The 124,157-nt window shown below is 37.5% G+C and overlaps 4 protein-coding genes, 1 non-coding gene and 4 pseudogenes across 9 annotated transcripts; 7 read left to right on the top strand and 2 right to left on the bottom strand.

Annotated features, from left to right (window-relative positions):
• Positions 1-6,401: 6,401 nt before the first annotated feature.
• On the top strand, positions 6,402-17,669 carry LOC137744799 (ubiquitin C-terminal hydrolase 12-like; annotated as a pseudogene).
• A 5,961-nt stretch (positions 17,670-23,630) lies between these two features.
• On the top strand, positions 23,631-39,780 carry LOC137744800 (ubiquitin C-terminal hydrolase 13-like). Of its 3 annotated transcripts, XM_068484597.1 has the most exons (32): positions 23,631-23,917; positions 23,988-24,092; positions 24,289-24,436; positions 24,548-24,705; positions 25,488-25,753; positions 25,849-26,064; positions 26,143-26,251; positions 26,345-26,460; positions 26,762-26,860; positions 27,357-27,466; positions 28,004-28,078; positions 33,986-34,064; positions 34,171-34,308; positions 34,407-34,484; positions 34,587-34,706; positions 34,859-34,981; positions 35,383-35,460; positions 35,577-35,665; positions 35,750-35,858; positions 35,950-36,018; positions 36,140-36,250; positions 36,413-36,468; positions 36,570-36,747; positions 36,837-36,938; positions 37,018-37,089; positions 37,475-37,540; positions 37,761-37,826; positions 38,035-38,124; positions 38,215-38,331; positions 38,452-38,526; positions 38,666-38,752; positions 38,896-39,780. In XM_068484597.1, exons 2-32 carry the CDS (start codon positions 24,086-24,088, stop codon positions 39,634-39,636), a joined length of 3,948 nt encoding a protein of 1,315 aa, XP_068340698.1. In that variant the 5' UTR covers positions 23,631-23,917; positions 23,988-24,085; the 3' UTR covers positions 39,637-39,780. The 3 variants fall into 3 exon arrangements, with proteins under 3 accessions (XP_068340698.1, XP_068340700.1, XP_068340699.1); XM_068484599.1 differs by having other exon boundaries at positions 23,631-24,092; positions 38,035-38,118; XM_068484598.1 differs by having other exon boundaries at positions 23,631-24,092; positions 24,292-24,436.
• Positions 39,781-44,750: 4,970 nt separating this feature from the next.
• Positions 44,751-48,996, top strand: LOC137744801 (ubiquitin C-terminal hydrolase 13-like; annotated as a pseudogene).
• Positions 48,729-67,884, top strand: LOC137744539 (ubiquitin C-terminal hydrolase 12-like; annotated as a pseudogene).
• A 1,929-nt stretch (positions 67,885-69,813) lies between these two features.
• LOC137746105 (ubiquitin C-terminal hydrolase 12) lies at positions 69,814-79,991 on the top strand. Of its 2 annotated transcripts, none has more exons than XM_068486170.1 (32): positions 69,814-69,995; positions 70,225-70,297; positions 70,519-70,666; positions 70,781-70,938; positions 71,740-72,005; positions 72,103-72,321; positions 72,398-72,506; positions 72,601-72,716; positions 73,024-73,122; positions 73,615-73,724; positions 74,253-74,327; positions 74,711-74,789; positions 74,887-75,033; positions 75,112-75,192; positions 75,303-75,422; positions 75,528-75,650; positions 76,031-76,108; positions 76,224-76,312; positions 76,396-76,504; positions 76,669-76,737; positions 76,853-76,963; positions 77,054-77,109; positions 77,206-77,383; positions 77,480-77,581; positions 77,671-77,742; positions 77,972-78,037; positions 78,258-78,323; positions 78,534-78,620; positions 78,783-78,899; positions 79,016-79,090; positions 79,190-79,276; positions 79,392-79,991. In XM_068486170.1, the coding sequence occupies exons 1-32, from the start codon at positions 69,966-69,968 to the stop codon at positions 79,431-79,433; spliced, it is 3,357 nt and encodes a 1,118-aa protein (XP_068342271.1). In that variant the 5' UTR covers positions 69,814-69,965; the 3' UTR covers positions 79,434-79,991. The 2 variants fall into 2 exon arrangements, with proteins under 2 accessions (XP_068342271.1, XP_068342273.1); XM_068486172.1 differs by having other exon boundaries at positions 70,228-70,297.
• A 2,803-nt stretch (positions 79,992-82,794) lies between these two features.
• On the bottom strand, positions 82,795-85,196 carry LOC137744540 (uncharacterized; annotated as a pseudogene).
• Positions 85,197-93,592: 8,396 nt separating this feature from the next.
• On the top strand, positions 93,593-102,364 carry LOC137745565 (ubiquitin C-terminal hydrolase 12-like). Of its 2 annotated transcripts, XM_068485534.1 has the most exons (32): positions 93,593-93,709; positions 94,007-94,045; positions 94,129-94,248; positions 94,340-94,462; positions 94,826-94,903; positions 95,019-95,107; positions 95,191-95,299; positions 95,468-95,536; positions 95,652-95,762; positions 95,853-95,908; positions 96,005-96,182; positions 96,279-96,380; positions 96,516-96,596; positions 96,707-96,826; positions 96,932-97,054; positions 97,435-97,512; positions 97,627-97,715; positions 97,799-97,907; positions 98,074-98,142; positions 98,258-98,368; positions 98,459-98,514; positions 99,432-99,609; positions 99,706-99,807; positions 99,897-99,983; positions 100,213-100,278; positions 100,499-100,568; positions 100,681-100,683; positions 100,749-100,828; positions 100,991-101,107; positions 101,224-101,298; positions 101,398-101,484; positions 101,600-102,364. In XM_068485534.1, the coding sequence occupies exons 1-32, from the start codon at positions 93,680-93,682 to the stop codon at positions 101,639-101,641; spliced, it is 2,847 nt and encodes a 948-aa protein (XP_068341635.1). In that variant the 5' UTR covers positions 93,593-93,679; the 3' UTR covers positions 101,642-102,364. The 2 variants fall into 2 exon arrangements, with proteins under 2 accessions (XP_068341635.1, XP_068341634.1); XM_068485533.1 differs by lacking the exons at positions 100,681-100,683; positions 100,749-100,828; positions 100,991-101,107; ... (1 more) ...; positions 101,398-101,484; positions 101,600-102,364 and having other exon boundaries at positions 93,596-93,709; positions 94,010-94,045; positions 100,499-100,612.
• Positions 102,365-106,225: 3,861 nt separating this feature from the next.
• On the bottom strand, positions 106,226-107,108 carry LOC137744541 (uncharacterized). Its single transcript, XM_068484330.1, has 4 exons — positions 106,757-107,108; positions 106,579-106,669; positions 106,391-106,492; positions 106,226-106,295 (listed from the first exon to the last, which is right to left on the bottom strand). The coding sequence occupies exons 1-4, from the start codon at positions 107,106-107,108 to the stop codon at positions 106,226-106,228; spliced, it is 615 nt and encodes a 204-aa protein (XP_068340431.1).
• A 70-nt stretch (positions 107,109-107,178) lies between these two features.
• TRNAR-CCU (transfer RNA arginine (anticodon CCU)) lies at positions 107,179-107,251 on the top strand. The gene has a single exon. It is a non-coding gene; the product is annotated as a tRNA-Arg (tRNA).
• Positions 107,252-124,157: the final 16,906 nt, after the last annotated feature.

A 124,157-nucleotide genomic window follows, 5' to 3' on the forward strand; every position in this document is an offset into this window, starting at 1 on the left:
CCTTTTAATGAGTGGTAAAGATTTGTATGAATAATAGCTAGACACCTTGACAACTTGAAGTTTATCAAGTGAATGTAGTAGAACATTGTAGAAGGGTATAAACTTATTAACTAAATAAATATATATATGGGGAGCTGCTTGTTATAATACATCAAGTGGAAACTTAAGCCAAATCTAGAAATAATATGTATATATAAGAAAACCCAGCTTCCCAAAAAAAAAAAACCAACAACAACCTTTTAAAATGATAATAATAATAATAAATATATATATTAAAAAAAAAATGGAATCTCACGATGGTCAAAGACAAGACGAATTAATTTTGCAAAAATTGTCGAAGATGGTTGAATTGATTTTGTAAAATGGTGGATAGCGAGTTGAACTAATTCTGCAAAAATAGTGGAAAGCGGGTTGAATTAATTGTGCAAAAATGGTCGAAGAGGGGTTAAACTAATTCTGTAAAAATGATGGATGACTGGTTGAACTGATTCAACAACAATGGTTGATGGCAGATTGAATTGAATCTGCAAGATGGTCGGGACATGTTGAACTGATTCTGCAAAAATGGTTGAGGACGGGTTGAACTGATTCTGCAAAAATGGTTGAGGACGGGTTAAACTGATTCTGCCAAAATGGTGGAGGACTGGATAAACTAATTTTGTATAAATGGTGGAGAATGAGTTGAATTGATACTGCAAAAATGGTCAAATACAGGTTGAACTAATTATGTAAGAATGATTGAGGACATGTTGAATTGATTCTGCAAAAATGGTTGAAGATGGATTGAATTGATTCTGCAAAAATGGTTGAAAACTGATTGAACTAATTCTGCAAAATTGGTTGAGAACGAGTTGAACTGATTCTAGTAATAAGGATACAAACTAATTCTACATATAGTTTCAAAACTGATTCTGTAGAAATAATCAAGAATGGATTGAGCTTATGACACATATTAATTTTGTTGGAGTTGTGATGGCTGAGTTATATTAATAGTCCTAAAACCTTAGGGGTATGGTTGGTATTTTAAAACATTGTTTCCATGTTTTGGGTCGTGTTTGAGTTGTTTTTATGTTTTTGTCCTTCCAACATGTTTAAAAACTAGTGAAAGTGATAGTTTTTGTAGCTACCCTTAAATGAGAATCTTCATAAACTCTTCATCCGCTCATGTTTTTCCGCACGATATTTCTTAATGTTGACACGGAAATTGTACAAAAACACATGAGTTGAGAGAGCTTACAAGAGTCTTATTTTGGGAGAATTTTCCTTAGCATTTCTCTTTGAGCAGAATCTCTTTTCACGCTTTTTTGGTTCACAAAGAAAATTTTGTTAATTAGTTTAGATACCTTTCCGCACTGAGTGCTAGATTGTATGAAAGTGGGAGAATGCAGCCCATCACCCACTTGAACAAAAGCTTGATTACCAATGTACGAGGAAAGATCACATACCGTCATTTGCCTGCGAAACGTAATGCACGCGACCCTTTGGCAGGGCCAGCCCTGAGAATTTGGGGCCCTAAGCAAGCCTTTGAAGTGGGACTCTAAAATTCTCTGATCTCAGATTCTTTGTATTAAAAAAAAATCACTAAATACATAAAAAGTTCTATTTTCATATCAAATATCATTAAAAATTAATATCAAAAGAAGATAAATATACAAACATTATTTAAATATTACACGATTCACGTTTTTAGACACAAATATACTAAATGTTTGCATTCAAGAGTTTAAGATTGAGAGTGAAGAACAACAAAAGTTGATGATCAAGAGAGAAAATAACAATAAAACTTGATTGACGAGTATAATAAATTCAACGCCAGTTGTTTCTCTTGTGTTTTTTTTTCTTCTAAAATCAACATCACACTAACGAATTGAATATTAAAATAATCCATTGAATAAAAAGTTATTGAAAAGAAAAATATATAATTCAAAGTTTTGATTACCTTAAAGTACAATCTGTAAGACCATATGATAATTGGTTTAAACATTCAATAGAAATGGAGAGAATGAGAAGTTGGTTTAAACAATCGATAGAAATGGAGAAAATGAGAAGTTGAAAGAAAAAAGATTGCAAAGAGACTTGAGTTTTATAACTTTATATGCATTTGGACAGATGGATTACGAGTTGGACAGATGGATTGATAGTAAATTTGAAAAACAAGAAAACTTAAGAAAAATCTAGTGACTGAAAGGCAGCTTCATGTTTCAAACTCAACACCCCAAAGAAAAATGAAGCCAACATTTCCATTGCACTAACAAATGAATTATGATATTTCTTACTTTTTTTTTTTGTATTTATATGTTAATTACAGGATATAAATTTTTTTTGGGACCTTCTAAAGTGGGGGCCCTAGGCGGGCGAGTACTTGGACTACCCTTAGAGCAAGTCCACTGTTGTGGATTGCTCGGGGGACAGTGGACCAAACAGGTCATGATATCCCAGCTGAAGCCGTCTAGAGTGGGGAGCCCGAGGGACTGGGCAGGCTCGAGCAACATGCCTGTGAGAAATCGCTAGCCCGCGAGCCCGAGGTGGACCTGACGCAGGGCTGACGTCAGCCTGGCGTCAGTCCCATTTTTAATTTTTTTTTTGTCAAGCGCATGCGCCTCACCCACTCGTGGGGATGCGTCAGCCGACAGATTTCAGACCCCAGGGGCCCGTGGTGCAGTCTGCCTCAGTCAGCGTTAGGAAGCCACGTGGCTTCCCACGGTCCATTTGATCTCAACGGCTCTTTAAAATGAGTTGTCCGATTTGCAACGGTAATAAAAAAATTCTGATTTAATATCAACCGTTTGATCTTAGATTGACGGTTGATATTAATCTACTTTTATAAATAAATAAAAGAAAAAATAGTTTTAAAATTAAGAAAAGTTACTGTTGTGACACGTGGCACAATATGAAGTGTTGGAATTCAAATTTTTTTTATATCCAACTGCAGAGATTAATTAGTTGAATAAAATTTTTTAAAAAATTGTAAAAAATCCAAAAAAAAAAAATGTGAATTTTTTTGTAAAAAAATTGTTTTTACTTTTCTATAAATATCTTCTTATTATCATTTACCTTACACAATAATTTCATATTTTCTCAACTACTTTCAATTACATTCCTATCTTTCTCTCAAAATTTCAATCCAATTTTTTTCAACAAAATGACTACTGATGCAGGTACGAATTGGTCGCTTCTTGAAGATATTGCGTTGTGTACTAGCTGGGTTGAAGTTACTCATAGTTCGCTTACGAGTAATGAGATGCAGTTGCGAGAAATGTGGAGTCTTATTCATACCAATTATCTTGAGAAAATGGGTGGGAAAAGAACTAAAGAATCGATGTCCAGTCGTTGGAAATTACTTAGCCAATCGTTTAGTACATGGAGAGACGCCTTGGCACAAACTAGTACTAATATTCGAAGTGGGGAAAATTACGCTGATCAGGTAACAATATATTTTTTATTTGTTTGTACTCTACCCAAATTTACATTATAATTATTTGTTTGTATTATTTATTTGTTACCTACCCAAATCATTCAATCGGTGGGAATGTTGAAATATTGTTAAAGATTGTCCTAAATTCACCCATCTACACTCTACACTCTACACTCTACACTCTACACCTTATGAACAGCACCCATCTACACTCTACACCTTATCATGGCTCACATGTTCATGAAGATCATGCAGAAGAAGTGCCCGAAACGCCCTTCCTTGAACAAGCATCGGGTTTGACCCGTTATCCAATTAGGTCTGAAGGTAAGAAGGCTTCAAAGAGAAAAGGGAGTGCTTCCAAGAATGATTATGCAAAGTACATGGAAGAACTTGCTCGCTAAGGTGAATTGACTTTGGCACGGGAAATGGCTAAATTTAAGGTTGATAAGGCTAGAGAGGAGGCAAAAGCTGCAGCTATTGAGAGATAATTTCAAGCTAATGAGAGAGAAAGATAGCTATTAGGCAAGAAACGGAACAACTTAGAGAAGAAAGAATGGCTCAACGAGATCGTGAGATTATGAACATGCCATTAGAAGGGAAGTCTCCAAATTCTAAATATTTTTGGAAGTCGAGAAAGCGGACGTGGTGCAAAGGAGGCGTGCAAGAGAAGCGAGAGCAAGACAAGATGGTCCTAGCACCATAAGAGAAGATCATCCTAGCACCACAAATTGGTTAAGTGATGATGTATAGAGTAATTTTTGTAATCGGAGTCCATAATTTTCCAATCACTTTGGGTTGTAATTTATTATTTATTGAATATAGTACTTTATAGTGTTTCCAATTTATTGAATTTAATACTTTATTTAAAGTGAGAGTAAATTTATTAAATTTGGTAAGTTATTTATACTAAGAGAATATTTATTCAAATAACAAAAACACACTAAATAAAATTACATAAACATACCGAATAATAAAAAATTCACTAAAGCTAAACTAAAAAAAACACACCAACTAAAATTAAATAAACACACCAAATAAAAAACGAACTCACTAAATGAACTTAATTATCTTCAGCTTGTTTCAATGCCCACTGATGCTCTATCAAGTCATTTTGCCTGACATTGTGCATATATGACTTTTGAAGTGCAGTATATCGTTGAATGACCAATTCATTGTAACCTCCATCCCTTTGTAATGGCTCATGTTGCACGAGTTCTTAGGTGACGTCATGAGCACAATATATACGTGTTCTTGAATTGTTCATCGTGTTTGGCTCATATTCATCAACGGCATCTTAATCGTACTCATCTTTCACAATCATGTTGTGAAGAATGATGCACATCATCATGATGGATCGAAGCGACTCTACATCGAACAATCTGGCAGCACCCCTGACGATCGCCCAACAAGCTTGGAGGATACCAAAACAACGCTCCACATCCTTCCTGCACCCCTCTTGACAGCTTGCAAAGTATTTTTCCTTTGCACTTCGCGAACGTGGTACTGTTTTAACAAATGTTGACCACCTTGGGTAAATGCCGTCTACTAAGTAGTATGGATCGTCGTACATACGTCCGTTGACACAGTACGTTACTTTTGGTGTCTTTCCTTGCAAGATATCGTTGAACACTAGGGATTGGGTAAGGACGTCGATGTCATTTTGAGCTCCCGGAATCCCGAAAAAGGCATGCCAAATCCATGTATCAAAAGATGTCACCGCGTCCAAAATAATACTTTTTGCTCCTTTTCTGTCCACATAAGTGTCTTGCCATGCACTTGGACAATTTTTCCACATCCAGTGCATACAATCAATGCTTCCAATCATTCCAGGAAAACCTCGCATCTTAGCCTTCTTCAGAAGCCTTTGCAAGTTCATGTCAGTAGGTTTCCAGAGGTACTCTGCGGTGTAGATACATTCTATTGCTCTGCAAAACCTCATTAGGGACTCAAGAATAGTTGATTTCCCCATCCTCGTTATCTCATCCACTTGGTCTGCAGATGCTGCATATGCAAGCATCCGCAAGGCAGCATTAATTTTTTGCTGAGAAAGGAGACCCATAGCACCAAAAACATCCTTCTTTTTGCACAAAGTAAGAATCATAGTTGCAAACAGCAATCATTATTTTGTTGAACAAATATCGTTCCATTCTAAAACGAAGTCTAAAGTACGTATCAGGGAATGCACTATTATAGACAAAATAATCGTCTAAGAGTTCTGTACCTCGTTGTTGCCTGCTTCTATCGAGGTTTCCGGAACGGCTAGCCTGCAGATCTGAGCCGCAACTTGGATAACTCGACGGGAATGTGAGGCTCTGCCCATTCTTGCTTCGTCATCTCTCCTTCTACACTTCTCATCCTATTCCCTCTCATTTTTTACCACCTGGAGATTGAACATTCCTTCTGATTGGTTAAACAATTATTCCTCTTGCTGATCGAGTTCCCACATCATCCTTGAGGAAGAACACGACATTATAAGAAAGAAGTAGAAACTATGAATAATGATAGAGATTTTAGTGCAGAAGGAAACAGAAACTATGAATAATGATAAAGATTTTGGTGAAGAAGGAAGCAGCTATGAATAATGATAGAGATCTTGAGAAAATTGGTGTGAGATTTGTGAGGATGGATGATGAATTATATAGAGGATTCAGAAAGGATTAGGTTGTAGATAATGTCACGTAGTATACCGTCATTCGTTAAAAATATGATGGAAATCAATCATCAAAGATTGTAAACAGATTATGACATGTGGCATGACGTGATTGATTAATAATATTATCAGAAATCCACTACCAATAATTATATTTTCGGATAATGACACGTGGCGCAATGAGAACGATTAAAAATATTATCTGAAATTACAATTAAAATTATTTTATAAATAAAATAATAATAATATTTTATTACCTATTGCCAGTAACGATTACTTAGTTACTGTTTACTGCTGCAGGTTTCACAGCTGGAACTGCACTTAGGGCCGGCCCTGTCCTCTGGTTAGGGTTTTCTTGATCAGAGCTCTGATTTTTGTTTATTTTGTTAGCAGCAGGAGGACGAAGTTGTTTATTTTGTTAGCAGCAGCAGCAGCAAGGGGACGAAGAGATACTTGTGCCGCACTCGGATTTGGTCGAAGGCCCTGAGCCTATGGAAGGTTTAATTTTTAGCAATTTTTCGATAATTTCTTAAGTTTGTGTTTACGGTGTTGCCTAATCTGAAAGAATTGATTTTTGTGCGAATTTGGCGTAACGGGGTTTGACTAGAGGGCAAGTGATTGCATTTTCTTTAGGGTTTTGGTTTTGTTGTTTTGAAATTTATGCTATTTGGTGTGTTTCTAGTAGCCCAAGTGGAGCCGGCTTGTACAGTTGATAGTCAGCCAGTGAAGGATCCGCCAGTGATGAGATTCACTTGGACAATTGAGAACTTTAGTAGGTTGAACACCAAGGAGCACTACTCTGACATGTTCGTTGTTGGCGGCTATAAATGGTATTTTCTCTTGTCTACCAGATGTCAAAAACTGATTTATGCTGCTTAAGTTTGGATTATATTGTATCTCAGCGATTGGATTTTGAATTGCTTTTGGTATATTTGATCAGGCGGATACAAATATTTCCCAAGGGAAAGGAAGTGGACTACTTGTCAATGTATTTGGATGTGGCAGATTCCGGGACATTGCCATATGGGTGGAGTACATATGCGCACTTCAGCTTGGCTGTAGTTAATCAGATCTATTCCAAGTACTCAATAAGAAAGGGTATATTTCTCTATTAGTCTTATTTCTTTTTAGCATTCAATTTTGTGGTTTTGCCTGGTTTTCGTTTTCTTTTTTCTTTCGTTAGGAGCTTTGCTTGTCGTTGGGTAGTCATGGGCACCCAAAGCTCTTAATTAGAACTTATTATCCTTGAAATGAATGTACTGGCTTTCAACTTCATAGTTCTTGGGTGATGCAATTTGAGCGCAATCAATATCTGATTAGTCACCCTAATCTTGTTATGGTGAGCTCTTAATTCTAATTTTACTCATTGAAAAATCAAAACTATAAAGGAAAGAAAATTTGTCCACCCCTTCTCTAACATCTTGGCTGACGGCAGCAACACCACTGACTCTGCCTATGGTGACCTTGTTTTGGGATTTTTGTAGTTTGAGAAAAAGGAATAGAAAAATTATGGAGTAAAACGTACCAACAGATGTAAGAAGTAAGTTGAAAACCAATAGATTAGTCCTTTTAGGTATAAAGATGTCAAATATAGATTAACAGTAAAAGTAGAAAGTTAGTAACCGGAAGAATTTACTTAGAAACTGTGTGCAATAAGCAAGAATTCTAGTTAATGAAAAGGCTAACTAAATCAAGGGTTTCCATTTATTAAGGGATGAGCTTGAGGTGGCTCTGGCGACCTTATTAAAATTGGAGAATTGAAGTTCAAATATTTTAATGAATTGTATTATGTTGGTGTAGCCTATGTTGCAAAACAATAATTTGACATGCTGTTTAACCAGAACCAAACAAACTGAATCTTATTCTAGACTTTTTTTAAGACCCTTGTTCTTGATTGTTGTATGATGTTGCAGACACACAACACCAGTTCAATGCAAGAGAAAGTGACTGGGGATTCACTTCATTCATGCCTCTTGGTTATCTTTATGACCCGAGTAGGGGATATCTGGTGAATGATACAGTTGTGGTTGAAGCTGAGATTTCTGTCCTTAGGGTTCTTGGTTACAGGTCGTATGACTCAAAAAAGGAAACTGGTTATGTTGGGCTCAAGAATCAGGGAGCAACTGGTTATATGAGTTCTCTACTCCAGACTTGGTACCATATACCATACTTCAGAAAGGTTGTTTATGTGATCTCCTGTTGTTATTGTAAGCTAAACATGAATTCTCTTTTGAATTTTATATGCATGATCTTAATTTTGGAGTTACTTACCAGGCTGTGCATCATATGCCAACAACTGAGAATGACATGCCTACAGGAAGCATCCCTTTGGCACTACAACGTCTATTCTATAAACTTCGACACAGTGAAAGCAGTGTTGCAACTAAAGAATTGACCAAATCCTTTGGATGGGATACATATGATTCTTTTATGCAACATGATGTGCAGGAACTTAATAGAGTTCTTATTGAAAAGCTTGAAGATAAAATGAAGGTATAGGAAGCTTTCAGTTTTTGCTATTGGTGTAGCTTTTGTTCATTTCATTTTGATAATTGTTCTGTGGGCCCAGGGAACTGTTGTGGAGGGTACAATACAGCAGTTGTTTGAAGGACATCACATGAATTACATTGAATGCATCAATGTGGATTACAAATCTACAAGAAAGGAATCATTTTATGGTAATATTTATTGGCACAATTTCAGTTGTTAAGAGCTGGAAATATTTTGTAAATGTCAGTGCATGCCACTGGTTTCTTCTTATTACTTTGCAGACCTACAGCTTGACGTGAAAGGCTGTCGGGATGTTTATGCTTCTTTTGACAAGTACGTGGAAGTTGAACGTCTTGAGGGTGACAATAAATACCACGCCGAAGAACATGGTTTGCAGGTTAATTACTGAATCACTTTTGGGGTGCTGCATTTATACTATAAATATAATCTGAGGCTGCTTGTAGTTGCATTATTTCCAAAACTAGGGTTTACATTATTTCCTCTGTAGTGAAGTATTTAATATATGTTCCCAAAACATGTGTTGGTGGTGTCGTGCATGATATATTTTAAATTCTGAGTCCTCAGTTTTTTCTTTCCATTAAATCGCTTGTTGAAGCAAGTATTCTTGCATATGTTTCTTTGATATTAAAATTTTAAAATATTGTTCTCAAGGAATATTTTGGATGTTTATTCCAGGATGCTAAGAAGGGTGTTCTGTTTATTGACTTCCCTCCCGTTCTTCAACTTCAGCTAAAGCGATTTGAATATGATTTTATGCGGGACACTATGTTTAAGGTTGGTACTGGAAGCTCATCTTGCTCCTTTAGCTTCATCTGTGTTTATACATGAAACATTGAAACTGTGATGTTTTACTATGAAGGTAAGCTTCTTAGCTGAAAACAAAACAAGCTTCTTAGCTGAAAACAAAACTGTACCATGTAAAATATATTTATTCACATTTTGTATAAATTCAGGTGAAGGCTTGTCTTTGCCTAATGGGTTTCAATCTAATTTTAATTTTAATTTTCTCAATTTAATGGATTATTTTTATTCAAAGTTATATATACTAATGAAATTCGTTTTTACCTCTTGGATATGTTTGTTCGTGTGGCAATGACATTTTTTAAATGGAAAGCAAATAAATTATCATGGTAAGAATGTATTATTTGTTTTTGGCAGATAAATGATCACTATGAATTTCCTCTTCAACTTGACCTGGATAGGGAGAATGGAAAATATCTATCACCTGAATCAGATAAGAGTGTTCGCAACCTCTACACTCTTCATAGGTATCTATTTGGCCTTGTACTATTACATGATATAATATAGATCATCTGTTTCCTAAATTTGGCATGTTATTTCAAGGGATTGTACTTTTTAGACCTGTTGATGTGCATGCCATTACTTACTGAGTGTAACATAACCAGTTTTCTTCTTTTTGTCTTGACATATGATAGATCCAATTTTTTTCATTGAAATTGAAGCTGGGTTATAGAACTACCTAATGTATGGTCATTCATGATGTCTAGGAGTCTACTTATTTATCAAAGTTCTTTCATGCCTACGACTATTAAGGCATTGTGCCTCTGTAGGGGCGTTTGTTTAACCTTCTTAGCCTTCACTGGATTGGATTAAGTATTAATATAGTATTGGATTGGATTGGATTAGTATTAATGTAGTATTATGTTTGGTGGCTTGCGGGACTAACATTAATGGCACTAGGTGGGACTCGCTTTCACAAACGGCTTCACTAGCCGGTCTTAGCGAGAGACCCCGAAACCCACAGGACTGGTTAAGACCTTCCATCGTCCTCTCTTGCCTTCGTCCACACTCGCTGCATCCTTTATCGCCTTCGTCTGCTTCGCTGCCCTGGGAAGAAAATTGCGATTGGCTGTTGCTGCTGGCAACGAAGAAGAAGAAGAAAGAGTCCCTGTTTGAATCGACGGGGAAAAAACCCAGAAAACCTAGAAATCGAATCGACGGGGAGGAGTGAGAAACTTAGACAGAGAGAGAGAGGTCTTTGGGACTGTCGAAAGTCCCCTCCTTTATTTCGGTTCTGATAAAATTTCCTGTTCTGTTCCGAGTGTCATCTTCGACCTCTCGACTGCATCCTTTTGGCTGCAAATTCGAATTCGCGATGTTCGCCAAGCGGCTGCAATTCGTACTTTACCTTTTTTTTAATTAAAATTCCATTTCTTTTTTGTTGGGTTGGATTAAATTCTGATGTTTTCTGGGTTTTGAATGGGGTCGAAGTTGCAGAGTCTACCTGCAATTCGAGAAGAAGAAGAGGGATGTGCCCTTTTTTTATTCATATGTTAATTTTGATAATAATAAATTAAAATATAATAATAATTTATAGTTAGTCCACCTTCTTAGTCCGACACTGCACCAAACGCTTCACTAAGTTAGTCCAACTTAGTCTATTCTAAGCCAGTCCAGTTTAGTCCCTGAAGCTAGTCCAGTCCAATATGGTCCGGTGCAACAAACGCACTAGTGGGTGGTATTATGAAAAAAAATTCAGGTTTAATTTATCAGTTGTGCCCAATAGTGATTATGGTATTTAAAAATACTAATACAATATATGAAGAGGGTTATTCGAACCTGCTTTTGCATCTGCCTGTTTGGTCATGTTGCGTGGAGCTTCATAATTTTTACTTTGTAGTTGGTTACTTACTATGATAATTTTCTACTGTTGCAGTGTCTTGGTGCATAGTGGTGGGGTGCATGTTGGACATTACTATGCTTTCATCAGACCAACCCTCTCAGACCAGTGGTATGGACGGATCTCCTGGAATCGATTCTCTTTGTAGTTGTCTGGAGACTCACACAGAAAACACATGAATGCAGAGACAGACATTCTCTCACACTGCTCTCTTGCTTTGCTTCTTACTTTTTTTTTTTTGGTCCTTGTTCAAATAAGTTGGTTTTATTGGAATCTTTATATTTCACATTGCTTTTCTGATGGATTCTGGTACCATAACTTGATTACCTGACTGCTTGCTCGTAAAGAAAGCACCTGTTATTTTATTACTTATGCATTTTTTTTTTCCAAGAATTACTTTGAAGTTGGTATTTCTTTATTGGGATTTTTATGCATGACTGAGTGTTCTTGTGCATGCATTTCATGTGTTGATGTAATTTGTCATGTCTTGTTTTAGGTACAAATTTGATGATGAACGTGTGACAAAAGAGGATGTGAAGAGGGCTTTAGAAGAGCAGTACGGTGGTGAGGAAGAGGTAGTTTAGTTTTGGCTGTATCTGACCTTCTATAGTTCTCCTTGATTTTAAAGTTTCTTAATTGTCAACTGACCTATTGTTGTTTTCTTTCCAACAGTTGCCACAGACCAATCCTGGCTTCAACAATACTCCTTTCAAATTTACAAAATACTCAAATGCATACATGCTTGTGTATATACGGGACAGTGATAAGGACAAAATAATATGTAACGTCGATGAGAAAGACATAGCCGAACATCTAAGGGTAATGGTATATCAAGCATTAGTTCTGATTCCAGTGTCCAATTAAGAGAATGAACTGACTTTCTATGTTCCATTTCAGATAAGGTTGAAGAAAGAACAAGAAGAGTCAGAGGACAAAAGGAGATATAAGGCACAAGCACACCTCTATAGAATTATTAAGGTAAGTGTTTCTAGTTTATCCCCGTTTTCACCATTGTTTGTTCAGATGTGGTATGATAGGTGTTTGGTGTGTAACAAAAAAATTATAGCAAAATTTAATGATGTGTTTAGGTTGCCCGAGATGAGGATCTGACAGAGCAAATTGGAAGGGATATTTATTTTGACCTTGTGGACCATGACAAAGTTCGTAGTTTCCGTATTCAGAATCAAACGCCCTTTAATCTTTTCAAGGTACACCAGTACAGGCTGACACTCTGCATTTACGTCTTCTTTATTCTTTTTTACCATTTGGGGTCATGTTTAATATGCGAATTCCTAAATTTGAAATGGTTAACAGGAGGAGCTTGCGAAAGAGTTTGGCATACCAGTGCAGTTTCAACGTTTCTGGATTTGGGCCAAGAGACAAAATCACACATATCGCCCCAACCGACCATTGACACCTCAGGAAGAAACACAATCAGTACGTACTTTGTACTTCCTACCTTTGAATGGATTTTCAATACAAGATGCCCTGCTCCTTGTCCGCATGCTTTGTTTTCAGTTCTATTCGTAATTCGTAATTCTTATTATATCTGAATTATTACTTTTCCTCCACTTGGATTTATTAGCGGATGTTGTCTTTGTAGAGTCTTAACACTGAACTGCTCAAGTTTATGAACGAATGATGGATGATTATAATTGTTATTTTTATTTTTGAAATTGGAATTTAACTAAGTGCTTAATGGATTGGTCTGTGATAAACATTCGATATCAGATTTGGAATTATTGATAGTGTTTTTAACTGCACTTCGGTGCTAAGAAGAGCTTGGTCTAGGTGCTTTATGCAAAGCTAATGATGACCGCTTGCATTTTTCAGGTTGGACAATTGATAGAGGTATCAAATAAAACACACAATGCAGAGCTAAGGTTGTTTCTGGAATTAGAGTTTGGGCCGGTAACCAGTCTTACTCTATTCTTGTTACTTCCTGTGTAGTGAAGCTTGTTGGAGTTCCAATTGCTGTAAGAAAGGATTTTTTTTCTTACATTTTATTGTTTCTGTACATTTTCCAGGATCTACGTCCTATTCCTCCGCCTGACAAAACCAAGGAAGATATCCTTCTTTTCTTTAAGCTTTATGAGCCTGAGAAACGAGAACTACGGTACCTCCTGCTCTTTCTGCTTAGCTGAATATTTTTATTCTTTGCCTTGTGTTTGCTAATTTAAGTTTCTTTTTCTGTTTCCAGTTTTGTTGGTAGGTTTTTCGTGAAGAGTTCTAGTAAACCAGAAGAGATTTTAGGAAAATTAAATCAACTGGTTGGTTTTACCCCTGATGAAGAAATTGAGCTTTATGAGGTGTGTTTCACTTTAAATTTTAGCATAAGGTTGTGTCGTAGATCACACACGCACACACTCATAAATATTGTATATGGACGTGTGGAATGTATATGTATATTTATAATTCGTTGCATGCTTTGCTGTAGCATTTTAAGCAAACTTAATATATGTTTTTGTGCTACAATTTCAGGAAATAAAGTTTGAGCCATGTATCATGTGCGAACACCTTGACAAGAAGACCTCATTTCGATTAAGTCAGGTAACTGTTGCTATATTGCATGCTTGGTATATTACAAATATGTGTGTATTATAGGAATTAACGTTTTGATTCTAGGTATATTTTCAGTTAACCATCGGTTGCGTTCCTTTTCCAGATTGAAGATGGGGATATTATTTGCTTTCAGAAGTCTACTCCTCTTGAAAGTGAAGAAGAATGTAAATATCCTGATGTTCCTTCATTTTTGGAATATGTACACAATCGCCAGGTACAGGCTGTGGAAACATTTAATTTGTTTTATAGCTATATTTTGTTGAATGTTAAACCTAACTGTGTTGAATGGTCTGATGCTTTACAGGTTGTTCATTTCCGTTCTTTGGAGAAACCTAAGGAGGAGGATTTCAGTTTAGAATTGTATGTACGTCCTGAACCATTGTCCCTCCTAGTTGAACAGTCCATCATTGTTTTATTACTCAGTTCGTTAACTTTATTTTTCATTGTTATTTTTAGGTCAAAGCTACACACTTACGATGATGTGGTGGAGAATTTGGCTCGCCAAATTGGTTTGGAAGATCCCACCAAAATCAGACTCACTGCACATAACTGCTATTCTGAGCAACCTAAGCCCCAACCAATTAAATTTCAGGGTGTAGAGCATTTAACTGATATGTTAGTTCATTGCAATCAAGTAGGTGGCACTGTATTGCCCTTCCTCTGTTTAATTCACTCTCATAAGCATCATGTGGTGTTTCCTTTTACAATCAACCAATTAATTATGCTTATTGTTTCCTTTTACAGAGCTCTGATATTTTGTATTATGAAGTCTTGGACATCCCCCTGCCAGAATTGCTAGGCCTAAAAAATCTAAAAGTTGCTTTTCATCATGCTACAAAAGATGAGGTATGAGTAAATTTTTTTCAGCGTCTTCTGCCTATGAACAGTGATTACATCATTGTGCACATCATAATCTTGAGTGACATGATTACAGGTGGTGATTCACAATATTAGATTGCCCAAGCAGTGCACTGTGGGGGATGTCATTAATGTACTTAAAACGAAGGTACTGTTTCTGTCAATCATATTTTAAGTTCTATGTGTATTTTTCTTGTTCTTTTTTGGTACAGGAAAGGTAATGATGCTGTCATACATCAATTTCCTTTATTTATTGCTTATAAGATATATCACTTTTAGTAACTTTAAGAGTTATTCGATGCTCAATATAATTTATCTCTGCCTCCTTTAAAAGTTCTGTGTAATAGATTTTACTCAATGTATGGTGTACTGGAAACAGGTAGAGCTGTCTCATCCAAATGCAGAACTCCGACTGCTTGAGGTTTTCTATCACAAGATTTACAAGGTAATTATTTGAATGTCAGCTGTGTCAGCGTATAGGTATTTTTTTGGGTCATTTTTCCCAGAAATGATATGCACGTAGCTGGCCCCATTTATGATGTGATTATGTATGATATGTTTGGCTTGTTTTCCTAAAGGACCTATTATATCAGAATTTATTTTTCCGTCGAATAATGTATGTGCTTTAGCCTTTAGTTGCACTCAGTTCCATGTGTTTGTTTTCAGATCTTCCCACACAGTGAGAAAATTGAGAATATAAATGACCAGTACTGGACTTTGCGTGCAGAGGAGGCAAGTTCATTTCTTCCCCTTTTCTTTATTTAGTTTTATTTTGGGAAGTTTCTTCTTTATTCAGTTGAAAATTTTTAGAATGTGGGTGTAGTTTTATGGGCAAGATTTGTAATTAGTTGGTTTTCCCTTTCCGGATTAGCATCCTTGCTTGGATTGATATTTTTAATCAGTAATTTCTATGCAGCTGACTTTTTCCCCCTTGTGTATCAGATTCCAGAAGAAGAGAAAAACTTGGGTCCCCATGGTCGCTTGATTCATGTTTACCACTTTACAAAAGACACTGCACAGAACCAGATGGTATGCAAATTTTTATTAAATTTTTTTCGTAAGCAGAATTTTGGCTTTTTGATTGATATTATGTAGAACTATTTGATTAGTGTTTCAGTTAGAGATGAACAGTGATTCACCCAAATATATAAAGATTTTAGTAACTATCTTGTTCTTTGTACATCTCAACAGCAAGTGCAAAATTTTGGGGAACCTTTTTTCTTAGTCATCAATGAAGGTGAGACTTTAGCTGAAGTTAAAGAACGGATACAAAAGAAATTGCGGGTCCTCGATGAGGAGTTTGCGAAGGTACTTGATTCAACCTTACATTTGTTGGAACGTTACAGGAGGAAAAGATTGTTTTACCTCTAGAATTAATGGTTTTTTATTTTGCTGCACATCTATTTCCCTTTTGGTTGCGCAGTGGAAGTTTGCTTTCTTGTCGCTTGGTCGTCCTGAGTACTTGCAGGATTCTGATGTTGTTTCCAGCCGTTTTCAGGTATGTTCTATGGTCTCTTGTAATCGTGTGCTTATGGGTATTGCCGTTATTGCGTTGCGGGTTCTTTAATTCCATTGTTATGACTTTTGTTTTCCTTAGAGAAGAGATGTTTATGGTGCATGGGAGCAGTACCTTGGGTTGGAGCACTCTGATAAAACTCCTAAGAGGGCTCATGCAGCAAATCAAGTAAGTGCTGTTGTAAATATTTCTTTTCCAACCTCTATTTGCCAGGCAGAGCCAACTCCACAAGAAGACTTAAGAGTACCTGCAGGATTCTGATATTGTTTCCAGATGATTTGAGGTGTATCTATGGTCTATCGCAACTCATGTCCCCCTTTCTTTCATATTATATGTCTGCGGGCCAATCTAAACTATGGTTATGGGTATTGCCTAGTTGGTTATTTTTTAAATTCCAACTTTTGAATTTTGTTTTCCTCAGAGTAGAGATAAATATGCTGCATTGGAGCAGTACCTTGGGTTGCAGCACTCTGATAAAGTTCCTAAGAGGGCTCGCGCGGCAAATCAAGCAAGTGCTGTTGTAAATATCTCTTTTCCAACCACTATGGGCCATGCAGAACCAACTCCACAAGAAGACGTAAGAATCTGACTGTCCACATTCATTTTTTTCAAATTTAGTTTTTGTAGTGATATCTGGACTCTGATGCAGGCTGCCCTAGTAACCTTAGAGTCCACAGTGTCTAATGTTGGCCATGAGACAGCAAGCAGAGAAATTGAAATGCAAAATGATGACCTGGATGGCCCTGCTTCTCCAGCAGTTGATCAAACTCTGAGAAGACTTTCTGCTGCAGAGGATCTATTGAAGTCCACTTCAGCCAGAGAACCATCAGTAGAGGCTTTGGCTGCATTAGACACTGTGAGCCGCTATGCAAGGAGCAGCCTAGACACTCTCAGCACGAATGGGGCATATGAGGAGTTCAAAGCAGCCTTGAAACTCTTGACTGAACAAGGGATGATCCATTCAACGATCACTTCCATGCTCAAGGATCTTCTTTCGTCTTTGGAGGGTGAAATGCCGAAGTACATGGCTGCAGTAAAAGAGCTTGCCGAAGCTGAAAATTTTCCAATCGAACACGAAGAGATAAAAGTTAAAATGGGACTGGCCATGCAGATATGCCAAGAGAGAAAAGACATTGTGGCTAATTATGATGCCAAGGTTACAGAACTAGAGGCTGAACTGGCCCGAGTTAAAGCCCAACTGGCGCAAGTAAAGGCGGAACAAGCTGAGGCAATGGCGAATCTAGACACTGCCGTGGATGAAATGGAACCTCTTAAGCAGAGGTTTGCAGATAGCTCTTTAAAATCTGAAAACTTGATCGTGAGGCAGGCTACCTTGACATTACAAACTTGTGGCTCTGTTGGAACCTGGGCCGTCCTACAAGATGTACTGAAGAAGTACTTTAAGTTTTAGAAATATTTGCTTTTGTGAATAAGCCCTTTCGTGGCTCAAAAGTTTGTATGAACATGCAAAGAAGTGAACAAGTCGTGCAAAATTCAGCTAGCTTGTTTCGTTACATTGCTTGAGTTTGAGTGGGAAGCAAGGTGACCGTGCTGATGAGTATTTTCGTTTACGCTCCTACCTCTCCTCGTTTGGTAACTCCCAAAAAAATTGTGTTTTGGCTTAATCTGAACCCTGCTAAAAATGGACCTATGTTTTAACAACCACAATTTGTCTAATCAACCTCATGGTAGATCAAACGGAGTAGCAGCGGCTGATCAACCTCATGGTAGAAGGAATTGGCAGAGTATGCAAGCTAGACTTGGATGTCAAAAGTCCAAGATTTTATAAATTGATGAAGCAAAAACCAACGTTTGTGGTCGAGCTCTGCTTTTGCAATCAAGTCGTTATGACTATCAATTGGATCTCATGTCCATCATGATAGGATTTTGTACCTAAACCAGTCGCTCACTCAATAGGGTTACTATTTTTGTTGGTTAATGGCACTTGTTTCGCCAACTCCAGTAACAACCAAGCGCGACACCAAATGATTCAGCTATAACCTTTTCATCATGTATTAATTATGCCATTTCATGATCCGAATAGATATATGGAAATGAATAATGCTCAAGGTGAATTCAAAATTGTGTCCATGTAAGCAAAAAATTGGCCCGCCCAATGCGATATGAAAAAAAGTAGGAATTAATTTGACAAGGTCCACTCTCACACCGTTTTAGTGTAGATAAAAAAAATAAAAATAAAAAACCTCCAACAACTGTCTAAACTGATGTACTAATTAATCATAATTTTTTTTAAAAAAAAAAAAAAAAAAAAAAACCTCCAACAACTGTCTAAACTAATGTACTAATTAATCATAATTGTTTTAAAAATGAGTATAATGTTTTAATTTTATCGGATGTCGTTAAGGACATTAAAAATAAGCAAATAAATTACAAATTAGCTAATAACTAGATATAATGTTATTCCCATTAGCCTCCCCATTGGAACATTGATCAATGTCATAGAATTGGAAATGATCTCTCAATTCTTCCATCCCTTAGATTTAGAAGCCATTGCTAGAAATAAGTTCTTTTTTTTTTCTTTTTCTTTGTTTTTTTTTTAACCAAGAAACATGTAGTTAACTTTTTTTGTCAACTTTTTCCGTCTATTAGTTTTTACAAGGACAGTCGGAACAACGGACATTCAGCCAGTGGCAAAGCTACGTGAGGGTGAGGAGTGGGATACGTGTTTTAACTTTATTGAGCCACATTGTAGTCAGTGAAAAATGTACTGCCTAGGTAGCACCAAGTATTTTCCTTATTAACCTATTTCTCTCTTTTTTTTCAATTTTTTATTCTTGTATGTATTTTTATTTTCTCTTTTGAGACTCCCACCGTATTTTTCTTAAACTCTCACATTATCTATAAATATTGTATTATTTTTTAAAAACAATGTAAATATTGTTTAATGCTTATTTTACGATAATTTAAATCCATCTAGGCTCCTGCTTAGATCTTGCCTAGGCCTGCTAGGTCATAGTCCACTGTTTAACTAGCGCCTAACATTTTTTAGGATCTAATCCTAGTCAATTTAAGCTTCTTACATTAGCTTTGATATTATTGCTTACAACCGCTTTGGTGGAAACATTATTTTCTGCTATGAATATTGACTCAAAACTTTGCACTCTCAAATGTGAAAACAACCGCTTCGATTGAATCTTGCATTCTTTTGAATTTCGCCCCTCCCCTCGGCAAATCCTAGCTTCGCCATTGCATTCAGCCACATCTAAACAAACCCTAGGACTATATGCTCTTAGCTCAGCATCGCAGCCATTCGTGCTGATAATGTGTTGTAAAACTAATGATTCAGAGAGAGTAGAGAGAGTACGGCAAAACTAGACATATATAGAGAAGGGCGTGAGGTATTCGTGTGTAATTCCTCAGACATAGTGCCTTTATTTATGTAGGTAGACTAACTCTTTAAACCAAATTTGCAAATCATGTGATGTGTCACCAATAGAAAATAAGCACGTTTACATTAATTAAAACTTAAGTAATAATTCAATCATCAACAACTGAGTCATATGGTTTACAAAATTTTGTCCAAAAAGTTAGTTTCCCTAGCAATACCTTCTATTTATACTAATTATGATGAACTTTTTTGTCTTATAGGTAATACAAAGCTTATGAGAATTTGATATCCAAATTCTATTGTGATTCTACTTTAAGTTTACACTATCACATTCCTAAATAGACACGCTATTTACAACAAGATGAACAATTTTTCTTTTTCATTTAAAATATTTGATTATCAAGTGATTGGCAAAAATATATATCCTTTTGCATACCACATTTTTTTTATAAGTTTAACTATGATTTGGTGTAGATTTCAGGTCCGGATACAAAATTTGGGACGTGATTTCACATGAGGAGGTTTTTTCTTACACCGATTCCCTTCTCTTAATATTTAACTATCTAACCCAACACTGTCGTTTTTCAAAAAGAAAAATACTTGTGATTTATTCCAACTTTTGAAGGAGATGTCTTACTAGACTAAGTTTAAAGTTAGATTGTGCATGTTGTGTGATCAAATTTAATAAAATTATGGATGAAAATTCGAAGTAGATTACATATCCATTTATACTATAATTAAGAGAAGAACCATTGTCAAATTCTCTTTAGAATTTCAATAATGTCATTTTTCTCAATTTTTCACTTACTTTACTAAATAGGAAAAATTACAAATAGAGTATACTTTTAATACTTAATTTTATATTGAGACAACACTTTTTAAACATGAGATTTTGGATGCGGTTCCTAACTACCAATGTTATTTGACTAAAACCTTTGTGATTTTCAGTTTTTTATCGAAGTCCCTGACATTAATGTAATAATGTATTTTTATGTAGGTTATTATATTTTAAAATTAAAAATGAAATTTGTAGTTATTTATATTAATGAGATTTTAAAGAAAACCCATAATTTATGGGATCAAAAACATTAAAGATAAATTATATTCTCCAATATATTGTGTGTGTGTAGACACACGGGTACGTTCATCAAAACTAACGAAAAAAATTATTGTACCAAAACATGGGTACATTTTCCAAAATTAAAAAAAAAAGAAAAAAAAAACTTGAAGAAGATATTATGCATAATAACATTATTAAATTTCTTCTATTAAACTTGACATAGATACAATCTCCAATCAACGAAATATAATGGACCCGCATAAGTTTATATTATGGATTAGGAAAAAAATTGAATGAATTTTATATAAAAAAATGGATGCATTTTATATAAAACAAGGTACATTTCACATATTCCAATTATACGGCTGACATCATCACCACCGGATCTGTGAAGTGCCCACCCGTTGGTCTGCAAGGCCTGGAAATATAAGAGCTCTGTTTATTTCAATTCGATTATTGTCATTACATCAGGTAGCTTTGGACATGGCAGTGATGATGGAGGCAGATGGTGAACAGATGATGATATTGTACACCATCATTCAATACATGATATTGAACGGCAAGGTGAAAAGAATATTTGGGAAGAAGACGAAAAGCTACAGATGCTTTTGATTTATTATTTTTGATTTATTTTAGAGAGAACATGATTGGATTTCGGATAAAAAAAAAAGGTTAGATTTCCAATTAAAAAAAAGTTTGATAGGAGTTGAACTCTTAAGTGAGGTTAAGTGAATGACTTTATTCCAATAAAAAAAGTTAGATTCCAATTAAAAAAAGTTTGACAGGAGTAAAACTCTTAAGTGAGGTTAAGTGAATGACCAAATGTTAAATCGGTTCTACTAAAAATATTTTGTTTTTTTTAAAAAAAAAAACTAATTTTAAATATATTTTAAACTGATACTACAAAAAATTGTCGATGAATGGTTGGATTGATGGCACGCATGTAATTTTCTTGAAAGTTTTGATTATACTAAAACTATACAAATTGAATCTACTAAAAAGTATACAAACTGATTATATATGTATTTGATAATGATTCCGCAAAAATGGTTGATGGGTTAGACTAATGACTTGCATGTAATTTTGTCCAAAATATACAAACTGATTCTACAAAAATGGTCGACGACGGATTAAACTGATTCTGCAAAAATGGTTGTCACGTCCCGGACCTAGGGTCGGTAATAAAAATTCGAACCTGAATCTGAAATGTGAGTTAAAAGCTCAATAAATAAAAGAAAATTGAAAAAATAAATTCCTCTTATAAAAATAACTCATGATTCTTAAACAAATCAAGAATTCTTTACAACTTACAATAAATAAATGAATAAACATTCTACTCTCACATCTAATCTGATCTCATCCTGCCTACCCTCTTAAATGTCTAGTTCGTAAACCTGCATAACAATAGAGGGATGAGCTTCAACAGCTCAACAATGACATAACCTTATCACAGTAAATTGACAATATTAAATTAAGTGTTATGAAATCATATAGCCAAATATCAAATTATTCTTGATAACAATGCTTGTATGCAATCTAACCTCTTCAGCTACACTCATTAATTTATATAATAAAAAACACGGACATGCACGTCCCATACCATGCACTTTACCACTGCAATGGTGGTTCGAATGTTCTATTATAAAAACTAACCCCCATATAGTATCCCAAGTTCATAAACTCCTTTTACTAGTCATCTTATCTAATTCATTGATCTCCAGCCCAAATCACCCACATCGACAACTTATTCTAATGTGCACACCGGGCTCGCTTGGAACTGGTTTCACAATGAATAGATTCAATTACACAAAAGATCATTTCCAACTACCCTCATTTCCCGAATTCCAATCTCAACATTGAAGTTCCAACTACATCTCACAACATGAGTTACACACAAATAATATCATTTCATCTTTCGCATATATCACAATATATTCTCAACGAATAGCATTCCATCAATAATTCCATAACCAATAACAAGTAAACACTTAATTGAAGCAATTAGCTAATTAATATCCAATCACATTAATCAACAAAAAAAACCAAGAATATTATAACACTTCACGAAATTTAATAAAATCAATTTCCGTAAAGGTCTGCCTTATTTCCCACACCTAGATTCCAAAGCTAAAACAAAGATCCATGTCACTACTGGAATAGCTAAGCTCCACGTACTTATTGTAGAGCCAAAAATAATTAAGAAAATTATGGAGGCGACACGGGAACTTTTGGGTAAAAAGATAAAATTACCCTTGAGGCACACCGAGATTCCCATGCGCATGCAACGGACAACAACGACTTAATCAAGGTCAAAGATGATCAAAATGATATTTATTCAAACCCCTCTCATCACTCCTTACAAATTATCACCCACAAGGTAACTCCCAATTATTCTTTTTCAAATTGGGATTAATTACCAAATTAATTGCAATATATTATTTGACATAAAATCTTGCAATTATATTCAAAATAACACCATAAGTGGCTGGTTCCTATTTCTCCAAATAGGGCCGGCCACATCCTTGTATATAGCCCCATCTTCACACCAAAATGCAAGTTCATTCTCTCCCAAAAAATTCCAAAACACTTTTTCTTTCAAATTCTAATTTTGACATATGAGATTCTTCGCCCAAAGCCCCATTCATCGTGGGCGCATGAGACTTTTGGCCTTAATCTTAGATATTATTATTTTGTAGGTGCATTTTCGTCAAAGAAAAAGAAGGCGGAAATTTGCATCCACACTTATCCATGTCACTACCGAAATAGCTAAACTCCATATACTTAAGCAAGTTCCTTGATCACTCCTAAATCATCATGTATTTCTTCCACTCTTTTGTATTCCAATCTTCCTCTATACATACACACACAGAGGTATACATATGTATATAAATTGACACTTTGCATGGCTGCATGCAACATGATAAAGAGGGGAAAAGGTTGATAAATAATGTGCATAAAATTGAGAAGGGTGGAAGCTATTTATAGGAGACAAAGTCGGCAACTATCCTCATTTCATCTTGGTAGGATCAATGGTAAAGAAAACTTAATAGCTAAGAGTCCATAAACACATGAGCTGAAAGAGCTGCTTACGAGAGTCTTATTTTGGGAGAATTTTCCTTAGCATTTCTCTTTGTGCGGAATTACATCTATAACTTTATTTTGTGATAAAAAGACTGAATCGCTTTTCACGCTTTTTTGGTTCACAAAGAAAATTTTGTTAATTAGTTTAGATACCTTTCCGCACTGAGTGCTGGATTGTATGAAAGTGGGAGAATCCAGCACATCACCCACTTGAACAAAAGCTTGATTACCAGTGTACGAGGAAAGATCACGTACCGTCATTTGCCTGTGAAAAGTAACGCACGCGACCCTCTGGTTAGGTTTTTCTTGATCAGAGCTCTGATTTTTGTTTATTTTGTTAGCAGCAGGAGGACGAAGTTGTTTATTTTGTTAGCAGCAGCAGCAGCAGGAGGACGAAGAGATACTTGTGCCGTACTCGGATTTGGTCGAAGGCCCTGAGCCTATGGAAGGTTTAATTTTTAGCAATTTTTCGATGATTTACTGTTTGAATTTCTTAAGTTTATGTTTACGGTGTTGCCTAATCTGAAAGAATTGATTTTTGTGCGAATTTGGCGTCAAGGGTTTGACTAGAGGGCAAGTGATTGCATTTTCTTTAGTGTGTTGGTTTTGTTGTTTTGAAATTTATGGTATTTGGTGTGTTGCTAGTAGCCCAAGTTGAGCCGGCTTGTACAGTTGATAGTCAGCCAGTGGAGGATCCTCCAGTGATGAAATTCACTTGGACAATTGAGAACTTTACTAGGTTGAACACCAAGAAGCACTACTCTGACATGTTCGTTGTTGGCGGCTATAAATGGTATTTTCTCTTGTCTACCAGATGTCAAAAACTGATTTATGCAGCTTAAGTTTGGCTTATATTTGTATCTCGGCGATTGGATTTTGAATTGCTTTTGGTATGTTTGATCAGGCGGATACGAATATTTCCCAAGGGAAACAAAGTGGACTACTTGTCAATGTATTTGGATGTGGCAGATTCCGGGACATTGCCATATGGGTGGAGTAGATATGCGCACTTCAGCTTGGCTGTAGTTAATCAGATCCATTCCAAGTACTCAATAAGAAAGGGTATATTTCTCTATTAGTCTTATGTCCTTTTAGCATTCAATTTTGTGGTTTTGACTGGTTTTCGTATTCTTTTTTCTTTCATTAGGAGCTTTGCTTGTCGTTGGGTAGTCATGGACACCCAAGGCTTTTAATTAGAACTTATTATCCTTGAAATGAATGTACTGGCTTTCAACTTCATAGTTCTTGAGTGATGCAATTTGAACTCAATCAATATCTGATTAGTCACCCTAATCTTGTTATGGTGAGCTCTTAATTCTAATTTTATTCATTGAAAAATCAAAACTATAAATTTGGCTCACTGCTGCTGCACCACTGACTATGCCCATGGTGACCTTGTTTTGGGATTTTTGTAGTTTGAGATAAAGGAATAGAAAAATTATGGAGTAAAACGTACCAACAGATGTTAGAAGTAAGTTGAAAACCAATAGATTAGTCCTTTTAGGCATCTAGATGTCAAATATTGATTAACAGTAAAAGTAGAAAGTTAGAAACAGGAAGAATTTACTTAGAAACTGTGTGCAATTAAGCAAGAACTCTAGTTAATGAAAAGGCTAACTAAATCAAGGGTTTCCATTTTTGAAGGGATGAGCATGAGGTGGGTCTGGCTACCTTATTAATATTGGAGAATTGAAGTTCAAATATTTTAACAAATTGTATTATGTTTGTGTGGCCTATGTTGCAGAACGATAATTTGAAATGCTGTTTAACAAGAACCGAACAAACTGAATCGTATTCTAGACGTTTTTAAGACCTTTGCCCTTGATTGTTGTATGATATTGCAGACACACAACACCAGTTCAATGCAAGAGAAAGTAACTGGGGATTCACTTCATTCATGCTTCTTGGTGATCTTTATGACCAGCATAGGGGATATCTGGTGAACGATACAGTTGTGGTTGAAGCTGAGATTTCTGTCTCTAAGGTTCTTGATTACGGGTCATATGACTCGAAAAAGGAAACTGGTTATGTTGGGCTCAAGAATCAGGGAGCAAATGGTCATATGAATTCTCTACTCCAGACTTGGTACCATATACCATACTTCAGAAAGGTTGTTTACGTGATCTCCTGTTGTTACTGTAAGCTAAACATGAATTGTCTTTTGAATTTTATATGCAAGATCTTAATGTTGGAGTTACTTACCAGTGTGTGCATCATGTGCCGACAACTGAGGATGGCATGCCTTCAGGAAGCATCCCTTTGGCACTACAACGTTTATTCTATAAACTTCAATACAGTGAAAGCAGTGTTGCAACTAAAGAATTGACCAAGTCTTTTGGTCCCACACATGATTTGTTTGTGAAACATGACCCGCCGGAACTTAATAGAGTTCTTATTGAAAAGCTTGAAGATAAAATGAAGGTATGGGAATGTTTCAGTTTTTTCCATGAGTATAGTTTGTGTTTCATTTTCATTCTGATAATTGTTCTGTGGGTCCAGGGAACTATTGTGGAGGGTACAATACAACAGTTATTTGAAGGACATTACAGGAATTACATTGAATGCTTCAATGTGGATTACAAATCTACATGGAAAGAATCATTTTACGGTAATATTTTCTGGCACGATTTAAAGTGTTAAGAGTGTGAAGTAGTTTGTGAATGTCAATGCATGCTGCTGGTTTCTTCTTATTTCTTTGCAGACCTCCAGCTTGATGTGAAAGGCTGTCGGGATGTTTATGCTTCTTTTAGTAAGTTTGTGGAAGTTAAACGTCTTGAGGGTGACAACCAATACCACTCCGAAGAACTCGGTTTGCAGGTTAATTACCGAATTCCATTGGTGACTGCATTTAAACTGTGATTCTAATATGAGGCTGCTATTAGTTGTTTCCTTCCACAAACCACTCTACAAAACTAGTGGTCTTACATTATTTCCTCTTCCACTTAGATTTTTAATATATGGTTCTCACAACGTTATATTTTAAGTTCTGATCGGATGCCGTCCTTAGTTTTGTCTTTTCATTAAATCACTTGCTGAAGCCAGTATTCTTACATATATTTCTTTGATATTAAAAATTTAAAATATTGTTCTCAAGGAATATTTTGGATGTTTATTCCAGGATGCTAAGAAGGGTGTCCTGTTTATTGACTTCCCTCCCGTTCTTCAACTTCAGCTAAAGCGATTTGAATATGATTTTATGCAGGACACTACGGTTAAGGTTTGTACTGGAAGCTCATCTTCCTCCTGCTTCATCTGCATGTTTTATTACATGAAACATTGAAGGTGTAACGCTTTACTACAAAGCTTCTTAGTTGAAAACAAAACTGTAGCATGTAAATTTTTTTCTTCAAATTTTGTATAAGTTCAGGTGAAGGACTTGTCTTTGCCTAATGGTTAGAATCTAATTTTGATTTTAATTTTTGTTTTATGATTGAATGCTGAAAGACCGATCAAATGCCATGTATATACTTCTTTTTGCTCCTTTTTTTTATTTTTTTTTTATTTTAAAAGCCTCATTGTTTTTCAGTTTTGTTTTATCCCCCCTTTTAGTTGAACATTCTCAATCTAGTGGATTGTTTTTATTCAAAGTTATATATGCTAATGAAATTCGATTTTACGTCTTGGGTATGTTTGTTCGTGTGACAGTGATATTTTTTAAATGGAACGCAAATAAACTATCATGGTAAGAATGTTGTATTATTTGTTTTTGGCAGATAAATGATCGCTATGAATTTCCTCTTCAACTTGACCTTGATAGGGAGAATGGAAAATATCTATCACCGGAATCAGATAAGAGTGTTCGCAACCTCTACACTCTTCATAGGTATCTATTTTTCCTTGCACTATTGCACGATATAATATGGTTCATCTGTTTCCTAAATTTCGCATGTTATTTCAATGAATATTACTTTCTAGACCTTTGTATGCACTCTGTGCATAGCATTCTTTACCGAGTGTAACATAATCAATTTTGCTTCTCCTTGACATATGATATCTCCATGGTCATTCATGATATCATATGACATGGATAGATCAAATTTTCCCATTGAAGTTGAATCTGTGTTATATAACTATTGATCCATGGTCATTCATGATGTCTAGGAGTCTCTTTAGTTATCAAAGTTCTTTCATGCCTACAGCAATTGAAGCATTGTGCCTCTGTAGTATTAGTTGATTGGGTGGGATTATGAAAAAAGTTTCATGTTTAATTTATCCTTTTAAAAAATCCTAATGAATATCTGAAGACGGTTATTCGAACCTGCTTTTTCATCTGCCTGTTTGGTGCTCTTCATGTTGTGTGGAGCTTCAAATTTTTACATTGTAATTGGTTACTTACTAAGATAATTTTCTGCTGTTGCAGTGTCTTGGTTCATAGTGGTGGGGTTCATGGTGGACATTACCATGCTTTCGTCAGACCAACCCTTTCAGACCAGTGGTACGGATCTCCTGGAATCGACTCTCTCTGTAATTGTTTGCAGTCTCACACACAAAAAACACACGACCACGAGACAGACATTCTCTCGCACTACTCTTTTGCTTTGCTTCTTACTTTTCTTTGTTACTCCTTATTCAAATAACTTGGTTTATTGGAGTCTATATTTCTTACATTGCTTTCCCGATGGACTTTGACACCATAACTTGGTTACCTGACTGCCCGTTCGAGAACTTTAAAGAAAGCATCTGTTTTGTTATAACTTATATTCATTTTATTTTTTCAAGTAATACTTTGAAGTTTGCATTTCCTTATTTGGATTTTTGTGCATGGCTGAGTGTTCTGTTGTGCTAGGATAGCACCAAATCACGCGGAACCAAATCAAGCTAACCCACAGAAAATATATCAAATGAAATGCAAGAACAATATAGAAAATAACACCAAGATTTTAACGAGGTTCCTCCACAGTCAGTGTAACTGGAGTTCGTCCTCGGAGCAGTAGGAGCTCACCCAATAATCCACTATCAACCAAATGGGAGTTTACAAAGTGTTGACAATCTCACAACCCAAAAGCCCAATACACCCAATAGCTCTCACACACCAAAGAAACAAATAGAGAAAGAAATATAATGAATAATTTCTTCTCTATACATATAGCTCAAAGCTATTACAACAACAACTACTTTGGTGGATGATTACTAACCAAAGAGAGGAGCTCTTTTCAAATGGGGGATGCGGCACCCCTTCTTCTCTGCTGCTCTCTGCATATGCAATCAGAAAAAAAAAAATTCTCTCTTTTCTGGTGCTCTCTCAACTCTCCCTCGGTATCCCTTTTTACCAAAAGCAACAAGTGTGGGAGCCAAAAGCCGAATTCTCTGCCAACAACAAAACCAGCCTTCCCTTTTTTTCTCCCCAAAACAAGGAAAGGTGTTGTCCACCTTCTTTTGTTTATTCTAAAGTATATGGCCACTTGGCCACATAATCCAACAATCTCCACCTTGGCCAAGTTCCGAAAACGCCATGATAAGCCAACCAACACAATCAACACAAAAAACACTCCCAATCACTAGCAAGAGAACAACTAATGCCGAGCCAAATGCTCCAAAACTCCTACTGCTCAACGCCTTCTTTAAATAGGCAAAATGCGAGCCAAGTTCAAGCAATGAACAAACTTGGCTACACCAACAACCTTAGTCAACATATCAGCAGGGTTGTCTTTAGTTGGAATCTTCTGGAGAATGATCTCCCCTTCACCAACTACTTCACGAACAAAGTGATGACGCACATCTATGTGCTTGGTCCTCGCATGATGAACCTGATACTTAGCTAAATAAATGGCACTCTGACTATCACAATGCACCTTCACCTGCTTCTGATCAACCCCCAAATCTCTAATCAGTCCATGTATCCAAATGGCCTCCTTTATAGCTTCAGCAACTGCCATATATTCAGCCTCTGTAGTAGACAAGGCAACAGACGACTGCAAAATGGACCTCCAACAAACTGGCCCTTTAGCCATAGTAAACACATAGCCTGTAATAGACTTCCTTCCATCCAGATCACCTGCATAATCTGAATCAACATAACCAACAACAAAATGACTAATACCAGAGTCATCCCTCTCAAAGCATAAACCAACATCTTGAGTACCATGGAGATACCTCAATATCCACTTAGCTGCTTGCCAGTGCTCTTTACCAGGATTATGCATATATCGACTCACCATGCCAACTGCATGAGCAATATCTGGTCTAGAGCATACCATTGCATACATCAAACTACCAACCAAATTTGCATATGGTATATTTTTCATTTGCAGCTTCTCCTTATCAGCTTTAGGACATTGTAGAGAACTCAATTTAAAATGAGGAGCCAAAGGGGTACTAACCGGTTTAGTTGAATCATGAACTCCAAACTTCCGAATCAACTTCTCAAGGTATTGTCTTTGATTCAAACAAACCAGACCCTTCTCTCTGTCTCTAGTGATCTCCATGCCAAGGATCTTCTTTGCTTCACCAAGATCCTTCATCTCGAACTCATTCTTCATTTGATTCTTCAATTTATCAATCTCTTCGACATTATTTGAGGCAATCAACATATCATCAACATATATCAACAAATAAATGAAAGACCCATCTTGCAACTTCTTGAAGTACACACAATGATCATATTGACTTCTAGAATAATTTTGGCCTCTCATAAATTTATCAAACCTCAAATACCATTGTCTTGGAGATTGCTTCAAGCCATAAAGTGATTTCTTCAACTTGCAAAACAAATTCTCTTTCCCTTTCACTTTATACCCATCCAGTTGACACATATAGATCTCTTCATTCAAATCACCATGTAGGAAAGCCGTCTTCACATCGAGTTGCACAAGCTCAAGATCATATTGTGCAACAAGAGCTAACATAATGCGAATTGAGGAGTGCTTCACAACTGGAGAAAAAATTTCATTGTAGTCAATGCCTTCCTTTTGTGCATACCCTTTAGCAACTAATCTTGCTTTGAATCTTACATTGCTTTTCTCATCAGCATTTTCTTTCTTGGCATACACCCATTTACAACCAATAACTTTCTTACCCTTAGGCAATTTAGCTAACTCCCAAGTCTTGTTCTTCAAGAGAGAATTCATCTCATCACCCATGGCATTGCACCACTTCTCTTTTTCCTCACTCTCAATGGCTTCCTCAAAATTGGATGGAATCTCATCAGTGATAATAGGAAGAGCAAAAGCAACATAGTCACTATACCGAGCTGGCTTGGTAATTTGTCTTTTTCCTCTGTTCTTGGCAATAGACTCTTGAGGTGAAACTTGCTCTTCAACTTGAATAGTATCTTCAAGTTCAACTTCTTCAACATCCTCATGGTCTCCCACTTCTTCACTTGTAGTGGCTTCGACATCAGCGGAAATAGGATTTGAAGTACTAGAGGCAACTTTCTCAAGCTCCACCTGTTGGACATCTTTCACATTCTTTTCAGAGTCTCTGAACATATTTTCTTCATCAAATGTCACATCTTTGCTGATTACAAGTTTCTTCATCTGCGGGCACCATAACCTGTAACCTTTGACACCACTACTAAAACCAAGAAAGATAGCCTTTTTGGCTCTAGGATCAAGTTTATTTTCAGTTACATGAAAATAAGCAGGTGAACCAAAAATACGAATATAATCATAATCAGTAGAAGGTTTTCCAGTCCATACCTCCATTGGTGTCTTACCCTGAACAGCAGCTGAGGGTAATCGGTTGATGATGTGACATGCATAAGTAACTGCCTCTGCCCAAAACGACTTGCTCAAACCCGACTGAGACAACATGCATCTAAACTTCTCAAGCAAGGTTCGATTCAATCTTTCTGCAACTCCATTTTGTTGTGGAGTTCCCCGGACACTAAAATGTCTCACAATCCCTTCCTCTTTGCAAACTTTAAAGAAAGGGTCGGATGTGTATTCACCACCATTATCCGATCTCAAAATCTTAATCTTTCTCCCAGTCTGGTTCTCAACCATTTTCTTCCAACCCAAGAAAATGCTCAACACCTCACTCTTGTGCTTCATAGTGTAGACCCAAGACCTTCTTGAATAATCATCAACAAAGGTCACGAACCAATGTCTACCACTCAAAGAGGGAGTCTTTGTAGGACCCCAAACATCTGAATGCACATAATCAAGAATGCCCTTCGTCTGATGTACAGCAATACCAAACTTCACTCTAGTTTGCTTCCCCAAGACACAATGCTCACAGAAATCAAGCTTACAAGTCGTGGCACCTTTTAGAAGACCTTGTTTCACAAGCCCTTGTAGAGCTTTCTGACCGGCATAGCCTAATCTCATATGCCACAATCTAGTAGTATCAAAATCGGATGTGCCCATATTTTCTGAGACTACAGATGCTTCACCTGTCACAGTGCTTCCTTGCAATAAATACAAATGGCCACATCGAGGAGCTTTCATCACAACAAGTGCACCATAAGTCACCTTCAATGTCTGCCCATCTGAATGAAACCTGAAGCCCTTGGCTTCCAAAGTTCCCAATGAAATAAGATTTTTCTTCAAATTCGGTACATACCGAACACCTGTAAACTCTTTAACCATGCCATCATGCAACTTCAAACGAACTGTACCAATCCCTTTTGTTGTGCAAGGATTGTCATCTCCCATGAACACAACACCGCCATCAAACTCTTTCAAGCTTGAAAACCAATCCTTGTGAGGAGTCATATGATGAGTACAACCCGTATCCAACACCCACTTAGTAGCACAATCAAATGATGAGGAAGTGGTTAAAGCAAAATCAGGAAAATCTGTTTCAACTTCAGCAACATTAGCTTCAGAACTTTCTTTACCTTTGGTCTTCAATTTAGGACAATCTTTCTTCCAATGGCCCTTATTACGACAAAAGGCACATTCATCCCTTTCCAAAGGTTTTCTACCTTTAGCGTTTCCTCTAGGTCGAGACTGATTTTTTCCTACTAGAAGATGATCTTCTCTCCGATGATCTACCTCTAACAAATAAAGCTTCCGGGGTACTATCATGATTTTTATCTCTATGCCTCATTTCATAATTCATCAAGGCATTTGACACATCTTCAAATTTCACAGTTTCTTTACCATGCATAATAGTGGTAACAAAATGCTCATAAGAGTCCGGCAAGGAATTCAACAATATTAAGGCCTTATCTTCATCCTTAATATCCTCATCTAAATTTAACAAGTTGGCAATCAACTTATTAAAAGCATCAAGGTGTCTAATCATTTTTGTACCTTCTTTGTATTGGAAGCGGTAGAGCTTTTTCTTCAAGTGTAGCCGGTTCTCTGCACTCTTCGTCATATACTTGTCTTCCAATTTTTGCCACAACACACTTGCCAATGTCTCCCGCATCACAAAATACTTCTGAGTTTTTGCAAGGCACAATCGAATTGAAGAGCAAGCCCACAAATTTAATTTCTCCCATTCCGGCTTCGACATAGCTTCCGGCTTCTCTCCCAAAGCGGCAAGTAGATCTTGTTGAGCCAACACATCTTTGACCTCACATTGCCACATCCCAAAGTTGTTTGTGCCATCAAACTTTTCAACTTCGAACTTTGCATTTTGCACCGTAGTTCTTGCAAATCCGGAGCTGCTTCCAAAAGGATTCTCATCTTGCTCGTCTGACATTTTTGGCAATTAGACAGTACCCAAGAGCAACCAGTGCTCTGATACCAATTGTTGTGCTATGATAGCACCAAACCACGCGGAACCAAATCAAGCTAACCCACAGAAAATATATCAAATGAAATGCAAGAACAATATAGAAAATAACACCAAGATTTTAACGAGGTTCCTCCACAGTCAGTGTAACTGGAGTTCGTCCTCGGAGCAGTAGGAGCTCACCCAATAATCCACTATCAACCAAATGGGAGTTTACAAAGTGTTGACAATCTCACAACCCAAAAGCCCAATACACCCAATAGCTCTCACACACCAAAGAAACAAATAGAGAAAGAAATATAATGAATAATTTCTTCTCTATACATATAGCTCAAAGCTATTACAACAACAACTACTTTGGTGGATGATTACTAACCAAAGAGAGGAGCTCTTTTCAAATGGGGGATGCGGCACCCCTTCTTCTCTGCTGCTCTCTGCATATGCAATCAGAAAAAAAAAAATTCTCTCTTTTCTGGTGCTCTCTCAACTCTCCCTCGGTATCCCGTTTTACCAAAAGCAACAAGTGTGGGAGCCAAAAGCCGAATTCTCTGCCAACAACAAAACCAGCCTTCCCTTTTTTTCTCCCCAAAACAAGGAAAGGTGTTGTCCACCTTCTTTTGTTTATTCTAAAGTATATGGCCACTTGGCCACATAATCCAACATGTTCTTGTGCAAGCATTTCATATGTGTTGATGTAATTTGTCATATCTTGTTTTAGGTACAAGTTTGGTGATAAATGTGTGACAAAAGAGGATGTGAAGAGGGCTTTAGAAGAGCAATATGGTGGTGAGGATGAGGTAGTTTATTTTTGGCTGTATCCCAACTGCTATAATTCTCCTTATTTTAAGGTTACTTAATTCTCAAACTGACCTATTGTTGTTTTCTTTCCAACGGTTGCTACAGACCAGTCCTGACTTCAATAATACTCCTTTCAAATTGACAAGATACTCAGATGCATACATGCTTGTGTATGTACGGGACAGTGATAAGGACAAAGTAATATGTAATGTGGATGAGAAAGACATAGCCGAACATCTGAAGGTAAAATGCTTGTCTTTACTTCTAGTTAATGGTAGTATAGGTTCTGGATTCCAGTGTCGGACTAAGGGGCTGAACCTTTTTTCTATGATTCATTTCAGATAAGATTGAAAAAAGAACAAGAGAAAGAGAAGAAAGAGAGATTTAAGGAACAAGCACACCACTACACTATTATTGAGGTAAAGCTTTCTAGTTTATCCCTGTTCAGAATCTTCAGATGTGCTAGTACAGGTATTTGGTGTACACAAAAAAATAATAACAAAATTTATTGATATGTTTAGGTTGTTCGAGATGAGGACCTGGCAGAACAAATTGGAAGGGATATATATTTTGACCTTGTTGATCATGATAAAGTTCGTAAATTCCATATTCACAAACAAACATCCTTTAATAATTTCAAGGTACACTAGTACAGGCTGACTTGTGTGCATTTTTGTCTCCCTTATCCCTTACTCCATTTTTGGGCGTATGGGAGATTGGTGATTTTAGAGCAAAAAATTCTGAATTCTGTTTTATTAATTATTAGAAATCATAATTTGGAAATGGCTAACAGGAGGAGGTTGCAAAAGAGTTTGGCATACCACTGCAGTTTCAGCGTTTCTGGATTTGGGCCAAGAGACAAAACTACACCTATCGCCCCGCTCGACCATTGACACCTCTGGAAGAATCACAATCAGTATGTACTTCACAATTCCTATCTATGAAAGGATTTTCTATACAATCATAAACTTGGAGGCACTGCTCCTTGTTCCTTTCGTAATTCATAATTCTCATTGTGTCTCAATTTTAACTTTGCTGCGTCCGACACTAAGTTTTCAAGTTTATGAACGATTGATGTATGCTTATAACTGTCGATTTCTCTTGCGAAATTGGAATTTAAAAAGTTCTTAATTTACATTTCGATAATCATTATGCTTCCAGTATTGGATGAGGCATTTTAAATGAAGTTATTATAGTATAAAAAAATTCTGATGGGCAGTGATAAACATTTGATCTCAGATTTTGAAATGATTGATAGTGTTTTAGCTGTACATTGGTTCCAAGAAGAGCTAATGATGACCCCTTGTGTTTTTACAGGTTGGACAAATTGAAGGGGTATCAAATAAAATGCACAATGCGGAGCTAAAGTTGTTTTTGGAAGTAGAGTTTGGACCGGTAATCCAGTTTTACTATATTCTTGTTATGACCTGTGTTTTGAGGCTTATTGTAGTTCCAATCGCTTTATGGAAGACATCATGTCTTATATTTTCTTGCTTGTATAAATTCTCCAGATTCAACGTCCTATTTCTCTGCCTAACAAAACCGAGGAAGATATCCTGCTTTTTTTTAAGCTTTATGAACCTGAGAAACAAGAACTACGGTATGGCTCTTTCTGCTCAGCCGAATAGTTCTCTTTTGAGTTTTGACTCATGTTTGCTGATTTAAGTTTCTTTTCTGTTTCCAGTTTTGTTGGCAGGCTTTTCGTGAAGAGTTTTACTAAGCCAGTGGAGATTTTAGCAAAGTTCAATCAACTTGCTGGTTTTTCCCTTGATGAAGAAATTGAAATTTATGAGGTGTGTTTCACATTAACTTTGTAGCTTCAGCTGTGTCTTAACTTAATAAATACGTACATTTAGAATGTATATGTGTTTGTCCTGCATTCAGGAAATAAGGTTTAAGCCTTCTGTCATGTGCCAACGCCTTGACAAGATGATCTCATTTCAGTCGAGCCAGGTAATTGTTGCTATATTGCATGCTTGGTATATTGGAAATATGTGTCTGCTATAAGATTTAAATTTGATGCTTTTATAGGTTTGTTGGTTCTGGTAGTTAATCTGTTGCTTTGCTTTTCCAGATTGAAGATGGGGACATTATATGCTTTCAGAAATCTACTCAGCTTGAAATTGACAAAGGATGTAAATACCCTGATGTTCCTTCATTTTTGGACTATGTGCACAATCGCCAGGTACAGGCTGTGGAAATTTATACTATGTTTTGAGTTTAAATTAGATTTCGTTATTCAATTAGTGGTTTTTCACGTTCTTTTACTTTTGTTGTCAGTGTTTTTTTATTTTGTATTTTGTTGAATGTTAAACCTAACTATATTGAATGATTTGATGCCATACAGATTGTTCATTTCCATTCTTTGGAGAAACCGACGGTGGAGGATTTTTGTTTAGAATTGTTAGTACTTAATCATTGTCCCTCATAGTTGGACTGTCCATCTTTGTTTTATTGTTTGGTGTCAATGCTATAACTGTTTTTTTTTCCTTGTACTTTTCTAGGTCAAAGCTACACACTTATGATGATGTGGTGAAGAAATTAGCTCACCACATTGGTTTGGAGGATCCTACCAAAATCAGACTCACTGCACATAACTGCTATTCTCAACAACCTAGGGCCCAACCAATCAAATATCGGGGAGTAGAGCATTTAACAGAAATGTTAACTCATTACAATCAAGTAAGTGCATCGTATTGGTCTCCTCTGTTGTTTAACTCACTCATAAGCATCATGTGGTGTGGGTGCTAATTATGCTTTGCCTTTGACAGAACTCTGATATTTTGTACTATGAAGTCTTTGAAATTACCCTGCCAGAATTGCAAGATCTGAAACATCTGAAAGTTGCTTTTCATCATGCTACAAAAGATGAGGTCCATGTGAAATATTTGGTCTGCATCTTCTGCGTGTGGACAATTGTGCACATCATAATCTTGTGTTATTTGTTTGCAGGTGGAGATTCACAGTATTAGATTGCCTAAACAGAGCATTGTTGGGGATGTGATTAATGTACTTAAAACGAAGGTGAAGTTTCTCTCTCTCTCTCTCTCTATGCATTCCATGTATTATCCATGACTTGCCATCTAAAAATTTCTGCCAATCGTATGAGAAGTTCTCTGTTTGTTTTTAGTTTTTCATTTTTTGTTCAGGAAAGCTAATGACGCTTATTATACGTTACTTTAGGGTTGCAGAGCTTGTAAAAAATATGTGACCTTTAATTGAAAACTACTCTTTTCCCTCCCTTCTGCTGGTTTCTGTACTTTCTGTCCTTTATAGTTGCCAATAATGGATTACACTCAACTTGCAGTGGCGATCATTAATTGACAAAAGTGGTAGAAATTGTTATCACAGCCTCTTAAACAGTTTTCTTATAATGGATCTTTCTCAATGTGTGGTGTACCTGAAACAGGTAGAGCTGTCTCATCCAAATGCAGAACTTCGACTACTTGAGGTTTTCGATCACAAGATCTACAAGGTAATTACTGCTGGTATGCCTGATGTATCAGCATGTTAGCAATTTTTTTTCTGGTCTTAAGTAATTGTAGCATGCCTCATTTGTGATGCTGATTTGGTATCATGATGCTTTTGCTTATTTTCAGAATCTTATTGTATATGAATCCCTTCTACTGTATAGGACTGATGTAATTTTGTCTGATGTAGCAGTAGCACTCATAATTCCTTGTGTTCTTTTTCAGATCTTCCCAAACAGTGAGAAAATTGAGAATATTAATAACCAGTACTGGACTTTGCGTGCAGAGGAGGCAAGTCCCTTTTCCCCCTCTTCTTTATTTAGTTTTATTTTGAAGAGTTTCTGGTTTAACTCTTTTGAAATTTTTTATATAGCTTTATGGGCAAGATTCGTAATTTTGTTTGTTTTCACTTTCTGGATCAACATCCCTTCTACTGTATAGGATTGAATTGGATTCATGCAGCTGTCTGTTTTTTTTTTTTTTTTTCCTTGTGTATCAGATTCCAGAAGAAGAGAAAAACTTGGGTCTCTATCATCGCTTGATTCATGTTTTCCACTTCACGGTTACTGTATTGAACCAGATGGTAGATGTAAACTATTTGATTACTGTTAAAGATGATTTTACCCAAAACTGTGATTTTTCGAATCGGTCATATTCTTATTATTTGTACATTTTACAGCAAGTTCAAAATTTTGGGGAACCTTTCGTATTGGTTATCCATGAAGGGGAAACTTTAGCAGAAGTTAAAAAAAGGATACAAAAGAAATTGCAAGTCCCGGATGAGGAGTTCGCAAAGGTACTTGACCCATGCCTTATATTCATTGGGATGGGGTCACTAGAGGAAAAGAGTGTTCCTTCGCTAGTATAAATGATCTTTGATTTTGCTTCCTTGTCGATTTCCCCATTTGTTGTGCAGTGGAAGTTTGCATTCTTGTCACTTGGTCGTCCAGAGTACCTGCAGGATTCTGCTATTGTTTCCAGACGATTTCAGGTGTATCTACGGTCTATCGCAACTCGTGTCCCCCTTTCTTTTATATTATGTCTGCAGCCAATCTAAACCATGTCTGCAGTCACGATTTCAGGTGGATTTCTTTTTTAACTTCCAACATTTGAAATTTTGTTTTCCTCAGAGGAGAGAATCTTATGCCACATGGGAGCACTGCCTTGGGTTGGAGCACTCTGATAAAGCTCCTAAGAGGGCTCACGCAGCAAATCAAGTAAGTGCTGTTGTAAATATTTCTTTTCCAACCTCTATTTGCCAGGCAGAGCCAACTCCACAAGAAGACGTAAGAATCCGACCGAGCCCACATTCATTTTTAAAAAATTTAATCTTCATACTGATCTCTGGACTCTGATGCAGGCTGCCCAAGTAACCTTAGAGTCCATGGCGTCTAATGTTGGCCATGAGACAGCAAGCAGAGAAATTGAAATGCAAAATGATGACCTGGATGGCCCTGCTTCTCCAGCAGTTGATCGAACTCTGAGAAGACTTTCTGCTGCAGAGGATCTATTGAAGTCCACTTCAGCCAGAGAACCATCAGTAGAGGCTTTGGCTGCATTAGACACTGTGAGCCGCTATGCAAGGAGCAGCCTAGACACACTCTGCACGAATGGGGCTTATGAGGAGTTCAAAGCAGCCTTGAAACTCGTGACTGAACAAGGGATGATCCATTCAACGATCACTTCCATGTTCAAGGATCTTCTTTCGTCTTTGGAGGGTGAAATGCCGAAGTACGTGGCCGCAGTAAAAAAGCTTGCCCAAGCTGAAGATTTTCGAGTCGAACACGAAGGGATAATAACTCAAATGGGACTGGCCATGCAGAAATGCCAAGAGAGGAAAGACATTGTGGCCAATTATGATGCCAAGGTTACAGAACTCGAGGCTGAACTGGTCCGAGTAAAGGCAGAACGAGCTGAGGCAATGGCGAATCTAGAAACTGCTGTGGATGAAATGGAACCTCTTAAGCAGAGGTTTGCAGATAGCTCATTAAAATCTGAAAACTTGATTGTGAGGCAGGCTACCTTGACATTGCAAAAGTGTAGTTCTGTTGGAACCTGGGCCGTCATACAAGATGCACTGAAGAAGTACTTTAAGTTTTAGAAATATTTGCTTTTGTGAATAAGCCCTTTCTTGGCCCAAAAGTTTGTATGAACATGCAAAGAAATGAACACGTCGTGCAAAATTCAGGTAGCTTGTTTCCTCACATTGCTCGAGTCTGAATGGGAAGGAAGATAATTGTGCTGATGGGTGTTTTTCGTTTACACTCCTACCCCTCCTCGTTTGGTAACTCCGAAAAAAATTGTGTTTTTGTCCTTGTTTAACAACCACACATTGTCTAACCAACACTTCCTTGCGGAGGAGTAGTGGCTGATCTACCTCATAGCAGAAGGAATCGAAGCTAGACTTCGAAGTAAAAAATCCCAATTTTATAAATTAATGAAGGAAAGACCAACGTTGTGGATGGGTCGAGCTTTGCTCTTGCAATTGGGTAGTTATGACTACTAGTTGGATATCTTGGCGGTAAAGGGTCACTGACAGAATTCGAACCCACGCCGTCATGCAAAAGCACAACATTTTTTCACTACTGTGGTAAAGGGTCACTTGCCAACAAGTTGATTGGCCTATGTGACTTTACTAATACTATTCCAAGTCATACATGAAACATACACATTTGTCTTTTCATACCGCTTGGTTATAAGCAAACATCATGCACAAGTTGCTTATTAATTAGTTCTGCTCATATTTAGTTTGTATCATGACCGTTTTCTTTCTGTTATTCATACGCCCAAGACATTGTAAGAAATAATGTTGATTATTCAAAACGAATCAACAACTCGTTGCACATGGTCACAGTCAGTGATACCCCAACTTGATAAAGAAAGAAGAAAAAAAAAGGAAGTCAACTTCCAAACTAAAATAAAATGTATATAAATATAGAAAATTGTTATTAGCACTCCAAAAATCTCATTTGGCACTTCAAATTTTCTATAATTAGAAAGAAAAATACACTTGTCCAAAGTATAGAATGAGATTTTTGGAGTGCCAATAATAGTTTCCTATATATATCTTAACAAATATTGTATGTGGCATTGATTTAGACTTTCGCGAATAGACTTATAATTTATGGTATCTAATAAATATCTAGATTGAAAATATTCATCGATCTACAAAATTTTCTTATGGAGGTACCTATTTTTTGCCACAGATACCAATATAGAGGCTAAAAGACACTACGATATTAAATTCATATGCGGTCGAGATATTCATGAATTTCATCATTAAAATGCATAAGCTCAATTATACATTCAAGTTAGATCAATTCCTGAAATTTTGGTCAACAATAAAAACTGCTTACCCATGAGTTCACTTATAAAACGTGCAAAGGCAATATACTTTTTTACCACAATTATATGTATTGTAAATTTTTGTCCGCAACTTTTGTGGCATATAGAGGCTAAAAGATACTATGATATTAAATCCATATGTGGTTGAAATATTTATCAGTTTAATCATTAAAATGCATAAACTCAATTACTCATCTAGGTTAGATCAATTCTTGAAGTTTTGCTCCACAATAAAAACTGCTTAGATATGAGTTCGCCTTTAAAACGTGCAAAGACGATATACTTTTTAGCCACAGTTCAATGTAATGTGAATTGTTGTCTGCAACTTTTGTATCTAATAAATATCCATGGTTTCGACAAAAAAAAAAAATCCACGGTTAAAAGTATTCATTGATCTACCAAAAGTTATCATGGACGTACCTATTTTTCTACCACAGATAAGAATATAAAGCCTAGAAGATTCTCATTTAATTGAAACATACTAAACTCATTAAACACTCTAACCAGAAGCTCATTTAATTGAAAAGAAAAAGGAATCAATACGTAAAAATTGAACCAATCGATTGAACACATATCAATTATTAAGCTAATTAGTGCCCTAGAAATTTAGAGATGTCAAATGATGAAGAAAAGGAAGAGGAGGTTTGGATGACTATGGAGGAGTGAATGAGGGTGTAGAATGACAACCATGGTAGATGGAAGGATTATTTTAAAGAGAGAAAGAAGGGGCTTTGCTCCATGGAGATGATGGACTGGTTAGGGTTTTATTTTTTATTTTTAAATAGATTGAGTTGGGTGTAAAAAGAAGTTTGATTGAGTTGAGTTTTGATAAGCAAGGACGGTTTTGGAAATAACATTAGGTGTAAAGAGATAATAACAGATCAATCAAATACAATGTGGATATAAAAACTAAGTTGGGTGTTGAGATACAAAATATGGGTTCAAATAATTTTTTTTTAATAAACGATATTATCTCCATTAAAAGTGAGGAGGTGCTAAATATACAAATGCTTATATTTATACAATGCATTTACTTGGTGTACAAGTATCTCATTTTATACAGTAAATACAATCATGACGAGATTACAACGTCAAATCCTAATACAGTTGACTTTGACAAAGACTCCTCTAACACTTCCTCTCGCCCGCCTCTCCTTCTTTCACTGTTTCATTCGTCTCTCAGCTCAACTGATACGACTGCTTACTGCTCAACAGCAATGGTGATCAATACTCCTCCAACGTCAGCTGTACGTACCGACTCATCCTCTACTTTTTCTGTCTCGTTTTTTCATTAAATTTCTGCTTCATTCTTCGTTTTTTGATCGCCTAGGATTCCTTGTTTTTGTTGTGCCTTGGCTGATTATCTTCACCAACATATAAACCCACAGTTGAATAGTTTAAAATACAAGAAATAAAGACACCGAGAAATTTACGAGGATCGGCAAAAACCTGCCTACGTCCTCGGAGAGATATTGCTCTTCACTATGAGAAAAACAGTACAAGTTACACATGAGTTAAATCGACATAACCCAATCCCATATCCCTTGTACACCCACTCACAGAATTTTCCCAAGAGCCTCACTCTACCCCAAGAGTTCTTTCACAAGAGATCTTTCACTCTAGCTCTCTTGATTTCTCTCACCCGTGCCCATGGTAGAGCCAAATGCTCTCACCATCTCTTTGGATGCTTTTCTCTTCATCCTTGCCCATGGTAGAGCCAAATGCTCTTACCATCTCCTTTTATGCTTTCCTTAATCCAAGCCCCTTTTCTTCTCCTCCTTTCTTCCACCCGAAAGCCAAATAATTATGGCTTTAAAAAAGCCACAAAACAAGGAGCAAATCAAGCCACAAAACAAGGAAACATAATCCTCATCATGGCTTTGAAAAAGCCACAAAACAAGGAGCAAATCAAGCCACAAAATAAGGAAACATAATCCTCATCATGATGTTCCCTCATCAATATTGTTTTGTTTCCTAGCCTAATTTGGCCACTATCCAACAATCTCCACCTTGGCCAAATTGTACCAAAGTCCATTGGCCTTACGTACCAGCATGCACACTCTGAATCAACCTCGTTGGTCCTGTTCCGATTCAGTCACTGCCAATGCATGTGCAGCTGCTGCAAGCAAAAAAAAAAAAAACATTTAGCTTCAGACAGGATCTCAACACATCCTCGTCTCCTCCAGCAGGTTTTCCTCCTCTTCATTGTCTGCAACTTGGAAACTTGTCAGTGCACCCATTTCCAGCAACACCCGTCGAGCCAGACAAACATTCCTCACACTTCTCATTCTTCAGGACCATCTCATCACCTGTGAATCCCCTAGCTCCACCTGCTGCAAAACTCCTGCAACACTTGAGACTATACATCACCAGGAGATGTGTTGCTTCGAGTACCTAGAGGGCATACTCGAAGTCTTCCGCCACAAAATTGCTGCTACCGGGACCAAGATCATCCTTTCTTTTTCTCAAAGGACAATTTATCTTTTTATGCCCGAATTCTTTGTAGTCATAGCATTGTGGTCCATTGCCTTTGGAGCTTGATTTGAACCTGCTGTCTCTCTCAAATCCTCCTCCCACTGGTCATCTGTCATTTCTTTAGGCTTCCTATCTTTTCCCTTCAAAGCTTTAACTAAGCCTTGTTGAGTCAAGACATCCTTTACTCTCATCTGCCAGAGAGTAAAACTGCCCTTCCCATTAAACTTCTTAACTGAAAACGACATGTTTGTAGTCATCATGGTGAATAATAAATCTGAACCTTCAATGAACCAAAGCTTCCAACAAAGCTCTGATACCAATTGTTGTGCCTTGGTTGATTATCTTCACCAACATACAAACCCACAGTTGAATAGTTTAAAATACAAGAAATAAAGACACCGAGAAATTTACGAGGTTCGGCAAAAACCTGCCTACGTCCTCAGAGAGATATTGCTCTTCACTATGAGAAAAACAGTACAAGTTACACATGAGTTAAATCGACATAACCCAATCCCATATCCCTTGTACACCCACTCACAGAATTTTCCCAAGAGCCTCACTCTACCCCAAGAGTTCTTTCACAAGAGATCTTTCACTCTAACTCTCTTGATTTCTCTCACCCATGCCCATGGTAGAGCCAAATGCTCTCACCATCTCTTTGGATGCTTTTCTCTTCATCCTTGCCCATGGTAGAGCCAAATGCTCTTACCATCTCCTTTTATGCTTTCCTTAATCCAAGCCCCTTTTCTTCTCCTCCTTTCTTCCACCCGAAAGCCAAATAATTATGGCTTTGAAAAAGCCATAAAATAAGGAGCAAATCAAGCCACAAAACAAGAAAACATAACCCTCATCATGATGTTCCCTCATCAATATTGTTTTGTTTCCTAGCCTAATTTGGCCACTGTCCAACAGTTCTATCCGGCATTTTCAAGCCTGCTTGAATTTTGAAAATTCACCTGTTTACAGAAGTTGATTTGCTTGGGTTATAATTCAGTAGATTAGGGTTACTGGGTTAGGTTTTTTGTCGATCAGAGCTCTGATTCCGTTTGTCTTTCCAGCAGCAAGGGCACAAAGCACTCCACTACACTATTATAAGGGTAAAGCTTTCTAGTATCCTGTTTTCACCATTGCTTGTTCGGATGAGCTAGTACAGTCATTTGGTGTTTATTGGTATGTTTAGGTTGTTCGAGATGAGGACCTGGCAGAACAAATTGGAAGGGATATATATTTTGACCTTGTTGATCATGACAAAGTTCGTAAATTCCGTATTCACGAACAAATGCCCTTCAATCTTTTCAAGATACACTGGTACAGGCTAACTTTTGAGGGCAAACAATTATGAATTCTGTTTTATTAATTATTAGAATTTCTAATTTGGAAATGGCTAACAGGAGGAGGTTGCAAAAGAGTTTGGCATACCTGTGCGGTTTCAGCGTTTCTGGATTTGGGCCAAGAGACAAAACCACACCTGTCGCCCCCATCGACCATTGACACCTGGGGAAGAATCACAATCAGTATGTACTTCACTGATTAAGCCCCCCTTAAACTCGGAGGCACTGCTCCTTGTTCCTTCGTAATTCATAATTCTCATTTTGTCTGAATTTTTGCTTTGCTGCGCCCGACTCTGAAGTTTTCAAGTTTATGAACTAATGATGTACGGTTATAACTTATAACTGCCAATTTCTCTTGCAAAATTGGATTTTAAAAAGTTCTTAATGCATATTCCGATGCTCATTATGCTTCCAGTGTTGGACGAGGCATTTTAAATGAGGTTATTATAGTACAAAAAAGGTTGATGGGCGGTGATAAACATTTTCTCTCAGATTTTGAAATGATTGATAGTGTTTAAGCTGTACATTGGTGCCAAGAAGAGCTAATGATGACCCCTTGTGTTTTACAGGTTGGACAATGTGGAGAGGTATCAAATAAAATGCACAAGAAGGAGCTAAAGTTGTTTTTGGAAGTAGAATTTGGGCCGGTAATCCAGTCTTACTAGATTCTTGTTATGACCTGTGTTTTGAGGCTTATTGTGGTTCCAATTGCTTTATGAAAGACATCATTTCTTACATTTTCTTGCTTGTATAAACTTTCCAGAATCTACGTCCTATTCCTCCTCCTGAAAAAACCAATGAAGATATCCTCCTTTTTTTAAAGCTTTATGAACCTGAGAAACAAGAACTACGGTATGGCTCTTTCTGCTCAGCCGAATAGTTCTCTTTTGACTCATGTTTGCTGATTTAAGTTTCTTTTCTGTTTCCAGTTTTGTCGGCAGGCTTTTCGTGAAGAGTTCTTCAAAGCCAGTAGATATTTTAGCAAAGTTGAATCAATTTGCTGGTTTTCCCCTTGATGAAGAACTTGAAATTTATGAGGTTGTTTCACATTAATTTTGTAGCATCAGCTGTGTCCTTAACTTAATATATGTACGTACACGTAGAATGTATATGTAAGTTTATAATTTGATGCATGCTTCGCTGTACCATTCTTCTACAAAAACTAATGTATGTGTTTGTCCTACGTTCAGGAAATAAAGTTTGAGCCTGTTGTCATGTGCGAACACCTTGATAAGATGTTCTCGTTTCGGTCGAGCCAGGTAATTGTTGCTATATTGCATGCTTGGTATGTTGTAAATATGTGTCTGCTATAAGATTTAAGTTTTACACTTTTATAGGTTTTTGGGTAGTTAATCTGTTGCTTTGCTTTTCCAGATTGGAGATGGGGACATTATATGCTTTCAGAAATCTACTCCGCTTGAAATAGACGAAGGATGTAAATACCCTGATGTTCCTTCATTTTTGGACTATGTGCTCGATCGCCGGGTACAGGCTGTGGAATTTTTTTTTCTTTTTCTGTTTTAGTTTAAATTAGATTTCATTATTCCATTAGTGGTTTTTCACCTCCTTTTACTTTGTTGTCAGTGTTTTTTATTTTATTTGATTTTATTTTTATATTGAATGATTTGATGCTATACAGGTTGTTCATTTCCATTCTTTGGAGAAACCGATGGAGGAGGATTTTTGTTTGGAATTGTTAGTACTTAATCATTGTCCCTCATAGTTGGACTGTCCATCATTGTTTTATTATTTGGTGCTAATGCTATAACTGTTTTTTTCTAATTTGTTGTTTTCTAGGTCAAAGCTACACACTTATGATGATGTGGTGGAGAAATTAGCTCACCGCATTGGTTTGGAAAATCCCACCAAAATCAGACTCACTGCACATAACTGCTATTCTAAACAACCTGAGCCCCAACCAATAAAATATCAGGGAGTAGAGCATTTAACAGAAATGTTAACTCATTACGACCAAGTAAGTGGCATCGTACGGAGCTTCCTATGTTGTTTTACTCTCACTCTCGTAAGCGTCCTGTTTCGTGGCCCGGGGGTGCTAATTATGCTTTTCCTTATGTAGACTCTGATATTTTGTACTATGAAGTCTTGGACATTCCCCTGCCAGAATTGGAAAGGCTAAAAACTCTAAAAATTGCTTTTCGTCATGCTACAAAAGATGAGGTCCGTGTGAATATTTGGTCGGCATCTTATGCTTATGAACGATTGTGCACATCATAATCTTGTGTAATTTGTTTACAGGTGGGGATTCACAGTATTAGATTGCCCAAACAGAGCACTGTTGGGGATCTGATTAATGTACTTAAAACGAAGGTGAAGTTTCTCTCTATCTATGCATTCCCATCTAAAAGTTTCTCCAATCGTATGAGAAGTCCTCTGTGTGTTTTTTGTTTTCATTGTTTGTTCAGGAATGCTAATGATGCTATAATATGTTACCTTCGCGCTGCAGAGCTTGTAAAAAATATTTGACCTTTAATTGAAAACTACTCTTTTTCCCTCCCTTCGACTGGTTTTTGTGCTTTCTGTCGTTTATAGTTTGTCAATAATGGATTACACTCAACTTGCAGTGGTGGTCATTACTTGACAAAAGTGGTAGAATTTGTTATCACCGCCTCTCAAACAGTTTTCTTATAATGGATCTTTCTCAATGTGTGGTGTACCTGAAACAGGTAGAGCTGTCTCATCCAAATGCAGAACTGCGACTGCTTTAGATTTTCTATCACAAGATCTACAAGGTAATTACTGCTGGTATGCCTGATGTATCAGCATGTTAGCAATTTTTTTCTGGTCTGAAGTGATTGTAGCATGCCCCTCTTGTGATGCTGATTTGGTATCATGATGCTTTTGCTTATTTTCAGGATCTTATTGTATATGAATCCCTTCTACTGTATAGGACTAATGTAATTTTGTCTGATGTAGCAGTAGCACTCATAATTCCTTGTGTTCTTTTTCAGATCTTCCCATACAGTGAGAAAATGGAGAATATTAATGACCAGTACTGGACTTTGCGCGCAGAGGAGGCGAGTCCCTTTTCCCCCTCTTCTTTATTAGTTTTATTTTGAAGAGTTTCTGGTTTAACTCTGTTGAAAATTTTTATATAGCTTTATGGGCAAGATTCGTAATTCTGTTTGTTTTCCCTTTCTGGATCAACATCCCTTCTACTGTATGGGATTGAATTGGATTCATGCGGCTGTCTTTTTTCTTTTTTTTTCTTGTGTATCAGATTCCAAAAGAAGAGAAAAACTTGGATCGCTATCGTCGCTTGATTCATGTTTACCACTTCACGAAAGTCACTGTATTGAACCAGATGGTAGAAGTAAACTATTTGACTACTGTTAGAGGTTTCGCCCAAATACTGTTGATTTTTCGAATCGGTCTTATATTCTTATTATTTGTACAATTTACAGAAAGTACAAAATTTTGGGGAACCTTTCATATTGGTTCTCCATGAAGGGGAAACTTTAGCTGAAGTTAAAAAAAGGATACAAAAGAAATTGCAAGTCCCGGATGAGGAGTTCTCAAAGGTACTTGACCCATGCCTTGTATTCTTTGGGATGGGGTAACTGGAGGAAAAGAGTGTTCCTTCGCTAGTATAAATGATCTTTTATTTTGCTTCCTTGTCGATTTCCCCATTTGTTGTGCAGTGGAAGTTTGCATTCTTGTCACTTGGTCGTCCAGAGTACCTACAGGATTCTGATATTGTTTCCAGACGATTTAAGGTGCATCTATGGTCTATCGCAACTCATGTCCGCCTTTGTTCTATATTATGTCTGCAGGCCAATCTAAACCATGTTTATGGGTATTGCCTAGGTGGATTTCTTTTTTAACTGCTAACATTTGAAATTTTGTTTTCTTCAGAGTGAAGATATTTTTCATGCATGCGAGCAGTACCTTGGGTTGGAGCACTCGGATAATGCTCCTAAGAGGGCTCACGCAGCAAATCAAGTAGGTTCAAGTACAAGCTCCTAAGAGGGCTACAGAACTCGAGGCTGAACTGGCCTGAGTAAAGGCAGAACGAGCTGAGGCAATGGCGGATCTAGAAACTGCGGTGGATGAAATGGAACCTCTTAAGCAGAGGTTCGCAGATAGCTCTTTAAAATCTGAAAACTTGATTGTGAGGCAGGCTACATTGACATTACAAAAGTGTGGCTCTGTTGGAACCTGGGCCGTCCTACAAGATGCACTGAAGAAGTACTTTTAAGTTTTAGAAATATTTGCTTTTCTGAATAAGCCCTTTCTTGGCCCAAAAGTTTGTATGAACACGTCGTAAGAAATTCAGGTAGCTTGTTTCCTCACATTGCTCGAGTCTGAATGGGAAGGAAGATTGTGCTGATGGGTGTTTTTCGTTTACACTCCTATCCCTCCTCGTTTGGTAACTCCGAAAAAATTGTGTTTTTGGCTTAATATGCGCCCTTCTAAAAGCGGATCTTTGTTTAACAACCACACATTGTCTAACCAACACTTCCTTGTGGAGGAGTAGCGGCCGATCTACCTCATAGCAGAAGGAATCGGAGCTAGACTTCGAAGTAAAAAATCCAAGATTTTATAAATTAATGAAGGAAAAACCAACGTGGTGGATGGGTCGAGCTTTGCTCTTGCAATCAGGTAGTTATGACTACCAGTTGGATATCTTGGTGGTAATGATAGGATCTTACATGGATATGTTGGGTCGAGCTTTGCTTTAGGGTTTTTGAAATATCTAGAAAATGAATTCTGGGTACTTTCATCCATTGAGTTTACATGTATATATATTTTCAAAGAGAACCCTAGCCCTATAAAACTAAGACTATAACTACAAATACAAATCCTCTTATATACATCAGATAACTACGTAGAAGTAGATGAAGCCTTATCAATTATATCGTTAACAAAATAAATGGTATTTGGTGTGCTGGTAGACGCACAATTGGAGGATCTACGAGCATAAAATTCACTTGGAAATTTGATAACTTTACGACTATGAACACCAGGAATGTCTACTCTGAAATCTTCATTGTTGGCGGTTATAAATGGTACCCTTTTTTTCTTCTTCCGCTAGAGATAGACCTTCATGTCGAAATTCGACTTACGAAACTGAAGTTGGTTTACTTTTCTTTTTGGTTGATTGGATTTTGAATTGCTTTGGTTTGATTGATCAGAAGGATACTAATATTTCCAAAGGGAAGCAACAATGTGGGCTGGTTTTCCGTCTCCTTAGTTGCTACTTGCTGCAGATTGTGGGACATTGCCATACGGGTGGAGTAGATATGATCAGTTCAGCTTGGCTGTAGTTAATCAGATCCATAGCAAGGATTCAGTAACAATGGGTATACTTCTTTATCAGTTTTAAATTTTTCTTTGAAATCTTCACTTGCAATTTTACCCCTTAAAAATCAAAGTAAGAAAGGCAGCTGCCTTACTGAAGTTTTTATGCTTATTCGTCATCTAACTGTTAGATATGATATTCTCTATTTTTGGTTGCATATATAAGTGGATGTCTTAAGTAAATGCATGTACCGTAGCCAAGTAATTAAGGGGTTTGAAAAGGTAAGAGAAAATTAGGGGATACAAGTGTAGATCACTAACAGAAAATTGCAGTGGAAACAAAGAAATTCTTGGGTTCAAATAGAATCGCCCTAGCTCTGTTGAAGGTTCTTAAAATTTTAATGCCTAATTGCCAAACAATGTTTTTGTGGTCTAGCATCAATCAAGTTTTGTTCAATTTTTTAGTATTTCCTAAACCTCGATTCCTGATTCTTTACATGGAGTTTCAGAAATACACCACCAGTTCAGTACAAGGGAAAGTAACCTTGGATTCACCTCCTTCATGCCTCTCATCGAGCTTTATGATCCTAGTAGGGGTTATCTGGTGAATGATACCGTCTTCGTTGAAGCTGAGGTTGTCTATACGTCTAGTTAATGCTACATCGAGCATAAGTTCTGTATTCAAGTGTACAACTAAGAGACTGAAGTCACTGAATTGACATTTTTTTAATTTCAGATCAGGACCATAAGGTTGAAGAACGAAGAAGAAGAGAAGGAAGACACAAGGAGATACAAGGCACAAGTGGACTGTTATACTCTTATTAAAGTGAAGACTTCTTGTACATAGCATTGCGTGTTTAGAAGTGCTACTAAGGAAATCATCAGAAAATTATGGAACAGCAGCCATGGCGGAAACTGGGTGGGGCTTTGCCGTGGAAGGAGGCGCAAAGGCATCTAGGCTTTTGTTTCCTTCTAAATTTTCATTTTTTTATTTATCAAGAGTGAAATTGAGATTCAATTCCAGCTATATAAAAGTGGTCTAACGTGGCAAACTTTGAATGGAAGTACCACGAATGATTTATAAGTTATGGAAGAACATTGTCCACCGCTCAAATTTAAAAGAGATGAATCATGAAAAGTGATGAAGTTTATATTATTTTATTTTCGATGCACAAGGAATTAATTTTAATTAAAATGTTTCATGATGATGAACTAATCTCCACTGAAAAATGAAACAAATAAATCCTTCGATCTCAGGATAGTTTGTCAATCAATATTTCAATTCTCTTGTGAAAAATGATTTTTAAAACTAATTAAGTAGATCAATTATAACTATATATGTGCCTGACGTTTCTTTGGGGATGAGGTTGAACCATCACTGTCTGCAATTTGTTTTGGGGATTGAATTTGAGAAAATGGACATCGGAAACGGGTTTAGAACGTCGAAATTAGCTTAGGAGGGTCCCCGCACGAAAACTCAAAAAGTCAACAGTCAAAGTCAACGTTGACCGTTGATTAGTCAAAGTCAAAAGTCAACATTGACCATTGACCCAGTCAACGGTCAACGGGTCAAAGTCAACGGGTCAAGGTCACGGGTTTGGGTTAGGATAAATGGGTTTAGGTTTTAGGTGGGCTGGGTTTGGGTTTGAAACCATACGGCCCAAAGGCCCCAATTAAAAAGGGTAATGGGTTTGGCTAACAGGCCCTAAGGCCTTTGGGTTTTTAAGGAAACAAAATAAAAATAAAAATGGAAAGGGTTAGGGTTTTGGGCCAAAGACCCAAACAGGCCTAAGGCCCGTGGGGGAATGGAGAATGGCCCGAAGGCCTGGGTGCACCGAAGGTGAACACCGGAGCTTTCACAGCTCAGGCCAACTTTAAACACGCAACGAGACCCCGATCTAGGTGCCAAAATGAAGCACTAGACGAGAGGAGTAGATTTATACCTTTGGTTCGCCGTAAAACGGTCTGTGGTGGCCTGAAAATCCCTCGGAAACCACACAACTCGCCGGAAATTTGGGTGAGCCTTCACCCGTGCCAAAAACACTCCAAAACCTTGGAAATAATGAACCCAAACTCAGTAAACACATCTAGGCAACGTCTAACATAAGAAAAAGGAAGAAATAAGGCTTACCTAACCGGAAAAACAACAAAACTCGCCGGAGGTGTTCATGTCCTCCCGGCGACGCGAGAAGGGGAGAGAGAGAGAGAGAGAGAGAGAGAGAGAGAGAGAGAGAGAGAGAGAGAGAGAGAGAGAGAGATGCAGTTGAATGGTGACGATGGTGACTCTCCTTGAGCTGGTGCAACTGTGGGTGTGTGTGTGTGCACTTTCACGGTGAAGAAGAGGGAGAGAAATGGGGGAGTTTCGAAGGAGAGAAGAAGGGTGCATACAAAACAAAACAAAAGAAAGGAAAAGAAGAAAGAAGGAAAGGGTGTCACGGCAGGTGGGGGGGGACAAAAGAGAAAAAAAGGGAAGGGAGTTGGGGTGCTGCCATGTGGCAGCCTAGGGATAGGATAACAATTTAAATTTTCAGATCTTGATTGGGTGACAAATTGAGGACTAAAGTGATAATTCTATAAATTTTTAGGAAGAATTACATAATTATCCTTATAAGCAGGGGTGGGTGTAACAATGATGAACTAATCTCCACTGAAAAATGAAACAAATAAATCCTTCGATCTCAGGATAGTTTGTCAATCAATATTTCAATTCTCTTGTGAAAAATGATTTTTAAAACTAATTAAGTAGATTGATTATAACTATATATGTGCCTGACGTTTCTTTGGGGATGAAGTTGAACTATCACTGTCTACAATTTGTTTTGGGGATGGACCATCCTTTTTGTCTTTTACCTCTTGACTTACTACCGTCTTTGTAAGTCTGGAGATGTAGAAAAGTAATTTGTAGTAAATAGCACTCTAAATTACTCATTCCTCACACCAATCACCTACTTGATATCTATATGGATAGAGTCATGAGAGTTGTTCCACTACTCAACTTTCTATGCATTGCGTCTATTACTCTTAGCTTATGCAATGGAAACCTGAATGTGCCTTGCCAACAAAATGAGAGACAAACACTTCTTATGTTCAAGAAAGATCTCAATGATTCTTCAAATCTGCTTTCCTCTTGGGTTGGTGAAGGCGATTGTTGCACTTGGGCCGGTGTTGCCTGCGACAATTTAACCGGTCATGTCCGTGAGCTCCACCTTGCTGGTTATTATGATGAAGTGACTCGTGAGGGCCATTGGCTGGGTGGTAAGGTAAATCATTTTCTACTCAATTTAAAGCATCTCACCTACTTGGACTTAAGCTACAATGCTTTTGGAGGACGACAGTTTCCCAGCTTTCTTGGTTCTCTTAAAGGTTTAAGGTATCTTAACCTCTCGCATGCAGGGTTCAACGGAACCATTCCTCATCAGTTGGGAAATCTCTCGAGCCTGCGTTATCTGGACCTTTCTTGGAACTTTGGTTCGAAGGTCAAGAATCTCGAATGGCTCTCCGGTCTTTCTCAGTTGAAACATCTTGACATGAGTCGTGTAGATCTTACCAGGGCATCTCATTGGTTACAAGTCAACACACTCCCTTCTCTCATGGTCGAGTTACATTTGTCTGATTGCGAACTTTATCACATGCCAAGTGGTATTGCGAACTTGACAAGTCTTAAAGTTCTTGATCTGTTCCGTAACCATTTGAACTCTACCTTAGGTATTTGGTTTACATCCAAAAGTTACGGCAGACGGAATTTATTTATATGGTCAAGTTTCTCAAGGCGTGGACCTGGAAAAACAGATTGGAAAGGACATATATTTTGACCTTTTGGACCATGACAAAATTCGTAGTTTTCCTACTGAAAAACAGACGCTCTTTTGGCAGTTCAAGGTACAAACAGTAGTACCTCAGATTTCTGAATTCAGCTGTTATTACTATTAGAATTCTAATTTTGAAATGGTTCACAGGAGGAAGTTGCAAAAGAGTTTGGCATACCAGTGCAATTTCAGCGCTTCTGGTTTTGGGTTAAGGGAAAAAACCAAACATATCGCCCTTGTCGACCATTGACATCCAAGGAAGAATCACAATCTGTATTTACTTTACACTTCATAACTTTTTATAAGATTTTCACAGTTATAGGGCATTTAAACTTGGAAGTCGGCTCCTCATGAATCTGTTTTATCTCTAATATATTTGTTGTTCCTTTGTGAGCTTATAATTCTTATTGTTTCTCGCCTCTTACTTTTTCCCACCTTGTTTTAATGGCAAACGTTTGCTTCGTTGCCTCTTGGACAAATGCTGGATAGAAGAAGATACATACATATATATATATATATACACACACACATATATCCTCTCTCAAGATACACACACACATATATCCTCTCTCTCTCTCTCTCACTCCCCTAAAAGTGTTCATGGGAAACACCTCTGTGGTGTTTTAAATGAAGTTATTTTACAAGAAAAAAATGTGTTGGTCACTGATAAAATTTGATATCATATTTTGAAATGATTGATAGTGTTTGGAAGTGCACAGCACAGCGTGGTTGACGTGTGCACTTCACAATTGGTCGATGTAATTCTTGCAAGCTACTGACGACCCCTTGTGATTTTTAGGTTGAACAATTGAGAGGGGTATCAGCTAAATTTCACAATGGCTACCTAAATTTGTTTTTGGAAGTAGAATTTGGCCGGTAATTCTCTCTTATCTATTGTTGTGTCCCCTGGTCCGAGACTTATTACAATTTCGAAAGAGATATTTTCTAACAATTTTATTGCCCCTATAAAATGCTCCAGGATCTATGTCCTATTCCTCCCCCTCGTAAAACCAAGGAAGATATCATGCTTTTCTTTAAGCTTTATGAACCTGAGAAACAAAAACTACAGTACTTCTGGATCATTCTGCTGGGTTTTATACTATCTGCTTCCGGTTCACATTTGCTGATTTAAGTTTCTTTTGTGTTACCAGTTTTGTTCGTAGGCTTTTTGTGAAGAGTTTAGCAAGCCAATAGAAATTTTAGCAAAACTAAATCAACTGGCTGATTTTGCTCCAGAGGAAGAGATTGACCTTTGTGAGGTCTGTTTCACATTAATTTTTTGAGCATCAGCTGTGCACACATATGCATAATGTATCATGTATGTATGCCTGTTATTATTATTTGATACATTCTTCGGTATAGCGCCTTCAAAACTAATTATATCCGCTTTTGTGCTACATTCAGGAAGTATCGTTTGAGCTTTATATTCCTTCATTTGTCTCGTTTCCTTTTAGCATTTAAGTTTCTGCTTTTTCTTGATCGTCGTTTTCTGTTTTCTCTTTTGTTCAATAAGAGCATTGGTTGTCGTTGGGTAGTCATGTACACCCAAGGGTTTCAGTTAGAAATTATTATTGTTGGAGTTAATGTACTCTGGTTTCAACTTCATAGTCCTTGGGTGATGCCATTTGAACGTAATCATTCTAAGTAATCACCCTAATATTGTTTATTATGAGGATTTTAATTCCGATTTTACTTCTTGAAATATCAAAACTACAAAAATAATTCTTCCACCCCTTTCTTTCTAACATCTTGGCCGATGGCAGCAGCCCCATAGCCTGGCCATGTGCCCAATGGTGATTTTGTTTGGAACTTTTGAAGTTTGATAAAGAAGGAAAAGAAAAATTATGGAGTAAAACGCACCAACGGATGTTAGAACTTAATTGAAAAACAATAGATTAGTCCTTCTATAGGTGTCTAGATGTCAAATATAGGAAGAATTTACTTGGATACAGTGTGCAATTAAACAATTATGGGCAGATTGAATTTTAGGTGATGGAAAGGCTGAGCATATTAAATCAAGGGTTTCATTTAGTAAGGGATGAGCTTGAGGTTGGACTGTCGACCTTGTGAAAATTGGCGTGGTATGCTGTAAAACATTAATTTGAAATGACTGTAACGGTGTAAGCATAACCTAAAAAATATTAACCATATTATAAAACTTATTGTATGATGTTGCAGAAACGGAACACCAGTTCAATGCAAGAGAAAGTGAATGGGGATTCACATCATTCATGCCTCTTGGTGATCTTTTTGACCCTGGTAGGGGGTATCTGGTGAACCAAACAGTTGTGATTGAAGCTGAGGTTGCTGTCAGTGAGGTTCCTGATTATTGGTCATATTATATTGGGCTTAAGAATCAGGCAGCAACTGTTGTTATTGTAAGCTAAACATGAATTCTCTTTTGAATTTTATATGCACGATCTTAATTTTGGAGTTACTTACCAGGCTGCGCGTCATATGCCAACAACTGAGAACGACATGCCTTCAGGAAGCATCCCTATGGCACTACAACGTCTATTCTATAAACTTGGATACAGTGAAAGTAGTGTTGCAACCAAAGAATTGACCGAGTCTTTCGGATGGGATACAAATGATTTGTTTGTGAAAAATGACGCGCAGGAACTTAATATTGTTCTTAGCGAAAAGCTTGAAGATAAAATGAAGGTATGGGAACTGTTGTGGAGGGTACAAATACAATACAGGAGGAGGAGGGAACTAGTGGTTTTACATTATTTCCTCTTCCACTTTGATTTTTAATATATGGTTCTCACAACGTTATATTTTAAGTTATGATTGGATGCCGTCCTTAGTTTTTTCTTTCGATCAAGTCGCTTGCTGAAGTTACTATCTCTCACATATATTTCTTTGCAATGCAAATTTTAAAGTATTGCTCTCAAGGAATATTTTGGATATTTATTCCAGGATGCTAAGAAGGGCATTCTGTTTATTGACTTCCCTCCCATTCTTCAACCTCAGCAGAAGCGGTTTGAGTGTGATTTTATGCGGAACACTGGTTAAGGTTTGTACAATTGTACTGGAAGCTCATCTTCCTGCTTCAACTTCATCTGTGCTTTATTACATGGAGCATTGAAAATGTAACATTTTAGTACTAAGGTTAAGCTTCGTACTCGAAAACCAAATTGTAGCACATAAAAATTGTTTCTTTAAAATTTTTGTATGTCCACGTGAAGGACTTGAGCTTACCTAATGTTTTTCAATCTTACTTTGATTTTAATTTTTCTTCATTATTGCATGGTAAAACCCTAATTGTATTGTGTTATTTTTTATTTTTTATTTTTCCAAAAAAATCTTCATCGTTAACTTTCTTTTTCGCCACCAGTTTAGTTGAACTTTCTCAATCCAGTGCATTTATTTATTTATTTGAATTTATATAAACTATCCTAACAATAACTCTTGGGCAACAATTGTCTGTTCAGTGCGATAATGACATTTCTTGTATGGAAAGAAAATTAGTTAGCATGGTGACAATATTGTATTATTGTTTTTTGCAGATAAATGTTCGCTTTGAATTTCCTCTTGAACTTGACCTTGACAGGGAGAATGGAAAGTATATCACCTGAATCACATAGCAGCGTTCGCAACCTTTACACTCTTCATAGCTATCCAACCATAACAGTAGTATTAAAGAAAAATCCTAATGAAATGTATGAAAGACGGTTACTCAAATCTGCTTTTGCATCTTCATGTAACGCGTAGCTTCATAGATTTTACTATGTAACTGGTTACTTACTGTGATAATTATTTACTGTTGCAGTGTCTTGGTTCATAGTGGTGGGGTGCATGATGGACGTTACTTGTCTTCACAAGGCCAACCCTCTCTGACCAGTGGTATGGAACTCCTGGAATCAAGTCTCTCAGTAATTGTATCTCGCATACAGATAAACACGTGCTCATGCACACACACATACATTTACAACACTGCTCTTTTACTTTGCTTCTTATTATTATTATTATTTCTTTAACGTATATATTTTTTTATCTTTCTGGTTCATATGAGCTGTGTTTGTTGGGATCTCTGTTTCTCACCATTACTCGGTTTACCTGACAACCGTAAAGAAAGCACCTGTTCTGTTATAGGCATTTTTTCAAGTATTACTTTATTTGGATTTTACGGATGACTATGAGTGCTGTCGTGCCTGCATTTCATATATGTTCATAACTTGTCAGCTGATGTAATTTCTGTTAGACCAAGTCATCCAGCTCATGTTTAAACTCTAAAGTGCCTGCCATCATTACAACTATAGTGGACATGTGATTGCTGACTCATGGACAGCAGGGAGGGCAGTAACCTGGACAGAAGGAATACTGCACTGGCTGCAATATTCCTTGACAACATGGGCAGCAAGCACGCCTGTTTTTAGTTTATTGTGTGTGTGTGTGTGTAAGATGTATATAAAACATCTAACTGTCCTTTTTGTAGTAGATATATAAGATCCTTCCTGTAAGGCCGAATAAGAATGAGTGAATGATTTATTGAGATCAGAAATTATAACATGGTATACTGAGCCTTTCTGTCTAACGACAAAAGATCCTTGTTTTTTTTTTTCTTCCGCATCACTGTTTCCATGGCTGAAACTAATAATGTCAACCCTATTTTTCCCCCTCCTGCAACTTCATCCGTCAATCCCTTCTCCTCTTCCATGACTACCATAGTGAATATTAAGCTTGATCGTGCCAACTATCCTCTATGGTTGGCGCAGATTTTGCCAATACTGAAGAGTCGTGACCTGATGGGTTACGTCGACGGCTCTCTGGACTGTCCTCCGAAACACTTGGCTGGAAATACTGCTGTCAATCCGGAGTATGTTACATGGGTGCAACGCGATCAAATGGTTCTGAGTTGGATCAATGGCTCGCTGACTGCTTCCGTTCTAGCAACTGTTGCCAGCAAACGCACATCTCGTGCGTCATGGGAGGCTCTTGAGCAGCGTTACGCATCCACTTCTCAGAATCGCATTCTCTTTCTGCGCAATGAATTGCTCCTGACCAAAAAAAGGCGATCTCTCAGTAGCTGATTACTTGGATCGTGTCAATGCTATTTCCGATAATCTTGCCCTCGCCGGACAACCAGTAAGTGATAATGAACTGGTTCAAATTATTCTTAATAACCTTGGACCTGCATTCGAGATGACTGTCAATGCAGCTCAGGCACGTGATACTCCGATCACGTATCCAACCCTTGAAGCCCTCCTTTTGACCACGGAGAGGCGCATGATGGAACAAACTGTACCTATGGTGGAAGCTACTCCAGTCAATGCTTTTGTAGCTGCAAGAGGACGTGGTGGACGTTCTCGTGGAAATGGACGTGGTGGTTTTCCGTCCAATCGAGGTGGTGCTTCGCCTATCAACCAGCGAGGTTTCTTTCCTCGCAACACTAATCAGCGTAATCCTGCCATTAATGGGGAACGCTTCAATACAAGTGGAGAGCGAATCACTTGTCAAATTTGTGGTAAGCCTGGCCATCCTGCTTTAGATTGTTATCAGCGCATGAATGGTGCTTATGAATGACGTATTCCAACCAAACGTCTTACTGCTATGGCCTCTTCACCCATTACTTTGAATCGACAACAAAATGGCACCTGGTTACTGGACACAGGAGCTAATGCCCATGTCACTCCTGATATTCAAAATCTGGTAAATCCAAAGGAGTACAATGGTAATGAGAATATCGGTGGTGTAGGTAATGATACTGGCCTTTCCATTAAACATTATGGTTCAAATAAAATCAGTACTAAGGCTTGCTCATTTGAACTAAACAATATCCTTCATTGTCCATCCGCCTCCACTAGCCTTATTTCTGCCCATAAATTCACTCTTGATAACCATTGCTACCTACTAATATTTCCTCATTTTTTCCTTGTCAAGGACCTCAAGACCCAGAAGACGCTTTTCCAAGGGAGATGTGAGAATGGGTTATACCCATTTCCAGGTGGCGGTGGATTACCCCAGTATCCTATGTCAACATTCTTAGGTGTTAGAGTCTCAGCCAAAAAATGGCATTCTCGTCTTGGTCATCCTGCGTCTTCAATTATTAAGCTTTTAATTTCAAATAATCAAGTACCAAGTCATGGTACTGCCGATGTACTGTTTTGTGATTCTTGTCCTTTGGGCAAGAGTACCAAACTTCCTTTTAGCAAGTCCGAGTCTGTGTCTCACTCTCCTTTGGAACTTTTGCATTCCGATGTGTGGTGTTCACCAGTTATATCAATTGAAGGTTTTCGTTATTATGTTTTGTTTGTCGATGATTTTTCTCGCTATTCTTGGATTTTTCCCATGAAACACAAATCTGAAGTATTTGGCATTTTTGTCACATTTAAGGCGCATGTTGAAAAAATGTTTAACACATTCATTAAAACCCTTCAATGTGATGAAGGTGGTGAGTATAAGAGTCAAGCCTTTAAACAGTTTCTTGCGACTCAAGGTATTTCCCAACGGTTTTCATGCCCTAAACATCCTGAGCAAAATGGAATGGCGGAACGAAAACATCGCCACATAGTCGAAACTAGTGTTGTCATGCTTTCTCATGCCCACATCCCTGACAAATATTGGTTTGATGCCTGTTTGACAGCCACATATCTAATTAATAGGTTACCAACTAAGGTTTTGTCAAACAAATCTCCATATGAAAAGCTATTTCATCGAAAACCGATTTATGTATCCTTTAAAGTCTTTGGGTGTAAATGTTTTCCTTGGTTGACACCCTATGCCAAACACAAACTTCAACCCAAGTCTAAGTCTTGTGTTTTCTTAGGATATTCGTTGAATCACCAAGGATACAAGTGTTTGGATTTATCCACGAGACGAGTGTATTTGTCTCGCCATGTATTATTCGATGAGGATTCCTTTCCCTTCCAGGAACTTACATCTCTCAAGGAAAACGTCTGCACAAAAGGTATCTCTCCACCCTCTGAGCTTCTCTTTCATTTTTCAGATCCTCTCCCTGGTACACCAACTAACCACAGTCTAGCCCCACCCAATGTCCAACCCGCCACTACAACTAGGTTCCCAGATACTCCACCACTAAATGAACCACCTGCTCCTACTCCCAATCTTGCCCCCATTACCAGTTCTCGTGAACCTCTCCCAAACCAAGATGAGCAAGAAATAGTTGCTGCTGTCCCTGTGAACCCAACTCCGTTACAACCCTGTGATCCCGTGCTGATTCCTGACCCCCCCTCTCATCCATCCTATGACCACTCGGTCTAAAGCTGGGATACAAAAGCCAAACCCGAAATATGCTTTGTATGTTAATACTGACACTCTGGTGGCAGAACCAACATGTTTAAGTCAGGCCATAAAGCATAAAGAATGGAGGAATGCAATGGCTCAAGAATTCAGTGCCTTGCAGCGCTGTGGTACGTGGACTCTTGTGCCTTACCATCGTGCCATGAACTTATTGCCAAACAAGTGGGTTTTCAAGATTAAACGACGTGCAGATGGCTCGATTGAGCGCCATAAGGCTAGGCTTGTGGCTAATGGCTTTCATCAACAATCCGGGATCGACTATACGGAGACCTTTAGTCCAGTTGTCAAGCATAGTACCATTAGACTTGTGTTGAGTCTGGCAGTTTCACGGAGGTGGCACGTTCGACAATTGGACGTTCAGAATGCATTTTTGCATGGGTATTTGAATGAGGATGTGTACATGAAGCAACCACCAGGTTTTGTTGATAACCAGTATCCTAACTATGTTTGTAAACTACAACGTAGTTTATATGGTTTAAAACAGGCGCCTAGGGCCTGGTTTCAACGATTTTCTGAGTTTCTCCTTCAATTAGGGTTCCAAGAATCCATGTGTGACTACTCCTTGTTTGTTTTTAATCAAAAAGGAGTTTATTTGATTTTGCTTATTTATGTGGATGACATATTGCTCACAGGAAACAACACTACTCAAATGGCATGGTTGATCACGAAGCTTAGCACCTTGTTTTCCATGAAAGACTTGGGTCCCCTTAGTTATTTCTTGGGCGTTGAAGCCACTTACGTTGGTCACAACCTGCATTTGACTCAATCCAAGTATGCTCTGGACTTGCTTGAGCGAACGAAGTTTAAAGATGCCAAGCCAATTTCCACTCCAGTTTCTACAGGCCAAAAATTGAGTGCTTATGTTGGTGAACCCTACAAACATCCTGAGCAATATCGTAGTGTCGTTGGTGCGTTGCAATATTTAACCATCACGAGACCGGATCTCTCATATGCTGTTAACCAGGTGTGCCAATTTATGCACTCCCCCAAGGACACTCATTGGATGGCAGTGAAACGTATCCTGCGATATTTAAAGGCCACGTATGATCATGGTCTTGTCTATAAACCTGGAGATATGCAACTGCATGCTTTTTCTGATGCCGACTATGCGGGCAATCCTGATACCCGTCACTCTACAGGAGGTTTTTGTATTTATTTGGGGTCCAATCTGGTGTCTTGGAGCTCAAAGAAACAGAAGACTGTCTCTCGGTCAAGTACAGAAGCTGAATATAGGCAACTAGCCTACACGGCTGCTGAGCTATCTTGGTTCAGGTCACTATTCAAAGACCTTCATCTGCATCTTCTTCTTCCCCACATATGGTGCGATAATGTCTCTTCCATAGCCTTAGCTTCCAATCCAGTATTTCATTCACGGACAAAACACTTAGAGGTCGATTATCACTATGTCCGTGAGAAGGTGGTTCGAAAGCAGCTTCTGATACATTTTATTTGTTCTCAAGATCAACTCGCTGATCTGTTTACAAAGGGCTTGTCCTCCTCGTGTTTCAAGCTTTTGGTGTCCAAGCTTCCAGTTGTTTCTCGGCCTGTCAGCTTGCGGGGGGCTGTTAGACCAAGTCATCCAGCTCATGTTTAAACTCTAAAGTGCCTGCCATCATTACAACTATAGTGGACATGTGATTGCTGACTCATGGACAGCAGGGAGGGCAGTAACCTGGACAGAAGGAATACTGCACTGGCTGCAATATTCCTTGACAACATGGGCAACAAGCACGCCTGTTTTTAGTTTATTGTGTGTGTGTGTGTGTGTAAGATGTATATAAAACATCTAACTGTCCTTTTTGTAGTAGATATATAAGATCCTTCCTGTAAGGCCGAATAAGAATGAGTGAATGATTTATTGAGATCAGAAATTATAACAATTTCTCCTTGCTTGTTTTAGGTAAAAGTTTGATGATGAACATGTGACAAAAGTGGATGTGAAGAGGGCTTTAGAAGAGCAGTATGGTGGTGAGGAAGAGGTAGTTTAGTTTTGGCTGTATCCCAACTGCTATAACTCTCAATTTAAAGTTACTGAATTGTCAATTGACCTTTTGTTGTTTTCTTTCCACCAGTTGCCACAGACCAATCCTGGCTTCAATAATACTTCTTTCAAATTTACAAAATACTCAAATGCATTCATGCTTGTGGATATACGGGCAGATGCAAAAGCAGATTTGAGTAACCGTCTTCCATATTTTGAGATAAGGACAAAACAATATGTAACGTGGATGAGAAAGACATAGCTGAACATCTAAGGGTAATGGAACATCAAGCATAAGTTCTTATTGCAGCGTCCAACTAAGAGATCGAACTGCCATTCTGTGTTTCATTTCATATAAGGTTGAAAAAAGAACAAGAAGAGAGAGAGGAAAAAAGGAGGTATAAGGCACAGGCACACCTCTATACTGTTATTAAGGTAAAGATTTCTAGTTTATGCCTGTTCAGAATCTTCAAATGTGCTACTACAGGTAGTTGGTGTACCTAAAACAATAATAGCCAAATTTATTTATATTTTGAGCTTGTTCGAGATGAGGACCGGGCAGCACAAATTGGAAGGGATGTATATTTTGACCTTGTTGATCATGACAAAGTTTGTATATTTTGTGCATTTTTGTCTTTATCCCTTGCTCCATTTTTGGGCTTATGGGAGATTTTGAGGGCAAATAGTTATGAATTCTGTTTTATTAATTATTAGAATCCTAATTTGGAAATGGCTAACAGGAGGAGATTGCAAAAGAGTTTCGCATACCAGTGCAGTTTCAGCGTTTCTGGATTTGGGCCAAGAGACAAAACCACACATATCGCCCCAGTCGACCACTGACACCTCAGGAAGAATCACAATCAGTATGTACTTCACAATTCCTACCCTTGAAAGAATTTTCTATTCAAGCATAAACTTGGAGGCACTGCTCCTTGTTCCTTTTGTGATTCATACTTCTCATTGTGTCTGAATTTTTACTTTAGGTCCGACACTGAAGTTTTCAAGTTGATGAAGAAATGATGTATGCTCATAACTGTCAATTTCTCTTGCGACATTGGAATGTAAAAAGTTGTTAATGCATATTTCGATAATCATTTTGTTTCCAGTATTGGATGAGGCATTTTAAATGAAGTTATTATTGTAAAAAATGGTTGATGGGCTGTGATAAACATTTGATCTCAAATTTTGAAATGGTTGATTGTCTTTTAGCTGTACATCAGTGTCAAGAAGAGCTAATGACAACTTAAGAGGGGTATCAAGTCAGCACAGTGCGGAGCTAAAGTTGTTTTTGGAAGTAGAGTTTGGACCGGTACTCCAGTCTTACTATATTCTTGTTATGACCCGTGTTTTGAGGCTTATTGTAGTTCCAAGTGCTTTATGGAAACCATGATTTCTTATATTTTCTGCTTGTATAAGTTCTCCAGAATATACGCCCCATTCCTCCGCCTGACAAAACCAAGGAAGATATCCTTCTTTTCTTCAAGCTTTATGAACCTGAGAAACAAGAACTGCAGTATGGCTCTTTCTGCTCAACCAGTAGAGATTTTAACAAAGTTGAATCAACTTGCTGGTTTTTCCCGTGATGAAGAACTTGAAATTTATGAGGTGTGTTTCACATTAATTTTGTAGCATCAGCTGTGTCTTAACTTAATATATACGTACATTAGAATGTACATGTAAGTGTATAATTTGATGCATACTTTGCTGTGGCATTCTTATGCATACACTTATGTACGTGTTTGCCCTACATTCAGGAATTAAAGTTTGAACCTTCTGTCATGTGTGTAGACCTTGACAAGATGACCTCTTTCAAGTCGAGCCTGGTAATTGTTGCTATATTGCACGCTTGCAATAAGATTTAAGTTTTAAGCTTTCATAGGTCTGTTGCTTTCTTTTCCAGATTGAAGATGGGGACATTATATGTTTTCAGAAATCAACTCTGCTTGAAATTGAGGAAGGATGTAAATCAAACTCACTGCAGATAACTGCTATTCTCAACAACCTAGGGCCGAACCAATCAAATGTCGGGGAGTCGAGCATTTAACAGAAATGTTAACTCATTACGATCAAGTAAGTACATTGTGTTGATCTTCTCTGTTGTTTAACTCTCTCTCATAAGCATCATGTGGTGCGGGTACTAATTATGCTTTGAATTTGACAGAGCTCTGATATTTTGTACCATGAAGTCTTGGAAATCACCCTGCCAGAATTGCAGTGCCTGAAACATCTAAAAGTTTCTTTTCATCCTGCTACAAAAGATGAGGTCCGTGTGAAATATTTGGTCGGCTTCTTCTGCTTATGGACGATTGTGCACATCATAATCTTGTGTAATTTGTTTACAGGTGGGGATTTACAGTATTATATTGCCCAAACAGAGCACTAATGTGGATATGATTAATGTACTTAATAGGAAGGTGGATTTCTCTTTATCTTCGCATTCCATGTATTATCCATGACTTCCCATCTAAAAGTTTCTGCCAATTGTATGAGAAGTCCTCTGTGTGTTTTTGTTTTTCATTTTTTGTTCAGGAAAGCTAATGATGCTTTCATACATTACGTTAGCGCTGCAGAGCCTTTAATTGATTGAAAACTACTCTTCTCCCTCCCTTCTACTGGTTTTTGTACTTTCTGTCCTTTATAGTTGCCAATAATGGATTGCACTCAACTTGCACTGGTGATCATAACTTGAAAAAAATTGGTAGCAATTGTTATCAGCGCCTCTTAAACAGTATTATGGATCTTTTTCAATGTATGGTGTACCTGAAACAGGTAAAGCGGTCTCATCCAAATGCAGAACTACGACTGCTTGAGGTTCTCGATCACAAGATATAAAAGGTAATTACGACTTGTATGGCTGCTGTATCGGCATGTTAGCTTTTTTTTTTTTCTTCTGGTCTTAAGTGATTGTAGCCTGCCCCATTTGTGATGCCGGTTAGGTATCATGATGCTTTTGCTTATTTTTCCCAAGGATCTCATTGTGTCAGAATCCCTTCCACTGTATAGGACTTAAGTAATTTTGTCTGATGTAGCACTCAGAATTCCTCGTGTTGTTTTTTAGATCTTCCCAAACAGTGAGCAAAATTAAGAATATTAATTACCAGTATCGAAGTTTGCGTGCGAAGGAGGCAAGTTCCTTTGCCCCCTCTTCTTTATTTAGTTATATTTTAAAGAGTTACTAGTTTTATTCTGTTGAATTTTTTATATAGTTTTATGCGCAAGATTTGCAATTTGTTTGTTTTCCTTTTCCGGATCAACATCCCTTCTACTGTATAGGATTGAATTGGACTCATTGTACCAGTGTTCTTCATGTGGCAGTCTGTTTTTTTTTCCCTTGTGTATCAGATTCCAGAAGAAGAGAAAACATTGGGTCTCTATGATCGCTTGATTCATGTTTTCCACTTCACGAAAGTCGCGGTATTGAACCAGATGGTAGAAGTAAACTATTTGATTACTGTTAAAGATGGTTTTACCCAAATACTGTGATTTTTCGAATCGGTCTTATATTCTTATTATTTGTACATTTTACAGTACGTACAAAATTTTGGGGACCCTTTCTTGTTGGTCGTCCGTGAAGGGGAAGCTTTAGCTGAAGTTAAAATAAGGATACAAAAGAAATTGCATCTCCAGGGCACTTGACCCCCCACCTTATATTCATTGGGATGGGGTCAGTAGAGGAAAGAAGTGTTCCTTACTAGTATAAATGATCGTTTATTTTGCTTCCTTGTCGATTTCCCTCTCGTTGTGCAGAGGAAGTTTGCATTCTTGCGACTTGGTCGTCCACAGTACCTGCAGGATTCTGATATTATTTCCAGACGATTTCAGGTGTATCTATGGTCTATCGCAACTCTTCATGTTATGCCTGCGAGCCAATCCAAACTATGTTTATGGGATTGCCTAGTTGGTTTTTTTTTTAAAGTCCAATATTTTAATCCCTTGAGCCAGGTCGGAGCCCATTCGGAAGGTAAGCTCTTCCAATTCTGGCTTCTCCATTCACAAGGCTTGAACTCGAGACCTTGCTTACGGGGAACAATCTCCTTACCACTTGAACCACCAAACGTTGGTGTTGATGGGTATATTTCGTTTATGCTCCTACCCCTCATCGTTTGCTTACTCCCAAAAAATTTGTGTTTTTGGCTTTGTCTGTGTCTTGCTAAAAAGCCAATCTTTGTTTAACAATCACACATTGTCTAACCAACTCTTTCTTGCGGAGGAGTAGCGGCTGATCTACCTCATGGTAGAAGGAATTGGCAGAGTGACACGCCCCGACCCCGAGGTCCTGGAGACATCGAGATGGTCACGTGCTGGCCGACACCCGAAGGGTGACGAAAGCCATTTAATTTAAACAAAAGCTGAGAAAATAAGCTAAAATATGCAATAGGGGCTAATTACACAAATAAAAGTTCAACTTCTAAGTATTGAAATTAGGTAAATAGATGACACGTCCAGAGCATAAGTCTATCACCGAGTACAAGTAGAAACTAAGATAGAGAAGTGCTATTACAATAGATGGCGAAACGGAGCGAATATAGCACAATATCACTGGTAGGGGAATGCCTCGTAGCTCAGATCGTATTCCTCGTTCATAGGTCCTGAATGTGGCGCAAAACAAACATGAGTGGACCAAGTTGATACATATACATAATAAAACAGTTATCAACGTACTAACCCTCAGGTTTTATGAAAACACAATTATAATGCTAAACATAGGTTTTTCCGAAATCTAAAATGTTGTGCAATGTCTCAAATCATAATTTGCATAAATAATAAATACTAGTGAATGTCCGATAACTCTTCAGGCCCCATGCCGGCTTCCCGTCTCTGAGCAAACAGACAGAGGAAAATACGCTTCAGGCCCCATGCCAGCTCCCGGTCCCTGTGCTAAATAGCCAGAGGAAACACACTCCAGGCCCTATGCCAACACCAAACCGTCGCCCGGGACAGACCAGATCTATCCCTACGTCCCGTAGCGAAAAGGACCACTAGGTAAGTATAAAACCAGTTAACATACATATATTGAAGATCAACTTCATAGTATAAAGTCATCCATCATCTATATTACAAAGAGGTGTTCTAAACATGTTTTAAATATCATATTGTCATCCATCAGATATTCTATAAGAACATGGGTTATAGGAAAAATAGTAATAATTCAAACTAGCCTCAGTAAGTATGTTATCTCAAAGCGTTTCGTAAAACATAATTGTGAAATCATGCTTTTCTATGTATGCATTTCTACCATTAAAACATGCATTTTTAGAAGGGGTCCACTCACCGTACACTGTTGGTGCAAACCGTACCCAACAGGAATAACGGAAGCACTGCTATGAATCGCACCTAATCACACAAATGGTACCTTCAATCAAACTCTACTCAAACAATTGAATTTGGGAAAACGGACATCGGAAACGGGTTTAGAACTTCAAAATTAGCCTAGGAGGGGTCCGCACGAAAACCCAAAAAGTCAACCCCGAGGTCAAAGTCAACGGTCAACGTTGACTGGTCAAGTCAAAAGTCAACCGTCAACGGGTTATGGGTCAACCCGATTTAGGATTTGGGTATTGGATTCGGGTTTGGGCCCTAGGGTTTGGGTTAGGAAAATGAGTTTAGATTTTAGGTGGGCTGGGGCGGGTGTAACACAGAGTATGCAAGCTAGACTTTAAAGTAAAAAATCCAAGGTTTTATAAATTGACGAAGGAAAAACCAACGTGGTGGATGGGTCAAGTTCCGCACTTGCAGTCGAGTTGTTATGACTACTAGGTGTTAGACGAAATGGCTCAATAAAACTTTTTTTGGTTGATATTATGACCCTATTAACTAAACAATCTGACTCTGCCACTTTCTCTATGTATATATTCAGATTTTAAAATGAAAGAAAGAGAAGTTGGAAAGAAATGTGAGAGAAAATGGGAGTTTTTTTTTTCTTAAATAAAAAGTGCTACGACTACATGTTAGTGAGGTTTGAAAAAAAAAAAATACAACGAAGTTTGATTTGGGCGGAAACTTTATTCTTTTTTAACAAACGATATTATCTACATTAAGGGGGTGAGAGAGTGGGGGAGTGGGTTAAGGCTCACAATGGGCAAGCATAATAATGTGGTTCAAATTTGCCTTTGTTAAGAATCAAATCCAAAACCTCCCACTTATCAGTAAAAAAAAATACTATTAGACCATATTACTAAATAACAATTTGGGTGGAATTATATACTATATTTCATTTTTTGATGGAATACTAAACCGTCTTTTCGCTTTTTTTACAATTGATAAAGAAAATTTAATTAATAAGTAGTTTTGAAAATAAGTATTATATTCATTAATAAGGTAGAACACGTACAAAAAAAGGAGATAGGATGCTAAAAATAAGTCTCGATAAAAACTTTGACAGAAATTTTAACCCATTCTAAGAATTTTTTATTTATTAATAAGTAGTTTAAATAACTTTTTCAGACTGAGCGGTGGATTGTATAAAACTGAGAGAAGTTTAATACCAATTGTGCACAATTATTATAATTTATGACATCACCCACTTTAACAAAAGCTTGAATACCAGTGTACGAGGAAAGATCACATACGTCATTCGCCAGTGCACGTGACCCTCTGTGACTGCCACGTCTTCCATTTTAATCCCACCCAACCATCTCGCCCCAGGTGTCGGCCTCCCACTGGTCCTTCCACTCGCTAAAGATCTTACTCCTCTCAAATAAAGTCATAAACCCACCGCACCCGGTCCTCAATTTCCCAAACTACCCCCGCCCTTCCACGAAATCCCCAATACGCCCCTCCCTGGACTTTGCACTCAGCGGCTTGTCTCTGAGCCAGTTTCTTACGGGAGTGTCCCCTCCTTCGCAAAACGAAGCCCCGCTTCTCTCTCATCTCTCTCTCTCTGCCCCCCTCTCTCTCTGCCCCCGTCCTTCACTGGTATCGTTCGTCTCTCAGATTCGTCGATCGGACGGTTCGTTGCGCGGAAGCAATGACTATGATGACTCCTGCACCATTGGATGTACGTACCGACTCCTCTACATTTCCACTCTCGGTTTAATTTCATTGGGTTTCGGCTTCGTTCTTCGTTTCTGATCGCCTATGGATCTTGGTGCCGTTCGGCAGTTTCAAACTGGGAGGAATTTTGGGAATTCACCGACTTACAATGATTGATTTGCTAGGGTTATGATTCAGTAAGATAGGGTTAGGTTTGTCTCGGTCAGAGCTCTGATTTTTGTTTCTTTTGTTAGCAGCAACAGCAAGAGGACGAAGAGATGCTTGTGCCGCACTCGGATTTGGTCGAAGGTCCTCAGCCAATGGAAGGTTTAATTTTTAGTAATTTTTCGATGAGTTACTGTTTGAATTTCTTATGTTTGTGTTTATGGTGTGGTTTTGGAGCGTTATGTGTGGCGTAGTTGATCTGAAACAATTGATTTTTGTGTGAATTTGGCACCACGGGGTTTGATTAGAGTGCAAGTGGTTGCATTTTCTTTAGGGTTTTGGTTTTGTTGTTTTGAAATTTATGGTATTTGGTGTGTTGGTAGTAGCCCAAGTGGAGCCAGCTAGTACAGTTGATAGTCAACCAGTGGAGGATCCTCCAACAATGAAATTCACTTGGACAATTGAGAACTTTACTAGGTTGAACATCAAGAAGCACTACTCTGACATGTTCGTAGTGGGCGGCTATAAATGGTATTTTTTTCTTGTCTACCAGATGTCAAAAACTGATTATAACGCAGCTTAAGATTGGCTTATATTTGTATCTCGGTGATTGGATTCTGAATTGCTTTTGGTTTGTTTGATCAGGCGGATACTAATATTTCCCAAGGGAAACAATGTGGACTACTTGTCAATGTATTTGGATGTGGCAGATTCCGGGACATTGCCATATGGGTGGAGTAGATATGCGCACTTCAGCTTGGCTGTAGTTAATCAGATCCATACCAAGTACTCAATAAGAAAGGGTATATTCCTTTATTAGTCTTGTTTCTTTTTAGCATTCAAGTTTGTGCTTTTGCCTGGTTGTTGTATTCTGTTTTCTTTTATACTTTCAGTGAGAGCTTTGCTTGTTGTTGGGTAGTCATGGGCACCCAAGGCTTTTAATTAGAATTTATTATCCTTGAAATGGACGTACCTGGTTTTCCACTTCATAGTTCTTGGGTGATGCCATTTGAACGCAATCAATATCTAATTAATCACTCTAATCTTGTTATTGTGAGCTTTTAATTTTAATTTTTCTCGTTGAAATATCAAAACTATAAAGTAAAGAAAATTCTTCCACCCCTTTCTCTCTAACATCTTGGCTAACAGCAGCAGCACCATGAACTGACTTTGTGCCCATGGCGACTTTATTTGGGGATTTTTGAAGTTTGAGAAAAAGTGACTCAAAAAATTATGGAGTAAAACGTACCAACAGATGTTAGAAGTAAATTGAAAACCAATAGATTATTCCTTTTAGGTATCTAGGTGTCAAATATAGATTAACAGTAAAGGTAGGAACAGGAAGAATTTACTTGGAAATTATGTGCAATTAAGCAAGAATTCTAGGTAATGAAAAGGCTAACTGAATCAAGGGTTTCCATTTATTAAGGGATGAGCTTGCGGCGGGTCTGGCGATCAGATATGGTAAAGAATTGTATTTTATTGGTGTGGCCTATGTTGTAGAACATTAATTTGCAATGCGTTTAACCAGAACTGAACAATCTTTAATCATATTCAAGATGTTTTTTAAGACCTTTGTCTTTGATTGTTGTATGATGTTGCAGACACTCAGCACCAATTCAATGCAAGAGAAAGTGACTGGGGATTCACTTCATTCATGCCTCTTGGTGATCTTTATGACCCGAGCAGGGGATATCTGGTGAACGATACAGTTGTGGTTGAAGCTGAGGTTGCTGTCCGTAAGGTTCTTGATTACTGGTCATATGACTCGAAAAAGGAAACTGGTTATGTTGGGCTCAAGAATCAGGGAGCAACTTGTTATATGAATTCTCTTCTCCAGACTTTGTACCATATACCGTACTTCAGAAAGGTCATTTACATGATCTCCTGTTTTCATTGTAGGCTAAACATGGATTGTTTGAATTTTCTATGAAAAGCATTATCTCAATTTTGGACTTACTTACCAGGCTGTGTATCATATGCCAACAACTGAGAATGACATGCCTTCAGGAAGCATCCCTTTGGCGCTACAAAGTTTATTCTATAAGCTACAATACAATGATAGCAGTGTTGCAACCAAAGAATTGACCAAATCCTTTGGATGGGATACATATGATTCTTTTATGCAACATGATGTGCAGGAACTTAATAGAGTTCTTTGTGAAAAGCTTGAAGACAAAATGAAGGTATAGGAAGCTTTCAGTTTTTGCTATTGCTGTAGCTTTTGTTCATTCCACTTTGATAATTGTTCTGTGGGCCCAGGGAACTGTTGTGGAGGGTACAATACAGCAGTTGTTTGAAGGACATCACATGAATTACATTGAATGCATCAATGTGGATTACAAATCTACAAGAAAGGAATCATTTTATGGTAATATTTATTGGCACGATTTCAGTTGTTAAGAGTTGGGAAATATTTTGTAAATGTCAGTGCATGCCACTGGTTTCTTCTTATTACTTTGCAGACCTACAGCTTGATGTGAAAGGCTGTCGGGATGTTTATGCTTCTTTTGACAAGTATGTGGAAGTTGAACGTCTTGAGGGTGACAATAAATACCACGCCGAAGAACATGGTTTGCAGGTTAATTACTGAATCACTTTTGGAGGGCTGCATTTATACTATAAATATAATCTGAGGCTGCTTGTAGTTGCATTATTTCCAAAACTAGGGTTTACATTGTTTCCTCTGCAGTGAAGTATTTAATATATGTTCCCAAAACATGTGTTGGTGGTGTCGTGCGTGATATATTTTAAATTCTGATTGGATGCATCCTCAGTTTTTTCTTTCCATTAAATCTCTTGCTGAAGCAAGTATTCTTACATATATTTCTTTGATATTAAAAATTTAAAATATTGCTCTCAAGGAATATTTTGGATGTTTATTCCAGGATGCTAAGAAGGGTGTTCTGTTTATTGACTTCCCTCCCGTTCTTCAACTTCAGCTAAAGCGATTTGAATATGATTTTATGCGGGACACTATGGTTAAGGTTGGTACTGGAAGCTCATCTTCCTCCTTTAGCTTCATCTGTGTTTATACATGAAACATTGAAACTGTGATGTTTTACTATGAAGGTTAGTTTTACTATGAAGGTATGCTTCTTAGCTGAAAACAAAACTGTACCATGTAAATATATTTCTTCACATTTTGTATAAATTCAGGTGAAAGCTTGTCTTTGCCTCTTGGGTTTCAATCTAATTTTAATTTTGTTTTATGACTGAATGCTGAAAGATGGATTAACCCCTATCTATATGGTTCTTTTTGTTCCTTTTTTTTCTCAACCAAAAAAAGAAAGCCTCATTGTTTTCCAGTTTCTTTGTAGTTGAACTTTCTCAATCGAATGAATTATTTCAAATTTATATATACTAATGAAATTCGTTTTTACCTCTTGGGTATGTTTGTTTGTGTGGCAATGACATTTTTTAAAAGGAAAGCAAATAAATTATCATGGTAAGAATGTTGTATTATTTGTTTTTGGCAGATAAATGATCGCTATGAATTTCCTCTTCAACTTGACCTTGATAGGGAGAATGGAAAATATCTATCACCTGAATCAGATAAGAGTGTTCGCAACCTCTACACTCTTCATAGGTATCTATTTTGCCTTGTACTATTACATGATATAATATAGATCATCTGTTTCCTAAATTTGGCATGTTATTTCAAAGGATTGTACTTTCTAGACCTTTGCATGTGCATGGCATTATTTACTGAGTGTAACATAACCAATTTTCTTCTTCTTGTCTTGACATATGATATCCCCAGTGGATAGACCAATTTTTTTCATTGAAATTGAAGCTGGGTTATAGAACTATCTAATGCATGGTCATTCATGATGTCTAGGAGTCTACTTATTTATCAAAGTTCTTTCATGCCTATGACTATTAAGGCATTGTGCCTCTACTATTAGTTGAGTGGGTGGGATTATGAAAAAAATTTCGGGTTTAATTTATCAGTTGTGCCCAATAGTGATTATGGTATTTAAAAATACTAATACAATATATGAAGAGGGTTATTCGAACCTGCTTTTGCATCTGCCTGGTTGGTCATGTTGTGTGGAGCTTCATAATTTTTACTTTGTAGTTGGTTACTTACTATGATAATTTTCTACTGTTGCAGTGTCTTGGTGCATAGTGGTGGGGTGCATGGTGGACATTACTATGCTTTCATCAGACCAACCCTCTCAGACCAGTGGTACGGACTGATCTCCTGGAATCGATTCTCTCTGTAGTTGTCTGGAGTCTCAGACAGAAAACACATGAATGCAGAGACAGACATTCTCTAACACCGCTCTCTTGCTTTGCTTCTACGTTTTTTTGTTGCTCATTGTTCAAATAAGATGGTTTTATTGGAATCTATATATTTCACATTGCTTTTCTGATGGATTCTGGTACCATAACATGGTTACCTGACTGCTTGCTCGAAAAGAAAGCACCTGTTATTTTATGACATATGCATTTTTTTTTTCCAAGAATTACTTTGAAGTTGGTATTTCTTTATTTGGATTTTTATGCATGACTGAGTGTTCTTGTGCATGCATTTCATGTGTTGATGTAATTTGTCATGTCTTGTTTTAGGTACAAATTTGATGATGAACGTGTGACAAAAGAGGATGTGAAGAGAGCTTTAGAAGAGCAGTACGGTGGTGAGGAAGAGGTAGTTTAGTTTTTGCTGTATCCGACCTGCTATGGTTCTCCTTGATTTTAAAGTTTCTTAATTGTCAACTGACCTATTGTTGTTTTCTTTCCAACAGTTGCCACAGACCAATCCTGGCTTCAATAATACTCCTTTCAAATTTACAAAATACTCAAATGCATACATGCTTGTGTATATACGGGACAGTGATAAGGACAAAATAATATGTAACGTGGATGAGAAAGACATAGCCGAACATCTAAGGGTAATGGTATATCATGCATAAGTTCTGATTCCAGTATCCAATTAAGAGAATGAACTGACATTCTATGTTCCATTTCAGATAAGGTTGAAGAAAGAACAAGGAGAGAAGGAGGACAAAAGGAAATATAAGGCACAAGCACACCTCTATACTATTATTAAGGTAAAGGTTTCTAGTTTATCCTCGTTTTCACCATTGTTTGTTCAGATTTGGTATGACAGGTGTTTCGTGTGGAACAAAAAAATTATGGCAAAATTTAATGATGTGTTTAGGTTGCTCGAGATGTGGATCTGACAGAACAAATTGGAAGGGATATTTATTTTGATCTTGTGGACCATGACAAAGTTCGTAATTTCCGTATTGAGAAACAAAAGCCCTTTAATCTTTTCAAGGTACACCAGTACAGGCTGACTTTGTGCATTTATACCTTCTTTATTCTTTTTTACAATTTGGGGTTATGTTTAATAGGGAATTCCTAAATTTGAAATGGTTAACAGGAGGACGTTGCGAAAGAGTTTGGCATACCAGTGCAGTTTCAGCGTTTCTGGATTTGGGCCAAGAGACAAAACCACACATATCGCCCCAACCGACCATTGACACCTCAGGAAGAAACACAATCAGTACGTACTTTGTACTTCCTACCTTTGAATGGGTTTTCAATGCAAGATGCCCTGCTCCTTGCCCGCGTGCTTTGTTTTCAGTTCTATTCGTAATTCCTAATTCTTATTATATCTCAATTATTACTTTTCCTCCATTTGGATTTATTAGTGGATGTTGTGTAAAACTGATCAGCTCAAGTTTATGAACGAATGATGGATGATTATAATTGTATTATTTGTGAAATTGGAATTTAACTAAGTGCTTAATGGATTGGTCAGTGATAAACATTCAATCTCAGATTTGGAATGATTGATAGTTTTTTTAACTGCACTTCGGTGCTAAGAAGAGCTTGGTTTAGGTGCCTTATGCAAAGCTAATGATGACCGCTTGCATTTTTCAGGTTGGACAATTGAGAGAGGTATCAAATAAAACACACAATGCAGAGCTAAAGTTGTTTCTGGAAGTAGAGTTTGGGCCGGTAACCAGTCTTACTCTATTCTTGTTACTACCTGTGTAGTGAAGCTTGTTGGAGTTCCAATTGCTGTATGAAAGGATTTTTTTCTTACATTTTATCGTTTCTGTACATTTTCCAGGATCTACGTCCTATTCCTCCGCCTGTCAAAACTAAGGAAGATATCCTTCTTTTCTTTAAGCTTTATGAGCCTGAGAAACAAGAACTACGGTACCTCCTGCTCTTTCTGCATAGCTGAATATTTTTATCCTTTGCCTTGTGTTTGCTAATTTAAGTTTCGTTTCTGTTTCCAGTTTTGTTGGTAGGTTTTTCGTGAAGAGTTCTAGTAAACCAGCAGAGATTTTAGGAAAATTAAATCAACTGGCTGGTTTTACCCCTGATGAAGAAATTGAACTTTATGAGGTGTGTTTCACTTTAAATTTTAGCATAAGGTTGTGTCGTAGCTCACACACTCATATATATTGTATATAGACGTGTAGAATGTATATGTATATTTATAATTCGTTGCATGCTTTGCTGTAGCATTTTAAGCAAACTTAATATATGTTTTTGTGCTACAATTTCAGGAAATAAAGTTTGAGCCCTGTATCATGTGCGAACACCTTGACAAGAAGACCTCATTTCGATTAAGTCAGGTAACTGTTGCTATATTGCATGCTTGGTATATTACAAATATGTGTGTATTATAGGAATTGACGTTTTGATTCTAGGTATATTTTCAGTTAACCATTGGTTGCGTTCCTTTTCCAGATTGAAGATGGGGATATTATTTGCTTTCAGAAGTCTACTCCTCTTGAAAGTGAAGAAGAATGTAAATATCCTGATGTTCCTTCATTTTTGGAATACGTACACAATCGCCAGGTACAGGCTGTGGAAACATTTAATTTGTTTTATAGCTATATTTTGTTGAATGTTAAACCTAACTGTGTTGAATGGTCTGATGCTTTACAGGTTGTTCATTTCCGTTCTTTGGAGAAACCTAAGGAGGAGGATTTCAGTTTAGAATTGTATGTACTTCCTGAACCATTGTCCCTCCTAGTTGAACAGTCCATCATTGTTTTATTACTCAGTTCGTTAACTTTATTTTTCATTGTTATTTTTAGGTCAAAGCTACACACTTACGATGATGTGGTGGAGAAATTGGCTCGCCAAATTGGTTTGGAAGATCCCACCAAAATCAGACTCACTGCACATAACTGCTACTCTCAGCAACCTAAGCCCCAACCAATTAAATTTCGGGGCGTAGAGCATTTAACTGATATGTTAGTTCATTACAATCAAGTAGGTGACACTGTATTGCCCCTTCCTCTGTTTAATTCACTCTCATATGCATCATGTGGTGTGGCTACTAATTATGCTTATTGTTTCCTTTTACAGAGCTCTGATATTTTGTATTATGAAGTCTTGGACATCCCCCTGCCAGAATTGCAAGGCCTAAAAAATCTAAAAGTTGCTTTTCATCATGCTACAAAAGATGAGGTACGAGTAATTTTTTTTTCAGCGTCTTCTGCCTATGAACAGTGATTACATCATTGTGCACATCATAATCTTGAGTGATATGTTTACAGGTGGTGATTCACAACATTAGATTGCCCAAACAGAGCACTGTGGGGGATGTCATTAATGTACTTAAAACGAAGGTACTGTTTCTGTCAATCATATTTTAAGTTCTATGTGTATTTTCTTTTCGTTTTTGGTACAGGAAAGGTAATGATGCTGTCATACATCAATTTCCTTTATTTATTGCTTATAAGATACATCACTTTGACTAACTTTAAGAGTTATTAGATGCTCAACATAATTTATCTCTGCCTCCTTTGAAAGTTCTGTATAATAGATTTTACTCAATGTATGGTGTACTTGAAACAGGTAGAGCTGTCTCATCCAAATGCAGAACTCCGATTGCTTGAGGTTTTCTATCACAAGATTTACAAGGTAATTATTTGTATGTCAGCTGTGTCGGCATATAGGTATTTTTTTGGGTCATTTTTCCCAGAAATGATATGCACGTAGCTGGCCCCATTTATGATGTGATTATATATGATATGTTTGGCTTGTTTTCCTAAAGGACCTTATTATATCAGAATTTTTTTCCGTCGAATAATGTATGTGCTTTAGTCTGTAGTTGCACTCAGTTCCATCTGTTTGTTTTCAGATCTTCCCATACAGTGAGAAAATTGAGAATATAAATGACCAGTACTGGACTTTGCGTGCAGAGGAGGCAAGTTCATTTCTCCCCCTTTTCTTTATCTAGTTTTATTTTGGGAACTTTCTTCTTTATTCAGTTGAAATTTTTTAGAATGTGGGTGTAGTTTTATGGGCAAGATTTGTAATTAGTTGGTTTTCCCTTTCCGGATTAGCATCCTTGCTTGGATTGATATTTTTAATCGGTACTTTCTATGCAGCTGACTTTTCCCCCCTTGTGTATCAGATTCCAGAAGAAGAGAAAAACTTGGGTCCCCATGATCGCTTGATTCATGTTTACCACTTTACAAAAGACACTGCACAGAACCAGATGGTATGCGAATTTTTATAAAAAAAATTTCGCAAGCGGAATCTTGGCTTGTTGATTGATATTTTGTACAACTATTTGATTCCTGTTTCAGTTAGAGATGAAGAGTGATTCACCCAAATATATAAAGATTTTAGTAACTATCTTGTTCTTTGTACATTTCAACAGCAAGTACAAAATTTTGGGGAACCTTTCTTCTTGGTCATCCATGAAGGTGAAACTTTAGCTGAAGTTAAAGAACGGATACAAAAGAAATTGCAGGTCCCCGATGAGGAGTTCTCCAAGGTACTTGATTCAACCTTACATTCGTTGGAACGTGACTGGAGGAAAAGATTGTTTTACCTCTATTATTAATGGTTTTTGTATTTTGCTGCTCATCTATTTCCCTTTTGGTTGCGCAGTGGAAGTTTGCTTTCTTGTCACTTGGTCGTCCTGAGTACTTGCAGGATTCTGATGTTGTTTCCAGCCGTTTTCAGGTATGTTCTATATTCTATCGCAATCTTGTGCTTATGGGTATTGCCATTATTGCGTTGCGGGTTCTTTAATTCCATTTTTATGGCTTTTGTTTTCCTCAGAGAAGAGATGTTTATGGTGCATGGGAGCAGTACCTTGGGTTGGAGCACTCTGATAATGCTCCTAAGAGAGCGTATGCTGCAAATCAGGTAAGTGCTGCTTTTTGGTGTTATACAAACTTCACATGCTTATGCCCAAATAGTGTATGGAAGAAATGGATACCTCCCGTTTCTTGGTTTTGATTCACCTCACAATATTTTGCAGAACCGTCACACATACGAGAAGCCAGTTAAAATATACAACTAACAAGAGCCGATGGTCCTAGGCCAGTGCATCAGCTTGTACTTAGCATCCTTCAGTGCCACAGAGGCAGTCTGAAAACAGCCAGGATGCGAAACAATGTAGCTCGTATCATATAGGGGTGATTTGGTTAGGATTCGATTGTTGTGTTTTGGGCTCAAATATTGATTCATGTGGTTGGGGAACTGGAAGATCATCTCCCGATGTGTCGTAAAATTGTTAATCCCTCTGCTGGAGTTCGGCTCTGATCCTTTTGTTTGTTTGTTTGTTTGTTTTACCTCCTTAATGAAGGCGCCTCCTCGCTTTCGGAGGTTGGTTGCGTTCCCTATACAGCTCCGTTGTAATTTAGCAGTACATAAGGAGATTTTGAGGGCATTTGTATCGGGTACAGTCGGCTGCATTTGCATTTAGGATTGTTCCGTAATATTATTTTTCTGTTCAATTAATTTTATCTTAATTTCGTGAAAGAGATGGGAAAAAAACTGCAAAACGGGTTTGTATTAGCGTATTTGGCTTGTTCACAATTCTGGCTCTCAGATTGTATAAGATATATGATTTCGAATTGGTGTGTTTGTGTGTATCGATCTGAACCGTTTATGTTTTAGTTCATCTATGCAGTGTTTATGATTTCGCATTTCAGTTTTGCACAAGTCACTGCGTCGTCCATGCAGGACATGTTGATTTATTACCAAAATAGATGTATAAGATGGGCTACCGAAATTTAAGTGAAAAACGCTATTCAGCAATGCAGTTCAAGTAATCCAGGAACATTAAAATATGACTACGCATATATCCCTTTTTCTTGTCCTCTCTAAATTTTTTTATTATTAAGGAGAGAAATTGGTTTGAAATTATTACAATAATTTAGGGATGGATAAGGTTTCGAACCCGGGATGCATGGATAGAAACTCAACATCTTATTGAGAAATTTTTCAATATGCTCGGTATTCGGAATGGTACACCCCATGCTATTATACAATTGGAGGGAAGTTTATTTTTCCAGGTGTCCCTCTAATTGTATAATAACATGTGCCGTACCATTTCATGTTTCAGGTACATTGAAAAATCTCTCCACTCTATTCATTTGGATATTGGACCACATGTCCCTTTTAGTTTGTTATATTTTATCTTATACAATAAAATCTCTCTAAAATAATACTCTGTAAAGGAATAACCTTCTAAAGTCATAAACAATTTTGGTCCCAACTTGGTACTAGTTATGTGTAGGAATAAACTTCATATGGTGACAAGTTACAATTTTTTTTTGGTCCCATTTTAGGAAACACATCTCCAAACAGTAATAACCGTCAATGAGTACAAAAATATGCAATATCACTAATAAAAGTTTAAGATGAACTCAATATTTCTCTAAAGTTTGGGACAATGCTTTAGCTTTTAAAGTTGATACCACCTTTTTAAGCTTGCGGGTAATATAATACTTCATCAACATGAACACCTTGTTGAAGCTGCAATGTTTCTAACTTCTCAAGCATGTGTACTACTTCTTGGCATGAAAATTTTAGTATTTCCACACACATTCATTAAGGATAAATACGTTGATAAATAATATTTTTAACTACACCTCTATTATTTAATCACCTCTCTAAAATATGAAATTAACTTGGTCCCAACTTTATGACTTTATAAAGGTTTATCTATGCAATGCCAAAGCAAATTGATATCAGAATTCAGGGTTTGGGGATTAATCCAATCTAATAAACATAGCAAGCCATGGTGACTATGGGGGATGCTTTGAGTGTTGAATTAAAAAAAAGTGGTTCTGTTTATACTCAAATGTCTCTGGAGACTCTTCAGTTTTGTTGAAAATAAAAGAACGATGCCCATCAGCGTAATGACGTGAAGAAATCCAGGATTTCCAACATCTGCAAACATTGGTTGCTTGCTGTGAACAAGGGCGACCACAAGTGCGGTCCGATGGTCACCGTAAAAGCTAGGGCGACCACAAGTACGGTCCAATGGCCACCGTAAAAGCTAGAAAAAAATGGTGTGAAAATCACCTTCCATGTGGTATTGAGAGTTCAAATGCAAACTTAGCGTTAGAAGTGGATGAAAAAGCCACAATGACATTGACATGAACACAACTTCTAGAAATAAGACCAAATTAGAATAAGGTATAACAAAAATACAAACAAACTCCTTTTGTTTTTTTCCAAGCAAGCAAATATGGTGGTATCAATCTGTTTGAGGAAATTGAGAGGGTACATGACAGCCGAAAATGAAAAGAATCATGATGAAAAAAAAAAAAGGATTGAAGGAGGCATTGTGACCAATTGACCCGCGATACAGGTCACAATTGAGGAAGGGGTTAGAAGCCTTTTTACGAGCAATTGTTCAAAATGTCCCTCGCAATCCTGTTTCTTCGTCATGTTTATTTTCTTTTTCAACCGTGTTGTAACGTCTCAATTTCCTCAAACACATTGTTACCACTATATCTGCTTAATTGAAAGAAATAGTTTGTTTGTATTATTGTTCTTCCTCAGCTAATTTGGTCTATTTATACAGGTTGCGCTCACGTTAAAAATCATGGTGGCTTTTTCACCTAACCCTCATGCTAAAAGCTTGCATTTCAACAAGACCAAAATTACCAACACTGATTTCATGAAGCTATTCAACCTGAGATTATTCAACCTGATCTTGCATGGGATTTTCTACACTACTCTGGAGTATGGGATACTCTCTGAGTGTCTTAACCGTAAGATCTTAGTTTAAAAAATATAAAAACCAAGATCTAAAAACGGTAAAAACATTCGAAGTATTTCGTAATCCATAGCAACCTATTTCAATTCAATGTAGAATGGTTATGTTAACACTCAAAACTCATTTCAGGACCCAGATACGTACTTTTCTCAAATGACTTCAGTATGATAAGTCCACATACAAATAATGAAAAAAAAAAAAAGGAATTGTTATTAGCACTCCAAAAATCTCATTCTACACTCCAAACTTTCTATATTAGAAAAGAAAAATACACTTGTGAGAAGTGTAGAATGAGATTTTTGGAGTGCCAATAATATTTCCCAAAAAAAAATTGAACTTCAAAAAATTGTGTAGCTGATGTCTTCGTGCACCTTTAGTTTATGAATCTTATACATGTTCATCAAGAGGGCCCAAGTAGTAAGTAAAATGTAGTAGTAACATATATATACTCTCGTCATCACTAACGCCAAAAGTGAAAACCAAAAATTAAAAACGAAATAGTTCCCGAACGAAACTTCAAAAAAAAAAAAAAAAAAAACTAATGCACCAATTCCGTTGCATAATTGGGTAAAAGGCTAACGCAGTTCTGTCAGCAGGATTCGTAAGACTCGTATTTTATGAAACTCCATTGGATATGATCTACATCCCATTACAAAACTCGGTATGATATTAAACCATTTACGGTCTTAACAACCAATCGATTCATGCGTACAAGCAGCAGCAAGTAAGATCTTGCTTTCGGCCCTATATCTATGAAACAGCACCAAATCAGGTCGTTGATTTCGACATCTATAAACATATGATGGTAAAGAGATTTCAAATGAAACATGTGTGCATATGCCAACAAGTATGGATGCACCGCAGGCATGCTATTGTTCTTGCGTGAAATCAAAGTCTATGAAGAAGCAAAAAAAAAAGAATTTACCTAAGCCCAAGGACGAAATTTCATCTTGATGGAAGAAATGATTCCCCCTTGCTTTCTGTTTCAGGCTTGAATTAATCTTCTTGACAGCGGCAAGCAAGTCCTGAAAGTCAAGTTCAACACAACACAATTTTTCACAAATTGGAAACAAAACAAACAACAAATTTGACTTCATGCAGTAAACTATAAAGCGAACTGTGATATTTGATGAGGATTGATATATTCATTTAAGACTAAAACTGGTAAGTTTCTAAATGCACATAAGGGCACAGAAAGTTTGTCAACATCTATCTTATTCTACCCTAACGTCATTCTTATTTGCATTCATTTTTCTTGCTTAATGAAGAAACTACATCAATAACGATATCCTCTGAGTTGCACGGTGCATCATTCATATTCATAAACTTTTCCAGAGTCCTCAACGCCATTTATTACATTATCTCACATCTTGGTCGATTCCATTGGGTTTATATAAATTTGCACATTTTAACTTGTATCAATTGGATGGGGACAAAAAAAAAAAAACAAGCCTTCATCTGCAAGGAGACTACTGATTTAGCCAACTGAAATCCACAAACCATGCGTAAATCTGCTATGAAGCATTCTCAAACAATGTTCCAAGACCAGACGATGAACAACGACAAACCTGAGCTCTCTCGTGGTCTATAACTTTGGGGTTGCTAAAACGGGAAACCTTTAGGATATCATTTTTAATACTCCAGCACAACTAGCATGGAAACTTTATCACTAGATAGATACTTCACTATCCAAACATTCAACATCTTACAGCTATTAGAATAATAGTCAATTTCTCAGCCATTCAATAGATACTTCTCTCTATATTTTATCACCATAAGGATTCCAAATGCCGGTATAAGATTCGTTCCCATTATCATAAATCATGATGCAGGTAACTAAAGCATGACCTTGCAATACAGTGTATGCAGATTTGAAAACATAAATGCAATCACAATAAACACGACGCAGCTTCATACCTCCCAAGATGCTAGACTTTTCATGTAGGAAGGAAGGCTCTCGTAGTCATCCCTGGGATACCTTTACAAGAGGCAAAGGAACTTCAGCTAGCTTTGGTTTATCCTCAACTTCCCCTACATTTATTCAAACGCAATGCCAACATCAATGGGCAATCGTCATAAGATTTTGTTCCCAGCTAAACCGATGATTTTCAGTGGAAACATACTACAAAAGACAGAATTACATACCGAAATCAGATAGCAATCCATCTCTGGGAGCTCCTGAGGTCTTCGTGGAAGCATCATACGACCCCTTAAAGGACCTAAAACTCATGCATAGCTATATCAGGTTCCTCACTTTTAGCATTAGCTGCAGCAGAGTGCGCGACAGAACTGAAAGCGTCCATTGCATCAGCGAAAATTAAACTGAAACTAAGAAAACAAGTGCGCAAAATTCGAGCATTGTGAACTAGAAATCACAAACAAACAGATATACGGGTTTTGATTTCAATTTCTGACCTTTAGATGCTAAAGTGGCAAGAGACGCATCCAAAAGCCCGAGCTTCTTGAAACTCAAAGACTTGTCCAATGTAATCGAAACACCACTAAGAAAACACAAATCAAAATTCCAATTCCCAATTTTTTAATTTTAAGTACAAATTCCTATTAAGGATACAAATCTTCTTCTTCATCAATGACAGGTGCATAGAATCCGTCCTCTTGAACAACCGGCGTCCTTTCAAAGTCGTCCTCGTCAATCTCAAGTTCTGCAGAAACTACCATAATTAATAATTTATTACGAATAATTATTTTTAAGGGCGTGTTTGGCTGGCGAAAAAACTAGTACCGGCGACGGAGGAGGGGGAGAGACGGCGTTGGAGGTGGAGGAGGCGGGTTTGGTTGTCCTTGGACCTCGCAGCAGTGTCCCAAGAGCTCCTCGAAGGAGACGGTGCCGAACGACATCATTTCAAGGAGGTTGAGTTGGGTGCTGGCGGCGGAGATGCGGCGGTTGAGGGATTGGAGGAAGTTGGACGACGCCGTATAGAGAGGGATGGGGCGGCGGCCGACAGAAGTTTTGAGGGCGTCGCAGCTGCTGTGGAGGTGGTTGCAGAAGGACGCTACGCCCTTGCACAAGCTCCGAATCGATTCCTCCATTTCTCTCTCTCTCTCTCTCGCGCGTTCTGAATTCTTCCGTTTGGCTCCTTTTTTTCATTCGGAATTAAATGGGCGGGAAGTAGATGTCGAAGAACAATAATTTAAAGTAGGTATAAGATATCAACAAGCGCCTGTAGCTCAGTGGATAGAGCGTCTGTTTCCTTAGCAGAAGGCCGTACGTTCGACCCCTACCTGTCGCGAGCTAATTTTTACTTTCATTCTTTTTGCTCCTTTATGCGATTTTAAAGTAACAATTTAACTAACATTGCTGAAATCTTCGGCTATTCCGAGTCCTCACACGATTTATGGAAATCTTTTAAAGTAACAATTTAACTAACATTGCTGAAATCTTCGGCTATTCCGAGTCCTCACACGATTTATGGAAATCTATGAAGGACATGTATGGGAATCAAAACAATTTATTACACACGAGTTATTCAGCTAAAGAGAGACATTGCCAGTATTTTAAAGTAACAATTTAACTAACATTGCTGAAATCTTCGGCTATTCCGAGTCCTCACACGATTAATGGAAATCTGTGAAGGACATGTATGGGAATCAAAACAATTTATTACACACGAGTTATTCAGCTAAAGAGAGACATTGCCAGTCTTCAACAAGATGGAAAATCCTTTGTGCAAGATTATGTGGAATGAGTTAGATGTTTATCTACCTCAGATCATTGACACTGATGTTCTTCTGAAAAAGGCTGATAAAGACAAGATATATCAGTTGCTTGCTAGCTTAACTCGGACTATGAGGATCTCAGGAGCCACATCCTGATGAATGTCAAACTTCCTTCGTTCAAAACGGTGTGTGCCACTGTTCAACATGAAGAAGCTTGAAGAAGGGTGATGAACTTGGAGAAGAATCCCAAAATTTCTGAATCTAGAGTCTACGTTGCAAAACATAAACCCTTAAACAACAAGCCTTACAAGGGTAAAAATCCACATTTGAAATGCAGTTACCATGACACAATAGGTCACGTTGAGGAAAAATGCTGGATTCTGCATCCCGAACTAAAACCTAAGTTCAACAAGGATCACAAAATGATTCCTTCAAGGCAGCCCCGCGTTGGCTCGTACAAACCTCAGCATGCTGCCAATCACAGCTACTGTTCATTCACTGATGGTATTCAGGACTTCACTTCAAATCATGTCTCACTCATCAGTGAATTTGCAATATACTTGCAAAACAAGGGACATAGAGAAGCTGCATAAAGCTCAAAGGCTAAAAATGAAAATCCCACTTCACTACTAGGATAGTTCGCAGGTTTCCTTGCTGAAAATGAGAATATACCAAGAAGCAAAGCTCTAGATATTTTTAGTGCTTTCTCAATTTCTCTACACACTAGTATTGAACATGATTGTTGGATTATTGACTCAGGAGCCATTGACCATATGACAAACAAAGCCTCCAACTTACATAGTTTTCAAACCTTGTCAAAACCTTCTCATGTATCAGTTGCTAATGGAAAAAATGCCATGGTTTTGGGTGTGGGAAAAGTCAAATTGCTTTCAAACAACCTTGAGTCTACTACACTATTTGTTCTTACCTTTCCCTTTCAACTTTTGTCAATAGGGAAGATCACTAGAACCCTAAATTGTCTTGTCACTTTCTCACTAAGTAGTACTGTGTTTCATGATTCTCTCACCAAGACGAGGATCGATGAATGTTTTTTTTTTAATGGTCTTGACTATCTATGCAATGAACCTCATCTAGTCAAAGCCTTCCAAGTTGATTCAATCTCTCCCAAGGACCAATAAATCTGGCATCAAAGATTAGGACATCCATCAGAGGTTGTTTTGTTTAAACTTTTTCCCAAAATGTACCAATCATCTATAATGTGTGATACATGTCAGTTCTCCAAGTTTACTAGACTCCCTTTAGTTCCTCAATGTCTAGGGCTAGCAAACCTTTTGAACTTGTACACTCCGATGTTTAGGGTCCAACTATTGAATCTTTTAATGGATATAAATATTTTGTTGCCTTTGTGGATGACTTTACTAGGCTATATCTCTTGCAATTCCAAAAATGAGGTCTTCTCTATGTTTAAAGACTTTCATCAACTTGTCATAACTCAATTTCAGTCAACCATTAAGAACTTAAGAATCGATAATGGCACTGAGTTCTTATCCAACAATATGAATCAATATTTGAGCTCTCATGGTATTATCCACCAGACAAGTTGTGTGGGAACCCCACAACAAAATGGGATCTCTAAAAGGAAGAGCAGGGATTTACTTGAGAAGACTTGTGCATTGATGTTGCATATGAACATACCAAAGAAATTTTTGTCACAAGCCATTCTTACTGCAACTTATTTAATCAACCGATTGCCTATTCATGTTTTAGAGTTTAAGTCTCCTTATGAAACTCTTAAAGGAAGGCCTATAACTCTATCACATTTGAGGGTATTTGGCTGCACTTGCTTTGTTCATGTTCAAGCATTGCACCGTGACAAACTGCATGCTAGGGTTGCGAAGTGTGTCTTTATGGGGTATTCATCAACTCAAAAATGTTACAAATGTTTTCATCCTATAATTAACAAAATGTTTGTGTCTAGGGATGTAAAATTTGAGGAAACTATTCCATATTTCTCCAAGAAGGCTGCTCACTCTCGAGAGGGAGAACTAATGTGTGGCTTATTTCCTTTGCTTGCATGCATTGACACTCAGTGCATTTGGATCCTGAAGCCACTAGCAATCATGGACAAGAAGAGGTTGTGAGTGACACTACTCATGTGTGTCCTCAACCTAGCAATCTGGGGGATGGTAATGAGTGTACTCAAGATGAAAGTCACGAGGAGGTTCCCACTTTGCCTCCTACAAGGCGTAAACCTATGCGTGCTCAACAACCTCCAGCAAGGCTTCGAGACTATGTCACCTTTACTTCCAAACACCCTATCATTGAGGTGTTGAAGTATAGTAGTGTCTTCCCAATCATGCTACGTTCCTGGCTGAAATTTCCCATCACATTGAACCACAAACCTTTCAAGAAGCTCAACTAATTCATGAGTGGAGAAATGCTATGAAGGATGAACTTTGTGCCTTGGAGAACAATCAAACATGGAGCATTTTGAAGTTACCATCAGGGAAGAAAGCTGTTAGGAGTAGATGGATCTATAAGATAAAGTTCAAGGCTGATGGATCAATTAAACGTCACAAGGCCAGATTGGTTGCGTGTGGTTTTACTTAGACATTTGGCGTAGACTACAAGGAGACATTCGCTTCGATAGCCAAAATGAACTCTGTTAGGGTTCTTCTTTCAGTGGCTGTGAATTGCCGCTACTAGTGAATGCTCTTATGTCAACGAGGTTACCAAACCAAAGCAAGCAGCTGCTTCCTCCCTCCACGATATCTAGATCTGCATACGCTTTACTTGAGCAGTTTTCTAAACATAATCGCCTACATCCATTGAGGCTCATGCTTTTATTAAGCCATAAAGATGTGTCTGGCAATTTAATCCCATTGTACTTGAGGAAGCCATCTCCATGGTTGTAGGCCAACAGAATCTTTTGAATGCACTTATCAGACCAGTATCCTGAGTTACAATCTTTTGGAGATTTTGGTGCAAATCCCTTCAAGCATGCACATATGGGAGCACGATTGATATTGCAAGTAGTATATGCACCACACAAGACATAAGTTTCACACTGATCTGCATGGAATGTAAGGGAAAATTCCTAACTCTGTGTTTGGTGAATTGTTATTAGCACTTCAAAAATCTCATTTTGACACACCTCGATCGAGATCAGGGCATGCTGCCCGTCACGTGGAAGTGACGTAACCATGTGCACAGTGCGGAAGCTAATAAAATAATAATAAAAGTACGAATAAATAAAAACCAGCTTTACACAAAATAAGAACATACATGTGCAAGCGTAAGTGTGAAAAACAAAGTTCAGAGCTCGAAGACCTAATGCAGTCCGGGAGAAATAACATTACAAAAACACACCCAAATGTGGTCCTACACTGGTGATAATCTGTCAGATATACCGGGGAAATCCTCTGGGGAGCCACCAAAAGTGCTAGCCAACTAGAACCTGGAGGGGCGCAAAACAAAAAGTGTGAGTGGGCAAAAACAAAGCTTTTCAAAAACCATTTCATAAACAAGATTCTAACCCCTCGCCGTAAAACCTGTATACTTCCCAGAAAAATAGAGTATACATATATATATATATAAGTCATGCTCAGAAATATGCCATGCCAAAAGCCTCGAAATAAAATGCAAGTGCTCAGGTAATGTCAAATCAATGCCATGTAATCTGTCAGCCGGAGTCACCTAACGTGACCTGTACGGCTGAATCTAGAGCTCAAATCTCCATCTCACTAACTATACCTGCACACGAGTCGAAACCACCTAGAGTGGTCTGTACGACAGGACTGGGTGTATAATAAGTACGCTCAAGTGCTACGATCACGTGAAGGCTGGGCGACTAATCGCGGGTCACCTATGAGTCGGAACCACCTAAAGTGGTCTGTACGACAGGACTGTGCACCTAACTTGGATCCAAGATGAGCGTGTGGTGCGGGAGGTGAACATAACGTAAAGGACTGTGCCCAACTCTAGGCGGGAGCACTAACACCGGGAGTGCAGGTTATGAGCTCTCTATGCATCTCAAATCACTACTGAACATAAACATAAATCATAACTCACCTGGCACTTACCTGTGCATCCGCATCACCAAACATATATATACATATGCGACTAATAATGCGTAAATAAATGGCAAACAATAAGCATGGCATATAAACGTATAAACATTTCATTTCACTTTTTGGGAAAAGCATAAGTATATAGGTATATACGGAAAACCAAAAGCCCACTCACCGGTATGTAGAAGGGTCGTAACCCCCTTGCCTCGAGTGACCGTGCTCGTCCTCGGGATAGGTTTCACCTATATGCGAAACAACTATAAAAACGTTAATTTTAAAGCACATAACCAACATCACGAAATAACTTCTCATACAATGCTCAAATGGGGTGTATCAATACACCAACGTGATCTACTCAACCTCAGGAACATCCCCATATTTTTAGAAAAATTTTCTGACGCCGCACGCGCCGCCCACGCGCAGGCACGTGCCTTGCACAGTGACGGCGTCAATTAACACCGTCAGGAATATTCCGTTAAATCTGACGGATTCCGTTAACGCCGTTAGGAATATTCCGTCCAAATTGACGGAATATTCCGTCATCTTCTCCGGCCAAACTCCAGCGCCGGAAAACTGGGAAAACTTCAAAACCTTGTATATTCTTCGTTTTTCAACCAAATTTCACAAAATTGGTACCAAAATGAAGCTTACAACAAGAGGAACAAATCCATACCACTTTCAAGCACTAAAACCCACAGAATCTCGCCAAGAAAACACCACCAACTCCGGCCAAGCTTGAAACTCACCATCCCGACGTCCAAAACCTTCAAACGAACCACCCCGAGCCTCCTAAGGACCTCACCAAGCTTCCTACAAGCTTGAAATTCTCAAAAACACAAGAATTAACGTGTGCATGAACAATGACCAAATCGGGGTATCCCGAGTTCGACGTGAAAACGAAGGTATCCTTACCTGAAATGGGTATGGTTGAACTCCCAAGGACCTCACGAGCACGAATATGTAATTTGTTTCCTCGATCTGTGAAGGTTTCAATGGTTTTGGTTGTCGTCCGTACAAGAAGAATAGGAATGGGAGAGAGAGGGCTCGGGACAGGGCAGGGAGAGAGGGTGAGTGAGTGTGGTGTGTGTGTGGTCCAAAACCAGCCAAGCAACACCCAAAAACAACCACACAACGAAACAACCATAATAGGGGCAAAATCGTCATTTCACCCCTATGGTTCGAAAATCCGAAACGGGCTGTCACACATTTGGCACTCCAAATTTTCTATAATTAGAAGGAAAAATACACTTGTGCAAAGTGTAGAATGAGATTTTTAGAGTGCTAATAACAATTCCCTAAATATATCTATTACATATTACGTAAATTACATATTAATTATTTATTATTTATATAATAAATAATTAATATGTAAAATTTTAAAATGTAAATTTTTAAAAATTTTAATAATAAATATATAAATAAATAAAAAATATATAAATATATATATATATATAATTAATATAAAATAATAAATATCTATATATAATAAATATATTTTATATTCTAATATATTCTAAAGATTTTAGTTTATATAAAGATATTTTAGTTTATATAAAGATATTATAAATGTGACATCTCACATCGCCCAGGGGAGTGATCCTCAAATGTATATTACCATCCCTACCTAGCACGAGGCCTTTTGGGAGCTCACTGGTTTTGGGTTCCGTAGGAACTCCGAAATTAAGCGAGAAAGGGGTTAGAGCAATCCCATGATGGGTGACCCACTAGGAAGTTGCTCGTGAGTTCCCAAAAACAAAACCGTGAGGGAATGGTAAGCCCAAAGCGGACAATATCGTGCTACGGTGGTGGAGCGGGCCCGGGAAGTGGTCTTGCCCGGGCCGGGATGTGACAATTTGGTATCAGAGCCTAACCTTGGTCGCGTGTGTGCCGACGAGGTCGTCGGGCCCCTAAGGGGGGTGGATTGTGACATCCCACATCGCCCAGGGGAGTGATCCTTAAATGTATATTCCCATCCCTACCTAGCACGAGGCCTTTTGGGAGCTTACTGCTTTGGGTTCCGTAGGAACTTCGAAGTTAAGCGAGAAGGGGGCTAGAGCAATCCCATAATGGGTGACCTACTGGGAAGTTGCTCGTGAGTTCCTAAAAGACCTACTGGGAAGTTGCTCGTGAGTTCCTAAAAACAAAGCCGTGAGGGAATGGTAAGCCCAAAGCGGATAATATCGTGCTATGGTGGTGGAGCGGGCCCGGGAAGTGATCTGTCCTGGGCGGGGATGTGACAATAAATTAATAAGTTATTATATTATTAATTAATAAGTTATTTAATAAATTCAAAATTTTAATTTTAAATTTACGTGGTATTGATTTAGATTTTCGCAAATAGACTTATAATTTATGGTATCTAATAAATATCCAGATTGAAAATATTCATCGATCTACAAAATTTTCTCATGGAGGTACCTATTTTTTTGCCACATATACCAATATAGAGACTAAAAGACACTACGATATTAAATTCATATGCGGTCGAGATATTCATGAATTTAATCATTAAAATGCATAAGCTCAATTATACATTCAAGCTAGATGAATTCCCGAAATTTTGGTCAACAATAAAAACTGCTTACCTATGAGTTCACTTATAAAACGTGCAAAGACAATATACTTTTTTACCACAATTCTATGTATTGTGAATTTTTGTCCGCAACTTTTGTGGCATATAGAGGCTAAAAGATAATACGATATTAAATACATACGTGATTGAAATATTTATCAGTTTAATCATTAAAATGCATAAACTCAATTACACATCCAGGTTAGATTAATTCCCGAAGTTTTGCTCCACAATAAAAACTGCTTAGATATGAGTTCGCCTTTAAAACGTGCAAAGGCAATATACTTTTTAGCCACAGTTCAATGTAATGTGAATTGTTGTCTGCAACTTTTGTATCTAATAAATATCAATGGTTTTGACCAAAAAAAGAAAATCCACGGTTCAAAGTATTCATTGATCTACCAAAAGTTATCATAGACGTACCAATTTTTCTACCACAGATAGGAATATAGAGTCTAGAAGATTCTCATTTAATTGAAACATACCACTCATTAAACACTCTAACCAGAAGCTCATTTAATTGAAAAGAAAAAGGAATCAATACGTAAAAATTGAACCAATCGATTGAACACATACCAATTATTAAGTGAACACATACCAATTATTAAGCTAATTAGTGCTCTAGAAATTTAGAGATGTCAAATGATGAAGAAAAGGAAGACGAAGAGGTTTGGATGACTACGGAGGAGTAGATGGGGGGGGGGGGGGGTGGTAGAATGACAACCATGGGAGATGGAAGGATTTTTTAAAGAGAGAAAGAAGGGGCTTTGCTCCATGGAGATGATGGAATGGTTAGGGTTTTATTTTTTATTTTTAAGTAGATTGAGTTGGGTGTAAAAAGAAGTTTGATTGAGTTGAGTTTTGATAAGTAAGGACGGTTTCAGAAATAACGTTGGGTGTAAAGAGATAATGATAGATCAATCAAATACAATGTGGGTATAAAAAGTAAGTTGGGTGTTGAGATGCAAAATATGGGTTCAAATAATTTTTTTTTTTTAATAAATGATATTATCTCAATTAAAAATGAGGTGCCAAAAATACAAATGCTTATATTTATACAATGCATGTACTTGGTGTACAAGTATCTCATTTTACACAGTAATTACAATCATGACGATATCACAACGTCAAATCCTAGTACAGTTGACTTTGACGAAGACTCCTCTAACACTTCCTCTCGCCCGCCTCTCCTTCTCTCACTGTTTCATTCGTCTCTCAGCTCCACTGATACGAATGCTTACTGCTCGACAGCAATGGCGATCAATACTCATCCAACGTCAGCTGTACGTACCGACTCGTCCTCTACTTTTTCTGTCTCGTTTTTTCATTAAATTTCTGCTTCATTCTTCGTTTTTGATCGCCTAGGATTCCTTGTTCTATCCGGCATTTTCAAGCCTGCTTGAATTTTGAAAATTCACCTGTTTACAGTAGTTGATTTGCTTGGGTTATAAATTATATCTTTTCAATTATAACTTATAATTCACCTCTACTTTTTCAATTATAACTTATAATTCAGTAGATTAGGGTTACTGGGTTAGGTTTTTTGTCGATCAGAGCTCTGATTCCGTTTGTCTTTCCAGCAGCAAGGGCACAAAGCACTCCACTACACTATTATAAGGGTAAAGCTTTCTAGTATCCTGTTTTCACCATTGCTTGTTCGGATGAGCTAGTACAGTCATTTGGTGTTTATTGGTATGTTTAGGTTGCTCGAGATGAGGACCTGGCAGAACAAATTGGAAGGGATATATATTTTGACCTTGTTGATCATGACAAAGTTCGTAAATTCCGTATTCACGAACAAATGCCCTTTAATCTTTTCAAGGTACACTGGTACAGGCTAACTTTTGAGGGCAAACAATTATGAATTCTGTTTTACTAATTATTAGAATTTCTAATTTGGAAATGGCTAACAGGAGGAGGTTGCAAAAGAGTTTGGCATACCTGTGCGGTTTCAGCGTTTCTGGATTTGGGCCAAGAGACAAAACCAAACCTATCGCCCCCATCGACCATTGACACCTGGGGAAGAATCACAATCAGTATGTACTTCACTGATTAAGCCCCCTTAAACTCGGAGGCACTGCTCCTTGTTCCTTTGTAATTCATAATTCTCATTTTTGTCTGAATTTTTGCTTTGCTGCGTCCGACTCTGAAGTTTTCAAGTTTATGAACTAATGATGTACGGTTATAACTTATAACTGCCAATTTCTCTTGCAAAATTGGATTTTAAAAAGTTCTTAATGCATATTCCGATGCTCATTATGCTTCCAGTGTTGGACGAGGCATTTTAAATGAAGTTATTATAGTACAAAAAAGGTTGATGGGCGGTGATAAACATTTTCTCTCAGATTTTGAAATGATTGATAGTGTTTAAGCTAATGATGACCGATTGCATTTTTCAGGTTGGACAATTGATAGAGGTATCAAATAAAACACACAATGCAGAGCTAAGGTTGTTTCTGGAAGTAGAGTTTGGGCCGGTAACCAGTCTTACTCTATTCTTGTTACTACCTGTGTAGTGAAGCTTGTTGGAGTTCCAATTGCTGTATGAAAGGATTTTTTTCTTACATTTTATTGTTTCTGTACATTTTCCAGGATCTACGTCCTATTCCTCCGCCTGTCAAAACTAAGGAAGATATCCTTCTTTTCTTTAAGCTTTATGAGCCTGAGAAACAAGAACTACGGTACCTCCTGCTCTTTCTGCTTGGCTGAATACTTTTATCCTTTGCCTTGTGTTTGCTAATTTAAGTTTCTTTTCTGTTTCCAGTTTCGTTGGTAGGTTTTTCGTGAAGAGTTCTAGTAAACCAGCAGAGATTTTAGGAAAATTAAATCAACTGGCTGGTTTTACCCCTGATGAAGAAATTGAACTTTATAAGGTGTGTTTCACTTTAAATTTTAGCATAAGGTTGTGTCGTAGCTCACACACACACTCATATATATTGTATATAGACGTGTGGAATGTATATGTATATTTATAATTCGTTGCATGCTTTGCTGTAGCATTTTAAGCAAACTTAATATATGTTTTTGTGCTACAATTTCAGGAAATAAAGTTTGAGCCCTGTATCATGTGCGAACACCTTGACAAGAAGACCTCATTTCGATTAAGTCAGGTAACTGTTGCTATATTGCATCCTTGGTATATTACAAATATGTGTGTATTATAGGAATTAACGTTTTGATTCTAGGTATATTTTCAGTTAACCATCGGTTGCGTTCCTTTTCCAGATTGAAGATGGGGATATTATTTGCTTTCAGAAGTCTACTCCTCTTGAAAGTGAAGAAGAATGTAAATATCCTGATGTTCCTTCATTTTTGGAATACGTACACAATCGCCAGGTACAGCCTGTGGAAACATTTAATTTGTTTTATAGCTATATTTTGTTGAATGTTAAACCTAACTGTGTTGAATGGTCTGATGCTTTACAGGTTGTTCATTTCCGTTCTTTGGAGAAACCTAAGGAGGAGGATTTCAGTTTAGAATTGTATGTACTTCCTGAACCATTGTCCCTCCTAGTTGAACAGTCCATCATTGTTTTATTACTCAGTTCGTTAACTTTATTTTTCATTGTTATTTTTAGGTCAAAGCTACACACTTACGATGATGTGATGGAGAAATTGGCTCGCCAAATTGGTTTGGACGATCCCACCAAAATCAGACTCACTGCACATAACTGCTACTCTCAGCAACCTAAGCCCCAACCAATTAAATTTCGGGGCGTAGAGCATTTAACTGATATGTTAGTTCATTACAATCAAGTAGGTGACACTGTATTGCCCCTTCCTCTGTTTAATTCACTCTCATATGCATCATGTGGTGTGGCTACTAATTATGCTTATTGTTTCCTTTTACAGAGCTCTGATATTTTGTATTATGAAGTCTTGGACATCCCCCTGCCAGAATTGCAAGGCCTAAAAAATCTAAAAGTTGCTTTTCATCATGCTACAAAAGATGAGGTACGAGTAATTTTTTTTTGAGCGTCTTCTGCCTATGAACAGTGATTACATCTAAGGGTAATGATATATCATGCATAAGTTCTGATTCCAGTATCCAATTAAGAGAATGAACTGACATTCTATGTTCCATTTCAGATAAGGTTGAAGAAAGAACAAGGAGAGAAGGAGGACAAAAGGAAATATAAGGCACAAGCACACCTCTATACTATTATTAAGGTAAAGGTTTCTAGTTTATCCTCGTTTTCACCATTGTTTGTTCAGATTTGGTATGACAGGTGTTTCATGTGGAACAAAAAAATTATGGCAAAATTTAATGATGTGTTTAGGTTGCTCGAGATGTGGATCTGACAGAACAAATTGGAAGGGATATTTATTTTGACCTTGTGGACCATGACAAAGTTCGTAATTTCCGTATTGAGAAACAAAAGTCCTTTAATCTTTTCAAGGTACACCAGTACAGGCTGACTTTGTGCATTTATACCTTCTTTATTCTTTTTTACAATTTGGGGTTATGTTTAATAGGGAATTCCTAAATTTGAAATGGTTAACAGGAGGACGTTGCGAAAGAGTTTGGCATACCAGTGCAGTTTCAGCGTTTCTGGATTTGGGCCAAGAGACAAAACCACACATATCGCCCCAACCGACCATTGACACCTCAGGAAGAAACACAATCAGTACGTACTTTGTACTTCCTACCTTTGAATGGATTTTCAATGCAAGATACCCTGCTCCTTGCCCGCGTGCTTTGTTTTCAGTTCTATTCGTAATTCCTAATTCTTATTATATCTCAATTATTACTTTTCCTCCATTTGGATTTATTAGTGGATGTTGTGTAAAACTGATCAGCTCAAGTTTATGAACGAATGATGGATGATTATAATTGTATTATTTGTGAAATTGGAATTTAACTAAGTGCTTAATGGATTGGTCAGTGATAAACATTCAATCTCAGATTTGGAATGATTGATAGTTTTTTTAACTGCACTTCGGTGCTAAGAAGAGCTTGGTTTAGGTGCCTTATGCAAAGCTAATGATGACCGCTTGCATTTTTCAGGTTGGACAATTGAGAGAGGTATCAAATAAAACACACAATGCAGAGCTAAAGTTGTTTCTGGAAGTAGAGTTTGGGCCGGTAACCAGTCTTACCTATTCTTGTTACTACCTGTGTAGTGAAGCTTGTTGGAGTTCCAATTGCTGTATGAAAGGATTTTTTTCTTACATTTTATCGTTTCTGTACATTTTCCAGGATCTACGTCCTATTCCTCCGCCTGTCAAAACTAAGGAAGATATCCTTCTTTTCTTTAAGCTTTATGAGCCTGAGAAACAAGAACTACGGTACCTCCTGCTCTTTCTGCGTGGCTGAATATTTTTATCCTTTACCTTTTGTTTGCTAATTTAAGTTTCTTTTCTGTTTCCAGTTTTGTTGGTAGGTTTTTCGTGAAGAGTTCTAGTAAACCAGCAGAGATTTTAGGAAAATTAAATCAACTGGCTGGTTTTACCCCTGATGAAGAAATTGAACTTTATGAGGTCTGTTTCACTTTAAATTTTAGCATAAGGTGGTGTCGTAGCTCACACACACTCATATATATTGTATATAGACGTGTAGAATGTATATGTATATTTATAATTCGTTGCATGCTTTGCTGTAGCATTTTAAGCAAACTTAATATATGTTTTTGTGCTACAATTTCAGGAAATAAAGTTTGAGCCCTGTATCATGTGCGAACACCTTGACAAGAAGACCTCATTTCGATTAAGTCAGGTAACTGTTGCTATATTGCATGCTTGGTATATTACAAATATGTGTGTATTATAGGAATTAACGTTTTGATTCTAGGTATATTTTCAGTTAACCATTGGTTGCGTTCCTTTTCCAGATTGAAGATGGGGATATTATTTGCTTTCAGAAGTCTACTCCTCTTGAAAGTGAAGAAGAATGTAAATATCCTGATGTTCCTTCATTTTTGGAATACGTACACAATCGCCAGGTACAGCCTGTGGAAACATTTAATTTGTTTTATAGCTATATTTTGTTGAATGTTAAACCTAACTGTGTTGAATGGTCTGATGCTTTACAGGTTGTTCATTTCCGTTCTTTGGAGAAACCTAAGGAGGAGGATTTCAGTTTAGAATTGTACTAGTAAATTTTACCTGCAACATGTTGTTGCGGAAGCGAAAATATAACTATAGACTATATTTTTAACATATAAATAACCAAAAACTAAGATAAACATTAAGTTAAAAATGGAGCAAATATTTTTACAAAGCTGTCTAAGTTTATGTAACTTATAGAAAAGACATTGTCAAATGCCTTGCCATTGATATACAAAAATGGCTAGTCTGGTATTCCCATTGATAGTCATCCTAGTGCTTCATTTGTATATTTACTTGAACATAGAATATCCCATAAGAGCACATTTTCCTAGAAACAGTCACTGCAAATAAAACAATTTGGATCGTCAGTAAAAAAAAGAAAGAAAAAAAAGTTACAACTGAAACAAAATTAAATGTACATTTAACCCCAAAAACCAAATTAAATGTACATTTAACCGACTTAACACGATGGAAGGCATAAATCAAATCTAGGAAATTATACTCAACCTGCATTGCAGAAACAAACACTGTAGCATATATATGCATTCTCAATGTCCTCAGCAAGTTCTCTCTCCAATGGCTTTGCAATCTATAAAAGGTTTTTAGAAGATTATAATTTAGGGGTGTGATATCCACACACCTCTTTTTACTTCTCCTATACCTTTTTAGTTTTTGACCATCAGATCGGATGAATTGAAGAAAATCAACAGGCATAAATTAATAAATGATGTGTGAGAAGTAAAAAGAAGTGTGTGGATAGCACACCCCACCAAAGCCCAAAAACCATAAATAAAATGAGGGGTAAAACCGGATGGGCACTGTTAATGAACAGTATCCATCCCCTGAGCTTTAGTATATATAGAATGTACTTCCTGAACCATTGTCCCTCCTAGTTGAACAGTCCATCATTGTTTTATTACTCAGTTCGTTAACTTTATTTTTCATTGTTATTTTTAGGTCAAAGCTACACACTTACGATGATGTGGTGGAGAAATTGGCTCGCCAAATTGGTTTGGAAGATCCCACCAAAATCAGACTCACTGCACATAACTGCTACTCTCAGCAACCTAAGCCCCAACCAATTAAATTTCGGGGCGTAGAGCATTTAACTGATATGTTAGTTCATTACAATCAAGTAGGTGACACTGTATTGCCCCTTCCTCTGTTTAATTCACTCTCATATGCATCATGTGGTGTGGCTACTAATTATGCTTATTGTTTCCTTTTACAGAGCTCTGATATTTTGTATTATGAAGTCTTGGACATCCCCCTGCCAGAATTGCAAGGCCTAAAAAATCTAAAAGTTGCTTTTCATCATGCTACAAAAGATGAGGTATGAGTAATTTTTTTTTCAGCGTCTTCTGCCTATGAACAGTGATTACATCATTGTGCACATCATAATCTTGAGTGATATGTTTACAGGTGGTGATTCACAATATTAGATTGCCCAAACAGAGCACTGTGGGGGATGGCACTATGGGGGATGTCATTAATGTACTTAAAACGAAGGTACTGTTTCTGTCAATCATATTTTAAGTTCTATGTGTATTTTCTTTTCGTTTTTGGTACAGGAAAGGTAATGATGCTGTCATACATCAATTTCCTTTATTTATTGCTTATAAGATACATCACTTTGACTAACTTTAAGAGTTATTAGATGCTCAACATAATTTATCTCTGCCTCCTTTGAAAGTTCTGTATAATAGATTTTACTCCATGTATGGTGTACTTGAAACAGGTAGAGCTGTCTCATCCAAATGCAGAACTCCGATTGCTTGAGGTTTTCTATCACAAGATTTACAAGGTAATTATTTGTATGTCAGCTGTGTCAGCATATAGGTATTTTTTTGGGTCATTTTTCCCAGAAATGATATGCACGTAGCTGGCCCCATTTATGATGTGATTATGTATGATATGTTTGGCTTGTTTTCCTAAAGGACCTTATTATATCAGAATTTTTTTCCGTCAAATAATGTATGTTCTTTAGTCTGTAGTTGCACTCAGTTCCATCTGTTTGTTTTCAGATCCTCCCATACAGTGAGAAAATTGAGAATATAAATGACCAGTACTGGACTTTGCGTGCAGAGGAGGCAAGTTCATTTCTCCCCCTTTTCTTTATCTAGTTTTATTTTGGGAACTTTCTTCTTTATTCAGTTGAAATTTTTTAGAATGTGGGTGTAGTTTTATGGGCAAGATTTGTAATTAGTTGGTTTTCCCTTTCCGGATTAGCATCCTTGCTTGGATTGATATTTTTAATCGGTACTTTCTATCCAGAAGAAGAGAAAAACTTGGGTCCCCATGATCGCTTGATTCATGTTTACCACTTTACAAAAGACACTGCACAGAACCAGATGGTATGCGAATTTTTATTAAAAAAATTTCGCAAGCGGAATCTTGGCTTGTTGATTGATATTTTGTACAACTATTTGATTCCTGTTTCAGTTAGAGATGAAGAGTGATTCACCCAAATATATAAAGATTTTAGTAACTATCTTGTTCTTTGTACATTTCAACAGCAAGTACAAAATTTTGGGGAACCTTTCTTCTTGGTCATCCATGAAGGTGAAACTTTAGCTGAAGTTAAAGAACGGATACAAAAGAAATTGCAGGTCCCCGATGAGGAGTTCTCCAAGGTACTTGATTCAACCTTACATTCGTTGGAACGTGACTGGAGGAAAAGATTGTTTTACCTCTATTATTAATGGTTTTTGTATTTTGCTGCTCATCTATTTCCCTTTTGGTTGCGCAGTGGAAGTTTGCTTTCTTGTCACTTGGTCGTCCTGAGTACTTGCAGGATTCTGATGTTGTTTCCAGCCGTTTTCAGGTATGTTCTATATTCTGTCGCAATCTTGTGCTTATGGGTATTGCCATTATTGCGTTGCGGGTTCTTTAATTCCATTTTTATGGCTTTTGTTTTCCTCAGAGAAGAGATGTTTATGGTGCATGGGAGCAGTACCTTGGGTTGGAGCACTCTGATAATGCTCCTAAGAGAGCGTATGCTGCAAATCAGGTAAGTGCTGCATCTTGGTGTTATACAAACTTCACATGCTTATGCCCAAATAGTGTATCGAAGAAATGGATACCTCCCGTTTCTTGGTTTTGATTCACCTCACAATATTTTGCAGAACCGTCACACATACGAGAAGCCAGTTAAAATATACAACTAACAAGAGCCGATGGTCCTAGGCCAGTGCATCAGCTTGTACTTAGCATCCTTCAGTGCCAGAGGCAGTCTGAAAACAGCCAGGATGCGAAACAATGTAGCTCGTATCATATAGGGGTGATTTGGTTAGGATTCGATTGTTGTGTTTTGGGCTCAAATATTGATTCATGTGGTTGGGGAACTGGAAGATCATCTCCCGATGTGTCGTAAAATTGTTAATCCCTCTGCTGGAGTTCGGCTCTGATCCTTTTGTTTGTTTGTTTGTTTGTTTTACCTCCTTGATGAAGGCGCCTCCTCGCTTTCGGAGGTTGGTTGCGTTCCCTATACAGCTCCGTTGTAATTTAGCAGTACATAAGGAGATTTTGAGGGCATTTGTATCGGGTACAGTCGGCTGCATTTGCATTTAGGATTGTTCCGTAATATTATTTTTCTGTTCAATTAATTTTATCTTAATTTCGTGAAAGAGATGGGAAAAAAACTGCAAAACGGGTTTGTATTAGCGTATTTGGCTTGGTCACAATTCTGGCTCTCAGATTGTATAAGATATATGATTTCGAATTGGTGTGTTTGTGTATCGATCTGAACCGTTTATTTTTTAGTTCATCTATGCAGTGTTTATGATTTCGCATTTCAGTTTTGCACAAGTCACTGCGTCGTCCATGCAGGACATGTTGATTTATATACCAAAATAGATGTATAAGATACGCTACCGAAATTTAAGTGAAAAACGCTATTCAGCAATGCAGTTCAAGTAATCCAGGAACATTAAAATATGACTACGCATATATCCCTTTTTCTTGTCCTCTCTAAATTTTTTGTTATTAAGGAGAGAAATTGGTTTGAAATTATTACAATAATTTAGGGATGGATAAGGTTTCAAACCCGGATGCATGGATAGAAACTCAACATCTTATTGAGAAATTTTTCAATATGCTCGGTATTCGGAATGGTACACCCCATGCTATTATGCAATTGGAGGGAAGTTTATTTTTCCAGGTGTCCCTCTAATTGTATAATAACATGTGCTGTACCATTTCATGTTTCAGGTACATTGAAAAATCTCTCCACTCTATTCATTTGAATATTGGACCACATGTCCCTTTTAGTTTGTTATATTTTATCTTATACAATAAAATCTCTCTAAAATAATACTCTGTAAAGGAATAACCTTCTAAAGTCAAACAATTTTGGTCCCAACTTGGTACTAGTTATGTGTAGGAATAAACTTCATATGGTGACAAGTTACAATTTTTTTTTGGTCCCATTTTAGGAAACACATCGCCAAACAGTAATAACCGTCAATGAGTACAAAAATATGCAGCAGCACTAATAAAAGTTTAAGATGAACTCAATATTTCTCTAAAGTTTGGGACAATGCTTTAGCTTTTAAAGTTGATACCACATTTTTAAGCTTGCGGGTAATATAATACTTCATCAACATGAACACCTTGTTGAAGCTGCGATGTTTCTAACTTCTCAAGCATGTGTACAACTTCTTGGCATGAAAATTTTAGTATTTCCACACACATTCATTAAGGATAAATACGTTGATAAATAATATTTTTAACTACACCTCTATTATTTAATCACCTCTCTAAAATATGAAATTAACTTGGTCCCAACTTTATGACTTTATAAGGGTTTATCTATGCAATGCCAAAGCAAATTGATATCAGAATTCAGGGTTTGGGGATTAATCCAATCTAATAAACATAGCAAGCCATGGTGACTATGGGGGATGCTTTGAGTGTTGAATTAAAAAAAAGTGGTTCTGTTTATACTCAAATGTCTCTGGAGACTTCAGTTTTGTTGAAAATAAAAGAACGATGCCCATCAGCGTAATGACGTGAAGAAATCCAGGATTTCCAACATCTGCAAACATTGGTTGCTTGCTGTGAACAAGGGCGACCACAAGTGCGGTCCGATGATCGCCGTAAAAGCTAGGGCGACCACAAGTACGGTCCAATGGCCACCGTAAAAGCTAGAAAAAAATGGTGTGAAAATCACCTTCCATGTGGTATTGAGAGTTCAAATGCAAACTTAGCGTTAGAAGTGGATGAAAAAGCCACAATGACATTGACATGAACACAACTTCTAAAAATAAGACCAAATTAGAATAAGGTATAACAAAAATACAAACAAACTCCTTTTGTTTTTTTCCAAGCAAGCAAATATGGTGGTATCAATCTGTTTGAGGAACTTGAGAGGGTACATGACAGCCGAAAATGAAAAGAATCATGATGAAAAAAAGAAAAAAGGATTGAAGGAGGCATTGTGACCAATTGACCCGCGATACAGGTCACAATTGAGGAAGGGTTTAGAAGCCTTTTTACGAGCAATTATTCAAAATGTCCCTCGCAATCCTGTTTCTTCGTCATGTTTATTTTCTTTTTCAACCGTGTTGTAACGTCTCAATTTCCTCAAACACATTGTTACCACTATATCTGCTTAATTGAAAGAAAGAGTTTGTATTATTGTTCTTCCTCAGCTAATTTGGTCTATTTATACAGGTTGCGCTCACGTTAAAAATCATGGTGGCTTTTTCACCTAACCCTCATGCTAAAAGCCTGCATTTCAACAAGACCAAAATTACCAACACTGATTTCATGAAGCTATTCAAGCTGAGATTATTCAACCTGATCTTGCATGGGATTTTCTACACTACTCTGGAGTATGGGATACTCTCTGAGTGTCTTAACCGTAAGATCTTAGTTTAAAAAATATAAAAACCAAGATCTAAAAACGGTAAAAACATTCGAAGTATTTCGTAATCCATAGCAACCTATTTCAATTCAATGTAGAATGGTTATGTTAACACTCAAAACTCATTTCAGGACCCAAATACGTACTTTTCTGAAATGACTTCAGTATGATAAGTCCACATACAAATAATGAAAAAAAAAAGGAATTGTTATTAGCACTCCAAAAATCTCATTCTACACTCCAAACTTTCTATATTAGAAAAAAAAAATACACTTGTGAGAAGTGTAGAATGAGATTTTTGGAGTGCCAATAATATTTCCCAAAAAAAAATTGAACTTCAAAAAATTGTGTAGCTGATGTCTTCGTGCACCTTAAGTTTATGAATCTTATACATGTTCATCAAGAGGGCCCAAGTAGTAAGTAAAATGTAGTAGTAACATATATATACTCTCGTCATCACTAACGCCAAAAGTGAAAACCAAAAATTAAAAACGAAATAGTTCCCGAACGAAACTTCATAAAAAAAAATTAAAAAAAAAAAAAAAAAAAAAAAAAACTAATGCACCAATTCCGTTGCATAATTGGGTAAAAGGCTAACGCAGTTCTGTCAGCAGGATTCGTAAGACTCGTATTTTATGAAACTCCATTGGATATGATCTACATCCCATTACAAAACTCGGTATGATATTAAACCATTTACGGTCTTAACAACCAATCGATTCATGCGTACAAGCAGCAGCAAGTAAGATCTTGCTTTCGGCCCTATATCTATGAAACAGCACCAAATCAGGTCGTTGATTTCGACATCTATAACCATATGATGGTAAAGAGATTTCAAATGAAACATGTGTGCATATGCCAACAAGTATGGATGCACCGCAGGCATGCTATTGTTCTTGCGTGAAATCAAAGTCTATGAAGAAGCAAAAAAAAAAAGAATTTACCTAAGCCCAAGGACGAAATTTCATCTTGATGGAAGAAATTATTCCCCCCTGCTTTCTGTTTCAGGCTTGAATTAATCTTCTCGACAGCGGCAAGCAAGTCCTGAAAGTCGAGTTCAACACAACACAATTTTTCACAAATTGGAAACAAAACGAACAACAAATTTGACGTCATGCAGTAAACTTAAAGCGAACTGTGATATTTGGTGAGGATTCATTTCAGACTAAAACTGGTAAGTTTCTAAATGCACATAAGGGCACGGAAAGTTTGTCAACATCGATCTTATTCTACCCTAATGTCATTCTTATTTGCATTCATTTTTCTTGCTCAATGAAGACACTACATCAATAACGATATCCTCTGAGTTACACGGTGCATCATACATATTCATAAACTTTTCCAGAGTCCTCAACGCCATTCAACTTCTTACAGCTATCAGAATAATAGTCAATTTCTCAGCCATTCAATAGATACTTCTCTCTATATTTTATCACCATAAGGATTCCAAATGCTGGTATAAGAGTCGTTCCCATTATCATGAATCGTGATGCAGGTAACTAAAGCATTACCTTGCAATACAGTGTATGCAGATTTGATAACTTAAATGCAATCACAATAAACACGACGCAGCTTCATACCTCCCAAGGTGCTAGACTTTTCATGTAGGAAGGAAGGCTCTCGTAGTCATCCGGGATACCTGCCTTTACAAGAGGCAAAGGAACTTCAGCTAGCTTTGGTTTATCCTCAACTTCCCCTACATTTATTCAAAAGCAATGCCAAACATCAATGGGCAATCGTCATAAGATTTTGTTCCCAGCTAAACCGATGATTTTCAGTGGAAACATACTACAAAAGACAGAATTAAATACCGAAATCAGATAGCAATCCATCTCTGGGAGCTCCTGAGGTCTTCGTGGAAGCATCATACGACCCCTTAAAGGACTTAAAACTCATGTATAGCTATATCAGGTTCCTCACTTTTAGCATTAGCTGCAGCAGAGTGCGCGATAGAACTGAAAGTGTCAATTGCATCAGCGAAAATTAAACTGAAACTAAGAAAACAAGTGCGCAAAATTCGAGCATTGTGAACTAGAAATCACAAACAAACAGATATACGGGTTTTGATTTCAATTTCTGACCTTTAGATGCTAAAGTGGCAAGAGACGCATCCAAAAGCCCGAGCTTCTTCAAACTCAAAGACTCGTCCAATCTAATCGAAACACCACTGAGAAAACACAAATCAAAATTCCAATTCCCAATTTTTTAATTTTAAGTACAAATTCCTATTAAGGATACAAATCTTCTTCTTCATCAATGACAGGTGCATAGAATCCGTCCTCTTGAACAACCGGCGTCCTTTCAAAGTCGACCTCGTCAATCTCAAGTTCTGCAGAAAATACCATAATTAATAATTTATTACGAATAATTATTTTTAAGGGCGTGTTTGGCTGGCGAGAAAACTAGTACCGGCGACGGTGGAGGGGGAGAGATGACGTTGGAGGTGGAGGAGGCGGGTTTGGTTTTCCTTGGACCTCGCAGCAGTGTCCCAAGAGCTCCTCGAAGGGGACGGTGCCGAACGACATCGTTTCAAGGAGGTTGAGTTGGGTGCTGGCGGCGGAGACGCGGCGGTTGAGGGATTGGAGGAAGTTGGACAACGCCGTATCGAGAGGGATGGGGCGGCGGTCGACAGAAGCTTTGAGGGCGTCGCAGCTGCTGTGGAGGTGGTTGCAGAAGGACGCTACGCCCTTGCACAAGCTCCGAATCGATTCCTCCATTTCTCTCTCTCTCTTGCATTCTGAACCCTTCCGTTTGGCTCCGTTTTTCATTCGGAATTAAATGGGCGGGAAGTAGATGTAGAAGAACAATAACTTTGAAGTAGGTATATGATATCAACAAGCGCCTGTAGCTCAGTGGATAGAGCGTCTGTTTCCTAAGCAGAAGGCCGTAGGTTCGACCCCTACCTGGCGCGAACTAAATTTTACTTTCATTCTTTTTGCTCCTTTACATTTTTAAGTAACAATTTAACAAACATTGCTGAAATCTTCAGCTATTCCGAGTCCTCACACGATCTATGGAAATCTATAAAGGACATGTATGAGAATCAAAACAATTATGCATGAGTTCTTCAGCTAAAAAGAGACATTGCCAGTCTTCAACAAGAGGGAAAATCCTTTGTGTAGTAGCACTTGGGAAGTCTCAAGACTATGTGGAATGAGTTAGATGTTTTATCTACCTCATACCATTGACACTGCTATTCTTCTGAAAAGGGCAGAAGAAGACAAGATATATCAGTTGCTTGCTAGCTGGAACTCAGACTATGAGGATCTCAGGAGCCACATCCTGATAAATGTCGAACTTCCTTCATTCAAAACGGTTTTTTGCTCCTTTATATTTTTAAGTAACAATTTAACAAACATTGTTGAAATCTTCAGCTATTCCGAGTCCTCACACGATCTATGGAAATCTGTAAAAGGCATGTATGGGAATCAAAACAATTATGCACGAGTTCTTCAGCTAAAGAGAGACATTGCCAGTCTTCAACAAGATGGAAAATCCTTTGTGTAGCACTTGGGAAGTCTCAAGACTATGTGGAATGAGTTAGATGTTTATCTACCTCATACCATTGACACTGCTATTCTTCTGAAAAGGGCAGAAGAAGAAAAGATATATCAGTTGCTTGCTAGCTTGAACTCAGACTATGAGGATCTCAGGAGCCACATCCTGATGAATGTCGAACTTCTTTCATTCAAAACGGTTTTTTTGCTCCTTTATATTTTTAAGTAACAATTTAACAAACATTGCTGAAATCTTCAGCTATTCCGAGTCCTCACACAATCTATGGAAATCTGTAAAGGACATGTATGGGAATCAAAACAATTATGCACGAGTTCTTCAGCTAAAGAGAGACATTGCCAATCTTCAACAAGATGGAAAATCCTTTGTGTAGCACTTGGGAAGTCTCAAGACTATGTGGAATGAGTTAGATGTTTATCTACCTCATACCATTGACACTGCTGTTCTTCTGAAAAGGGCAGAAGAAGACAAGATATATCAGTTGCTTGCTAGCTTGAACTCAGACTATGAGGATCTCAGGAGCCACATCCTGATGAATGTCAAACTTCCTTCGTTCAAAACGGTTTTTTGCTCCTTTATATTTTTAAGTAACAATTTAACAAACATTGCTGAAATCTTCAGCTATTCCGAGTCCTCACACGATCTATGGAAATCTGTAAAGGACATGTATGGGAATCAAAACAATTATGCACGAGTTCTTCAGCTAAAGAGAGACATTGCCAGTCTTCAACAAGATGGAAAATCCTTTGTGTAGCACTTGGGAAGTCTCAAGACTATGTGGAATGAGTTAGATGTTTATCTACCTCATACCATTGACACTGTTGTTCTTATGAAAAGGGCAGAAGAAGACAAGATATATTAGTTGCTTGCTAGCTTGAACTCAGACTATGAGGATCTCAGGAGCCACATCCTGATGAATGTCGAACTTCCTTCATTCAAAACGGTGTGTACCACTGTTCAACGTGAAGAAGCTCGAAGAAAGGTGATGAACTTGGAGAAGAATCCCAAAATTTCTGAATCTAGAGTCTACGCTGTAAAACATAAACCCTCAGACAACAGGCCTTACAAGGGTAAAAATCCACATTTGAAGTGCAGTTACTGTGATGCAGTAGGTCACGTTGAGGAAAAGTGCTGAATTCTGCATCGCAAACTGAAACCTAAGTTCAACAAGGATAACAAAATGATTCCTTCAAGGCAACCCAGCATTAGCTCATACAAACCTCAGCATGCTGCCAACCACAACTACAGTTCATTCATTGATGGTATTCAGGACTTCACTTCAAACCATGTCTCACTCATCAGTGAATTTGCAATATACTTGCAAAACAAGGGACATAAAGAAGCTGCAAAAAGCTCGAAGGCTACAAATGAAAATCCCACTGCGCTACTAGGCCAGTTCGTAGGTTTCTTTGCTGAAAATGAGAATATAGCAAGAAGCAAAGCTCCAGATATTTTTAGTGCTTTCTTAACTGCTCTACACACTAGTATTGAACATGATTGTTGGATTATCGACTCAGGAGCAATTGACCATATGACAAACTAAGCCTCCAACTTACACAGTTTTCAAACCTTGTCAAAACCTTCTCATGTATCAGTTGCTAATGGAAAAAAATGCCATGGTTTTGGGCGTGGGAAAAGTCAAATTGCTTTCAAACAACCTTGAGTCTACTACACTATTTGTTCCTACAAAATGGGATCTCTGAAAGGAAGAATAGGGATTTACTTGAGAAGACCCATGCATTGATGTTGCATATGAACGTACCAAAGAAATTTTGGTCACAAGCAATTCTTACTGCAACTTATTCAATCAACCGATTGCCTAGTCATGTTTTAGAGTTTAAGTCTCCTTATGAAACTATTAAAGGAAGCCTATAACTCTATCACATTTGAGGATATTTGGCTACACTTGCTTTGTTCATGTTCAAGCATTGCATCGTGACAAACTGGATGCTAAGGCTGCGAAGTGTGTCTTCATGGGGTATTCATCAACTCAAAAAGATTACAAATGTTAACAAAATGTTTGTGTCTAGGGATGTAAAATTTGAGGAAACTGTTCCATATTTCTCCAAGAAGGTTGCTCACTCTCGAGAGGGGGAGCTAATGTGTGACTTATTTCATTTGCCTGCGTTCATTGACACTTAGTGCATTTGGATCCTGAAGCCACTAGCAATCATGGACAATAAGAGATTGTGACTAACACTAGTCATGTGTCTCCTCAACCTAGCAATCTGGGGGATGGTAATGAGTCTACTCAAGATGAAAGTCACAAAGAGGTTCCCACTTCGCCTCCTACAAGGCGTAAACCTGTGTGTGCTCAACAACCTCTAGCAAGGCTCCGAGACTATGTCACATTTACTTCCAAACACCCCATCATTGAGGTGTGGAATTATAGTAGTGTCTTCCCAATCATGCTACGTTCTTGGCTGAAATTTCCCATCACATTGAACAACGAACCTTTCAAGAAGCTCAACTAATTCCTGAGTGGAGAAATGCTATAAAGGATGAACTTTGTGCCTTGGAGAACAATCAAACATGGAGCATTGTGAAGTTACCATCGGGGAAGAAAGATGTTAGGAGTAGATAGAACTATAAGATAAAGTTCAAGGCTGATGGATCAATTGAACATCACAAGGCCATATTGGTTGTGCGTGGTTTTACTCAAACATTTAGAGTAGACTACAAGGAGACATTCACTCCAGTAGCCAAAATGAACTCTGTTAGGGTTCTTCTTTCAATGGCTGTGAATTACCGTTACTAGTGAATTCTTTTATGTCAACGAGGTTACCAACCAAAGCAAGCAGCCGCTTCCTCCCCCCTCCCTGATATCTAGATTTGCATACGCTATACATGAGCAGTTTTCTAAACATAATCGCCTACATTCTTTGAGGCTCATGCTTTTATTAAACCATAAAGAAGATGTGTCTGGTAATTTAATCCCATTGTACTTGAGGAAGCCATCTCCATGGCTGCAGGCCAACAGAATCTTTTGAATGAACCTATCGGACCAGTATCCTGAGTTCCAATCTTTTGGAGATTTTGGTGCAAATCCCTTCAAGCATGCACATATGGGAACACGATTGATATTGCAAGTAGTATATGCACCACACAAGAAATAAGTTTCATACTGATCTGCATGGAATGTAAGGGAAAATTCCCAACTCTGTGTTTGGTGCACCCATGTGAACAGCTCCCCAACGCCTAACGGGTTCAATATATATCTGGCGAACACCGACCTTTTTTGGAGCGTGTACTTATAGTAGACCTCATCCTTGTTCAACCCAAATTCGGCCCCAGCTATTGGATTTAGTTCTTTTTTTCCTCTAAATTCATATCCTGTTAAATGAATGCCATTCCATGACCTTCCTCTAACCTGTATCTTCTCTCCTTTCATAGTAAAAAGTTGTGGTAAGCCACGATGAATTATCCATAGCGAAAACTCTCCTTGAGCAGGATCTTTTGTGCTCTTCCAAGACGAGACATACCTCTCTAAACCGCTAGCTAAGTTCCAACCAAGCTTCATTTCCGGCAGCAATGTGTCACAAGGATAATTGAAACTTTGCCACAAGTAGTTATAAGCGTTAGTTTCATTTCTGTATTTTACAATAAGATTTCTAGTATCCAAGAGTTGTGATACTGGATTCCCCACGGTTCTTGATGAACTTGATGACCATACAATGCTGTTTGAGCTATTAAGGAGGACTAAAACTCCTTGCTAAGTGAGATTTAGACGTCCCGAAGAATCACCAAGTGGTGTTTCTCGGTTGGCTATCCAAACAACTCTATAAGTAGAAACTGCGTACCATATCCCCAAGTACCAGCCTTTCGAGTTACCAAGGCTGAAGAATCCCAGTTCAAAGTCTTCACCAGCCGAAACCAGAGTTTCACCATCTCTAATAAATCGAATAAGAGTGATTGTTCCTGGTGTAGTGGCAAATGCGATTCTTAGGAAGGAGAATAGACACAAAGACATGAAAAACCTTGTCAAGGATTGCATTGGCATCATTTCTACAGAGAAGTTGGAAGAAGGAAAAAGGTTTGCACGACTTCAGGCAGATAAAGCAGCTACAAAAGCTGAGCCAGTCAATCAAGTAGGTGGTTTTGGATTAGTTCCTGGGATTTTATCCGAAGAAGAATACATTTAACATTGTCAAGTATTATTTAGTTAGACTTGGGTCCCTTGTTTGAAAAGACTAAGCAAAGGTCACAATTACATGCCATTCCCCAAGGAGTAAGTTGACAGCCAGCCAATATATTGACCACTTCTCCAATGAAGGGAAACTTCAACCTGAGACAAAATTGCCATCAAATAAGATACTACTCTGATGTGCTGCTGCAAGGATTGTAGGTTTACAGCACGCCCATATGGAGTGACGCTAGTAGAGGCACTGTAATATACAAGCCCATTGAATGCATGAACAAAAAGTGGAATTTTGTCGCTACTCTTCACACCCAAAGAGACAGATATGCCGTAAACGTGGGGTTATGGTGGATTCAACCCAACGACAGCCATTAATCTAGGCATTAAAGCAATTGTGGCAGCCATGAAGTGGGTGCCGAGGGAGACAATGTGTCAAAACATTTAGGACGACCAAAAACCAGAGAATCAAAATAACTTAAGCAAATAACATATACAATGTGCATCTTATTTTCCTATTAGTTCTCAGATCTCTAAATGAGATGGAGTAGTAAGCCAAACAGGCCACATGCTATATGGAGCTTTGGATGAGAAATGATATCCCAAATTTTGTATCTTAAGTGCTAGTGTTTGGATCCAATATTACATGATTGGTATGTGCAATTAAGGGAGAGATTTTTCATTGTGACCGACACACGGAGTGGTACACCAGGTGTCACTATACAAATGGTGGGATATGTGTGTTAAAAAGTTAATAACTTAAAAAATAAATTTTTTTACTACTTACATAAAATTATGTGGTGTATCACCCGTGTTCACAATGAAAAAGTTCTCCAATTAAGGCCATTGAGTAAACAAAGTTCTAGATGGTTAGGAGGAAAGTTGTTAAGATAATTTTGATATTATTAAAGGATAATATTATGGTATTTTATCATAATAGGTTTTTTTAATAATGAATTATCACTACAAAAAATATGGGCAATGCGCACAATAAATTATGGTGCCCTTTGAGGCCAAAGGGCACCAACATAGGTGCCCATAGACCAATAGGAACAGTGCAACAACTATAATATTATGTGTGCCCTCTAAGAGTGTTGCCTTGGACCGTTGGGAACAATATGGTCTTTTGTGCTCAAAGAGGTAAGCACAAATAAGGGTCTTTTTGTGCCTCTTTTTTGACACCAGTGTCAGATGCCTTGCCCAAATCATGTTAGCACAATTTGTTATTGTGCCTAATAGGTTAAATATGTATAAAAAAAAATTCAAATATTACAAAATAAAATCAAATAGTAATACTATCAATAAGAAATTATTCATACAGATAATGAAAACAATTCCTAATACATTTTTTCTTCCATGAAAAACTCAACTAAACCTAAGAATCTAACAATGTAACAAATACCATTACTCTTTGAGTTCCTCACAAGCCAAACAACCCTCAACCACCGCAAACAACCTTCAGCCCCTGCTCCAGCCTCTGAAAATGAACATGAGTAAGAAATGTATCATGCAGTAAAAGCAGTGATGCTGACGCATTGCTACTTAGTTATACCAAATTACAACAGACAAAATATGCAACTAAAATGAGCAACTTAACTATCATCACTAGCAAACAAGATGTACAAAAAATTAATTTCTAAGAAAGAGATCATCTGCTAAAAACCTTGTAGGTTTTGCAAAGTACAAGCTAATAAATAAGTATATTGAAATCCAACCTTGCTTATAATATGTCTTTCATGCTTCTACTTGGCAGGGGAACTACACAACATTCCACAATATAACATACAAGATCATCGTAAGTTATCATTTATTAGTTTATAAGTTGGAAGAGAGGTGAAAGACTCTACAACAAACAGTTTATAACCTCAGAATAGCAATGCAAAATTTTAAAACGAAGATTTCATTCAACTTATAGATGTTTCCTTTCAAACACTATGTAGCAAGTGTCGACACAAACGCTAACCAAAACCAGAAAAAGAAAATGAAATTCCGGAGGGCCAGAGCTCATAGAGGAACTCATAGCTTGACTACTGCTGTCACTGCCAGAGCCTGGCTCAACAATTGACTTCTCCTGAATCAAAATAGTTGATGAACATGGCACAAACCACATAGTAAATTCAACTCCAAAAACATTTCGAACAAGAAATTGAGCCAACAACGGTTCAGTTACACCATGCTTAAGGAAACCAAAGACATGCAACATAATTTAGGGAAGTTTTAAATAAAAAAAACTAGAAGCTTATCAAATTACCAATAGTGGAAATGCTACATAATTTTATCAAATTTACAGCAAAAATCAAGATAATAACTATTTTTAATTGCCCAAATCCTAATATTTCATATAAATGTGGAAATCATGGAAATTCTATAATCCTAAAATTCCAACTTTCTCCATCAAACCATATCCGACCGTTGGCCTAAAACCTAAAATCTTTAGCCCAGAAAATTTAGGTTTTAACCTAGAAACAACTTTTCTGCTCCAACCCTTCTGACCTAAAATTTTAGCCCCAGATTATTAAAAAAAGAATTTAGGCTAATTTTTTTTTAAATTAACTTTTTAAGAAAAATTATGTTGACTATCCTAAATTAATTTTATGAGCATTTTAACCAAAAAATATTTAAATTCTAATAAATATTGAAAAATCACTAAATTGATACATGAAACACTATGGAAGAATATGAAAACCATCATAGAGATGTATAAACATAAAATACATGAAACACACAACACACAGAACACATATGAAGCACATACAAAACACATGATAGAGATGTTTAACACACCAAACATGTGAAACACATGACACACACGAAACACATACCAAATACATACAAAACACATGAAACGCATGAAACACAAACCTACACACATGAACCACAAACCTTCAATCATCCTCTATGTAACCATATGTTGAATATATAACCATCACACAACATGTTCACCAATCTTCCAACTTTCAAAGTGTTTTTGTTTCCTCAAAATCAACAATATCTCATCAATGGGTGACAGAAGAAGGCGTAGCTTGGCAATGCAGATGGCACAATACCAAGCAAGCCTTGCAACTTCGGATGCAAAAATGAACAACGAATAAGCTGAATTTGCAAACTCGCTTATGCAACATGAGCACCATGCCAAATCTAGCTATCGTGGTTCACAGGGCGTTCATTTATGCAACGTGATAGAGAAGAGTGTCATGACCAGATGATGAAAGATTATTTCATCGAATGTTCGAGATATCCTCCTCATGATTTTTGGAGGCGGTATTGGATAAGGAGAGAGCTTTTTGAAAGCATCTTGAACGAAGTTGTCCATCATGACCATTACTTTGCAAGGAAGATAGATGTCGTAGGCCGACAAAAGTTTATCACCTCATCTGAAGCTCATATTTGTATTTCAGATGCTAGCTAATGGGTGCTCTGTAGACTCAATTGACGAATATTGTCGACTTGTGGAGAGTACTACTATTGAGAACCTCAAGCGCTTCTATAAGGCAATTGAAGCCATATATGGAGCCACATACCTCCATAAGCCAAATCGTGAAGCCTTGAAGAGACTTCTACGCAAGGCAGATAAAAGAGGCTTCCCTGGCATGATAGGAAGTCTCGATTGTATGCATTTGGAGTGGAAGCATTGTCTTACTGCTTGAGCTGGCCAATTCAAGGCCGTCACAACAAGTCAACCATCGTGCTCGAGGCTGTGGCGTCTTACAACACATGGATTTGGCATGCATTCTTCGGCGCTCCTAGATCAAACAACGATATCAACGTTCTTTGGTCTTCTCCTCTGTTCGATGATGTTGTCAATGGATGGGCACCGGAATAGAGGTATAAGGTAAATGGTAATAGGCATGAGTTAGGTTACTACTTAACTGATGATATTTATCCTAGTTAGTCTTCCTTTGTGAAAAGTTATTCTTATCCTAATAGTGCGAAGAAGAAATTATTTTCGCAGAAACAAGAGTCTTACAGGAAAGATGTGGAGAGAGTGTTCGAGATCCTACAAACTCGATGGGCCATTGTTAGAGGGATTGCATGATTGTGGAATGTGGAAGACTTCCATTCAATCATGATAATGTGCATAATTTTGCACAACATGATTGTGGAAGATGAGTATGTATAAATTGAAGAAGATTTTGATGAAGATGTGGATGATGACCAACCAACATATGCAAAAGCTATGGCAAGATATGTTGACTATCTTGCTGCAACCGCATACGAGACTTAACAGGATAGGGTCACACTGAGTGAGTATATGAGACGTTTAAATAGAATTTAAGCTCCTCAAGGTCATGACACACTCCGTAAAGATTTGGTTGAGCACATATGGCGCCGAGAAGGAGAACGTTGATGATGGATAATCTTAAGTGTATTAATGTGCTATGTTGATGTATTAATGTGTTCTTGTGTTAAATTTAAGTATGTTGTTAAAATTATGTAATCATTTTAAGTGTACTATATTGGTATTTTCTAGTAATAAATTGAAGTGTCTTCTCGTGACAAGTCTTTTGTCTAGTACGTTGTCAAAATTATTGAAGGCATCTATTAAATATCAAAGTGTGCAACAATAAGTACAATAATTATTGAAGACATCTAGATTAATAGAAACAATAATTAATAAGCCATAAATTTAATACACACGATAATTAATAAGTCATAAACTTAATACAAACGACAATTAATAAACCACATAAATCACATAAACTTAATAATGATATCCACCATCTTGACTTGGTGGTGGACTTTGTGGTGGACTTGGGATATAACCTTGAGACGAATCATCATCTTGAAATATACTCCTTGTAGCATGCCTTCGCAAAATTTCCTTTTGCTTATCACGTAAGAATTTCTTCCTTTCTGGGGTGTATTTGATGAGGTCCTCCATCATGAAATTACATTCAAACCTTTCTTGCTCTATATTCCCTTCGTGTGTAATGGCCAAACGCATTTGGGCCGCTTCTTCCTGCCGAGAACTATGGCTTTCGATCAATCTTGCAAATCCAGTAGCAATTTATGCACTAATCGGATCTTGGGACTTCCCTTTTTTCTTTACTTCCTTTTGCTTATCCTTTCTCGGGGGCCTTGCAAAAGAAGAAGTTGGGGTCAATTCATTGACACCTTCATTGACATCATTTGTCTATGCGGTTTCACTATGAAATAATCTTCCCCATTGTTGGTCCGCATTGGTTCCCCACCTCGGACAATCCTTGAGGACATTCCAAGCATGATGCAACTTAAAAGCTTGATTTTTTGGTGTAATTCTTGTCTTATAAATTGCCATTACTTTGTCACCCAATGCAAGAAATACAGAAAAACAATTAGTTGCAAAATATTGTACATGACAAATAAAATATCAACAAAGAAACTCACAACTTCTGTGGCGCTCCTTCCACTAGTCATGTCAATCACGGCTCTCTCCAAGCTTCCCTTCCATAAAGTGCACGCTTTGTTGATAACCTTCCACCAATCATAAACACCACCACATTCCTTTCAGCCAGCGTTGGAGTTTCAATTGAACTTATCAACGATTTTAGCCCACAGAACCTTTTTATTTTGATTCGTGCCAACGGCACCATCTTCACTAATAGAAACTCATGCCAAGCATAAAGCAACATCTTCCTCACAAGTCCAATTACGACCTCTAATATGCTCTTTTGCCATCTTGAAAAATTTGGAAATTGGAAGGAATGGTAGAAAGAAAAATTGGAAGATTTGTAAGAGAAACATGAGTTTTTGTGGATGTTTGAACAAATAGATAGGTATTTATAGAGTTTTTGGGTGAATTTTGAGTTAAATCATTTTAGCCATTGGATTTAAATTTGGGCTGTTAGATCTTTTTTTTTTTTAATCGTTAGATTTGATTATATTCAATCTCAGCCATTAGATTTAATAAATATAAAAAAAATTATTTATGTAGGCCGTTGGATCAACCAACGACCTGTTAATCTAAGCCACTGGATTAAAGAGAGCCGTTGGCTCCCTAGCGCAAGTGAGCGACATGCCCAAGTGGGTAGGGCCATGCCGGTCTCAGTTAAGGCGTGTCGCCCGTGTGGAGCGCGTTTCCGGGGGAAGTCTAGCACTCAAGCATGGGTTTTCACGGGCAATGATGGGGCCCACACCATTTTCTGAGCTAGTTTCTAGCTTTTTTTAGGTTTTAGGTTTTAGGCCCAAATTAGAACGTGGGTTGGATTGGATTGGGGGGAATAGAAGGGGAAAAATAGGTTTTAGGCCATGGGTTGGAGTTGGCCTTAGAACAACTTTGAGCTTCACAGCTAAAACACAACAAGGATAAATTGGGAAACATGCAAGCTATTCAATTGTGTTATCAAATTAGAATCCTTCATTATGTGTTGTTGGAAGGCTTTTAGGTTTACCTTAGGCCCATCTGGAGGCTACACGTTGGCCATTGCAGCACACCGCGCAGCCAGTGCGCCGCGAGTACAGCTTGCATTCACCTTTTCTGACAAGGCCAAGAGTGGCCGATTTCTGGGAAAACCTTCCAGAGCTCGATTCGAGCTCATTTCTCCTAGTTGATTTGTGCTAAACCATGCATAGAGTACATCAGTATGATCCTAAACAACGAATGGAAACAATACATGAATAAGAGCCTAAACAACGATTGGAAACCATTTAAGGTGTTTTCGAAGCTAACCTTCGCTGGAATCGACGATATTTATCGTCGGGAAGTTGAGTCGCGATGGTGCTCGTATGTCGAGGTGAGTTTTCTTGATTTTTCTCTGGACAAAGGTTCAGATTGTTAGATATAGGAAATTATGGAAACTTATGGTTCCATTAATATGAATCAAGAAAGTTATGGTTCCATGAATATGATTCAATGAACTTTTAAGAAAAAATGTTTTTTAATATCATATGCTTCCACATGAATTCAAGGGCATTATGAATTCAGGAAAAGTATCTCTTGTATAAGATGTCGATGGTAACAAAATCGAGTTTTGTTAAGTTCACCATTTTCTTATTCCCAAAAAGGAAGAAATTTAGGTATGATGGAACTTGCAATAATTAATTCATACCATATAAACACATGTCTAAACAAAATGTTAGAACTTCAAGTTCATAACATTATTTATATTTTGAGCTTTAGGTCAAAACATTATACATATGTACTCAAAATATATTCTCCAGACCGACATTATTAGAACCCTTAGATTCATATGTTTCAAATTCATGCCCATACTTAATCTGTACATGGATTAAGCATTTATGGTCCTCATTTACGTGAACCAAGGAACTTCTGGTCCTTATTTAATAGTCCGTGGATTGAGGTGTTTATGGCCGTCATTTCAATTAAGTTGAGGAACTGCTGTTCTCTTAATTGATTCGAGAACTTCAACTTTTAATTTTTGATCAAGGAACTTCGTGTCCGATTTTTTTATATGATGGAATTTCAGGTTCAATTCTTTTATATGATGAGGATCAAGGAACTTTAGGTTCTAATTTGGTTAAGGAGTTTTAGGTCTTATATATACTCATCATAAAAAATGTAGTACAATAAATAAATTAAAGCAAAGGAGGGTAATTCCAGCCATTATAAATAAATTGCTTTAAATAAGTAATGATTATGACAATGGCTTTAATTTAGCACCATTCACATAAATATCAAAACTTAAATGCAATAATTATTATTATAAGAAGGGCGACAATGCCGTGCACGTCATTCACATTATAATATTGTTGATCCTAAAAACTACTTAGCCTACATGCGCGCAGGCCGTGTAATTAATAAGCTAACTACGTCTTTCGATCGAATGCAGGGCGTGCCAACTCATCAGTCGAGTTCAGCCGGTGAGTAAAATATGTTGAAGTGGCATTGGGCACGCTGCTGACTTCTTGATCTCATGACTACAGCCGAGGAAGGAAAACGTCTAGGCCTTCGGGTTCTAGAGCCTAAAGACAAGGTTGCTAGTTTTGTGAAGTTCAATATTAAATTCGATTTTTAGTATGCTGAATGTATTAACCTGGTAACACCTCACTTCGCCTAGAAGGCTGATGAGATGACCTCTTCCAACAAGGACTCGAAAATCCTTGTTGACCGAGACTTGGACAGGTAACCAATTGATCTCGAAGCAATGTTGGTTATCCAAACTGAATGTGCTCCTCGGTCGGCTGATTTTACGGCTCCAGTGTTGTTTATCCAAATTGAAGATGTTGCCGGTTGCCTCTACAATGCTGTTTATCCAAATTGAATATGTGTTGGCGGGAAAAAAGAAATAAAATTTTCAACGTGTTTGAGAGGTTTGCACATGGCAACTGTGTGTTGAATTGGAAGGGTTTTCCATGTTGCACGACCTCTTGTATTTATAATAACCGAAAACTTACTAGCCAACCCGTGTAGTTCCAATCGATAGCAGTACAATTTTCTTGAGATAATTATCACAAAAACCCTTGCCATCATCTCGATATCTTGAAAGGGTTGGCAATTGCACTTTCCTTCTATTAAGACTAGATACACTAGTAACTTGATGAGGCTCATATTTAGAATTGTTGCCAACTCCAAATTTCCATGCACCACGTGCCATATCTTATCACCCATTCACCAGATCATCATGACAATTCCAGTTTAAACTGAAATATGCCATTGCTAGAAAACCAAAGAGTGCGGCATCTCCTTTATTTTTGCTCAGATGCATCCATGCACGCAACGCAACTTGCAAAATAATTGCACCAATTTCACTTGCAATATCCTATCCTTTCAACTAAATACAGGCCATGCATTATCAAAAGGTTCGATCTGATCACATCTCCCACCTTTGCATGCTGTCTTATCCCTAAATCCTGATAAGTACTATTTTTCCGCGTTGGTTAGGCTGCGAACAAGCCAAGCTGCACAACACGTAACCATGCAACCTCTTTCATTTGTTTGACTCTCAAGATGTAACCGTAAGATAAATCACTATATTAAAATTACTAATAAAATAGTAATATCTAATGTAGTTTCCTACACCTAACGGCTTAAAGTATACCGACCGAGTGCGTGCAAGATCATGGCCTCTTAATGTTCAGAGTCATCCAACGGCCTAGAATCTTGCCCATTCAACGGCCTTGATTGCTCCAGCCAATAGTGTAAAATCGGGTGCAAACAAATGTATATAGTGTATAATGAGGGATTATACCACACCAATCGCATTAATAACAAGATTAATAATGATAAGGGAAAAGTAAATATTAACTTACTATACTTCCCTTTTTCTTTCTAACTGTGGTCATGTATCAACGGTAGTGTCTGAGAATTGTAGAAAGATCAAACTGTTGGATATAATCCAAATTATGATATAGATAAGAGGATAACGAATAACTTTCGTGAAGAAACCGTTTTGATCTGAGCTACAGAAAAGGGGGTCTTTGGCATTATAAGATGGTTGTCCATCTGTGGAATTGGAAATTGGGTTGTGTTTCAAACATCTAAAACGATCACACCGTTGCAGTTCTGTGAAATTTGGATATGTTATAGGTATTGGGCAAATGAACAACTTTCGAGAATGAAGTATTTCAATATGAGGTCAGGAAGTTAGAGTTCAGAGGCTATTTGCATGGTTATTAGATTTTCTACCAATAATAATAATAGTTATATAGCACATTTTTTCCATATAAAGAAAAATATATAGGTAAGTTTGGAAGTGCTTTTAAAATGACTAAAAACGTTTTTGATGAAAGTGTTTTTGAATTCCAAAAGCAATTAGAAATGAATTTTGAAAGAAGCATTAGTTATGTGCTTCTTTCATGAAGCACTTCATCACTTGTCTAAAATGCTAAATATACTTTTCGATAAGGAAATTACATCAAAATCTTCACTAAGAGAAAATTGTGAGCATCTTTATGGCGAATGTTGTTTGGCCGTCTGAATGTCGAACTTTGAAGTGCACTTGGGAGTAACCAATCATAGAACACTTAACTTTGCAAGGGAGCTAATGAAGTGACCTCTTCGGTGAAAGAATCAAAGACTCCTCGCTAGCTAAGACTTGGATAGATAACCAACCAAACTTGAGACTCATCGCTAGCTGAGGCATGGATAGATAACCAACCAAACTTGAAGTAGTGTTGTTAATCTAAATTGAAGGTACTTCTCGATTGACTAATTTTATGGCTCCAATAGTGTTAATCCAAATTGAATGTGTCGTTGGTTACCAACACAGTGTTGTTAATTCAAACTAAAGATGTGCTAGGCTAATTAGTATTTTTCTCGTAGGTGTTCTCATAGAGCGTTTGAGTTTGTGTGTTGAGTTGAAAAGGCTTTTCACATTGCAAAATCACTTATATTTATAGAGGTGGATTTCATGATAACCAAGCTTACTATGCCTTCTCGGCATCCACTTGGATATCCTTGACGTTATCTCTTCAATTCTCTCTTTAACCAAAACACAATCTCTAGTTGTCTCTCCTTCTTTGACTTGAACTAGGATTCTAAACCCAGTCTCTTTATGCACTTAGTTTATTCTTATTTGATCAGCCATATGTTTTAATTCCTAGAATAATTCGAATCTTTATCAAAACTCATCTTGATCATTAATAATTTCAATTTAACCAAGATTCGACTCAGTTACGTCTAAGTCTAATCCCTCAGTAATCCTACTTCTATTAGGACTCAATCAAGTCATGCCTCTTTGGGCTGAGAAAGCCAACTGACACGAAGGATCACCATTAGGCCGTGGGTCATGACCTTCCAACTTCAATCACATTTCATCGGCCAAATTCAGTATGTAAAGCCCAAACAATATCAGACAAACATGATAGAATGATAATATTAATTTGGTTAACAAAATGATAATATTGATAAGGTGCCTGGACATGGAACATAAAAAGCATAGAGCATAAACGATATGGGTACTCCTATTCACACAATTTTTATTTTTTACCTCTCACACACACTTGTTAGTTTTTGTTGATTGATCTTCTTTAATTCATTCAATACGACGTCAGAAATTAAAAGAAGTGTGTGAGATGTAAAAATGAGTGTAAATAGCCAACCTATTTCAATGAAGTGTTTCAAGAAGTCAAAACCTCGTGAAGCAAGCTGGTTAGTAGCTATGGAACAAGAGAACAACTTTGAACCGAACTCTTCTTTTTTTTTTCAAGAAAATCTCGATGATATGAGAGAAATTTTATTGATTGATGATAAGTCAAAACCTCGATGGTACGAGTGGTGGCTTTTATTTATGGAAAACTAACCAAAACCCCCCAAAAACTTTCCTTTTAATATGAGGACAAAACAATTCAATAATACCCAAAATGGACATGTAAAAGAAGACAAGGGAGAGAGCATTTCAGGGATATCACATGCAAAAGTAAAAATTGGGCACCAGGAGACAAACCATGCAGCAAATTCACATGCAAAATGAGATAAGCAAGTTCACATGCAAATCAAAAATCAAGCCACATTTCAGAAACAGTGCTGACAATTTCAGCAATAGTAAAAGCATAGTGACAAATGACAAGTACCAAAGAGATGTCCACACCATTTATTTATAAATAATTTTAATACCATTGTATCCTCATTCAATCTATATAAGTGGAGTTTCATTCATTGTAAAAGCATACCTCTCAACATCTCAGCACCTGAACACCCTACTTTCACCATATACTCACACCATCTTCATACTCTCAAGCATCCATAGTCTTCATAGCATCCTTGTAAACAGTTCCTTGTAAACATTTTCTTGTAAACAACTATCTTTGTTAACATTCTATATATCAATAAAATTCAAGTGTACATACTCAAGCAATCTCCAAGTCTTAAAGTAAGCTTTCTTTTCTTTATTTAGTGTGTTTGTTTAATTGGACTTCTAGTCCAAAACAAGGAAACGTTATTGTAGTTATATTATTAACCTTCTAAACTGACGATCATACTTTGTTCGAGCACTCTGTTATAGTTGAATGCTTGCCATACAAATAACTAGACATTAACCAGGGTACCTCTGAGTTCTTTGTACCTCTGAGTTCAACCTTTAAGGCCTTATACTTGTACTGTGAGTGGCCGTCATGCTGAAACATGTTGAGTTCCATGTGCAAGGTTTTATGTCTAGTTGTTATAATGGTCATCCGACTATTTAACCGGACCTTGCTATGCGAATCTGGTATCAGAGCCAAGCTTAGCATTTTAATAGTATAATTATAATAGTAAAGTACCTTGAGGATGGAAGTCATTAACACAACT

This window comes from Pyrus communis, chromosome 9 (assembly GCF_963583255.1).
Source record: "Pyrus communis chromosome 9, drPyrComm1.1, whole genome shotgun sequence".
NCBI classification, from domain to species: Eukaryota; Viridiplantae; Streptophyta; class Magnoliopsida; order Rosales; family Rosaceae; genus Pyrus; species Pyrus communis.

Excerpts from the sequence above, each read along its gene's own strand:
- LOC137744541 (XM_068484330.1), bottom strand. The coding sequence starts at position 107,108 with ATGAAAAACGGAGCCAAACGGAAGGGTTCAGAATGCAAGAGAGAGAGA. Across the intron at positions 106,670-106,756 it reads GTCATCTCTCCCCCTCCACC|AACTTGAGATTGACGAGGTC; the intron begins GTCGCCGGTACT and ends TATTTTCTGCAG. Across the intron at positions 106,493-106,578 it reads ATTGATGAAGAAGAAGATTT|ATTGGACGAGTCTTTGAGTT; the intron begins GTATCCTTAATA and ends TGTTTCGATTAG.
- LOC137744800 (XM_068484597.1), top strand. Across the intron at positions 26,252-26,344 it reads ATGGAAAGAATCATTTTACG|ACCTCCAGCTTGATGTGAAA; the intron begins GTAATATTTTCT and ends ATTTCTTTGCAG. Across the intron at positions 38,527-38,665 it reads TTGTTTCCAGACGATTTCAG|AGGAGAGAATCTTATGCCAC; the intron begins GTGTATCTACGG and ends TGTTTTCCTCAG.
- LOC137746105 (XM_068486170.1), top strand. The coding sequence starts at position 69,966 with ATGACTATGATGACTCCTGCACCATTGGAT. Across the intron at positions 72,322-72,397 it reads AGCTTGAAGACAAAATGAAG|GGAACTGTTGTGGAGGGTAC; the intron begins GTATAGGAAGCT and ends CTGTGGGCCCAG. Across the intron at positions 75,651-76,030 it reads CTCAGGAAGAAACACAATCA|GTTGGACAATTGAGAGAGGT; the intron begins GTACGTACTTTG and ends TGCATTTTTCAG.
- LOC137745565 (XM_068485534.1), top strand. The coding sequence starts at position 93,680 with ATGGCGATCAATACTCATCCAACGTCAGCT. Across the intron at positions 93,710-94,006 it reads ATACTCATCCAACGTCAGCT|CAGCAAGGGCACAAAGCACT; the intron begins GTACGTACCGAC and ends TTGTCTTTCCAG. Across the intron at positions 96,827-96,931 it reads AGTCCTTTAATCTTTTCAAG|GAGGACGTTGCGAAAGAGTT; the intron begins GTACACCAGTAC and ends AATGGTTAACAG.